The 120,222-nt window shown below is 37.9% G+C and overlaps 2 protein-coding genes and 1 non-coding gene across 6 annotated transcripts; 1 reads left to right on the top strand and 2 right to left on the bottom strand.

Annotated features, from left to right (window-relative positions):
• Positions 1-3,901: 3,901 nt before the first annotated feature.
• LOC124155831 (protein strawberry notch) lies at positions 3,902-68,447 on the bottom strand. 3 transcript variants are annotated; one of them, XR_006864236.1, is made up of 25 exons: positions 68,333-68,447; positions 67,488-67,602; positions 67,244-67,321; positions 56,515-56,865; positions 53,741-53,922; positions 49,816-50,140; positions 48,082-48,257; positions 47,732-47,896; positions 45,218-45,459; positions 44,986-45,139; positions 44,659-44,819; positions 42,665-42,784; positions 40,821-40,972; positions 29,478-29,675; positions 27,944-28,381; positions 26,425-26,589; positions 22,590-22,702; positions 22,336-22,507; positions 16,417-16,525; positions 14,364-14,479; positions 14,031-14,218; positions 12,541-12,669; positions 12,046-12,364; positions 11,817-11,957; positions 3,902-6,092 (listed from the first exon to the last, which is right to left on the bottom strand). XR_006864236.1 is itself a non-coding variant. In XM_046529961.1 (25 exons), exons 1-24 carry the CDS (start codon positions 68,351-68,353, stop codon positions 11,872-11,874), a joined length of 4,275 nt encoding a protein of 1,424 aa, XP_046385917.1. In that variant the 5' UTR covers positions 68,354-68,447; the 3' UTR covers positions 3,902-6,092; position 11,871. The 3 variants fall into 3 exon arrangements, 1 of the variants encoding a protein (XP_046385917.1); XR_006864237.1 differs by having other exon boundaries at positions 53,741-53,913; XM_046529961.1 differs by having other exon boundaries at positions 11,871-11,957.
• Trnaa-agc lies at positions 61,717-61,789 on the bottom strand. Its single transcript has one exon. It is a non-coding gene; the product is annotated as a tRNA-Ala (tRNA).
• Positions 68,448-68,488: 41 nt separating the features above from the next.
• LOC124155832 (N-lysine methyltransferase KMT5A-A) lies at positions 68,489-97,331 on the top strand. 2 transcript variants are annotated; one of them, XM_046529962.1, is made up of 6 exons: positions 68,489-68,850; positions 68,931-69,179; positions 69,254-69,434; positions 69,552-69,798; positions 80,044-80,234; positions 93,870-97,331. In XM_046529962.1, the coding sequence occupies exons 1-6, from the start codon at positions 68,841-68,843 to the stop codon at positions 94,078-94,080; spliced, it is 1,089 nt and encodes a 362-aa protein (XP_046385918.1). In that variant the 5' UTR covers positions 68,489-68,840; the 3' UTR covers positions 94,081-97,331. The 2 variants fall into 2 exon arrangements, with proteins under 2 accessions (XP_046385918.1, XP_046385919.1); XM_046529963.1 differs by having other exon boundaries at positions 68,491-68,850; positions 69,552-69,795.
• Positions 97,332-120,222: the final 22,891 nt, after the last annotated feature.

The raw sequence follows: 120,222 nt of genomic DNA, 5'->3' as shown, positions 1-120,222 counted from the left end.
TTAAAATTAGTTTCAAAACCTTTACTTAGTACTCTGTTTTTAAAACACTTTTCCCCCTGGTTTTGGACCCTCCCCCCCAAAATAAATTCCTGGCTACGCCACTGTCCTGAAATTTTACTCTTCACTTCCTTTAATTCCCAATCATTGCTGTAGCAGTATCAATTTAAAGGACATCCAAGATAAAACCGGGGAGTATCAATGGTGAGAGTTAGAACCTATAGAGCAGTAAATCTCTGCGCCTGGAGACCCAATCCCCTGACGATGACAAAAGAGCAGACTGAGCATTGAGGGTTTGCACATCCAGGTATGACATCCAGATTTATATTTTAGCGGGGGATTTTATTTTCCTGGCATGAAATTTTTCACCAATACTTCATTTTTGGGAAATTTATTCGGTGTTGCTGATGTCAATCTGATACAGCAACGCCACAAAGTCAGGCAGCTATTCTAAGGGGTTCTAGTGTGCCCATAAAGGCATGAGAAAAAAGCTCCACAAAAGAACCTGGTATATGTATGTCCATACAGGGGCAAAACTAGGAATAAAGGCTGGGGGGGTTTAGGTGCAACTAACACCAGGGTGTTTGGGGGAATTAAACTTAAACATTTCTCTGAGCTCTGGGGGGGGTTTATACTACCCAAAGTAGTAGGAGCGCCTTTTATTTTTATGTAGCTTTGGTAACTATTTTTAATATCTGTCATACTTTCACATACCCGTAAGTTTTGGGAGGAAATAAGAAAAAAAGTTTCTGAAAATGCATATAAGGCTTTTTGTAAATTTTTAAGTGCAAACCTACAAATTCACCAAAGAAAAGCTCTGGTATTCTTCAGCATCAGGGGCGCCGACTTATAAAAAATATTGGGGGGGCCCATATCGCGGGTCTTGCCCCGGGAAGAGTTTATATTCAGTGTGCCGCAGCACCGTAACACTATCATAATTCACACCACTTGTTTTCAGTTAACCTGCTTACTGTCTTATAATTATTTGTTTTAGCACATTGTTGAATGTATTTTAAAAGGTAACTATCGTCAAACATAGGAAATAAAAAATACCAATATATTTTTGTGATTTCACCAAGCATAATATAACTTAATTATTATCTTGAATTATTGAGGGGGCTCCGCCCCCCCTAACGAAACTTTGAGGGGGCTCGGGCCCCCTCAGGCCCCATGGAGTCGGCGCCACTGTTCAGCATGCCCGGCAAAATAGGCTGGCACTAAAAGGGTTAAGCGTGGGAAGTTTTTTTGTATTTTTTACACACAGACTGCAGCATTTACCCAAAATTTTAATTGCTACCTGGATATTTTGCACTTTCCCTCACCAAAAGGACCGCTAAGGGGCCATGTTCTACCAGACCAGCCCTCGTGGTAGGGGGTCTTTTCCGCACTGGCTGGCCGCTAAAATTGTGAACTCCGGCAGCCCAAGGGTCCCCTACCTTGCGCTCCACCAATCCATCAGAGTGCTTTCCCTTAGGGCTAGGTACAGAACTTTTTTCAAGTAGCGGTGTCTCACGAAAGTCAAGAATAATACCACTCTACAAAAATAGGGGCAACACTTATGACATCAATAACTATAGGTCGATATCACTACAAAGTACATTTTCCAAAAATTTTGTCATGTACACTCAATTAATATCCCTCAAGGAAATAATTAACCTCTTCTCTAAAGACTAATATGGTTTTATTCTAGGGAAGTCCACCACGTCTGCTATTTATCAAGAAATCAATAACGTACTTCTCTCCATTGATAACAAACATTCAACCTTGGGGCTTTTCTTCTACTTCTCCAAGGCATTTGACTAAGTGAATCATAAGCTCCTCTCGTGCAAACTAGATAGTAGGGGCATCAGAGGCACACCTCTTTCAACTGGATTGCATCTTACCTTCACAATCGATCTGAGACAGTAAATCTTTTGATCGATGGCACTAAACATACCTCTAACATTTATCCTCTATGGGTGTCCCACACGGATCTATTCTTGATATACATCAATGATTTACCTGCAACTTTGTTATACACAGATAATAAGTAATACACCAATCCTCTATGCAAATGACACAAATGTGATCATCTCCTCTTCTTCACAAAGCTACCTGATTGAAAAAGCTAGGCAAGTTACTGACATAATTGGTAAGTGGGCCAATGAAAACCATTTAATCGTAAACGCTGAAAAAAGCAAATTGATTCATTTCACCACCACTAAAAGTCGCTCATCAAGCTTACTTATAAAGAGCAATTGAAAATCAACTGAGCAAGTCTTCTCCACAGTTTTTGGGCGTATGTTTGAGTTCAAATTTTTCTTAGACCCAGCATACTGATCTTTTGTGTAATAAACTAAGTCCCACATGTTACTTACTGAGACAACTTAGTAGTTAGGTGAAAAGGGACACTCCTTATCCTGTATTACAGGAAATTTATCCCCATATACTAAACAGCATAATTTTTTTGGGCTCCTCTCATATTTACTCAGTGTGCATTTTCCGACTTAAAAAAAAGCTGTCAGATTCACAGCCCAAAAACCATACAGACATTCATGCACATAGGCAGATTTCCAGGGGGGGGGGGAATTTCCAGGGGGATTTCCATTTCTATGTGCCCCTCCCAGACCCTTAAAAATATGCAAGATTTTTAATATGGACCCATTATTATGGCCTTCGTTTTGTATTATGAGGTATCCTTGTGACCCCCCAGAACAAAATCCTGGTACGGCCTTGCTTGTGCCCCCCCTGAAAGAAATCCTGGATCCGCCCCTGTTCATGCAGACCCTCATTCAAGGAGCTGAGCCTTCTACCACTTCCTTGCATTTACATAAAAATCAGTGTTGAACATCAAATCGAATATTGATTGCTTTCCCCTTAATAGTTACCATCACACGAGGTGCAAACACGATATACACTACACAAATACAGGAACAAACTTGGCCCTAGGGAAATGAGGATATGACTGCACAACAAACTTCCTCCTGATATAAAAAATAATAAACTATTTAATACCTTCAAAATGCAATTAAAAAAGTTCCTTCTACTAGGATCCTATTTTTCTTTGGAGGAATATTCATGTGAGTAAAGGAAGGGTTAGATGAAATTTTTACCATGTATTTTTTTTGTTTTGGATGTTAATTATATGTGATATTTGCTTAGACTGATTTATCATGTATTGTTAAGTAACTTGTTTTTATGATTGACATGCCTTAAAACATTGGACAAACGTACCTTGGTCTTTGTCAAATAAAACCTATTAGTATTATTATTATTTATCACAGGTGTCACAAAGGGGTAAGATACTACTGAAAGGATTTCATAAATATGCATTTAAAGGTATTTTACGTACCTGTAGAGACTAAAATTCGATACTGCATAAAATGGAAATTAGTGATGGAGTATACACATGCAAAGGGGGACTAAACGTATTGTGGTATAATAATCAAGGTGTGTAAAATTAGTTTCATTGTATTACCATCGAAGGAGGAGGAGACTCCGCCTTCTTCCATAGTATTACTATCTACATTCATAGACTGGGCCAGACACTGCGTCCTGTCTCCTTTGAACAGATTATTATATTATTCCAAGCAGCATAATCTTCCTTGCACATAAGCATACAAATTATTAAAGATGTTCACCATTGATTCCCAGCATAAAAGTATTGAATTTCCATCTTTACTTCCATGGCATTTCAAATTCTATTTACATTAGAAAAATGCAAGAGATAATTCATGGACTGGACAAGACATTAAATATTTAGTCGATACAGAAGTTACTACAGGCCTCATAATTCGTATTTCGACCTAGTTGGTTTATTGCAGAAAAATGACATTCCCATTAAATTTCTCTAATATTGATCCGTTCAATACCTTAACTACCAATAAAATAAATGGATTAAAATTTATAGACAAAAACTCAAGAGAATGGCAAAGTTCATTTATTACATTTCTTAATCCACCATTTATGCAAGAACAATGGTTTTCAACCATGCATTGAAACCTTTATTCTAAGTGTTTCACAAACAATAGATGGTTTATTTATAATAAAATGGAAAACAACTCTAAATGATATGTTCTACATGCAGACATTACAAAATTTGATTGGACAAATCACGCATCAAAATCATGGACTAAAAAATCCGTGTAATACCTGAACTTGAACAAAAATTTTCATGATTCGTCTTACAATCAGCCAAAAGCTCATGAAATTGCCAATTCTTATAATGGTAGGAACCGAACATGGAATATGTTCTCTCATCACACAACTTAAAAAAAGCTGTCAGGCGTATACACCACCAAGATTTGAAACACATTTTTGGTCCATCTGTTGCTCACTCACACAACACACCTACATACAAAAGTTAATAAATCATTTCAAGGAATAAGTTCTTGCTGGACAGACATAAAAAACCTAATACATGTTGTACGTAATTTGTTTTACTTCCTTATATTTTCTTTTCTACTGAGGCTGATACTGGATCCTGTTTATAACTGACAAGGACAATATATTTCTGGTGAGAATGATGACCACACACAAGCTGTATTCTACAATTAGCAATTGAAACTCTTATACAAGTATATAGGTAATGACAGGTACAGAAGCCAAACTATTCTGGACTAAAATAACAGTTTCCATTAAATGAGAATGAACTGCAATACCACAGCTTAGCTTTAAAATAAAAATGACTACAGCAATTACATGTTAATGTAGCTAACTCCTCAAATGAAACATCCTGCTTTTTAAACCTTTTACATAATTCATCATCAAAATTTGTAACATGATTTATTGGTTCCAAAATTGTCATAGATTCACGTGACACTGTCGGGGATTAAAGACTGGTAATCTAACACTTACAATAGGTGTACAAAGCATAAGAGCTTTCCTTCACACTGCTCACACAATAGCAACAAACAAATTCAACACATAAATGCACTCTCAATGCTATTTGTATTAAAAAGAGAGATCTCATTTTTTTAACATTTCACAGTATAATTTCATGTCCGCTAGAAATGGGCAACCTCTCATCATGTGTCAAACAACACAAATCACACTTTTGCGCTAACACCTTGATCGAGAAAGGCTGCAGCCCTTAAAGGACGCCAATAAATAAAAAAATTCAAGGATTTAGTCCAAATATGTAAACATACACACACATTTTCACTGAAACATTCACACACACACTAATTTCCACAGTTCAGAAATTTCCTCTTTTGAAAATGCTCAATATTTGTTTGTACGAGCTCAATGAAAAACAACACAGGGCTGGCATGTCACCACTAATCATATTTTTTTATGGAATTCTACTCAAGCTTTGAAGAAAAGGGAAAGTAAATGAATGGGGGAAAAGAGTAAAATTTTTTCACACCCAGCAAGTTTGTCAATAACCAGCCACTAAAGGTGTGTGCTCATATATGATTAATTTCTGAGAAAAAGAAAGAAATGATAAAAGGCAAAGACAAGAAATGGAAAAAGGCTTACGCAGAAATCTGCATAGCCAAAAATTAAATCAATCTAGAGTTAAAAAGAGATTTTTAAAAACAGTTGGCAAGAAGCTTCACAGAACAAAATGAAAGAAAATTATTATCACAACAAACTACACATTCAACAAAGCTAAATAATAAAAAAAAAGAATCGATGCTACACTTGATAACTCTAAAGGCTCAAGAGTGATATATAATTTAAATGCCACCTGCACAGCAACTAACTCAATACATTTCAACTAAGGTTGTGCAAGTAACTGTGATCCTTGCACCATATTCACAGAGGAAAAATACTGTAAGTAGAGGAACTATCCTCTGGCACAAACTTCATTTAAGCTACCCTTCTAGTCCTTTCTTAAGACCCTATTTAAGCAGCACCTCATGATCAGAGCAAGAAACAACACCTACAATGGTGCAATTCTGCCAATGCAATCTTCAGTGGATGTTCAATTGATGCAGTAACACACAGCAAAAGACCAGATAGTTCACCCAAGACTGACATTGAGGAAGCTGAGAATGAATGGGAGGGCCACACATGGGATGCACCAGAATACGGACCAGCCGATGGCACATCCTATCTTCAAAACACCTCAAGCCCAAACACAGCAGACTTATATGATTGGTCCATTCAACCTGGAATTAAGAAGATAAATACCTTAAGTGAATGTAGTGAGCTGTTTCTGGCTTTCTCTGGAGGAAATGTAACATATTTATTGCACAAAATATATAAATACATGTATTGCACATAAACGGGCAACTACCCATTAAATACAGTGGAACTTGGATACTACGTTCCTCCTTAGCACGGAGATTTCTCTTGGTCTCATCTGAACAAAATACAGGTGAAAATATTTGGTTTGTACGCTTTAAATAGTGGCGCTTTCCTGGGTGGTACGCTCAATTATTTGCTATGAAGCAACCTGCAAGTCGCTTCCTAGTATCTCCGAGTATGTAAACCTCCACATTCACTAGTTCCTTAATTATTATCAGCCATTGACCTTACATTCATCCCAAATCTCTTTCTACGACGTGATGCATCTAAATGCATTTCTCAATGCGAGGAGTGGGCACGTCATCCCTTGACAAGAGTTGTGGGAGCAGACGATGCTTTGGATCTCCACGCGAAACGCAAAAATACTTGATCCTGGTACAAGAAACAGAAAGCAGACTACATTGAACACATTTTTACAAAGAGAATTTCAACAGTAGAATATAAAAATCTACTTATAATAATCTTTAAATGTCTTATTAATCGTCATATCATTATCTATACATCAATTGATATATTCATCTGTACGGGTCCATTCCAAGAACGAATGTGTACGGCTGTTGCAGAGATTTATGGTTAAGAAAATGTTGCACAATTTTATGATTTTTTAAAACAATCAATTTATATACTCAGAGTTATCGTAATTTTCTATGAATTATCTCTGAGAAAGAAGAAATGACCTAGCTTAACTTATTCTCTTAAAACATATACCACAAATCATGGGAGAGTGACGACATTTTTATGTAATTGTCTCTGGGAAATCTAAGAAAACATTGTGATTTTCGTTCTCCTGGTATTTTTTTGGCAGTTTAGCACTAATTTTCTTGATTTTAAATGTGAAAAGAGTAAAGGAATGCGATCCTACGAGAACTTTGGACAGTGATTGTACATATGACAACTTTTCCACGGATTGCAATTACCCCAATTTCTATTATTTACTTCCCTGATTAGCACATTTTCCTGGATAGCACTTTCATTTTTTGTGGTCCCTTCAGAAACGTACTAATGAAGTTCTACTGTATTAAGAAATGATAGACCTAGAAGAGAACCTTCAAGATGGCGGCACCGGGAGTAGGCATCGAGTGTCACGCATGTAAAAAAAGCCTTTCCACCTGCGATAAAGTCCTCCCCTGTGATAACTGCAAGCATTTCTTCCACCATAAATGCACCGGACTGAAGGAAATTAACTTAAAAGCCATTGAGGATGCATTGGGTGTTTTTTGGCGATGTTTAACTTGTCGCGTAGCGGACGTTCGCAAAGTAGCTATAATGGCGGCTGACATAGAATCCCTAAAGGCAGAAGTGCGGGATCTGAAAACAAAAGTTCAACATACGAAACACACAACGGTCAAGAAAGTGACATTTTCCGACAGTGTACCCATGAAATCTGAATCGGCTATCACCCTTGGTCGTGAAAATCAGTTTCGTGATAGTCCTGGATCATCAACCCACGTTATCCATAGTGAGAAGGAGCGAGACATAGAATCTCACTCAACGAAGCTGCTAAGCGACGTGAATACCAACATCAACACAATGGCTGAGGACCAGCAAGAGATAGAATCTGATTCAAGGAAGCTGCAAGGCGACATGGTTCCTAATCCACAAGGTAACGACATCATCTCAACGGACAAAGACTCCTGGAAGACGCAGCGTAATAGGAAGAAGCGCAATTTCTTTACCGTCGGTCGAGGTGAGTCCAAAAAAGATGAATTAGGTGGTCTCCGAGCCGCTAAGAGAACTATTTTCATGTATGTTGGACGCTTGGCCAATGATACTACAACTGACGAAGTGATCAAACATGTGAATGACAAATTCAGTGTACAATGTGTATCATGTGAGAAGATTGCCGGCAAAAGTGCTTACGGCGCCTTCAAAATTGGCATTGACTACGATGATTACACGAAATTGTCGAACCCTAATTTATGGCCAAATGGTGTGATAGTGAATAAATTCCTGAAACCTAAATCTGTCCCGGATACTGCTTGACTAGGCCCCGCTGTGCATATTAGTGGAATAAACGATAGTCTCCGTGATGAATCTTACACAAAAGGTTATCAAACTGTGAATACTAGTGCTCTGAAAGTAATGCACCTTAATATCCAATGTTTACATCATAAATTGAATGTTTTAGAACTATTTTTATTTGACCATCAGCCTGATGTTGTTTGTATTTCCGAACATTGGCTAAACATGGATGAAATTCAATTTATTAGCATCGAGGGCTATAAACTAGCCTCATACTTTTGTAGATCGCAACACAGAAGTGGTGGTGTACTGATTTTTGTTAAAGCTGTTCTCTATTTTCGTAACTTTAATTTAAATAATCGTACTTTGGAGATGGACTTTGAAGGTTGTGTGACGTTGCTGACATATGGAGATATGGTCATATCAATAATGTGCATCTACAGGTCGCCGGGAGGTGATTTTTCTGTCTTCATGGATCGCCTTCTTCAAGTCTTGCCTGCTCTAATTAAAATTGCAACTTATGCCATTGTTTGTGGTGATTTTAATATTGATATGAACTGTGATTCTGCAAACAAGAAATATCTGGTAGATAGCTTACTGACTTTTAACCTAACACCCACAATAAGTGAACCCACTAGAGTTACTAGTTCCTCTTCAACAATCATTGATAACATTTTTTCCACTATACCTCCTTCCAGATGTTCTAATGTGGACGTAGACTTCTCAGATCACAGAGCTCAGTTTTCCATGTACCATGTCCGTGGCGACCCCAATTGTAATCACAATGTGATTCAATATAAAAGGTGCTATTCACATCAAGCTCAAATTGAATTTCAAAATTTACTCAAGGAGCAATCCTGGGACTGTGTTTTTACTGATGTCGCTTTTGATGTAAAATTTAGTAATTTTCTTGACACATTCTTGTACTGTTTTAATGTCTGCTTCCCTAAGAAAGCTATGAAATCCCCTGGGCCTCAAAAAACAAAGTGCAAGTGGGTTACTCATGAAATCAGGACTTCATCTGAAAAATTGAAACGAGTATTCCATGAGCTAAAAGCAAACAACTCGGAGTCCCAAAGGAAATACTATAAATCCATTAAGAAGATGCATATTGACCTAATTAGTGAGACCAAAAAAAAGTATAATATATCCATTATCAATTCGTCTAATCAGAAAAGTAGATCTGCTTGGGCACTAATTAAGAATGCCACCTCTTGCACAGACAGTGATAGGTCTAAAATCAAGGCCATTCATCATGACGACGCCATGGTCTCTGATTATAATGATATTGCAAATCTATTTAATCATAACTTCCTGACTTCCATCTGTGAACTTTTTAAGAATGTTAGCCAACAACAGACCAACAAGTCTTCGTCATTGCATCGGTCACATTATGACCATACAATCTTTCTTCAGCCCACTGATGTAAAAGAAATTGATACCATAATAGAAAAGATAAATAAAAAACACTCCGCAGGTTATGATGATATTCCATGCTCCTTATTAAAAGGCAATGCCAAATTGTCTGTGATCCATCCACTTGTGCATCTAATTAATGAATCTCTGTCACTTGGAATATTTCCCAATAGATTGAAAGTTGCTAAAGTCATCCCAGTATTGAAGGGTGGTGACCCACACAACATGAACAATTATAGACCTATATCTGTTCCCTCCCTGTTTTCTAAAATATTTGAACAAGTGATGTACAATAGATTACTCTCTTTCTTTAATAAATTTAAGATTCTAACGGATTCCCAGTTTGGTTTTATAAAAAATAGATCTACTGAAACAGCAATATATAAACTCCTGTATGATATCATCTTAGAACTTGATAAGCAGAATCATATAACAGGGGTGTTCTTTGACTTAAGGAAAGCATTTGATTCTGTTGATCATGAAATACTGCTGAGGAAACTTAAGATGTATGGAGTCTCTGGAATTGCCAATCAGTGGTTAAAATCCTTTTTAAGTGAAAGATCACAAGTGGTACAGATTTACTCTACTGAGTCATATACTAATATAACTTCTACTCCCTTAGCAATTTTCAGAGGTGTTCCCCAAGGATCTATTTTGGGCCCCCTCCTTTTTCTCATCTACATAAATGACCTTCCAAAGTACTTCGACTGTGGTTCAGTGTACATATATGCTGATGACACAACCCACCTTACCTCTAATAAGCACTTAGACTCTACGGTAGTCCAAAGAAACATAAATTCTATGAGTGACTGGTGCAATGATAATAGGGTATTTATAAATAATGATAAATCAACTTTCATTCAATTTCATACCTATCAAAGAAAGATCACTTCTTCTCCTCTCCTAAGGTTAAATGGATCCTCCCTTATTTCCTCTTCTGTGACTAAATTTTTAGGTTTATATATTCATGAGTCACTATCTTGGGAATTTCATGTTGATAAACTGTCTACAAAGGTGTCCAGTGGCTGTTACCTACTTAGAAGAATTGTCCCTCTGGTTGATACTGCTACTGCACTCTCAGTCTATTATGCATATATCCATAGTCGATTGATGTATGGGATTGCAGTATGGGGCCATTCCCACCATTCTACTCGTCTTTTTAGGCTCCAGAAATGGGCCATTAGAATAATAAAAAACATTCCTAGGCGAAGCAGCTGCAAGCCCTATTTCAAATCCTTAAGGATTCTTACGCTACCTTGCCTATACATTTTTTCTGCAATTACCTTTGTTCAACAAAATAAGCAGTTTTACAGTCTCAAAACCAATGCTGATATCCACAACTATAACACAAGGGGTTGTAGTGATTTAAGAGTTACTGTACATAAATCAACCATGTTCAGCAAAAACCCCATATATGCTGGGTCAAAATATTTCAAATGTTTACCTCTAAAGATTAAACAGCTAGATTCATTCTCCAAATTCAAAGGTCAACTTTATCAGTATTTATGTGACAATCCCTGTTATTCAGTGGATGAATTTATGTCTTTATAACCTGTCTTTTGAAAATGTTACTTTTATGTTTATGTCTGTACCTATCCTTCTCGCCTTAAATATTATTTTTTAATGCCTCATGTATGTACTATTCTTGTGACTTGTTCCATACGTGGCTTAGACACGTCTCTGGGAACCAATAAAAATATTATTATTATTATATGTATACAATATCAAGAGAACCAAGTTAAAATAAAGATTAAAATAAAATGTCCATGCATTAAAACGATAATAATGAACAGGACAAAAAATAAAAGGAAAACATTTCATGTCTGATTATGATTGTTCCTCAAATATAGCTTAAACTTCATACTATTAGTAAATTAAAAGTTACTGGAAAATTTTCACATTTACTTTAATTTTGCCAGTTTCACTACATTTTGTATAATCACCAGAGGATAATAAAAAGTGTATTGAAACCAGTCATGAAGTGAAATGAAAGTAAAACTGCCAGTCACATTTAATTTACTAACCTTCAGTGAAAATTAATCACAAGCAAAAAAGATGCCCACTGACAGATGTTTAAAAATTTAATCTAAATAAGGGTTACTTCAGATAATTAAGGCATCCATGGCACAATTTTGAAATAATGCTGTCATATGCAAAATTTAATCTATTATTGAACACACATTAATAAATAAAAACAAGAAACCTACACTCTAACATTGGTCCTCCAACATTCTTTCTTCTTCACTTGTAATACTACACACCTCAGAAGACTTGTTCATCAGTCTTCTCCGCATCTGTAGACAAAGTTTCTCGGAGACTTTCTACACAGCTATTAGGAATTAGGGTGCCTGTAATAACAATGATTGAAATTAGACAAATGAGACATAATTTCAACGAATGTGGTAAAACACTGTTACAAATGAGCAAGAAACCCACCAACTATCTTCACACCATCTTCAGTTCTCAGCCGCACAACCTGCATCTTTGAGTTGTGACCAGACCTTGCAGCAAGAACACCCTCAACACGGGTCCAAACACTTAACACAGACCCAGAAAGTACATTATACGTTCGGCGACGAAGTCCCACTTCGCAGTCCAGACCCAGCCCAACATTTCTGCAGTTCCCACGCCAGTAAGCATGAGAACATGTATTGGTGGATGCATCATACTGCTCACTCCATGGAGCTTTAGCTTCTTCTTCAGCCGCAACCTTTTTATATTTCTTTTCCAAGTCTCCTAGCGACTCCTGTCTCAGCTGCAAAATATCATAATTAGTCATTTTAAATGGCTTCATTGAAACTTGGAACAGAAATTTTGAAAAATGGATTTGAACAATTTATTAAAAATTTCAACACTCAAGTTAACCCTAGTCATTTAGAAAATAGAGTATTTAAGTAATAGATTATACTACGGATAATGAAAAAAAAATACCTGAAGTCCTGTGTTTGGACGATAAACAGTAAACATTCGATCCTTTTTACTTTCTTTTTTCCCTTTTGTTGGAGTACCACTACTTGCTTCAGCAATTGCCAAAATTGCTGTCTGTTTTCCATTTCGGATCTGGAAAGAAACAAGCACAACTGAGAAATAAATGTCACATGACATTGACTAACTACCAATTTCCATTAGGGCATCATTAGTGAATTCATTATGATGAACTAGAGAGAAGGAATATGGTTGCAATGGTGATTTTTTAGTGTGCGCTGTCACCCTTCTATCAGTTACCTGAATTAGTTCAGAAAGGAAAGTCAATGGCATGCAGTGAAGTTTTCTCGGGTTTTGCACCGGGTCAGGTCCTCCATTTCCTTCCAGCGTTTTGATTCAGGAATCCCTGATGACGAAGGGCGAGTTGTTCATCGAAACGTTGGAAGGAGAAATGGAGGACCTGACCCGGTGCGAAACCTGAAAAATCTTCACGGCAATTTTTCGCCAGGAAAAAACCAGAAATTATATCAAGTCAATGGCATGTTTCACAATCATTATGGGTGACATTTTGGCCAGTATCCCCAAGAACACTCATTTGATTTAAAAATAAAGTACAACATATTAAAGCTTGTTTGATAATACATCTATTGAGGAAATTAAAATATTTTACGGAGAGAGAAGGGTGAGAGGCTAGCAAAGAAATTCACAACGATAACAGTTACCGGATCACATTAAGTTCAAAAAAGAACTGAAAATTTTCATACAAAATTTGAAAAAATACCCCATTCCTGTCAAATTATCCAGGAATATTTCAATTCATTTGCTAATATATACACGCAAGGCTGTAAATTAGGCCCAATCATTTACTTGAATGAATAAAATTTATGTTTGTGGATGAATAAGATGATCAGTGCTTGTTTTTTGAAACGAAACATAATTTTGAAATCCTTGTAAAACTTTCACTTTTTAAGTTTAAGAGACTACAATTTTCTTATTAAGAGGAAACATTACGCCGGCTCAACCAGTTTTTCTTCATAGCCTATCACTTGCTTAAAAATTAACCTATAATCTTGAAATTTTCATGTGTTTATAGAGTAGATCCTTGTCAACATTTGCCTGCAGCTCAAATTTAATCTCAGTATTTTCAGATGTGAAATCTCTCTGCTTGAAATACAGGTAAATGTTGCTACAGGTCTAAGAGATTAAATACCATGACAATATCAAGATGATAGCATAAGTTTTAAACGAGAGATTAGTCTTGACAAATAGAAACAATATGCTTGGTCCAGTGGGAGTGACACACCTGAAGGCTGATAAAAATATAATTCCATTAAGTTTTTACAATAGACACTTATTCCTTCAATCAATTAGTATTGTCTTGCTGACAATTGTGTATATTTGCGACATAGTCTGCCACTTGGTGTAACATTATTTAAATTTACATCAGTCAGTCCACACACTACTACCACATTAATTCAAAATGAGAACTCACTAACCTGGTGTGAAAGATAGAATCCCTCTTCTTCACTTGTAAGCTGAGATGATCTTTCAACTGCTTCCTGCCATGACATTCCTCTCTCCACCTGGACTATGTGTAGTTCTGTCACAGCACTGCCAGTTGAATGCTTTCTCAGGAAAGTATACAACTTGACCCTTCGAACATTCTCCCCAGCAGTTCCCAAGTCTGAAATGTTCGGTAAAATGGGTTTCCACAAAGAAATAATCATAATGTTGCATATTGATGTAAAGAAATATTTTAATTGCAAGAGAATGAGTGACAAGTAAGGTGGCAATGGAAGGCATAATGAGAAAAATGAATAATAATTTACCCAATATTCCCATATCATAGCGTCCAGTCTTCTTTGCTTGGGTGACAATAGCATTTAAGGTATCAGTAAAATACTTAAAAAGCCTATTCTGTAAATCCACTGGCATCCCCAGGATCCTAGGAGAAAAAAGTAAAAACCTTGTCATCAACTGTGCTTTAGAATGGCAGATTTGAAAAGAGTATATTTTCAGGTACAAGGAATGCAAATGAGATATTTTATTCTCTACAAAGACTTTCACCTTAAAGAGCTATTGTAAAATATTTCATAAATAGAGATAAAATAAATGTACAAGATTAAAGTAAATTCACAGTGAATATCCAGATAGTGCTATATAGATGGGGCAGAGAAATGAAGAAAGAAAGAAGGCTTTTTAAGTTCCCCTATGTCTTGTGAACCAAGTGATGAGGAGTTTGCATATCAAACAGGCTTATTATTTTAATCACCTATTAACCGAGCATAAAAGTTGATTTTTGTCAACTAATTTTCCCCAACTTTGATGTGTAACTACTCAAGTGGATTAAGGCACCAATTAGCTAGAATACCCAATTTAAATGCTTTCATTGAATTAAATTCAACTTAATTAAAAATATTCAATTCAAATGCTTAACCTTTGCCATTATTCTAAGGCTAGATATTATTGAATGACAAGATATCTCCCTAATATACAATGCATAAATGAACCAAAATTTTGTGAACCACTATAGCATGACAATGGAGCAAAATTGACTGGGATTGGTGAAATTTATCATTTCGCAAAAATTTGTATTTCGGCACTTTCTCGTACAAAATGCTTACCTGACCCCGAGAAAAATACTAATTAATTTTTACATAAATTTCATAGAAAATACAATCATCCATCATTCAAAGTTTATAGAATTTTGTTGTTACACCCACTCATTTAACATTTTTCAATGATTTATGTCTTCTTAACATCAGAGTGACACAGTGGTGGAGATCATATTAATTCTGTACGAAAAACGGATCAAACTTTGGCAAAAAGACCATGAGGAAAGCACCTAAAGGACAATAACAGCACCTCCTACATAGGTACACATCTCGCAGATTACCATAGTATTTATTGCTTTTATCATACCAAATCTTTACATAACTGTGCTCGGATGTATTTTTTAATTAGGAAAATGCGGTGAAAATGGTTTCATAGGTTAAGGAGTTGGCAGAATTCTGTGAAATGAGGTGTTGATGATACTGTCATCTCAAGAGCAGTGATACAAGTTAACAATTCTACATTTTTCTCGCATGCTGTGAGATTAGACTTCATCATAAGATCTTTGCTTTCTGCCTCCCTGCCATTGTGTACCATTGACAGGTACAGCGGTCCAGAGAAGCACTGTGTCTACACCTGGATCCTTGGGTATCTGCACAATCTTAGCCTTTTGCATAGCCTCAGATTCTCTAGAGGGTCCCAGCCTAATTCAATTAACATCTGTGCAATGCTTTCCATTGCATTTAACTAAGTTCATGGATTAACACTCACTGCACCAGATCCCATATACTTGCTGCATATTCAAGGTGTGGCTGGACGAAAGCAAAATAGCACATTTCTTTTATTTATTCATCTGTAAATTTTTCCACAACATGCTTGACGAATCCTAGCTTCTTCAGGGCTCTGCCACAAATATTTCTAATATATGTTCCCAAAGATAGGTATGAAGCTATTGCAACTCCCAGATATTTCACTTCATCGGTTGCCTTCATGTTAATACTATCCACAACATGTACATGGCAATAATTGAACGTCTTAGGCAAGAAATCTACTGCCGCACATTCACACAGATTAAGGTCTAGTGCCAACTCATCACTCCACGTATGAATGTTGTTGTTTAAATCACAAAACATTTTTATTGGCTATCACAGATATACATAAATACAAGCAGTTTTTTTTGCATGAGGAGAAATAACATTTCATAAGTAGAGTATGGAAACTAATTTAGACTAGAGTAATAAAGAGACTTCTTACTTATGGTTGAATTAAATATTACTTCCAAATATGAGAGACTTAACAGAAAAACATGCACAATTCATAAAATCTTACCTATTTAAGAACTTGCTCATGTTGTTGTAATCCTTGTCAAGCATTAAAACACCTGGCATACTTTCTGTATTGCAAATAATACCGACACCAACCAACGCTCCAGCAACATCTAAGGAATTAATGTTTGTCTCATTAACTTCATTTCTGAGGGCTGATTCACATTATACCAATTAAAAGCTGCCGCAAACTGCATCGAATAAGATTCTAAATAGCCATGCCAAAAGTAAATCTTGTGGTGCTACATATCTAGTTTACGTTTAAATTAAAATAAGCTGAATTTCCAATGCACTTTTCTATTAGAGTAAAACCCACCCCACAGCCAGAAAATATATGACTTTGCAGTACTATATAGATTATCTTTAGCAGTGATGCGACAGGATTACCAAAAATTTTTGCAGCTTTGAGATCTGATAAATTCCTTTGCAAGAAACTTTAAATTCTGATGGACTTAAATTCATTAACAATACCACCCATTATCCAAGATAAAGACAAAGTTAAACAGTTAATGTTGCAATTGCGATGAGAGGGAGTTTTGGTGGACGTTATGTTGGGGTTCTTCGGAAGGTGTTGATTTTCATTATAAAAAGTTTCACTTCAACAATGAATCTGCACAAAATTCATTTGATGCCTTTTTCTGAGATGTATTAAAAAAAATAATGATGACTCCCTAACAACAGCAACCAATGCAGCACAATTACACAACTATGTGGCAAGGTTACTTTTTTGCACTATCATCCTCTAAACTATTTAATTTATGTAAAAGAAATTCCAGACATTGAACACTTTTCAAAATCAACATTTCAAATAAAAAAGAAGACAGCATATATACGATATGTGGTAATAAAAAACAATTAATTTTAAAGATATTTGTGTTCAATTCTGACGAAATTTTTTATCAATCCAATAAAAACAGATTGAGGGAACCATTAGGCGATAAATCCTTTGGTTCACAACAGAAAAATGTATAATTACAGCTGCTTATACCTGCCATGAGAGATAGACAAATTAAGTAAAACAGTGACAGTGAAAAGATTTCATTTTGCACAAGGCAGGGCAGCAATTACATCTCAAAATTGTTCAAAATATGCGTAACTTATAGTGCTTCAGATTAGGGGTGGACGGGTCAAAATTTTAAGGTTTGGGTCGGGTCGGGTCGTATCCAATAATTTGATCATAATTTTTTTCTTGAAGCAGAAATGTCAAAAAATATGTTTATGAAGGCCAATAAAATGAAATAAAAATAAACAATCTATACCTAAATGGTAGATTAGTTTAAGTGTATCCACTCAAAACAGAAATGCAAATGCATATCTGAAACAGACTACTACAAAAATAACACAAATAAATACAATACTAAGTTGGATAATGAGGTCAAGGTAAAACAAACATCTTCCTGTATTTCCTGTAAAGATATCCCAAAGTCAATTCTTCCAGTGCACTCAATTTCAGATAGGCTATTATTAAACTCAATGGCCCATATTACAAATGTTTAAAATCAATGACAAATATACACAAGAAATATTTTGTTTCCATAAATGTGTTACTCTTTAATTACAAAAGGTTAAAGAAACCAAAAACTCAGTCTTAAAAAAATAGAATGATAACTGATGAAAGCTAATAACAATTATCACTATCCATTAATATTTGCCTTATAATAATGACTTATTATAATGACTTAATTATGTCTAGTTATTTACTATTAATTACACAATCTATAAATTATTAGTTTTTTGCCAGAAGAGAAAAATATTAAACCTATTTTTTTACACTAATAATACAAAGGATGAAAGTAACATGAACAAATGAAGTAGTCCTTCGTGTAAATATAATCTGGAAATAAAAATTTGAGTTTTAACACTTCAAAAACAACAGCATTCCTGTCTTCTAAAAGTTTATCATACATCCAAACTTTTTTAAATTTTGGTGTAAGAACACTAATGGTCACTAAGAAACATATCTAAACTTACTTAGAATGGAAGGAGCTTAATATTTGTGTTGTTGCTAGTACTAATATTTCATATTCATTACGTGATTTTTCGCTTGCCGTTGGATTTTTCAGCATGATTCAAATAAAAATGAATGCATGTACTGAGGTCAGTGAAAACTAATTTCATGTAATAGCATAGATATTGCGTCATTGTTGCTAACATATATTTCAACATGAAATATTTTCATACAACCGTTCTGTAAATGCACATTTTAATTATTTTATTTACTGTATATACTTAACCTCAACCCGTTTCGACGCAACACTCACGTCATTCTAAGGACGTCTGGCAATAAAAATTGTAAAGCAAGGTCTTAACTATACAATTCTCTTGAGGGTGCGGGGACATGGGAAGGAGAACGTTCTAGAAGGGTTCAGGGTGCACTTGGGATTCGTTGGGAGAGTAAACTGAAAGAAAGGGCAAAGAAAGTCGGATATTCAGGAATATGGTTCCTATTTGCTAAAAAAAAGTCTGTACCCCAATGTACACCGCATGGTTCCGATTGGTTTTATGGCCATAAATCTCTGTAAAGGCCAATCTTAACTGCCACACACACTACTCCACCCATTTCCGCTCTCTTCCGCGCACCGTAACCTTGCAAATATTCCTTGCTCTCTCCTTTCTCTTCCAGTTTGTTCACCCAGGGCACTCCAAATGCACCAAGAACCCCACAGAGCGTTCTCTCCATTAATTCGAAGAAATCCTTTCATTTACAACTGCAGCACATCAGGTTTCTTTCCAGACCTGTTAAAACGACTGGACTATGACGTTAAAACCGGCCGAGACAATTAAAAACTGGAAGATTGATAAACGTGGGTTTATTTAAGTAATTTTAGCAGTGATCATGATTGGCTGATTGAAGTAATGGGTTAAATAATCCAGTCGACAGTCGACATGTCGACAGTAATTTGGTTTCGTTTTTTATGCTTTCCGTATGGAAAATTAAATACACCGAACCCTTCTGGAGTTTTGTAAACAAGGGGAGTGGAACGCGTTTGGGCAGGGGTAACATCAAGAGTTGTTATATGAACGGGTAGATGGAAGGAAAATACTCGTTCCGTATTCTAGACTTCGCAGATAGCCGCTTAAAATAGGCAAAAATGGAAAGCATGGCTATTTTTATAAACTTATCCTCACATATATAATTTTAATGAACTTAAAAATAAAGCTGTTAATATTGATTCCACTCCAGCCAAAAACAATCCTTTTAAATCAATGTTAAACATTTCTAATAATTTCTATAATCAAACACAAATTATAAGCGTACAAACGAATGAAAATTTATACGCGTTTGCTGTATCCCTAAAGAACAACTGCTTCAAATATGAATGAATTAATGAGGTTAGGCTTTAAAAACTTTTCAGCCTAACCTGGTGCCTAGCCGAGAAGTTTTATTCGTTACCGCAGGTGCTAAAATGGATAAGAAATGGAATATATGCCGTATCCCATTTGTCAAGTTATTATTAGAGATGGGTCGAATAGCAGATTTCTCGAATTCGAATATCGAATTCGAATATTAAATCATTGCTCGAATACTCGAATACCTCGAATTTCGAATACCTTGAACACTAAATGATGAATGCTGGAATGTTTGACTCGGTTGCCTATGCAGCAGGCAACACAAGATTTTGGGGAGTAATTTTGATTTCCTTTAAATGATTCGAACAGGAATTTAGCTGATTAATGAATATTTTAATTTTATGGAAACAATTTGGCATATAATTAATTCAACTAACATCGCTTTACCCCCACTCCTGCTGCCAAGTGCTAGCTGACAATCTGAGGCATTTTGCAAAATACAAGCTCTTTTCCACCGGATTTTCTTCAATTATTTTCAGTCCATCTTTGGGAGTTCTCACGAGATAAGAAGATGAATTGGAATTGCTATCCGGGAGAAACCAAATATTCTGAGAAAATATCCCTTTGTCTGACACTGTAACAATAAAGATTTATAGCACCACTCATAAATTGTAACTTGATATATGTTTTCGGAAAAAAATACCGCATCAACTTCCGAGAAGCTCTGCTGATCATATCGAGTTTCGCCAGAATGCTAAGTCTCCGTCGTATTTGACATTTATTTCTTTGCGTTAAATGCTTAAATAAACTCAGAAATACATCGTGTTTGGTCTTAATCTTTTTGAAATTACGCGCACATTACTAATATTTCAATTCAATAAAGGTGTAACATCAATTGACGAAAGTCATTCTTAGACACCTTTTGTGCTAAGAGATGACTCATGCAGCGGTTGACCTCCACAGAAATGGGGAACTTCGAAGCTGGTAGGGAAAAAAAAGGTCAGTGGGGGAGAAAAGGGAGGGCCCGAAACACGTTTCTATTGTTCTCGTGTAACTTGGTATTTTTTCGAAGCTAAGGTCTTCATAATATGATCCCTGCGCGAGCTGTAACCTTTTTTTTATTTCGAAGAAGAGGAAAGCCTCATGGGGGAGCTAGTGCTGAATGGAGAGGGATACCGGATCTTGGGAAATGCGCTAATGTAAGTATCCCACGGTACTCACACAGCAGTTGACTTCCAGAAATGGGGAACTTTGAAGCAGGTAGCCAGAAAAAGGTCAGTGGGTGAGAAAAGGGGGGAGGGCGTGAAACACTTTTTTTGTTGTTCTCGTAACTCGATATTTTTTTCGAAGCAGGGGTCTTCGTAATGCGATCCCTGCGCGAGCTGGGACCTTTTGTTTGATTTCGGAGAAGAGGAAAGCGTCAGAGTGGGTGAGGCGAGTGCTAAATGGAGGGGGATAGCGGATCGTGGGAAATGCCCTAAGGTTGCTATCTGTTGCTATCCCACGGCACTGATTGTGAGGTTCTCCTGGTGGGGGGAATCGGGGATTTTCGGATTTTTTCACCCGACCATTTTCGGTTCCCCTCGACGAACTCTTTTCACCGCTAAAATCCACGAATTTGATGTAATTCGTCAACTTGAGTAAAACGGCGCTGCGAGCACTAAATGACTACAGTTTTCTACATTTTTCCGAGTCAACTACCAACGACGTGTGTGCGACAGTGTATGACGCGAAATTCAAAGTATTCGAGGTATTCGAGGCGGTACTTTTCGCATAACTATTCGAAACCTCGAATATCGAATACTTTCTAGAATTCGAGGTATTCAAGTATTCGCGGATACTATTCGCACATCTCTAGTTATTATCGATCGGAAAGAAATAATATTTCAACCCAATAACGCATATATAATGTTCAGCTGAAAATATGGAAGTCAATACCAATCACCCGTGAATATTTCTTTATAGTCCCTACTATTTCATAGTTCAGTGACGGAGTCAGACTGAAACGTAATTGGGCCGGCAGTCGTCACGACTGTCTGTCGCCACTCCTCGCTACTGCGTAGATATTAGAAACTACTTTCTGGCTTTAGCGCCCTTAATTGATGCTAGCCTTCTAATGTCAGCTAGTTCTGATTATTGCATTCTAATAAAAAATAATGTCTAACTTTTACGTTACTTAGGTTTTCTAAAGATCGCCATTTACATAGGAAATATTCGCTGGCTTGTATTTTACGACTTTTTATGCCATAAAATGTATGAAATATGTTATATTTTGAGAGCGCTGTCACAAATGATGGCCATAATCAATTTAAAATGTTGCTGGGGACAATAGAAGTTATAAAAAAGAAAAGTGAAATATTTTTCGCGATGGATAAAATTCTCGCGATTTTCGACCCGACCCGATTTTGACCCGAGATTTGAAACGGCCCGACCCGAAGGTCGGGTCAGGACGATGAATTGACCCGACCCGAAAATATCGGGGCCCCGTCGACCCCTACTTCAGATTAACTCCTTCGTACCTTTTATCTTCACAAGATGATAAGCGAACAAATGTTCAAGGGGGCATACAACTTAACCAACACATCAATGAAATTTTTTTTTTCATTTATATAATAGAAGAGATTCAACTCACCTTTGAAAAAATCTCCTTTGTAGTCAGATGGTGGAGGAACTAAAGGAGGTTCATAACCCATTATTGTCTTCATTGTAGCTTCCAGAGCAGCTCTTCCATACTTGTTATCGATATTGAAGCGAGATAAGTCTCTTGTTTCAGTTGCACGTCTATCTCCATGTGTAAGGGCACCCTACTCAGGAGATTGAAGCAATTGTTAGAAGGAAGCATAAATTGATAAATCAATAATGAGACAATTAATGAGAAATACACACCAAGCTTTCCAGTCTCTTGGCAACGATTGAAGCAAACCTCCTCTCACCAGCTAAGTCAGATATTAAAAAGATATATTCCGGAGCATTTACTTGGTTACTCCTGTGAGTTCGTCCTGAGATTTAAAAAATTGACCATTATTAATAGTTATTACAACTAACAATTAACTGCTTATCCAAACATGCATCCAAAAATTTATGCATGATATGAATGCACTCAAAAATACATAAATTCATAAATTGATATTAAGAATGGGAAGTTCTTTCATTTAACGAGAGAAAAAATATTAGCATAATAAAATCATATATTGTATCATCTTCATTCTAATACACTTACAAAACAACCATTTAATGAGTGGTACATTGGAACACCTTTATTCTGACATAGTCAGGGCCCTACTGTTTTTGCCAAACAACAGGGCAAGTATGGTGCTAAATAAATTATTTGTAATGACTACTGTGTTTTTAATTACGAAAATGAATTCCATACTAAACACAAATTTAAAACACTTTGTGAAAAATCTCTACATAATCCGTAATTAATTCAACATTCCAATCATAATCAGTAACCACCAAATAGAGTAATGAAATGCAGTGTCTAAAAAAGTAATGGTTAAGTTCATGCAAATAACTTGCTATACATGTTCCAGTAAAACATTACCGGGAGACGATAGATATTTTATGTTTACGATGAATATGACATTAGAATTTCCCAATCCTTGCATGCTAAAGCAATTAGCGGTTTGAAAACTTGGATCATTCAATACAATGCTGAGCAACAAAACATGATATCCTTTAAGAATACACACTTGCTACACTAGAATTGTTGGAGTGAGATGGTGGAGGGAATCCAAATTTAGTACGTAAATGATTACATTACAGGGAAAAAAATTTCAACCAATTACAGGTAAGACGAGGCATATTGTATTTTATATGGTTATTCAATGCTATCGGAGAGAATTTAGAGAGGTTTTGATGAGCGGGTATAATTGTAATAGTAGACTGGTGGCATAAAAATTCCATTTATTCCCAATTCTTGATGGTAGTATAGTCATAAAAATTCCATGCTGATGGGCAATGAAGTTTCATCAGGGAAAAAGATTGGGTTTTGCACAGGAAATCTTTAGCTCTGGTATATGAAATTCTCAAACAATCTCTAGTGCATAACGTCACACACAAAAATGGAGTGTGAAATTAAAATGTTTTTTATGGACAATCCAAATTTCTTGGGAAAATGGTAAGATTTTTGTCCTAAAATCTTTGATTCAACTTCTAAAATTCTTACACTACCTTCAGCATCAGACTTTACTCTAAAGCACCCAAGAATAAATATAAAATTTTCCCTTCATTGTTACAAAAAATTACTATTATGCTTATTCTGATGAAAAATTGTAAGCTCTAGATACGTACTACACAAGCTCAGCCACAAAAAGGGGGTAAACAATGAAAAACTCGACTCAAGCCACTTATCACAGACAGAGACTAGTTTTGATATCAACAAAAATTTCCAAGCATCTAAATATGTACTGAATAGCATTCAAGAGAATATAGACCCAGGGATATCGCTCTAATATCACCTAAGGAACAACAAAGATGCTATGCCAAATGCAGTGATCCACAATTTTTCCTCTATACAGTGAGTCCTCGTTCTACGTCACCCCGTTTAACGTCATTTCGCGATAACGTCACGAAAATTTTACGACCGTGATTCTTTTATCGTCCCTTCGCTTCGCGATAGCGTCACGTATTTTAAATTTCGCGTGAGAAAAAAGGCGAAGTGGCAGGCGTTACAGGTTGTTTGTTTCGTGGGCGGTAATACGGTCAGTTTATTCAAAGTGTAAAACAGTGTGTATATTGTTAATTGCGATTACGGTTTTGGCAAATTTTAGCATCAGAGACATTTCCACGACAATGTCCAAGAGAACAATGTTCACAATAATTTTGGTTCCTGTTACTGCGACGATGTTTCAGCGATGATGATGCCCAGGTGACGCCCGCCCGCCTCAATTCGCAATCTCTTCGATTTCATAATCCCAGTTTGCCCGCCCTCACTCATTTCCGCCATTTTGATTTCGCTCCTGACCGGCCCGAAAAGAAATTCTCGTAGCGAGGGTGGGGCCTATGGACCGGAGCACCGGATCCCCGGTCTGTAGCGTCTGGTAGCATTCATTGGACCGCACTATAGCGAAGCCGAAAAGCAAATGCGGGAAGATACAAAAATGGAGAAGGATTTACGTCACTGCTGCTATTGTCGTCGATGAAGACAGGAACTCGTATTTATGCCATAGTTTGGCATTCCCATCGTAAAAAATGCCCCAGATATGTTACGCCAAAATTTTTTCGCATTAGAATTGTGAGGTCTAGGAACCGATATTCAATTTTTACATTGTTTTTATGGGATATTATGCTTCGATTAACGTCATTTCATTTTTCAGGAACGGTAGGTGACGTTAAACGAGGACTCACTGTACCTATATTTTAAAATGAGATTCCTTTTTCTTGAGGTTCTATTCTATTTTAGAGCATTTTACAATTTGGTTTCCAAATAGTTACGGATTCATCCCGCCTCCCCTTTATTAACATATAGAAGCATATGCATACATGCACTTGAACGCTGATATTATGTTTCTGATTCAGCTTAATGCCGATGTTCAGTGCTACCATCTGCATGACCATTCATCAAAAGTTTGAGAGCAATTGAAGAGCTCGTATTATGGAATTATAAGCACAAATTGACAGATGTACATGACCAAATTTAAAGATTTTATTAATAATTGCTGATATTTGACATGACTAAGGTCGAACATACAATGATGATTGAAAATGCTAAGTTTAGCATGTCGTAGAGAATGAAGTAAAAATGTACTCGCCAGTACAAGTAACTGAAAGCGGCTTCCGTAAACAAAACATAAAACTAAAGGTGTATTGCTTAAAATTCTTCTAATTCTTGTTCTTGAATGTGTGAATTTATATTTAAAGTGGGATTAAAAATGCAAAGACTAGGAAATAAATGGCAATACAAGGGGCATATGAAAAGTAAGGTCTCCAAAATTTGTTTTTGCAGTTGATGAGAATTTTTGCCAATGCACATTACATGGTTAGAAACCTTGAACATTCGGCTATCTTTCGACGTGGTTGCCCTTGCCCTCAATGACTTTCTGCAGCTGTGAGATGAACTTTTGTACTCCCTCCTCAAACTAGCATCCCGTATGTACAGCTTGAACATTGTCGTCGTTCGCAAATTTTCGCCCTCCCAAATCTTTCTTTGGGTCCAGAAAGAGATGATATTCACAGGGTGCTTATGCATGCATAATCTTTGATCTTTCCAAGCATCTAAATATGTACTGAATAGCATTCACTATATCTGGACTGTAAGGTGAATTTCAATTGGAGCAACCTTCGTTGCGTGCAAAAACTTAATGACAAACCCTAGTTCAAACTTGGCGGGAGCACCAATCCGGACGCCCATCACAAATGAGTGTTACGCCAATAAATATCTCGCTAATGAGAAACTCTTTATGTGGCAGCAAGGGGGAAGAACCAATAAACACAACAGGGAGGATAGATTTAGCATAGTATTACATGCTGCAACGCACAGGCTTTGGACACCTTGCTTTTCATATGCCCCTCATATTTCTTTGCAAACTATTCTCTGAAGTCAATCTTGGTAATAAAGCAGGATAAAGAAAGACACATTTAAGACTGATCAGGCGTAAATACGGAATAATAAATAAATACAGAATGAAATAAGAGATAATATAACTATTAAATAAGATGTAGGCCACCATCAAAATTTTCCGTCCAGATTGAAAAAAGTCTAAATGGTTGGTATATTTACCGAACTGCTGAATTGCTCTATCAGCACTCCAAGGAAGCTCGAGAGTTATGTGCACACGACGACGCTGATTTCTGGCTCTTCTGTCACTTTGCAATGATATACCACTACTGGCAGCTTCAGAGATTATAGCAACATCCTTCTCTCCATCCATAAACCTTTGTTTTTCTGGAATTCACAGACTTCGTATGAGCATTTTATGAGATGCACATAAGAATAATTCACACAATAAAGGCATATTATGAGGTGTACAGAATACACACATTATTGAAATTAACACAGAAACTTGATCACATAACTATTCTGAAGCAAAATAATGTAACAAGAATATGAATACAGCAGGGACTTCTGTATTTCAAATAGTATTTCATGCCAAAATACGTTAATACTTCCATTACCATGTCATTTATAACTACATTGGGGAATCTGAGTTGAAATCATCAGCATTAAGGCTTGAAAATGTGATAAATTAATGTATGAGTTGAGTGTGAATAATTTTGGTGGATTGGAATGGAACATGTGCAAATGCAAGAAGCAAATCAGAACAGGTTCGCATTCACAGAAGTTGAGTGGTTACAGGTTGAATTTTCACATTTATTCAGCATCCCCACATTTACTAATAACTTAACCAGGCCATAACGGTGACCATGGTGCCACACTAAATAAATAAAAAAAATTTGGAAATAAAATTTACTTAAACTAACATATTAAGTGACTTGTCTCCAATAACTTGCTGGTAACCAATTACATATATAATAAAATGAAACTATAAAATAGCAGAGGATATCATTAAAACTGATGTGAACTCAGTTTGATTACATAATGGTTACACATCTGATAAGAGGAGACATATAATTATCCTGAATATTCTAGGAAAGGGGATTTGTCCCAAATTTATCGATCTAGTTATACTTTGCTGTAGTTGGCAAGCATCATGTTGATAACCTAGTTTCAATATAATTACACAGTTACTTCTACAGTTAACAGAGATTTGTAAATCAATGCATTTACGCAGGGGTGACTACTGTCCAGCATAATCACCTCGTAGATATGATAAACAACAGTCATTATTTTAGTATTTGTATGCATAAATTTGCAACTAATGAGTGCCATGCAATGAAACAATTACCTCTCTGGATATGGACCCCACACTTTAAAAGCTGAACATAATTTAAGCATCTCAAGTGGCTAATTGTTGGCAAACGTGACTAAATCTCCTCATTAACTAATTCAGTGACAAAGTGTGACGTTCAAGCTTAGTCATCTGGTGCAGGTACAGTAGCCTGTTTCCTAGGTCTCATATTAAGTTGACCTAATTCACCAAAACTTTGTTCAACACGCAATGGATTGTTGAATTTCAGAATCATCACCAATGTGGATAATTACTCCACTACCTTTGCTGAATACTTGAAACCAAAATTTTCCAGTCTTTCAGCAAGTTGGAAGACATATAGCAAAAATGAATGCCATGATGTTACAGTGAGAGGACAAACATTTTCCATGAAATAACGAGGTAGTTTACCAGTCAGATTGAGGGTCTCCAGGGGAACATCAACTTCAGATCGAGATTCGTATTGGATCTGCCCATCCTCAGTCTGAACCACGCGACCCTTTCTTCCTGTCATTTCGGCCACATTCTCTGGTCCTCCCAGTTCGTCAATGAGCTGATCCAACGTGTTGGGCGGCAAGCGGTCACCTAGGTCCTCCACTTTAGAAAGGAGCTCTTCCTTCATTCGACATGCACGCTCGATTGCATCTCTCGGCGGAGGACCAGAGCTCGCATCATTTCCACCCATCAGTCCAGGTATGCCCGCACCTCCTCCATCACCATTTCGCTTCCCTTTACTCATTTTACCCTTCTTAGCCAATAATGTGCTAATTTTGTCCTGCGTCGACAATCGTTTCGTCGATTTCCTCTCCTTCTTCTTTCCTCCTTTCTTCTTGCGCCCCACCCAAGGATCTGGAAAATATTTCAAACATTCTAAATGTAAGTACAGTAAGACCTCCCACATACAGACAATAATGAATGGTGCCAAGGGGACCACAGCTTAACATCCCATTTGCCCAACTGAGTGTTGCACTGGAAAAGCCCTTCACACAACACATAAGCAGGGATAGGGTCATCTATGATAAGTTTCTGCCACTACCAGGACTAGAAGCCCTACTGCAGGCTGTAAAGCCTTTGTGATGCATTGGTAAAAATTTAATGGGGTTAATTTGGACAATTTTCCTTGGGTATGTAATTCCTCCAATCTTGGTAGGTGTAGAGGCGATAAGCTGAATTGCCTGAAAACGGCTGTTAATGAACCAACTGTTTTTGATAATTGGCTGCTCTGCAAACACTTAGTATTACCATTCCGAACTTTCTCCAGTGTAATAGCCCTGCGGCTTAGTGCCAGAAATGCTAACAATTAGACAAAGACATTCAACCATGGGAAACATTATTCAAGAAGACAAATTTATGTTTCTCTTTAGGTGACACATCATCTGTGGTGTTGCTTGTAAATAAGATTATTAGGCTTCATCTTCTTGCCTCCAAATGAGTAATTCCAACCTGGTAACATATCAGAGGATAACATTACATGGAATCATATCATGACATATCACGCTCCCTTGCCGTAAAACCTCACGTATGAAACTTCCTCACTGATGAAACTTTTTTTGGTTCTCTGCTGAAAGTTTCACAAGTGAGTTTCTACTGTATTTCCAACCTCGATTATGAAAATTTTAATTCATACTAGATTCTAAAATATACTTCACCGGTCTGATTGCATGAAGTACCTCACTGATACGAATTGTCAGAGAACTGTCTATGAAAAGATTGCGGCAGGCAGGATTTTGTTTCAATGAACCAGCAAATTGTATACTCAGTAAAGAGGTGCTCATTAAGAAGAGTAAGTTTTCAATAATTAGCTATACTGGGTTACATGCAATCCTCACGTTGCCGACCAGCTGGTGAATAAATTAAATATGATTTAGCACCTCCTGGCTTAAAAAGATAAAAAAAAATGGATAAAATTTACGATTTATGATAAGAAAAAAAAAGAACCACTCACCTGCATCGGAGTCACTGTCGTCATAAAATGGATTGAAGTCATCACTTGCTTGACTGTCATCAGTATGTTCTTCAGACTCATCAGAATCCGATGCTGTTAATTTAAACTCTGAACCCGAACTATTTCTCTCTCTCTCTGAGTCCGACTCATCAGATGAGGAGTATTTCATTCTTTTGGCTCTTTGGGCAGCTCTTCTAACTGTAATACAAATAAATAATTGAATATGTAATTTTATTGTCAATTTATAAAAAATTCAAAAATAAATTAAGGTCTCACACTAGTATGCCATTCTAAAACAATGGCCAAGAAAAATACAATTTCTTTGCTCACATTCTCCTGACTACGCAAACAATTCAAATTCAGCCATAGTTAACTAAATGGAAAGAAGGGAACTAAGTAATAAGAATACAGGCATCCCCCAAGTTACGTAAGAGATGCCTTCCAGCAGACTCTGCATAAGTCGAACCTTTGCGTTAGTGCTTGAGTAATTGCGATCGGCACGGTGAAATTCTCAGCGGAGAAATGCACTGTAAATTTTCGGTGAAGTTTCATTCAATTCACTGCGATATTCATGAACTCTACCGCGTATTCTTACGTTATTAGATACAAAATCGATAAACATTAATATAGTCTGAGAGTTGCATTTCGAGCATTGCCAATCAAAATGCATAATATTATTCCCAGAGTTGACCGATCGCGTTGATTCGGGAAAATACGGTATCTCAACGCTACATTACTAAACTGAATACTTAAATTGATTCATTATGCTATACTGCGATCTAAGGGCCCAAAGAATGCATCGTCTACCTAACTATAATCATTATATCTTCTGCCTTTTATATATTACGTTGATCGATGAATCTGGTGGTTTCACTGTCACAGTTAATACACGTAGGATGAGTGTCTAGGATTACGAGCAAATAACACACAAAAAAATACCAGTAAATTACTATATTCTTAGATACATTCACACGCACATAAACTCAATTTTTCATGCACGGAAACGTACTTTCATTCTCTCATATCTCAATAAAATAACGTGAAAATATCATCATTTGAATATTTACTTCGCTAGAAACATCAAAGAGTATTTCCAATGCATGACGCTAATTAAAAGTGAGCTTTTATTCTGCCAACTCCGTTGTGGCATTTTTTAGTGTCCCCCCCCCCCCCCCCCCCCCAAAAAAATTTCTGGTACCCCACCCCAGAAATTCCTCGAACTTCCTCCGAACTTATCCGCAGAACTTTTCCCGCTAAGGATTTTTCGCGCTAAGGTTTTTCGCGCAAAATCCTGTCTCGCAAAATCCTGTCTCTGGAAAATCCTGTCTCTGAAAACCCTGCCTCTGGAAACCCTGCCTCTGAAACAGCCTCCGAAACAGCCTCCGAACCAGCCCCGAACCAGCCTACCTGCAATGCAAGACTTATATAGGACTACTGCGGAGAAATACTTCTCCTTGGCAAGCAAGGGGAAATCGGTGCTAAGGCCTTAGTATTGCACTTGGAGTGAGAAGTTTTACCATTGTCCTATCACAACTCTCTCTCCCTCCAACACCTCACCCCAGTATCTCCTTCCCCTCCATGTGTTCCAATGAACTATCCCTCTGATTCCTCTGATGTCTCCAACCCAGAAGTTGAGGGGAAAATTCTGGGTGCAGTGCGGTTGTCTCAAAACCAGGGGAAGGCTGATTTTGTGGAGCGGCCGTCCTATGCAGAGTGGCGCCGTAGTTGAATTCGCCTGCCTACCCCTCCACTCCCTGGAAGAATCCCTCCCCTCAAAATACTGCTTGTCCTGAAATGGGGAGCCCTCTTTCTGATCGTGACCTGCTGGGAGTCACATGTCTTGTGAGGCATGAGATTTTTAGAGCAATTTTCTGCTGGTATTTAGCTGGTAATGTTTCCTTTGGGATCATGAATTTACTATCATTGTTTTCTGTAATACTTCTGATTTTTTGAATACTCTACTTTTGAATAGATATCGTACGGTAATAACTCGTAAATTGTTTTTGGCTACCTTTTTCTTGTGAGCTGTTTTTCTTGTTTGTGGAGTCTTTCGCTGATCCAGCATGTGACCGACGGTTGGAGTATTTCCCTTGTCTGGACTTACGTGAAAAATCAACCAGATTTTACGACGTAACGTTACATATTGGTAGCAGAGTTGAGGTTCGATTTCCTGTCCTTTCGTCGAGGTCTCCGAGTACTGGACAATGGTGACAATTCTCCACTATTTCTCCACTTTTTGCAGTTTCTGGTTGTTTCTCCTCTTAAAAGTGAGTTATTTTATGTTCCATTAAGTGCTTTTTGGTTCGTGTGGGATTACGTGACTAGTGTTGCCGACTTTTCCTCGTGGTCCTATGCCATTTGACATTAATGTTCGTAATGCTCGTAATGTTCTTGATAATTTGGATAGCAGCTAGTTATTCTCGCACCCCTCTTTTCCTATTGGATTCTTCCAATAATGAGAGATAGTTTTATTTCTCGCTCTTTCTCTCTCTTTTTCTCGTTGTCGTCACTTCACTTTTCAAAATGCCTGGAGGTACTGACAACCCGTACGAAAAAACTTATTTAACCATGGGCGAGGATCGTAAGGCCAGGGGTACGGCTAATGTGTCCGTAGGAAGTGAAGTTTCTAATAATGAACGGGAATCTTCTTTAGAAGTGGTTCCACCTCGCCCAACGCACGAGGAAAGCAGTGATGTTCACGTCTCTCACGAAATGTCTGCTTCTCAGACATTGCCAGTTTCTGAAGGGTTAGTAATTGTCAAACAATTACTCAGTGATTTTCCGCCATTTGAAGTGTCAAACAGTGAGAATTGGTTTAATTTCATGTTAAAAGTTAATGAAATCGTTTCTTTGTCTTTGGTTCCTCTGTCAACGTTATTGTACCTTGTAGTATCTAAACTACCTGCCAGCTCTCGTCATTTTTGGTTGTCTATGTTAAACTTGAATCTCGCATGGTCTCAAATCACAGAAAAAGTTTGGGCTAGAATTGTTAGTGACAGAGAGTTTGATCGCTTGATCACTACGAAAGTTAAGAGATTTCAGTTCCCTCGCGAAACGCCCCACGATTTCGTGTGTTCTGTGCGTAATGCCACTCAGGTGCTGGGTTTGCAGTATTCAGAGTCTTCTATTGTGCGACTCATTATTCAAGGGTTAAATCCTTTAACAAAATCTGCAATTATGTTCTCAAATCAGCCTAACACATTTGTAGAATTGGACTCTGTTATCACGCAGGCTTCTAAACATTTAATGGACTGTGCTGAATATTCCAACACTTTCCATCGTATCTCTAGGAATCCGTCTTCTGTTGCCTCTTCCAGTGCGCCTAGGGAAGTTTCTTTTCCTATTAATTGTTCTTACTGTCATAAACCTGGCCACAAAGTGAACGAGTGTCGCAAAAGACGACGATTTACTCAGCCTGCCGTGAGTTTGATGAGTGTCCGTGACAAGTGTTCGACTCGATTGCCAATATTATCTATTAATCTTCATTCTATGCCATGCCAGGCTCTAATTGACACTGGGTGTTCAGTTTCACTGTGTGATGAAGATTTCTTTGCTTCTCTGAAATGTTGCCGGAGAAAGGTTATTCGTAAGAATGTTGACGTCGATTTAATCACTGTGTCGGGGCAGCCTTTTCATATTAATTCCTCTGTCTCACTCAAGGTTCAAATAGGCAAGTTTTCTTGGAACCACGTGTTTTATCTAGCTAAAATCCCGTTTCCCGTGTTACTGGGTGTGGATTTCATTTGTAATTCAAAGATGATTATTCGTCCGGCGAACGTCAGTTTTGAAATTGCCCCGAATTCTCTTTTTTCTTTTACGGACAATTGCGAAGCGTTTAAATCGGCGCCAGTTAGTAACTCGTCCGAATCACATGTTCTGTCGTCCACTGAAATCACGTTGTGTGATAAGTTGAAGGGCTTATTGTCAAAATTTCCTGATGTGATTTCTCAAGAATTGGGGGTCACATCTGTTATGACATACGAAATTGAACTGCTAGATTCAACTCCGATTCGATCCCATCCTTATTCGTTGTCACCTCCAAAGGCTAATTTAATGAAGAAGCACATCCAATCTTTACTTGATAAGAAAGTGATTGAGGTTTCCAATTCAAACTGGTGTTCGCCAGCTTTTCTAGTGCCTAAAAAGGATGGATCTGAAAGATTAGTGGTTGATTACCGTAAGTTGAACAAAGTTGTTAAATCAGACGGTTATCCAACACCTTCTGTTGAACATGCATTCCAATATCTTGCTGATGCTAAATATTTCACTGTTCTTGATCTCAATTCTGCCTTTCATCAAATACCATTATCTGAGAATTCTAAGAAATTAACTGCTTTTGTGACGCCGTTCGGAGTGTATCAGTATAATAGATTGCTATTTGGTTTTGTAAATTCTCCTCAAATATTCACTCGTCTCATTAATGAAGTATTGGGCGATTTGAAATATTCATGTGTCTATCCATATATTGATGACTTGTGTATCTATTCCAAGTCTGCTGAAGACCATGTATCTCATGTTAATGCTGTCCTCAACAAACTACGCAGTGCCGGTTTGACGGTGTGCGAGGACAAGGTTAAGCTTGGTGTGGAATCACTCACTTTTCTGGGCCATCTCATCACAAATGGAACCTTGCAAGTTGATCCTGAGAGAGTGAGACCAATTGAACAATTCCCAGTTCCCAGAAATGTGAAGGAAGTGGCCAGATTCATTGGACTTTGTGGGTTTTACTGCAAGTTTATTCCAAGGTATTCTGAAATTTCTATGCCACTGAATCGCTTGAAACGTAAAAATGTTCCTTTTCAATGGACAGCCGTTGAAAATGAGGCTTTCTGCCAGTTGAAGAAAGCTCTCACCAATCCACCAGTATTATCTTTCCCTCGATTTAAAGAGGAATTTCATTTATTTGTCGATGCCAGTAATTTGGCGGTTGGTGCCGTTCTGAATCACAAAGTAAATGGTGATTTTGTCCCTGTGGCTTTTGCTAGTAAGGCACTCTTGGAACATGAACGTAAATTTTCTTCTTATGAATTGGAGTGTCACGCAATTCATTTTGGAATTCAAAAATTCAGTGTTTACTTACAAGTAAAACCATTTCACTTGTACACTGATAATGGTGCCTTGACATGGCTTTTCTCTCATCCTAAGCAGTTGGGCAAATTAGGCAGGATGGTTCTTAAATTATCCTCTTATAAATTCACTGTGCATCATGTTCGAGGATCATCTAATTCTGTCGCAGATTGTCTTTCTCGCATTGAGCCATCCTCATCTACAAATAGTCAATCAGATGTGGAATCTAACACTCATAAGGAGTCAGCTGTTCCTTATTCTTGTGTGTTACATAAATTGCCTTTGTCATTTGTCGACATTCGAAAACACCAAGAAACTGATCTCGTTCTAAAGGATATTTTCAATCAGATTAATAATAATTCCTTGAACGACAAAAAATATTTTCTGAAGGGACAGCTATTATGTTATGGGAATTCTAAAATTAAGCGAGGAAGAGCTGTTTTGCCTACGGTCTTGAGGCCTATGATTTTTCAATATTTTCACTGCTCTAGTATGTCTGCTCACTTGGGCATGGCTAAAACTTATGATAAGATTAGCAGACACTTTTGGTGGAAGGATATGAAAAAAGAGGTTTATGACATGGTCAGAAAATGCCATCTGTGTCAAACTTGTAAACCCAGAAATGCTCCACCTCCTGGCATGCTATCGTCGCACAATCCTTCTGAAGTTTGGGAAAGACTTTATATTGATTTTGTGGGACCTTTACCTTTGACTAAAGGTGGACACCAATATATACTTTCTCTTATTGATGGTTTTTCTAAATTCTGTTTTCTTGAGCCAGTTCGTAAGGCTACTGCTGGTTCGGTTGTTTCAATACTCACTCAAAGAGTATTCCCGAAATTCGGTTTTCCTAAATATTTGGTGTCTGATAATGCACAAGTTTTTAAATCTCATGCCGTTAAGGAGATGTGTTTGCAACTGGGGGTTAAGCAAATTTTTGTTTCTCCATACTATCCCTGTTCTAATCAGGTAGAGAGATTGCATAGAAATCTAAAATCTGCACTTGCTATTTTGTGCAATAATGCTCACCATATGTGGGACTCTATGCTTGCTGACTTAAATTTTGCCTTGAACACTGCCTCTCATGAGAGCAGTGGTTATTCTCCTGCCAAAATAATTTTCGGCAGAGAACTTAAGCATCCTTTAATTAATCAGTGGGACATTCCAAAATCTTTATTCGAGAATGATCTCAGCGATAATGACAGACAAGCATGTCTGAATCATGTTATTGCTAATTTAAAAAAGGCCAGAAATAGGCATAAAGAATTCTATGATAAATCTCACTCCCAAATCACTTTCTGTGTGGGAGATCTTGTTCTCTGCAAAAACCATCCTGTCAGTTCTAAAGGTGAACAGAGAATGGCAAAACTGGAACCTCTGTGGAACGGACCTTTCGTCCTTAAAAAGTATCTCTCTCCTGTAACAGTTATTCTGGAAGTTTCTCCTGGGAAAGAGAAAATTTGTCATGTTTCTCATTTAAAGGCATATCATGGTGGCATTGCTAATTCCAGTAATTAAAAGGAATGAAATATCATTGATTTTTTTTTATTTTTATTTTTTTCTCAATGAATGCTATGTTTGCTTTCTCAAATACTATTTGATGCTTGATTTCGGTGTTGAATTTCTCTTGATTCCTAATAATATTGTTTTGAATAATGAATAATAAGTCTATTTCTATGCTTGTAATTGAAATTGTTCTGAAATATTGTATTGTACATGCTTATTCTCACTTTTAAATCACTCATGTTATTTAGTGTCGGTCTACCGTGGTTGTGAGATGGGGTAAGGTGGAGGATTATGGGTGCTTGGAGGGAGAGGACGGGAGAATAACTTGGGGATAAATCCCCGAGATGGCTCGTTTCCAGATAAGCTGTGGAGGTGGCCCCAGTTATTAAGATTCAATTGTGTTTTGTGTCACCTTTCCTCCACCAAGACTTTATGGACTTTCTCACAATTGGTGATTTTTTGACAGTGATAAGTGTCGTGATTTTACAGTGTTCGATATTCTATCGATGGCTGAGTGATTGAATTGATCAGCTGATCTTAAGACTGCCTACTGTGTTTTAGTGTGGCTTTGGCGTTGAGTTGCGACCTTCATCGCCCGACAAGTATGAACTTTCATCTTGTCGCAACCAGCATGTAGCTCTTATTTCTATTGTTAATTGAAGAGTGAAATTTAGAGTGATTTCTTTTGTTGATGCAATTTGCAGTTCTCATTTTGTTAGCATCGCCTATGATTCTTTTTGACTTGTTTAATTAATACTGAGAGATATATATACACATCTTGATTAAATTTAGTCAGTACTTGATCAATAGCTGACATGAATACCATATACCTTGTAATTTGTTATTAATTATTGGAAAATCGAGGAAATTAGTGCAATCTATTGTCATTTATGTAAATCTTGTTGAATTTTGGAGGATTCTTTATTTGTTGATTAATTATGGACTGATAATATTTACAAACATGGAGGGTTTAAAGGGAGAATTAATAATGCCAAAGTATATCAATTAAGTGAGACACATATTATGCTGAATATTTTTGCTGCTATTTTGATAACTAATAATTATTTAGTGAATAACCGTATATTTGAATAACCTTGTATTTATTGTTTATATAAATTGGGATATATATTTTGTTGGTCGACCCTAACTTTCTCTTGGGTTGCAATATGAATTTTGGGTAGAAGTTAAAACCCATTTTTGTCAATCGTTGATTTTTGATAAGGTGGTTGAACCCAACTAATGGGACAACCCAGGGTTCTCATGAACCCAACTGCTTTACCAACCCAATCTTGCCCATTTACTAAGTGGTTGGTTATTGTATTGCCTTACTTGGTTTTAAAAACCACAAAATATCTCTGATGAGAGAAGGAACATTTGAGTTTGGTAAAGATATCCTGGTGTTATACCAATAAAAATCTTCCCAGTTCCTTCTAGTCGCTGATGATAATTATTTGTAATTTTGATTCACTGTACACCGAAACAAGCATCACATTATGACATATTGATTATTAATTTTATTTTCTTGCTATGTAATACTAAATAATCTACTCTATATCAATTCAGCAATATTTCTTGTCTCACTCTTGTAATTATGCCATGTTACTCACTTAAGAATTCTGTTGAATTCCAAACATCACTCCTGAGGTTATTATTTACAGAGTGATAAAAATGTATGTTCTTGTCAAAACTATTTTTTGAGTGATATTTCTTGAAAACTATTGTCTCAATCAATAAACTTTTTATATTCAGTTCAATTCTAACCACTGAATAATGGTTTTTGTGAAATTCATGGGGGTTAAACAGTGGGGGTTCATCCAGTGAAAACCAGTGGACCTGTGATGCCTCGATAAGTTTTCTAGGCATTAATCAGTTCTTGGTGGACGTGTCTTGGTCCCCAAGTTCAAGCAATTTTTGTGGTCATTTTCCCACAGAGGATGTGGCATTTTTTAGTGTCCCCCCCCCCCCCCCCCCAAAAAATTTCTGGTACCCCCCCCCCCAGAAATTCCTCGAACTTCCTCCGAACTTATCCGCAGAACTTTTCCCGCTAAGGATTTTTCGCGCTAAGGTTTTTCGCGCAAAATCCTGTCTCGCAAAATCCTGTCTCTGGAAAATCCTGTCTCTGAAAACCCTGCCTCTGGAAACCCTGCCTCTGGAAACCCTGCCTCTGGAAACAGCCTCTGAAACAGCCTCCGAAACAGCCTCCGAACCAGCCCCGAACCAGCCTACCTGCAATGCAAGACTTATATAGGACTACTGCGGAGAAATACTTCTCCTTGGCAAGCAAGGGGAAATCGGTGCTAAGGCCTTAGTATTGCACTTGGAGTGAGAAGTTTTACCATTGTCCTATCACAACTCTCTCTCCCTCCAACACCTCACCCCAGTATCTCCTTCCCCTCCATGTGTTCCAATGAACTATCCCTCTGATTCCTCTGATGTCTCCAACCCAGAAGTTGAGGGGAAAATTCTGGGTGCAGTGCGGTTGTCTCAAAACCAGGGGAAGGCTGATTTTGTGGAGCGGCCGTCCTATGCAGAGTGGCGCCGTAGTTGAATTCGCCTGCCTACCCCTCCACTCCCTGGAAGAATCCCTCCCCTCAAAATACTGCTTGTCCTGAAATGGGGAGCCCTCTTTCTGATCGTGACCTGCTGGGAGTCACATGTCTTGTGAGGCATGAGATTTTTAGAGCAATTTTCTGCTGGTATTTAGCTGGTAATGTTTCCTTTGGGATCATGAATTTACTATCATTGTTTTCTGTAATACTTCTGATTTTTTGAATACTCTACTTTTGAATAGATATCGTACGGTAATAACTCGTAAATTGTTTTTGGCTACCTTTTTCTTGTGAGCTGTTTTTCTTGTTTGTGGAGTCTTTCGCTGATCCAGCATGTGACCGACGGTTGGAGTATTTCCCTTGTCTGGACTTACGTGAAAAATCAACCAGATTTTACGACGTAACGTTACACCGTCATTAACGTGCAACAAAGTTAGTGGGGAAAAGCTTTCAATGACGCAATATTCATTTACAGTTGCACACAATATGAGAGAACGAGAAAATGCAGCTTAATAAAATTTTCCGCCAGAAACATGTAAACAATTACGCAATTAATATTGTGTGTCAACTTTTTCTTAACTTTTTCGCGGCGTTCATTGCTAACACTCAAAATTTCAATGCCGTTACGTGGGTACTAAACAATTCTTTTCTGTAATGAAGATTTCTGCTTGAACTTCATTTTCTTTTAATTTCACAGATGGAAATGTCCAATGGCACAAGTATACTCTGTGCAGGTTGTATCGTACAGGAATGAGCACAACCACATCCATCTAGAACTGCAAATTTTCATGTTGATTGCTGACTTGGGATTTATAAGCGATTTTTCTACAGGAATTAATGAAAATTCCTTTGAGGAATGACAAAAATGGGTCACTTTGTTATTTTTAGCACGTAAAAAACTCGATAACTATTCGATATTTTTTCTACCATAGGTTGTACGAGCGAATATCTACTTCTTCGTGCTCGCATTCGAAAATTAACGTAATCATTTTAAATACGGTTATCGCTTACGTAAGTACGGATTTACGTAAGTTGAGACATACGTAACTCGGGGGATGCCTGTAATTGAAAGAATTACAAAGCAGTTACTTTTTTATTATCAGTTTCCCTTAACCCACCATTGCCAGAGGAAATCAGTGCTCCACCATAAACAGTAGACTCTCGCTATTACGAGGCTCACGGGACCGAAAAACCAGAATTTTGTATGAATGTTTCTTTTAGGAATCTTTAGTTCATAAAGCTATGCAAGGCATCAAGAAGTGCGGTTATCCTGCAGAATGCAACACTGAATTACAATTATGTGTGAACTCACTATTTGGCGAACTGATATAGCTAGGCTTGTGACGCAGCCAGAGTCGAAAAAAATCACTGTCCACGGGAAGGAAGAACGGGCAAAACGCTGAACAGTTCCTGACTTCATCACAGATTAAGTGATACTTTGTTCAGATTATGCCCAAAAATTGCGAATTACTTTAAGCCACACTGCGTCGCATCGTCCTACTCAAAAGAAGCCAAATTTGAAATTTCGAGTACGCTAGAATTTTTTGTATATACATATCTCTGAAAGTTCATTAATCGAATGTGCATAGGAAGAGGACTAACTGTACGTCCTATTTACGAGTGGTAATGAGTGGGTCACCATCATTCCACAGAAATAAAGCTTAATATATGATATTGCATGCATCTGAAGTATCTCCTACTGATGAAAGAAATGCTGTTGTTTTTTCGTGGAACTTCGTAATAAAGTTCTTTTTGTAGCCGATGGGAGCAGGACTGAGGTCCGTAATTTCGTAATAATGTTTATTTTACCATAGACTGTTTAGGCTGTTTTGTCGGGACCAACGATTTGCTTAGTAATAAAGAGAGTCTATTGTACAAGGAAAAACTTAAACATTGGTACTCAAGAAATGAAATATATACCAAACATTTGAATGTGTATTTGACCGAAATAAATAGAGACTGACAACTGATATGCTTAAAACATTAGGAAATTTTCAACTAGCCCAATAGTAATGTTCTTGAAAGCAGAATTGACAGAGCCCACAAACAAGATTTAAACTTTATGATTTAATTAACAGCAATTTTTGCTAAATATCCTTAAATGTTTGGTAGTCAATCAGCTTTGGCTAATAGAGCCAATTCCTCAGATTTTATCGAATTGTAGGACTCCTGCATGAGGGCAAAATATTTGGTTGTTCTGTGAATAGGGAAATTTTGATACCTGGCTTTCTCTTCCCACTTGATCCTCCAGCCTCTTCTGCATCACCGTTGCTCCCACCGGCCTTTGGAGGTGGTTCAAGGCCAAGAAGACGGTGGATACGATTTCGATCAGGAGCAGGAAAATGCTTTTCCACCAATGTCTGGAGCACCCCCCTTTGTGATAAAATTCAGGAATAAAAAATTAACAGGAGTTCCTTACGACAAGATGAAATGTGCAATTCATTTGGTTGATCTAGTTTCAGCAGGTATGTTATTTGAAGGAGGCGGCCGACAGCTGACGTCATTTGTGCCATGAAGGGTGGACAGAAACCTGGCGTCGGTATTACCCTGTTCTCAAAGAGAGACACCAAGGGTGCCACATCTTAATGTCCCATCCGACGGACAGAGTGTTGCACTTGAAATGTCCTCCACACAGCATTCAAGCTGGGATTGGGCAGTCTCTGAAAATTCACTGCAACTGCCGGGATTTGAACCCGAGCCCACGTGGTGGAAAGCCAACACAGTTTCAACAGATAAGAGAGACAGGGAGAATTAAATTTTTTTTGGAGTCGCTGTCACTAGTACACGGATACAAAAGATACACTGAAGAACTTTTACCTCACACACAGGGGTGAAAACAAATTTTGCTATCGAAAAGGAAACCCACATGTAGAAAAATGTACATACGAGGTATTTCAGTAATCTGCAATACTTAAGGAGGGGGTATGGGAGCCAATTTTAAGAATTTTTTGTCCATAAACATGGGGTCGCAACTCATTAGTCACCGAGTTATGGCAATGCAAACATTTTGTAGGATGCACTGCAGTTATCATGAAAGCGCAGAATAACGTAATGTGCAGTGATGGAAGGGATCTGAAACTAGTGCTGATGGTGCTTGAGATATGCTTCATTCATTTTATGCTGTCTACAAAGAGAATGGTAGCTTATTTTACTTAGGACTCCAAATACTTGTAGATATTTCAACTTTCAAAGGCATATTTTTTACGATAAAAGCTTTCTTTTAAGAGATAATATAAAAATTTTCAAAACTATTTTTTAGGAAAATTTATTTTATTTACTCCAGTAACCATAATTTATTTCTCTATCATTATTCGCACGGATGATACGGAAACTTAAGTGATATCATGACAGTTCTGCAGCATTCCTTGTGCAGGGAAGGAGTAATTTTCCCAGTTATTGACGGTGATAAGCTACAAAAATTGATGCTTGAACAGAGGTGAGGAAATGAAGATGATTATATTCACTGCAATGTTTAGATTTCATTCCATAAAGGCATCAATCACAGCATGGAAACGTGAGCTTTGAGTAGGTATCAACATTATATGTTTGCACAATTTCACCCATTTTGAGATTAATTGACTAGAAGTAGCCATAATGAAGGCCACTATACACGGCAAATGATTTCATTCGCATGATCATTCACCGTGTATAACGGAACAATTCGCAAATGAACCTTCATGCTCATGATCATTCAGTGAAAATTAGAGCATGCTCTATTTTGCTTGCATGATCCTGTGAATGATCACGTGATCATTCAGCATCATTCACATGATCATTCACCGTGTATTGCGGCCTTAAGAAGTACTTAACTAAAAGGTGAAGGTACATATTTGGTACTTAAACAACTTAATGTTTTAGATGGCCTAAAATTCAGTGATTGAAAAGAGGACGGCTAAAATAGTGATATAGGTCAAATTAGTTGTGCAACTTGCTTTGAAGAAGGCTTAAAAATCTTCTCCAGGGCTGAACTGACCAAGGGCTTTCAGCTGAACCAGTATTTCACATTGGGAAACCTAAAATAAACAGAATGGGAACTGTGATACAAACTAAATGACATTAACTCACTTTGCAGTGGACACAAAGTCAGACAGCTCTCCATCTTCCCTTTCGAGTGCTTCCAGTGTTCGAGCCTCTCCTGTTGACTGCAGTCCGATAACAACACACTTGCCACATTTCACTGCCTCTCTGAAAAAGCAAAACACATACAGTTCAAACAAAAATTAAAAAATGAATGACAACTTAAGGATGAGGAATTCTGAGGAATAAATAAAATTTTACTCCGCAAGAAATTGATTATGAATCCATGATTTCAACTGCGATCCAAAACTGTAAATTATTTATCATAACATACAAAAAAATTAGTAAGTATATTATGAAGACTTTAGAGCCCACAAACACATTGGTTTTACCACCAAAAGTATATTGCCTATCCAAGGTCTGAAAGGGGCAAAATATTCAAAGGATATAAAGATGGGGACTTCCTTTTCCCGTGTTTATTAGAAAGGATGTGAAGCTACGCAATGGTAATACATTTAGGGTATGGGTTACACTAACATTTTTCTCCCAGAATAACTCTCACAGATTTCAGACTCACTAACTATATCTACTGGACAATAATTTATTCAGGTTGAGGGGTTTAACTGTAAAACCTATTTAAGTAGTCACATCTTGAGGGTGATAGGATAGTCCACCATTTTCTCTCAAAATTCGTCAAGTGTTGCTAAAACCAAGACAGGCGACAAGGGGGAGCTGATGCTTAACCACCCTTGCTGTAGTAACAGTTGACCTTTCCAAATTTTCCTCACTCATTTTTTCATCTTCCATCACACGCAGTTCCTGTTGCACAGTACCTGAACAATATTTTTGCTCCATGAATTTCATCAAGTAGAACACCTGATGCTTACCGAGGTAAAATAAGAGTTTAGCAAATATCCATTTAAGAACTAATGAATTTTTACTAAGCCAATAACTAATAAGCAATTGCCAAGAATCTCTTGCTGGGTATGCTACGAATCATCATGACAGGCAAAATCGAATCCTTCAATACAAAAAAAAAAATAAATACTAATTATCCTCATAATAATAATGTAGGGTGTCCAGCCAATCAAAGCAGAAAAATTCATGCATAATTTAGGGTTTTCAGGGAATTTTTTTAAACATAATTCCAGGTTAATCTTATGTGATTACTGCGATAGATAAGAATTTTAAAATGCTAAAAAGTACTTCAATACTTTTAAATAATGTTATATTTATGGATTACTTTAAGTACATAGTTTATAAAAAATTACACTTAGTAATAGAAATTTTACACTTAATTTATGATTATCTCACTTGGCACCTGAAGAAATTCGTCATAATTTAAAAGAGTTATAAAGATAAATACAGTGCAACCTCGATATAACGACACCCCACGGTGCACTAATAAACACTCGCTATAGCGAATTGTCGCTTTACCGGAGGTGGAGCAAATAATAGCCAATATACCTGTTGCGAACAGATATACAGGAACAGGAGTGGTGCGGTGACAGATAAACATCTATCCGATAAACGTAAGCATAAATCCAGACGAAAGGCGATGTTTTTTTGCATCACTTAATTTCCTTTCTCAACGACTAACTATTCAAACAATTTATAAGCGCCGCACTGAATAAAAATCATGCAAAGCATTGTTTCGTCAATCATTATATTTATCGAACGACGGTTTACCACATAAATTTGAGACTGAGCACTCCATTAACTTAATTTCTAACAGATCGCTAGCAGTTACAGAGGTTAAGGAGTCTTGATGAAAGACTTCCGGCGGTGAAACCCTCGCTATGGCGAGAGCCAACACCGAAAGGGTCTCGTAAAAACGAATTTTTTAACACGCTTATTATAGGGTCAATTGACGGTGCATCGGCTATCTCTCGTAATAATGGGGGTGTCGCTATAGCCCGTACTCGCTTTAACGAGGTTCCACTGTATATGTTTTCATGAAAGGCAATTTGAAATGTAATCAACACATTGCTGATATGGAGGCACATATATTAATTGAAGTGAATTGGACAAGAGAATCTCACCTAGCAATACGAACAGCATGTTTCACCTTAGCTGCTATACATAGGTACTTAAAGAACCTCTGGTGAGCAGACCAGAATTGACCCCACATTGTCTTCTTCATCCTTTGTTCTGCATCTATAAGCTCTGCCGCTTCTTGAAACTTCGTCAATGCCTCAACCCACTATAAATCCGATAAAATTCAAAGATTAAATACAAACCCCAACCAGCACATTATCAATAAGATTTGCAAAGAAGAATGTTATGGACAAGGAAATAATTAGGGCTGCACTAAAATACACACACATAAATTAGCTCAGCCATCAGGACACATTGAATTCTATGCTTACCAATTTTACAGAATCATCATAAATATCAACAAATTCTTGGGGTAAAGGAACTTCATCAACTTTAAACGCGACACCATGAAAACTGAGCTGTCGAGCAATGTACATTCCTCGAAGCTTCATATCCATTGCCACGATTTCCATGGCTCCAACACCCCTATAAAAAAATAAGTTGTTAAAATCATTCCTGTAGTTTATCAAAACAGCTGTTAAAAATCACATAACTTCCAAATACCTCTTTTCTACAGCTGTAATGAAATCAGTGAACTCGCGGAATGGTGTGCCTTCTCCCCACATGCCAAGTCTGGTCATATACGCCATGTTTTTAGGTTCTGATGCTCCAGTTGCTGATGCATACACAACCCTTGCACGAGGAAGCTTATTTTGAAGTTCTAACACAGTAAGACCAGTTTTTGTTGGCTTTGAAGAGCCAGTAGGGCACAAGTTCTTGGCTCGATGGCATTCATCAAAGACAAGCTGATAGTTTGTTAAGGAGAAATAAAACATCACAAAAATGCAATGTGAAAGGATAAAAACGAAAACGCAAATACATTTGTTCAAGCTCACGTAACATTAAAATAATACACGTATTACAGGCAAAAAACTTGCAATAAACCTGAGTTAGAATACTGCAGATGATACACAGAAGTAAATCAGGATAGCCACAGATTTTATGACTAAAATTCAGAGTTTTCCCTGATTTTCAGACCAAAATTTACTGTTTTCCTCAAGGATTTCAAACAGTAATTTGCACCATTTTAAGAGTATGATGCAGTGTAACAAGGCCACTTTTAAGGCATTTCTGTCAAAACATGGAGAAAATTCATAAAAAAACAAATATGGGAGAAATATTGAAATTCATACAGGGATACTGAATTAAAGAATACACCCATGTCTCGTATAGCGCAAGGGATGCGTTCCTTGGGGTCTTTGCTCTATACGAATTTGCGTTATACGAGAGCGTTTTAACATAGGGAAGATAGGGATGCGTTCCATAGGTTCCATAGGTAGCATAGGTCTTGGGTATTGAATTTCCTCTAAAACATCTATATTCCCATAAAAAGCCTTAGAAAACATTATTTCTATAAATATTTATAGTTTAAAACATCTTTAAAGATAGTATTCACGCATTCAAAGACTTTTATTCACGTTAAAAAAAATTCTTACGTGCTTTCGAAATTCCATCCTGTCGTGCGGGTGGGCTAACATCTGCTATCTCAGGGGATCGTAATGCGTTGCCGGCAGTTGATGATTTTTCAAACTAGTCTAAAAACAACTATTGTGTCACCCAGGCCCTTTTGTCGCTCATCGAAATGACAGGAAAATGCTACTTTAAATGCCATTTCATAGCTAGCGGAGTTTATGAATGATAAATCATTTTAATTTGAAGTCCTCCGAGTCATTAGCAGCTACGTGAAACAGTCTTTAAATGCCTTGAAACTTGACCCAGGTTTTCCTTCACTGAAAATGAATGAACGAGAATGCATTCTTTTCCAAAAGAATATCGTCTCATCAACACTAAAAACTAGTTGAGGGGGAAAGGAGCCACTTTCAATAACAGCTTGGAGTTCATCAGAAAATGTTGTGGTGGCTGCGCTATCAACACTTGCAGATTCACCTGATATCGCCGCACTGAAAATACCTGCTTGCCGTTTAAATTCTGGAACCAACCGGAGCTTTCACTTAATGTCTCGGAGCGATTACCACTCTCGTCTTTTTGTACTGATTCACCATGAACTTTCCGTGTGTGTAAACCGCTTGGTTGAAGTTGGTGCGGCTGAGGTCACTGATATTTTAGCTTCGTCTTTATTCAGAATAAGGCATCGTGAGTTTAAACTTCCGCGCAATATCGCTTTGACGCTCTCCATTTTCAAAGCAATTGACCTCTCTCAAGTCCTCTTCTAGGTTTATAGTTTTTATTGATAAATTCTTGATTTTTCTACACGCATTCCTATTTTTTGCCATATTCTCTTGGTTTTTACTCTGTATGGCTCTATCTAAATCACCTTCCACTGCTGAACTGTATTCCTGAGACGCAGAAGGCCTAAGACTGCGGGGAGGGAACGAAGCCATTGTGTTTGAGACTCTATAGCGGACCCTTTTATGTGTTGATGCTATTCATGCTCAACTCGGCCACCGCTCCATTTCCCCCCGTGAATACCGATGACCTTGAAGGCTTTAGCGTAGACTCTCTACCTGGAAGTAAATCGCCCGGTAACCTACGACGGCAAAAATACGTCTCAAACCGTATTGCTGAAAAAAAAACTTATTTCCACTAGCCCCACGCTTAATTAACGATCTAAATTATTTATTATCATTCTGTTAAGGAGACGAGATAAATCTTCGGTAGGCCGGCTATCTAGACCCAATGACGAGTAATACTTTTGGCAATTGCGCAGCAATGAATTTCGATTAATATATAAACAAAAAAGAAGATTTGAGGCAAGAAATAATAATGGTATGCGTAAATAGATAGAAATTTCGTGTGTACTTAGCGCAAGTTCACGTTTTATCACGAGAGCGTTTAAGATTTTTGATTAGGCTACACTGCGTTGCAATGTTTCCCCGAGGAACGAATTTGCGCTATATCGAAATTGCGCTAATCGAAATTGCACTATACGAGACATGGGTGTAGTTAAAATGTGATACAGTTAAAAGACTGGAACTTGATATCAACACAGTTGATTCCATTCACTTGAATATACTATGCTTATCTATGAATAACTTATAATGTAAAATTCAAGGATACACAGCCATCAAAATCTTCTCCACACCACTGTAATAGTTGCTTTAAGCGTGTTTTATATTTTCCACCTGATTGGGTCGACTCACCAATCAGAGCAGAATACGTAGAAAAGATGACCCCCTTCTTCACATTACCATTCACAGCAGATGAAATCTTGGCATATTTAAACTGCAATTTAAAATATGAAAATTTATTAGATATAACAAAACTACTTGATTACTCCAATATAACTTCACATAAATTTACATAAAAATTCAAGAAGGTTGACAAATATTAAAATAAAAATATAAAACAGTTTTGGGTATATGTACAATTAACCATTATAATGTGTCTTACTCATATCATATTCTCACCTTATTTAAAGAGTGGACATCAATCTTTCCAGCACCAATGTCACTAAGATCTCTTATAGAGTCGTACTTAAGATCATTGGAGACAGAAACCCAGATGGCTCTTTTCCTTCCTTTAAGGTAATTTTCATAAATAATCCCCGAAATTGTACGGCCCTTACCGACACCAGCCCCGTCACCTGATTAGAAAAGAGGGTGAATAATTTACAATTGCTTTGCATCCACAGCAAATAAAACATGAGACTATTTCACAGTTGATACAACAGTTCACAATAAGAGGAAAAAAAGTGGGTAAGGGAACACCAAAAAAAGTTTGGTTTCATATTTCATCTATCCCTCTCAGTGGTTTACGAGAGGATGCGTGCTATTTTAAACAGCTTTCTGTCCCAATTAACATAGGAAATTTACAGCCATTCTTCAATTGGGCCATGATAAAAAAACACATATAGCAATTTCCACTTCTTTCATTCAAAACTCAACAACCGACCATGGTTTCAATGATAAATCTTTTAAAACTACAGTGCAACCTCGATAAAACGACACCCCACAGTGCACCAATAAACACTCGTTATATCGAATTGTCGCTTTACCGGAGGTGACCTGTTGCGAACAGTTATACAGGAAAAGAGTGGTGCGGCGACAGATAAATCTCTATCTGATAAACGTAAGCATAAATCCATTAGAAAGGTGATGTTTTTTTGCATCATTAAATTTCCTTATTCAAACAACAACTAATTGTTTGGTGTTTTCTTGGCCATGGTGTCTGCCATCAAATGCTTTCTATTCATGCAGCTCATGGACGTGCAGGTATGCAGACGACTGCTTTCTGCCGCCCGAGGAACAAAAGAAGATCAAGTATTCGCGAATGCTAATGCCGCAATATTTTCACCAAAATTAACTACTTATTTATCAAACGACAGTTTACCACATAAATTTGAGACAGAGCACTCCATTAACTTCATTTCTAACAAATCGCTAGCAATTACAGAGATTAAGGAGTCTTGATGTAAGTTTTTCCGGTGGTGAAAACCTCGCTATGGCGAGAGCCAACACCAAAAGGGCCTCGTATAAACGAATCTTTTAACATACTTATTATAGGGTCGATCGACGGTGCATCGGCTATCTCTCGTAATATCGGGGATCTCGCTATATCCCGTACTCGCTTTAACGAGGTTCCACTGTATAATGACAATTAAAAGTTTAAACATTTATGTTCTAATAAATTTATAGTAGATATCTTGTGAATGAGGTGATGCTGACGATATGATCACCTTTCCTTGTTGTGCTAGTCCATTCCTGCCAATGAAGTTTTTTGATGTCATTGACCAGGCTCCTTACTCTTAATCGACCAACCAACCCCTTCTTTTCACAAATGTTAAACTGCCTACCCTTCCTAACAATATACATCTCAGGTTTACTACTTGTCATTCTGATAGCTCTTGAAAATGACACGTGAAGTATCTTGAAATTGGTTGAGGAAAAAAATATATAAATGCAGAAAATTACTATTGTCCCTTTTTCTGATCAAAACTTCTTGCATTTCAATAGAGAAAAAAATTGTTAACAATTTCCAAAAAATTACTTAAATTCAATAGAGAAAAAAATTGTTAACAATTTCCAAAAAATTACTTAAAAGTTCCATACTGAGAATTTTTTCTTGTTCTGTTGACTTTGTATCATCTAGGTTTAATGGCAGGCATTTCACGCTAGTTAAAAAATATGAGGAAAAAGCCTTACCAATTAAAAACCCTGCCCTGTTGCCATCAGGTAAAAAGTGTTCGTGCTGTTGAGATGCATACACTACAGCTTCTAGCTGAAGGGCTGACAAAGAACCTGAGTTGATAACTTCTTCAGGTAAAGACACCTGGTACCAAACTTCTGTTGGTGATACACTTGACAATGATGCTGTTTCAACAACAGGATCGGGATGTTTCCGACCCAGTTTAAGCTTTGTCGGCATATAATCAGCATATGTCTCGGCCACACCCATATCCTCATCATCCTCAGCGCCTTCTTCTTCCTCCACACCACCAACAGCAGCTGCTGCAGCCAATGGGTTGAGCTTCAAAAGATTAAACATGGAGAGGAGCAATGATCAATATATTGGCAACCAATTGACGATTTTACTGAGGTTCATGGTGATACTTGCTAGTCCCTCATGGTCCATCAAAGATAGCAACACAAGGGAGATTGCCTTGGCAATTAGGGTATCAGGATAGTGGTCAGCATGGTAGTCCAGAAAGGCTGAGGGCATAAGTTTGATTCTCTCCCTAAGGGAATTCTTTCTCACAGTAATCTAAATCAAAAAATGATCACCTCAATTTGAATCTTTAACATCCTGTATTTGAACTTGACAATGCCGCACAGCAACGAAATTGGTTGTTACTTAAATCATATGTGAAACTGACAAAGTTTTTTATTTACCATCCAATGAGTATTTAAGTAAATAACGTAAAAATTATATTTTTACTATAAATATAAAGCTATATATTATATTAGTATCCTGAAATGCACAATTTCAATTTAATGATGATCTCAACTGTAATAAAAATATACTCATTAGAATTGAATGCATATTATTTTATTTTGGTAAGGAAAACAAGTTAAATAATAGTTACGCATCACACATATTTTCCATATTATTATTATTATTAAAATATTTAGTTACAAGTTGACCAAGAAGTCGGGTGGTAACATAGATTTAGGAAGTGCATTAAGACACAATAATATACATAACCCAAAATACAAAATTCAACCCAACAATGGGATGTTTAAAAACTAGAGATGGTTCAAATAGCAGATTTCTCAAACTCCAATATCGAATTCCGAATATTAAATCATTGCTCGAATATTCAAATACCTCGAATGCTAGAATTGCACAAAGCATATTAAATGTACATTTCTTCTACCATTTCACTTGATGAATGTATAAATAAAAAGGTATACAGTAGAACCTCGATCTATCCTTTGCAAGGGGATGGACGGAAAAAAAGAGATGAATGCGGGAATGTTTGACTAGGTTGCCTATGCATCAGGAAACCCAGGATTTTTCAGAATAATTGTGATTTCCTTTAAAGGATTCAAATAGGAATTTAGCTGAATAATGGAATATTTTATTTTATGGTAACAACTTGGGCATATAGTTGATTCAGCTAAAATCTCTTTCAATTATCCTAAGGGGACACACCACCTCGCAAAAAAAAGATTACATGCTGTCTCGGCATTTACACTGCTACGATGGATTTCTGTCTGATGTATACATTCTTATCTACCAAACGCCATATCAGCGGCATGCCGATCTGACACTTCGCTTCATCCAACTTCTTATTTTCAACAGGTAGCTTGCTTTACCCCCACTCCTACTGTCAAGTGCTAGTGGACAATCCGAGGCGTTTTGCAAAATACACGGTTTTGCAAAATACACGTGCTTCTCCACCGGATTTTCTTCCTCTTCAATTATTTTCTGTCCATCTTTGGAAATTCTCACGAGATAAGCAGATGAATTCGAATTGCTAGCAGGGAGTAACCAAATATCCTAAGAAAATATCCCTTCGTCTGCGACTGTGACAATAGAGATTTATATCATAACTCATAAATTGTAACTTGATATATGTTTTCAGAAAAAATACAGCATCAACTTCTGAGAAGCTCAGCTGCGAGGATATCAAGTTTGGCCAGAATGCTAAATCCGTAATTTGACATTCATTTCCTGCGTAAAATGCTTAAATAAAGTCAGAAATATGTCGTGTTTGGCATTATTCTTTTTTAAATTACGTGCACATGACTAATATTTCAATCCAATAAAGGTGTAATGTCAATTCCCGAAAGTCATTGTTAGACTTCTTTTGGGCTAATAGATGACTCATGCAGCAGTTGACCTCCAAAAATGGGGAACTTCGAAGCAAGTAGGCAGAAAGAAGCCAGTGGAGGAGAAAGAGGGAAGGGTGAAACATGATTCTATTATTCTCCTGTAACTTGATATTTTCCTTTGAAGCTTTTGATTTATGGTCTTTGTAATACGAACCCTGCGCAAGCTGGGGCCTTTTGTTTGATTTTGGAGAAGAGGAAAACATCAGAGGAGGGGCCGAGGGCTGATGAATGGAGGGGGTAACGGATTTTGGGAATTGTGCTACATACAGTGAGTCCTCGTTCTACGTCACCCCGTTTAACGTCATTTCGCGATTACGTCACGAAAATTTTGAGACCGTCATTCGTTTATCGCACCTACGCTTCGCGATAACGTCAAGTCTTTTAAATTTCGTGCGAAAAAAAAGGCGAAGCGGCGTTGCAGGTTGCTCGTTTTGTGGGCGATAATACAGTCAGTCTAAGCAAAGTGTAAAACGGTGTGTTTATTCTTAATTGGGATTACGGATTTAGCAAAAATTTCTGCAAAATGAATTAATGCATAGGTGCGCAAGGTTTTACTTGACATAATGGTTTTCAAGAACCTAAAAAGTGTTTTCAAGGCATTTTTCCGTGTCGAACTCGGAGTTTTTGTTGCCACTTTTTTCGCCGAGTTCACAATAATTTTGGTTCCAGTGACTGCGACAATGTTTCAGCGATGATGATGCCCAGGCAACGCTCGCCCGGGCGACCACCATAGCGAAGCCGAAAAGCAAATGCTGGAAGATACAAAAATGTAGAAGGATTTACGTCACTGCTGCTATTGTCATCGATGAAGACAGGAACTCGTATTTATGCGATAGTTTGGCATTCCCTTCGTCAAAATGCCCCAGATATGATACGCTAACATTTTTTTCGCATAGGAATTGTGAGGTCTAGGAGCCGATATTCACTTTTTACACTGTTTCTTTGGGATGTTATGCTTCGATTAACGTCATTTCGTTTATCGTCACATTTTTCAGGAACGGTAAGTGATGTTAAACGAGGACTCACTGTAGTTACTATCCCACAGCACTGAGGTTCTCCAGGTGGGGGTTTTCGGATTTTTTCACCAGATCATTTTCCGTTCCCCACGTGGAACTCTTTTCACAGCTCTAATCAGCAAATTTGATGTAGTTCGTCAACTTGCTTAAAACGGCGCTGCATGCACTAAACGACTAGAGTTCTCTACATTTTTCCGAGTCAACTACCAACGACGTGCGTGCGACAGTGTATGGCGTGAAATTCAAAATATTCGTACCTTTGACATAATTATTCAAGAACTTGAATATTGAATGAGCATTCGAGGTATTCGCGGATACTATTCGCACATCTCTATTTAAAACACTTATTTAAGATGTATTCATTAAAAACAATTTTAGGTGAAGGCATCCATCTTAACAGTAAAGTTAGCAAACATGCCAATTATGAAAAGGAAAAATTTGAATTATAGAAAATGGTATCTTAAAATCTGATACAGGTCCTAGCAAAAATGCAAGCAATGTAGATCCCTGGTTTGGTTCCTGAGGTGAAACTCTCCCCTTCCTGCACACCGACACAGTGAAAAGTTTTCTATCAAGTTGGACAAGCTTTGGGATATTTTTATGCGACCATTTGAGTTTTCCCTTTGCTACATGTTTGAGGTTGTAGAGCTCAATGTTTTGCATCTCAAAGAATGACTAAGTAATCGAAACCAAGCAGTTTAGAAAAATCTTCAACTCATTAAACAACAGACAGTGACGCATATCCAAAAGAGCTACTAACATACTGATGTACTTACCTTGTTTTCATCTTTCATCCAAAGCTGGTTTACAGTTTTGCCTGAGAGACCTCCGGCCCAACCTTGATGGAATGCTGGATTCATTAACTGGTTCATCATGTTTCCACCAGCACCATTAGATAGAAGATATGGGTTCATCTGGAGGGCTTGGCTCAAGGATCCATAGTCCAGACCTGAAAAGCCTGCCCCATGAAAGCTTAAATGTCATATTTACAAATCGTGACTACAAATAAACAAAAGTCCCAACCACTAATTCTCTCAGTGCTTGAGGAAGAAAATAAAAAAAAAAACTTGGTGAAGCAGGAGCAAAATATGTTAAGATAGTTTGTGCAAGAAATTTTCTAACTGGCAGGAACTATCACAGTAATTTCCACTGACGAAAATTATGTACATACAGGTGTTCAAAGCAAGGATTATTGAATGAGTACTAAACTTCAGTATTATGCCTTTGCATTTCAGGGGCAAATAAGTTGCAACTTCCATTGGCAATGCACTTTTGCAAATGTTTTACGCTCTTTGTTTAGGGATACACTTCTCAACATACGAGTTTTAATATCCAAGTATTCATCACGCGATATCAATGAGATGTTGCAGCATTCACACCATCTGTGTATCCAGTTACCTCAATTTTACGTCATACATCACATCCCAAATTGATGATGCCGCAACTTATCGTACAATTAAGAGTACATATACTGAAAAAATCCAAATGCAGTGATGGATGAGAGAATATACACCTGGTTTCGGTAGAGAAGGCTGAATCATTAATCTTTCCCATATAAAGAGCTAATGATGGATGAAAACTAATTTCCTTCCTATAAAATATGGCTTCATTCATATTTAATAATAATAAATATTGCCAAAGTATATGTACTGCCTTTTAGTGTGCACAAAAAGCCACAGATATGGAGGAAGATGAGTATTTATTATTTACAACAGAAGTCAAATTTAAGCCGGAAGCCTTTGAGGAGTTGTACTAAACTACATCCATCTAAATAGATGTGACTAGCTGAAAAACTATTTGTACATAGAAATTGTGCCCTGAAGAAATAAAAAATCAAACAAGAGCATGCGAAGTATACTGCCTTTTCCGAACCAAGGGCAGAGGTGGAAGGGAGTCTGTATGTAAGGACAAGGAATGAGACCCTAGCTTCCCACGATGTTGCAATTTTCATTCTGAATAGATAAATAATAATTCAACCAAGACCAAAATATACTAAAAATTCATTGCAAAAAATGATGTAAAATATATTTCTCTTAACATTATCATAGTTTAATTACCTATTTTCTTCAATAAAGAGAAATTTATATAAGGTACTTCAAGCCAGTAAGGATTTCTATCATTTTTGATACAGTCGTTTTTATAAAAATTCCATACAAATCTACTTCAATGTGACAATGAAAGGGACTGAAAAAAAAACTAAGAAAGGAATGAGATGATGGAATAATTAAGTTTCTTACAGTTCAGTAATTTTTAATATGCTTCAATTGGCTAAGTATAGCCCAAAATACTCAGCAAGAAGGATTAAATATGCAAATAATCCACAGGAAATTGCAAATAATAAGCCTATTTATATGAAATACAAACCCATGCTTAAATTCATTGACTTTCTTTAACAGCACCAATGATTTCAATGCATGGAAACTATAGTGCATTCCACATTTAATTGACAGAACAAGCCTCATTGAGGCCCGTGTCACCAAAGCTCCACCCCATCCATATGGTTTAGGCCACCATGCAGCAAAGTGGGACAAAAAGTCATTTCCAAAAGAAATTACAGTAAGCTCTTGCTTCCCATTGTTATATGTTTGGTGTGATATAGCATTGTAAATGGCATTCCGTTAACATGTTAACAATTTTAATAATTTCACAGTGTAAGTCCACATTAATCACCCCAGAAAGTCATTAAAATACATAAGTCACAGAGAAAAAGGAGTAAGAATGATGTGGGAATAAACTAATCAACCACTGATAAATAACTGAATTTAAATAGTCACAACGATATTGCTCAGTTTTATGTTGTTTCGATTCATAGTAAACATCATCAGTAATTCTCTGATGCCAATCAAGAATCGAGCTCCAATCATGAATGATTGAGAAGTGAAGAATAATGACACATTAGAAGTCAATTATTAATGAATCATTGATAAATGCATATAGTACTTCTATTTACATGCAAGATTTGTATGGTCAGTAGTGGAATAAAAAATGGGCAACTCAGATTCATGCAAAGACTCATTGTTGGCATACCATTGGCATCATAAGTTAAGAACTTCATCATGGAGAAAACAGTTCAAAAGACTTCCCATGAAAGTTTCAAGGTAATGCAAGGAACCGGTTTCTAGAAATTGAGTGAAGAAGATATGAACTAATCAAAAACTGAAGCATTAAGTAAGTCGTAATAGTGGACAATAAAAATATTTTTTATAACTTCTATTACTTATTCTATGGAAAAGATGTTTTCTCCAGTAATGTAGCACATGTTTATGCATTGAAAGAAATCATAGAGTAATTAGCTGTTTCTATGATATGGCAACAATGCATCGGCTTATATAAAATAACATAGGAAACGAATCTCTATGTGAACCCATACAATCAACTCATCAACTACAAGTGGAATGCTCTATATTACATAGCACTATTTAAAAATCTAGGGTTTAAACAGTTTAGTTTTTCCTATTAATGCTTATCTTCACGCCTTGAAACTGCATTATTTATTAATTTCGCCAATAAAAATGGCAGATAGTAAATAAAACAGCTCCAGGTTACTTACTCTGTTGCAGGTACTGCATTGGGTTCATTCCGCCAGGCAGAGTTCCCATCCCAGGATAGTAACCTGGCAAACCACCACCAGGGCCACCAAAGCCCATTACACCACCCGCAGGACCAAGTCCACCCATTCCAGCTAGACTGCCAAGTGGACCCATTCCTCCATATCCTCCCAACCCACCCAAACCTCCCATGGGTCCCATCATCTGCGGATTCACAGGAGGAGCAGGACTGCGGAATGTGGACTGGTTGGCTGGTGCATTGCCCCCAACTCGTATCACTTCATACCCAAGATGCGAGTTTCCTTTGGTGACCAATCCACCAGGAATTTTGTTGGTTGACACATTGGAACTCACTGGAACACAAATCATAAAACATGAATACATATAGGGTCATTAATATTATTCAAACGAATCATTACTATGAACATGTTAGACCCTCCATTGATTGCAATGAGTCAGATCCAATATAATATATATTAATGATACATAGGTCTTTTCATACTTCAAATCCATTGCACTCCTTACACCTTAAGTCCATTACCCTATTCACCCAACTACCATTCAAGACATGGCATTCTTCCATTTACATATTAACGTTTACTTCATATGATGACAAAACATATTCGGCTATCATAGGCTTCAACCTCAGTGGTGCTGAAACATTTCCGGTGATCCCATAGTACAATAATACAGTGCAGGGGTCAACCCTACACAAACACAAAATATTTCTTCCTAATACTTGGAGTAAGAAGGACTTAAAATTGGATTTCTTCGTGCTGAAAAATCTATTCCCATTAAAAATATGAAATTAGAGTCCTAGGGGACAGATTTTTTCGACACATATCAATGCATTTATGAGATATAGTCCCCAGCAATCTGTTCCAACCCTCCGAAGTGCCAACCCACACCAAAGTGCCGCCTAAGTAAAGCCTGCCAGTAGATAATTCCTCTCAACCCCCTCCTCCAGCAGAGTCAATGTTCTTTGTGTAACTTAGCTAGTCTCTGTGTTTACTTTAACATGGTTTATGTTACCATTAAATCAATTCCAATCAATTAATTTTCAAAATGCCCATGCATGTGAACAAATGCGAACCAAAATGGACTACATTTTCAGTGTCTCACTAATCAACCATTGAAAATCAGTATTTATAAGTGCTTCACACATGTTAGGGGTTGTACCACATTAAAAATTGACACAATGGGTAATAAATTTTGAAAGTACTCCTCTCTACACAATAGAGTTAAAAATCTCAAAACAATTTCACACTTCTACTTGTACAATCACATATCACTTGAAGGCTTAAAAACACATGAACCACTCTTAATGTGAGAATTTTCATCCAATTCTATCGTGGGCACATGAAGGTATAGGTTAATAATTCCAGAATATTTACCAAGCTTCTTGAATCAATAGTAGCAAGCCGTTGCAATAAATAACTACTACAGACTGCTTAGTAAGGTCTAGCTATTTAGAAGATGCTTTCTTCAGTGAATCACACCTTTCCTCACATGCTCTTACAAGGTGTGTCATGTTTTATTTTTATTCCCAGGAAGAGATCTGTGAAACAAGTGTCCTACCAACTCCTCGCTCAGGCATGGAAATTCATTTGAAAACCTCAATTGAATCAAATTTGGAATTTCCACATTCATACTTCATAAGTAATGTCTAGGCTACACATAGTTCATGAGTCATTAAGAAGCTGCAGATCATGTTTGGGAGAAGATGAAGAAAAGGGCGTGGAGACCTCTGTACGAATAAATAAATTCAAAACAACTGATGAAACATGCATAAGACCTTTTTCTTGTGCCCGGCTTAAAGAGAACTGCAAGGGGAAAAGTCACCAACCTTGTCCCTCATTTCTGGGAGTATCTGTATTCACTAAGGGCCATCTCATCATTCCCTAGAACTATTTTCACTTACACAAAGTAAGAACAACACCTATTAAAATTCAACTTGGGCCTTTTCTAACCTTGATCTTGCTATGGATTCCCTCCTCAAAACAATCACTCTGTAGCCAATGACTCCCTTATTAAAGAGATCTTAGTGACCACATCAAGCATGAGCACTTGCTGCTGATTGGCAGGAGTTCAAATAGGCAACCAAGCGTGCCGATGAAGAAAGCTTGAAAATTAACCTTCCACTTCTCATTTAACAGGGAGCACCTACAGTCCGGCCGCCGAGAGTTGTCCGATGACAGCTCAGAAGATGGGGTGGGGAACCCTTTGCCAAAACGGTTTGCAGCCAATCGCTGTCCCCCAAACGCACCTCACACCCTCGCCTATTCAAGCAACGTTGTCACATGCAAATGAATCACCGAAACAAGACTGAATCACCAAAACAAGCCTGAATCACCAAAATAAAACTTTCCATAGATTGTCTCTTTGCTCTTTCGTGCGTTCTTAGTTCAGTCTGCTGTGGTGGTGTTGCTGTGGTGGTGTTGCTGTGTGTGGTGGTGTTCTAGTTACTTGTGCTTTCTCCAAGGCTTTTCACGAAAACTTCTCAGCGCTTTCGGCGGAAGTATTTCAATTTCTCAATTATGTTGCGTTTTAAAAGCATAGGATAAAACGAATAGAAAGAAAATTACATGCTTTATTTAATGTCAAATCAGAAACTGCATTTGGTTCACTGGAGTCCTTTCTATGATTGTTTTTTTCCTAGAGTTATCATTTACACTCCGGCATTTAAATTAGCAGCATTTTTCTATATTTTACTTCAACTACCAGTTCGTTTGAGGGCAATACGTGATATTTGCGCGATCGCTATTTTTCTCAGTGAGGGCAGAGTAGTAGGAAAGTAAAGGATAAAAAGGTAATGCTGACCGCGACTCTTCCGTCGTCCCTTACGGCTCCTTTCTTCACGGAACCCTTTTGTTTACATTTGAGGTGGGCGTTTCCCTTTCTGACCTGGCAACATTGCCCCCTACCCCTTCTAGCTGTCAACGGACAACTCTCGGCAGCCGGACTGTAAGCTACTATACTTTTACCACTTCATTTGCCTTTAAATAGTGAGCATGATATCAACAGAAAATAGAAGGGCATGTGAAACTATTTACAATGATTTTCTCAAGGAACAACATATTTTATTGAAATGTGTCCTCTCTTGTAGGCGAAGGGAAGATTTTACGATTCCTGCATAAAAAAATATGATGCAGGCTTAACACTATTTTTCTTACCTCCTCAAGTTTTCTTATGGTTCAATTATTTTAAATTTTCATCAGTGGAGTGTAATTGCAAATAACTGAATTATATGCCAGGGGTGCAGCTAGGAATTAAGGCTAGGGGGTGTTTAACACTGGGGTGTATGAGGGTGTGGAATACCCACCAGGGTAAGCGGGAGGTATGGGGGCCCTCCCTTAGAAAATTTTTCAGATAAATGGTACAAAATGATGAGTTTAACGGCCTTCTGAGGGATATTTTATTAATATTTACACTATTCAATAAGTAATATTAATCCAATTAAGTGAAATAGGTTAGACTTAAAAATTTCTCTGAGCTGTGGGGGGGGGGGGGGTTTATCCCTCAAAATCCCCCCTCGCTGCGCCACTGTTATATGCATTGATTAAATGTTTGAAGAAAGGTATATTAGTTCATAGAGGGAATTGTTGTTGCATACCCAATCCCATTCATTAAGTCAGTTACCAAAGTATTTTTTAATTTTAAGTATATGATTTGGTTTTCAATGGACATTCGAATGGTGACTAATGAAAACCAATTTGGTGACGTGTATAATGAAACATGACATTCCTGGTAATACGTTCCTCTAAGCTCCAGCCATTGCTTCCTCAACCTCTTCATGTAATTATGATCTCAACTCTTTCTTGCCACTAAATAGATACAAATTGCTATCCTCACATTCAGTAACTAACCCTAGCCAGCCTTGAAACGTGGGTGAAGGGTGTTTCCCAATCGATTTATGTGAAAGGTATTGCATTTCTTCTGGTGGAGGCTTTAATAAAGATGCTTGGAGCAGAAATAAAATTTGTTTTAAACGTTTCTTTCATGAATACCACCCACAGATTTGCAATGTCACACCATGATTGAATTAAATGAATATGAAGTGGGAAAATAACTACTGTGCTTTCGTAATGTTACCACAGAATATCCTTTCATCCATCCTTACTCCTTCACGACATGCCTCCTTGCATCCTTGAAAGAGTTATGCCAATGTAATCCATCTATTTCTGACAATATTCTCCTTTTAAGGGAAAATTAAGTAACAAAAATAAAAAATCCAGGGCAGCTCCAAGAAATTCACGAGGGCAACCATTAAAGTGGAACAAACATTCAGTTCATTCTTTGCAGTTTTGAGGTAGTCCAGTGAACAATTGAAGCCCTTGGTGTTCATGGAAGTATTCGCAGATTTTCGAAATCCAAACCTAATGCCTTGGGTAGCATGTGAGCGCATGATGGTAAAATAGAATTGCATAGCAATTCCTAATTTGGCAGTACATTGAAACCCCATAAAATAAGATGAAAATAGAAAAAATACATATCTAACTGAATTAAATGAAAGGGGTTGGCTTGTGACAGTCACAGGCCGCATGCCTCAGCACACTCGGATTACGTCAGCTGCTGGTGATACGTGCTAACTTTAGGAGAGTAATGCTACACCAAATCTTTACTTACAATTATCTCTCAAACCAAGGGCCAATGGGAAAGAAAGGAGATACAATTTTTCTACTTTACCAGTGTATTTTCAAAAAATAACATAGGCATTCAGATCCCAAACATTAGTCTCACAATGTCTCCTCATCAGATGAAACAAATTGTATAGGTATTATTTTGACTCCTAAACTCCCATACACCACTTAGGAGCAACAACAAGCCGTAGCAACAAGGATTGAAAACCTGCCATACTGTGTGGTGTAAAAGGAGAGGAGAAAATGTGCTTTGAAACGTCAATACAGCAGACTCCCTATTATGCGGCTGGGGTTTATCTGTGTTGCGGATTACCCGTGCATGAGTTTTACACTTTTTTGATGCTTTTCGCAGTCTTAAAAAAAAAATAAAAAAATGACGCAAAAGCACCACGATATTTGCATTTTAATGTTAAGCTACACCGGACTTGTTATTTCTATTCGAATTCCCTTCGTAAAATGGAATAAATTCAAAGCACTGCAGGAAAAAGTGACTTTGTACGCAGTCACGCGCACGGGTGCAAAGTTAAATACACCAACGGATGAAGTTTGCCATGAAAAAATGTTTGACCTAGCCAGGATTCGAACCCGGATCTCCCGATAGCTGGTCAGGCGTGTTGACCAGTTCCACCACCAAGCCACATTCTCAGAGCGAACTTCGGGATGGGTTTTACCAAACAAGATGTTGACATCACAAGTCCACACTGTGGCACATGTTGCGAGGGTGTTGGAACTGGTTAACATGCCTGACCGGCAATCGGGAGATTCAGGTACGAATCCCGGCTAAGTCAAATATTTTTTCATGGCAAACTTCATCCGTTGGTGTATTTAACTTCGCACCCGTGCGCGTGACTGCGTACAGAGTCACTTGTTCCTGCAGTACTTTGAAAAATCGTTGTCGCAGACCAGTGACAAAATAAGGGTGTTTCACCCCGACAGTGGCTTAGTAAGCACATCCCTTGCCACATGTGCCACAGTGTGGACTTTTCTACGTCAACTACATCAACATACGACATTACATCAACATCTTGTTTGGTAAAACCCATCCTGAAGTTCGCTCGCTATAACCGCTGCTGCACGATGGCAAGATTGCACACCCGTTGCCTTCACAGGAGTTCCGTGTTCCTGTTTTCCAAGCATCGCAGTGCACAATCGCACTCAGTGATCACGGATCCGCATCCCGCAGCAGTTACAACCCGGACAACTTGTGCTAGACGTCACTACGCAGCGTAGTGCCTGAGTGTAGTTTCTGATGTTGTACAGTGGTTTTGAAGCATTCGTGCAAACCACTTTTCCAAATCTGTGATCTTGCAGCCATGGATGCGTGATTTTCAGAAACCAGGTATGACATGGAGCAGAAGGAATGCGAGTACAATCACGCTATCGCCGATAAAAAGGTTGCAGTTGGGAAAAGAAAGCTCTTAATGATTCCGGAAAGCAATCTTAAGTAAAAGACGATTTGCATAAATAATATTTAATCGTTTGATTACTCTGAATTATGAAAATTAAATGATATTCAAGTGAAAGTTTGGATTATTTGTGCTGCCCCTCCTTTCCCCGTATGCCTATTCCTGTCGGAACAAATTCTCCTGTATTTCCAAGTATGCTATACTTGGATATAAGGGAGAATTTGTTCTGACAGAAGTGCTAAGGGCTTCTTGCAAAGAGAAGTTTGAACTGTACGTGACGTACAATAGCATTGCCACCAAAAAGAAAGTAAGTGTCCTTTTCATGGTCATAGGAGTTTTCAAACGTAAAGTTTATTACAGCACTTGTGCATGCCAAAGAGACCAAGCTTTAATACTTTCATGCAATAAGTTAATCTCACACAACAGAGGTTGTCTGGAGTTTTAGTCTTTCTTGATGATATGTATATAACTGGGAGCTATCAAGAATATGTAGATATATTACAGAAAGTTAGCAAATTATTAAGAGAAAGGGAGTTGAATGTGAGTTGAGATAAATGTACATTTCTGAAATGTTTCCCCATTGACAAAGAAGGGTTCCACATACCTGATAATCAAATTAATACTTTCAGCCCGAAGGAAAAAATTTTAACTTTGCCCAGATCCAAAAATTTTTTAGTTGCGTAGCCGGCTGTCATCTATTGATGGCGCTCGGATCTGGGCAGAGTCTGGCGGGTCATCTATTAATGACGCTTGGTCTCAAAGTGTTAAAGCAGTCACTGAGATACTGATACAGTACACTCCTGATTATCCGGGCTAATTATGGGGAGGGACAGCACGAATAATCGGAAAACACCTATAACCCAAACTTTCACTTATATGTCTTGCAATGTTCATAATTTACGTAAAACATGCGATATATTATTATTTATGCAGTTGTTCTGTTACGTTAGAGTCTTCCCTTCCCTGACTCAATGAGAACTTTCTTCGCCAGTTCGCCATCTTTTTTTGTGGCGATAACATGGCTGTACTAGTATTATTAATGCTACATGTGAGGCCCGGTTTTGAAAACCACACATATATAGCTACGCGATCACAGATACAGAAAAGTGGTATGCACGAATGCTTCGAAAACCACTGATCGACGCTGGAAACTACAATGTCAGGCACCACGCCACGTAGTCATATCTCGCTTAAGTTGCCCTGGTTGCAGCTGCTGCGGGTAGTGTATCCATGATCCCGGAGCACAGTCACACACTGTGAAGCTTGGAAAACAGAAACACAGTACTCCTGTGAATGCAGCCAGCACGTGATCGCTTCCATTTCACGACGGGGATTCTAACGGAAACAATAAGCCTGGTGTATCTTAGCATTAATGCAGCAATTCTGATGATTTTGCATCCGATTGTATTTATTTTAAAATAAAGATTGCAGAAAAAAATTGAATGAGAGTGAAAATCATGCATGGATAATCCGCAACCCAGATAGACCGCTGCTGGATAATCGGAAGTCTGCTGTACTTGACAATGTTACTGAATCAAAAGCCTTTCTTAGATTAAATAATTATTATTAGATATTCATTCCTAACCTAGCCACTATTTTACACCTAACTTGTATAACTTGCTAAAATAAGATGTTAAATAAATTTTTGATAAGAAGGGCCTGAAAAATTTTTATAATGATAAAGAAAAATTCGTATTGGCCCCAGAAATAGCACATTTTGATCCTACATTGCCATTATTGTTATCCTGTGATCCTTGTTTAAATGGCCTAACGAGTATATTGGCTATTGTGAAACGAAATGGTATTGAATGTACAATTGCATATGCATCTCACACTCTTATTCATGCCGAGGATAATTATTCACAAATGGTAAAAGGAGCTCTAAGCCTAATTTTTGGAGTAAAGAAAAAATTAACCAGTATCTGATGGGGAAACATTAATCACTGATCATAAATTACTGATAAAACATTTGACTCAAAATAGGGATTGCCAGTTTTTCACCAGTACACTGCAAAAATATCCTTCTTTCTTTCGGTTCTGCTTTTGATATCATATAGTCAAAAGCTCTTATGTAATCATGAGAATGCAGATAGATGGTCTTATCTATCTTTAAAGGTGATAGACAATAATGACCTAGTTAAATGATGATGTTACAAGTTAACAATACATAAATGAAAGAGATATTCCTTTTACAAGCAAGTGTTGAGTATATAAAAAGAAACTCCAAAAATTTATATTAAAAACATTGTATTCTTATGTAATGCATGATTGGCATGATAATGAACATACAAGTGATGAATTTGCACCTTTTTTTAGGAGGAAAGAGGAACAAACTATTGAGCAAGGAATATGAATGCAGGGATACAGGGTGGTTGTTCTTTTGGAATTGAAACATCAATCACTTAAAGAACTACATACCAGTCATTAGGGTATAATAAAGATAACTGCTCGCTTGTAAGTATGGTGGCCAGCAATGGATAAAATAATAGATAGCTTAGCTAATACATAGTTGCTCCTTCTGACTCCAAGAATAATAGAATCCAAGTAAAACTTTTTTGCATCTATGGAATTATCAAAAAAAATCTTGGGATCGAATACGCATGATGTTATTATATAGATCCATAGCATGGTAATGTATACTTAATTGTAACAATTGTCGTAAGCATATGTTTGGAGGTTTTAATATATCATCTATATCACCAACCCAATGCATTGGCCATCTTGAACAGTTGTTAGGAATCACAGTACACATGGTGAGTAATATCTAATCCACCATTCACATCACGTGACTTCCAACATTTTCCGAAATTGAATGGTAAAACGCATTCATTTTCCACCTTATCATTCTCAAACAATATAAAATAGGCAAATTCTACAATTTGTAAACACAAAAATAAATAAAAACTCCCAATGAAAACAGATACATAAGAAGAATTAATTACGTAGATTATTTATCTATTGTAGAATCAACAGGAGAAAACCAGATATGCCAATATTCAATAGACCTTTATGATGTAGACTTGCTCTCCTTAATCCTCATTAAAAATAGATAAAAAAACCATGAAGAGGAGTTAATTAAAAGTGCTAAAACCTTTGCCACCACTGTTAATTAGGGTTTAATGAACACTTAACAAATGGATTGAAAGAATTGCATCGAAATAATGAAGCGAAGTAACATATTTGGATCAAATACAGTTTGGAGTGATAGGGAAACATTGTTTTGATCAGTTGCAGGCGTTGAATACGCTCAGTAGAGAAGAAGATTGCTCTGTTGTTTGAAATCCAGAAAATAATCAAACACTTATAACAGCAATTCCTAGGAAAAAGCAAACCCCATATAGTAGATAAAATAAAAAAAATTCTTCCGCAGTCGAGACATATCCTAATTGTCCAAGAACTTCTCATAATAGCACATCCTCTGTAAAGGCCGTTTTACTCGGGGCGCAGGCTAGAGCTGCATTAATTTCTAAAATGGCGCGGAATTGAGCGAATGCATGAGCGAAATTAGAACAGGGGCTATTTTGAAATCTCGCATGTGTCCTAGCAATTCACCGCTTTACACGACGAAATTTTGATTGCGCAATTCTGTGTACCGTGTAAAACGGCCTTAATACAGGTTCGAGCATCCAAGTATCCAACATTAGATAGAGAAGAGGGGAAAAGAAGATTACTTCTTCGAGATGATAACAGCATAAAAATTACACTTGTGAGGCATAGATTAATTTTTTGTCACATGAATTAATGTATTTTTAGAAGTATTACACACTGATTTATTTTGTGAAGGTTGTTTTTGGTTGTTATTGTCATTAAGAGAAAGTGCACAGTGATTCTATTTTTACATATATTCCTTTGGTTTGTAGACTTTTTGTATGGGTAGAGAATATAGTAGAATATGTATAATGTGCCAGTTGTTTCAATAAATGAATATAAGAACCAAAATCCCACTAGAGTCAATGAGTTTGTCAGTCACTTATGCAGGGAGTGGGCAGTCTGATCCAGGTATTGAGATGAAACACGCTGAGTATGAATCTTTTTTACTCAATACGTCCTATACACCACAGATACAGGAAAAAATTGATTTGAATACATAAATCAACTTGAATTTGAATACATGCCAACTGTGGAAAAGTACTTAATTAACAAACAGAACAGATTATTTCTTACAATGATTATCACCTTGAACTTTAGGATGAATCTTTGTGAATAAAATGAGAGTCATTGAAACAATTATGAATGTAACACTCAAGATAATGATATACAGAATTTCTTACAAATTAGGGACAAAATATTTGGCTTGTAATCCTACTTGGACAAAATAAAAACCATCCACCCAGAAATTATAAGACACTGAAGCAAAGCCTCAGTCATGTCAGGTAAAGAAGACAAGGATAAGGACTAGACAATTATTGGCACTCTTCCCACATAAGAAAATAATAAATTTCGATGCTATGAAGCTGCCAAACACAGCATAAATCACAAAATAAACATAAAAATTAAAGAAAATATCCTACATAATTTTGAGAAAGGAAAACCAGGAAATATCGGAACAAAAAGTCATAAGAACGAAGACAATATTTCCTTAATAAAAGCCTGAGTTGAATTATTGTCGCAGCACGTATATGTTAAATTGGGTAGTTATGCAACCAATAACTATATCTGTAAAAAATGTAATGCGAAATACTAACCACTCGGTTCTTCTTTCTTAATTTCCCCATCTTTGGTTTTACTCAGTGCAGCTGCAGTCGCTAAATCTTTACCTCCCCCTGAAAATTTTAAATGCATACAATAGGAAGTTAATGATACAAACAATAGCACAACACCAAATATTAATTAAAAATGCAGTATTTGCACATACAACGATCTTAACAAGAAAGCATGTCTTTCTCGAGAGAATGTGGATAAAAAATTCTAATTATATGAAGTACTCACCAGGTACTTCAATTTTATCGGGATCTTCATCATCGTCGAAATCGCTACCAGACCCAGCTGAACTAGCGTCTTTGTCACTGTCGTCCTTTTCCTCGTAACCCACCTTTTTAGTGGTCTAAACCAAGAGGAAAATGCAAATATTAGGTCCACATCCAAACAAAACACATTACAACTATTACTAGGCATGGTCATTACTCTCATCACGGCTTTCATGGACGCCAAATTACTCCGATCGCAGTAGATGACAAATTAACTCTATTCTCACGACTAGGATTCTCAAATACTCATTTTCCGAACATATGCCACACAGTATTTATTTAATTGAGGCGCTTATTTTAACTAACTCCACTTTTTTGCACCAGAGCTGTCACTTGCTGACTTTTTTAATTCGCATAAATTAGAGTTGTTGCACAGTTTACGTAAAAAGACTGGCAAATGTATGATAAAAATTAGTTTGCTTCGTATTAACCCCACTTAATACTTATTATAAAGCCGATGTTATTGTTTTATTTTCTGTATATCGAGCAAAAGCCGAAATGTAAAAACTCGCGTAAGAAGACTTCCTCGCCAGGCATAAAACTTAGAAAGAAAGTACGAGACTGACAACAGGAATGCCTATTAAATAGATTTCAAGCGAATTCTGCGATGAATTCGCATTATTTCATCATAATGATCAGAATATCGGTTTGTACTAGTGGGAGCGTGTTAGTAAAAATTACATTAGGTTAGCTCAGTACACGGTCAATAACATCGAGCACATTGCTCTTCATTGCGTAAACCGGTCACTGAGGAGATATCACAACAATAATTTTCTCGATCAAAATAAAGCTACAGCTCCTGCTTACCGATCTCTTGGGACGAGGCATTTTTCGGTATGGATATGCTTCCTGCTACACCAGCCGAAATACCCACACTCCCGCCATCTTGGTTTGTATCCCACAATAACCCGCGTTCGTCGGACCAATCAAACATGTGTATATCGCTGGCTAACTAGTGGCATCAACCTGTGTGCTTACAAGTGAAATGTGTTTAAATAAGCTGATTTTTAAGTGAATTTCTGTTGAATACTATGATTGCCCCATTTAAATCGAATATGAAATTTTAAACGTGGTCTATTGTTGACTTGTAACTCGTACATCTCGATAGCTTGATGAAAACAACTTTTCAAAAGGGGCTTAAAAAGACGAACGCTTTTCTTTTGTATGGCATCTTTTAACGGAATCTTCGAAAGGGAAAATTTCTCAATCCATTTACTCTTCATTGCCACCGTTTGTATTGTGCACATCGTTGATGGTCGGATTTGAAATCCATCTCATGGTTATTTTTCACCTTTGGAAATCTCAGTAATTTAAAATGGTTCGAGGTAAGATTTTGAGCTCGGTGTTAATGCCAGTTCACATCACAGCCGTTATGAAGTTTTATTTTAATTATTTTTACTTTCAGGTCGGAGAAAAGCCAGTGCCCGGAACAGGCCAGAATTTCAGTGCGGTACTGGATGTCAAGATGACATACTAGTGGACGCTCCGAAAATTAAAGACTCAAAGCTTGAATTTCAAGGGAAGCTTTCTCATGCAAGCCCTCTTGTCAAAGAAGCCAGAATCACTAAGTATTTTCATCAAGTACATGGGGACGAAAACAATGAAAAGGTATCAGAAAGCTCAGAGTCGCAGGTTTTATCAGAGGATTTAGAGGGTAAGTGTGTCTAACAAGATTTATTATCAAATATGAGGTTCGAACTATGTGTTTCGAGTGTGACGTCTTTACAGGGGATCCATGCTTGGGAAAAACTGTTGAGATTTCAGCCTTCAGTAAGGTCAATACTCCTCATAAAATTCAGTTACATGATGTGGGAAGCCCTTTATCACCATCAACAGCTCTTTCTCGACTGCGAATATCAAGTTCTCCCAAGAAAGCGATCCACAACAAAGTTACCAAGTCTCGTAGAAGGTAGGTGCAGTGCAGTTAGACATCTCTAAATGATTCTGAGTTTAATAATCAGTCTTTTGTGACATGGATTGAGAATCTGTAATACCGAAAGGTCAACTTTGCCTGGTTTTATTCTAGGCTTATTGTGTCTCAGTCCCAGAATCAGATTCAAGCTGGGAACCTGAAGCCTGTGTGCTGCAATGTGCCGATTCCAAAATCCGTCGGCAACACTACCCTCCCTCCACCAACAGCGGTCAATCATAAGCTCACCGAATATTTTCCTGTGAGACGCAGTGAACGCAAACCCAAACGCACCATTTTGGAAGAGCAGCAAAGGGATCTGGAAGAAGCAGTGCTGTCTGGAAAGGAAGAAGGAATTGAGGTTGTATGTATTATTCATGTGGCGACTTAGTAGTTGGTGTAGGCTATTGATTTAATCTAAATGAATTAACGGCTTAACTTCAAATGGGTTTTGTATTAATCCTGATTGCCCCATGGATTAGTTTTTTCCTCTCTACTAACTAATTCAACCAAGTTAAGGAGTTAAAAGTCTATCAAATTAAGACGTTAGCATTATATTTGCTGGGTAAATATCTTAGGGTCCAAATCTTGCTGTGGAAGATTCATACAACTCAATATGGATAAGTGTTAAAACTTGGTTTGTTTTATTTCTGTGAGATACTGAGCTATGACAACTGTGCTTGTACAGTCAAGATTTAATATTGTGTACACATTTTACATTTGACAATAATTCCTAAAGCAAAAAGTAATGCATCTCCTCTGAAAATCTTATATACCAAAGTTATCACTTCAACTCTTGGGTCATTCCATTTCAAATCAACCAGGCCATGACACCCACAGACTCAGATTTTTCCCGTGACCATGAATGAGTATTTTTTTTACTGAAAGGAACGCCGGGCTCACGATTTTTTTTCATCAGGATCTTTGCTCATACATTAATGATTACTTTAAACAGAACCATGAGTCTGTGTTCGCATGGCCTTTCCCTGTGGATGCTGACAATGAAAAATGGTTCAAGCGAGATTTTTTTGTAAACTTTATTTTTTTGCAGCTAAATTACTTCATGCAGTGAATATTTAACGATAATCGTGGGATCATTATAGATCACTTATCTTAAGAAAAAAATCATGCCTTTTCATCTCACAGGAATGGAGTTATGGTTAAAAATAAAAATCACCATGTGTTGCACGTCGCGGCACTTTAGGGGCACGCCCAAATTTCAATTGCTCATATTTCATCAGCAATTGAAATTTGGGGGCTAAAATTGTACACCATTTCTAATTATACCAGAATGTATGACCATGGCAAGTTTCATGAAAATCCGAGTCGGTGGGTGTCATTTGGTCAAAATATTGGTTGATTTGACATGGAATGATCCATCTTAGCTGTTTTGAAGATATTACACATGCACGTTGAAAAGGGCCTCTTGAGGACAAAATAGAGCTATTTGCACTTCACTTGTCTTAGGAAATATATATCTGATGCTATGATGATTCTCGCATGCCCTCACATGTGCATTCCAGGCCATGCATAGGTATTTTTTGAATTGTCTGCCCTTGTGGTACTTCTATTCCCATATGAATACTCATTAGCATCACTGAATTAACTTTAACTACAAGTTTGATTTGTGACCTCGAACCAGCTATTCATTTGTATTGTTTGGAACTGACTTTGATCATTTTTTTCTTGAGCCGCTAGAGCAGAAAATGAATTCATTGATGTATGTGGAACATACTAAATCTCCTTCAATTCTAGCTGCAGAGTTTAGTGATTCACTGGAAACATTATCCTTATGGTCTCTTTTCCAGCTGCAACAAGCTTCTAGTTAACAAATTCTTCCAGCCGGAAGCCTTGACTGATCTAGTGTTTTTTAATTCCAGAAATTTTGGTTAATTGAGCTCAGAAATTCAATTCATGCTTTGTCACTCCATTTTAATCCACCAATCTGATAGATGTCTTTCTGTTGCAAATGCTTCACTGATTCCAAACTAGAAGCAAAGTCGACGTTTGCAGTACTTTTCTTTGCTGGTATTCCATCTGCTATTCATTTTCTGCAATCTTTCACCCAATAATGGCCTTCTCTATTGCATTAAATTCTAAAGTTCTCTATTCTTGAAGTTTTAGTTCCACAATACAAGGATTTTTTCCTATCACAGTTGTCCAGTTTGAATAGGAAGACCTCTTGAGTGAATTTCTCACTATCTGCATTCTGCTGGAAGTTCCTCTCTAACATTCAAATCTTAGTTGTCAGTTTGCTTAAAATCCTGTACGTCTTCCTGTCCAGCAACATCCAACATAATTTAAATGTATGTAAGGAGTTGTGTTAAAAATGCAAAATTATACATATAGAAATCAAATCAGGCATTTCATTCTTACTATTGACTCTAGGAATTGTGTTCAATAGGTCTCTGAACACCTTTTTAGGTAAAGACGTTTCTGAAAAGTTGGTGTAATTATTAAGCTAAAAGTTGTAACAACATAGCTGTAAAGTCATCTATTTTTTATTATGAGCATTTAAAATACCTCTTACAAGCCATCAAAGAAAAACGTAATTTGCACCGCCGCCATCTTGAATGACGTCAGCTCATGCAATAGTGTTGTTCTTAACCAACTTGATCATGCACATTATTGAGGTTTACAGTGGAGATATTGTGGTTATTACACTGTATTTTTCGTGTCGTAGTTATTCCTCGATATGTCGAAGTGTAGCTTCGAGCACTGTATTGTGCCTAAGTGCAGAAATACGACTAGAAATGCTACAAATAAATATTTTCATACGGTCCCCCAAGACGTAGAACGAAGATTGGTTTGTATGAGAAAGTGCCGACGAATGTGAATGAATGAAGAAAATGAATTCTAATATTAACGCAATGTTTATCATATTTGACACAATCCTATACCTACTCATCTTCACCAGTGGAAAGATTTTTCACTTGCTGGCTTTATCCATTTCGAGGGAATCTCTGCCCGACACTTTTTGAAAAAATTGTATTCCTCAAGGAGAATAATGCAACCATATAGAGCGACATTTGAGAAGGTTTACTTTAAAAAATAATATATATACACATGTATAACATACCTTTCTCGTGTACTATTTGTAACTATCCTTACGAGCAAAAACAGGTTAAATATTTTTTTAAGATCTCTTAGTTTCCATACAAATGTATTTTTTTTATTTCAAAAAGTATTTTAAATACTGTTTTAGATTTCAAACACTCAAGTCACAGGTATTGCGCATTTCAATTTTACCCAGCCCTGCTTACATAATACTTGAACTACTCTCAGAACTATCTATGCAGGGGCGGATCCAGGATTTCTTTCTGGGAGGGGCACAAGCAAGGCCGTATCCAGGATTTTGTTCAGGGGGGGGCACAAGGATACTTCGTCATACAAAACGAACGAAATGATAATGGGACCATATTAAAAATCTAGCATATTTTTAAGGGTCTGGGGGGGGCACGTGCCCCCGTGCCCCCCCCCTGGATCCGCCTATGTATCTATGCAATCATTGCAAGAGAGGCTGTTAACTTCCACCTCACCGTCCTCCTCAAAAACTTGTGCCTCCACATAGTAGGTCTTATTTGTGCTCGGGGCACCCACGAGCTCGAACGACACATTCGTTTTGATTGTGCATAATTTGCTCGCAACCAATGGCACAGTCTAAACATATATTTAGACTGTGCCAATGGCATCGCCAGCGTAATCTTCTCGTCCGACTCTAATAAATAGAATTTCATTGTTAAATTTCATAAACACATTTAATATGTATTTTACAAGAGCCAGTAATATTATATTTCCATACCTATGCATCTTCACTCCCCGGCTTTCAGCATTTATGTAGCAATAGGGTGGTTTCCTATTATTTTTTTATTGCCTTAATCGAAAGATTATTACTCCTGGAGTACGTATTTCGCGCTTTTAGATTTTTAAATGACAACATCTATTTTTCGCGATTAAATGAAAAGTGAAAATTTTCAAGCGCGCGAAAACGCGACGCTTAAGTATGAATGTCGGGAAATATCTCCGTACGTCGTATTTCTGGTTCCCCCTCCCGCCCGGTGAGATGACCTTGAGGCGAGGCTTAGCTCTGATACGTCGCAGGATGCTAGCGGATAGCTGAGTACCTTGCTGAACGGTAGCGCTTGGCTTAAAAAAGGTTTATTAATACCTTATCAAACGAAGAAAACTTTCCGACATTAGCCAGTTTTAATAGGTGATTATTAAGACATGTTTCCCTGAGCTCTGTGCCTCATGCTTGCATTGGTAACCTCAGACGATGCATAACTCCTATCCTCTCGTGTAGAAACTAGGTCCCTGTGACGTCATGCGGAGTGGAATCGCATGGGCGCCAATCTGGCCTTTTTCAAATGAGGATAAAATTTGACCCTAGCCATTCGTCTAAACCGGTATTTCAAAAACCAAATAATTTGTGTATTATGAATACACTAATGGTGGGTAACGAATCGCAATCAATGCCTTTCGTTTTCTTTGATGAAGGAAACTACCCTATTGCTGTTACTTATGTAAGTAAACATTGCTGCCGATGTAATTTTCGGTAAGTTTCCGGAGTCAGCCTTGGTGAAACGGTTCTGTGGCATTTGTTTTTTATGATAAAACATCCGAAAGATATATATATATATATATAAGGTATAAAACCTTACTTAAAGTCGTTAAATAAACCGATAAATTTGGTGACAATGCGCAACGCCACTGATATTTCCCACACGATTGCATGAGCTGACGTCACGTTCCGGCTGCCCAATGGAATTACGATTTGAAGTGGGTGTGTTTGTGGAACTGTTACGGTCATTTCTTTTGTAAATTCATAAGAAAATACGTGAAATAAGTGCGTTAAAGAGGCATTAATCACAATTTTACTATAGTTTACGATTTTTAGTCAATATTTGAAGGGATATTAAAATTTTGTCCAGAGACCTATTTGCTTCACAAGCTCTTGAATTTGACATCTTGTGTGGAGACTGCTTTCCAATTATGTAAAAGCAAAGAAATCAGTAGAAATGATAAAATAAATCGATCCTTACTTGTTGATTCAAGGGGTTCCCACAATGCTTATCTGGCCTTATCCTTTCCCTTATGGTACACTGAATCTGTCCTAAACCTTGTTTGGCGTAACTATTTGCCTTGTGGTACAGTTTGGTCTTTTTCTTGCATGCCTGTATTTATATGTTGAATCTCCATCATTTAATGTTATTGCTTTAACTAATATCTTATCAATGATGTCAAGAGAACCTTAGAGGTGATCCAATAAATCCTGAATTTTCCTTGCCAATTTGGTATGTTGGTTAGAGGCTTAACCCTTTCCCTGCTGTGAACGTACCTTTACATGCACTCAGCGCTTTCGCCGCATGTGGTGGGTAAGTTTCAGGAGGGTGTGCCGTAGCGAAAGGGTTAATGGTATCAATGGAAACCTACGCTCTAACGGTATCAATGGTAGTTCCATATTTTTGTCGTCCCTGGAGATTCTTGTTTGATTCTTGTTTCTTCCAACTTTACTCTATATCCTTTTCTTTTTCCACTTAATTACCCTCTCTGTATAACTATTGGATGTCTGGCCCCATGACCTATTGAATTTTTGAGCCAGTAACTCAATTCAGACATGTGCCAGTAAAAAGAGATGTAATTTTTATCAGTGAAGAATCCTCTTTTGTTTCTTTCAATTTAGAGCTTTTCTATTGTATAGTCTACAACTACATTACAACTCTTATTTTTATAACTTCTTTTTTATGTAAATTGGTAACTGCATTATTAATTTATTGCTTCAACATCTCCTAACCATAAATGTCCAACTACAAGGATGATAGCTACCCTCAATTTAATGCAGTCTGGGTCGTGCGTTGATATTTTTTGAATTGTCTGTCTTTCTAGCACAATAGACTCCCGATTATCCTGCTGCTGCTTATCCGTGCATGAGTTTTACACTTCTTCGATGTTTTCCGTGATCTTTAAAAAAAAAAAAAATGAATTGGATGCAAAGGCACCAGGATATTTGCATTTTGAAGACTACACTGGGCTAATTATTTCCATTAGAATCCTCTTTGTAAAAGGGAATTATTTTATTTACATTTTGACAAGGAATTTTCTGAGTTTACTTGGATGTCTACTCTAGCATGCAGACAATGATCAGATGAAAAAACTCTTGATGAATTTTAGAAGGCTCTTCAATGGCTAACTAATTGTGAAATTAAGAGAAATGTTGTCTAATTTTACATTTCATTATGCAAATGCGCAATTATTGCGGTGGCCATGAATTCGGTTAAATACGGCCCAAAGGAACCAGGGATTTTGTCTGCACTCAGACATATTTATGCCGACATATTATTTATGCAGACATATTTATTTTATATATATTGACATAGACTAGTTAAGGTCAAACTGGAGAGGAAGGGAATAGTAGAGGTGAAGGCAGTGGGGGAAGTGAAATTAGAAATAACATAAGTCATTGCCAGTCACTCGCCTGCGTTTACAAATTGCCCATAGTCCTGATTTTCAATAACTGCTGGGTGATCGTGCACCTGTTGCCACTGGTTAAAAAAATTATTTTTAACCAGTAAATATATTATAATGTGTATGATAATAAAATGAGCACTCTCCCTTGATTGTAAGTACCCAGAAGAAACTTGAATAATTATGTTGTTTTATAGTAGGAAATTAAAAACACATTTGGATCAGAAAATATTTGTAGATCCAAGTCCTGAAATCAAAGATTCAATGTTCATCTTGATAAAAAAAAAATTCTTGATGATTGAAAAAATTCATTCGTCCCTAATTACAGCGAACTCCTGATTTTCCGGGCTAATGATGGGGAGAGGTAGCACGAATAATTGGAAAACACGAATAATCCAAACGTAAACATTAAACATGCTTGAGTGCTACAAAATCTCCAGTTCCCTTATACAGTAAAACTTCGATTTTACGCACTTTGATTTTACATCAAGTCTCGTTTTTACGCAGCGACACTCAAGTCCGGCCGCAAGCATAGGGAATTCCAATGGTGAAACTTCGATTTTACATCTTTTCTTGATTTTACGCAGTTTTTTCGATTTTGCGCAGCATAACCCCAGCCCCAAAGAGGCCGCTAATCTTGATTTTACGCAGTTGTCTTTCGACTTGTTTTGAAAATCCCGACTGGAGCAATATGAAGTTAGGTTGTTTATTCGTCTAAATGAGTTGCAAAAATGAATACAAGAACGGTTGAAATGACGTCGCGCTGTTGAGCGTGAAACTAAAAACATCGCGAATCTAATTATTGCTTCCCCCTGCGACCTCTCACTAATATTTCAGGCTCCTTTACGAACACGAATATCGCTCTTAGTTAAAATTTGCCGTAGAAGGATATCGAAACCCAAAATATACGGCTATCGCCGTGTATGCGTGATTAAGACAGATGATCGCCTGAGATATTAACATTATCACCTTTCGTTTATTATTCGACTTATTGATCGCCGCTTTTTATAACATATTTATTGTAATTACAGTAGATGGTCGTTAATCCGGAATTATGAACTACGGAATATCTATCCCTAACGGAAGGTTTTCTAGAATTTTGCGAACGCTATGTTTTCCTTCGCCCCAGCGAAATATAACGGCGAAATTAGCCGTTAAAAATCCTCTCGTGCCAACATTTTGGCTTCCAAGGTGATCCAAAAAAGATAGTCGTACTTCTAGTATGGACGTAAGTCGATGGTGATTCAACACGATGGTAAAAGCAGCATACGTTGTCTCATTCCGCGGGCTAACCCCACATCTGCGGGACGAATGGAGGCGAGGGAAAGTTGATTGCGCGGCGCGCTTATTAGAGCTGATTCAACTTGTACCTCATTTTCAGTAGGTTTAAATGAAACATGGTTAGAACTTGAATAGCTATTAGCTTAACTCCGATAGGTGGCAAGCATTTATTTTTAACGGAACGGGAGTTAATGCCCTCGGAGAATAACTCGCGTCGTCAATCATCATGCAATCATTAAAGTCAAATCAAGACGTGAGTGATAAGGCAGTCCCTTTAAACTCAGGAATGGCTTAGTACCATTAAATCGAAATACAAAAAGTGTCCGGTTTTGTTATCAGATGTGGGGAACCAAAATATTACGTTAAGATGAGTCACACGGCCTGTGAGCCGAAGGTCCCGGCACTGAATTCGCGGAAGAATGCCGACAGAGAAGCTATACCCGGTAGATTCTATCTACTAATGCTAAATTTTCTTGGGAAAATGGTTTTTTAATACGTAAAAATTATAAAGAAGGAAGATTTTTCCGGACTATTAATATATTTTTATTCATCACTGGCGGCATGACGGTAGTTGCGCGGTTATTTAAATAGCTCACTTTAAAAAAGTGATCTAAACACCGGAAAAATCTGATTTTCCAAATATCCCGGGTCCTATGTGCTCCGTATTATCTTTGGTATGCTATTTGGAAGGAGGTAACTGACAGCTGGGGTCATTAGCGCCATGAAGTAAGGGCTGGGGGGATTGGAACCCTATTAGCCAGGTTGTAATGATAGGCCTTAAAGGGACGAGGGCTTAACGTCCCATCTGCTGGACAGAGTGGTGCACTGGAAGTGCCCTCCACATTACTCTCAAGTAGGGATAGGGCCATCTCTGATAAGTTTCTGCTACTGCCAGGACTTGAACCCAGGCCCACCGGGTGTAAAGCCTTTGTGATGTATTAGCAAAATTTTGCTCCCTGTTAATGGGGTTAATTTGGATGACTATCCTCATATAACTCATTTCTTCAATCTCTAATCTTTTTTTTTTCTGCAGGTGGTTAAACGGATTTCCTGAAAACTGCTTTTAATGAGAATATTTTCGAAAATTAGCTTCTCTGCGAGCATTTAGTATCACCATTGCGATATATCTCCTGGGTGACAGAAGTAAACTTAGCGTCAGAAATGCTAGCAATTCTACCATGTTATTCAACCATGGGAAACATTGTTCAGGAATGCAATGTTGTTTCTCTCAAGGTAACACATCATCTGTGGTGTTGCTTGTGAGTAAATAAGATTATTAGGCTTCATTTTCTTGCCTCCAAATGAGTAATTGAATCCAGGAAACATATATCTGATTCGATTGAAAAGGATTTCATGCTCTTTTACCGTAAAGCTTCACATATGAGACTTTTTCTGGATCCGGTTCTGGCTCAAATCAGAACTATACAAAAGTGTATGACTAAGGGTTCTAAAAATAATGAGCAAGAGTTATCCTGAAAACTATACTTCACCTCAATACCAACTCTTGATTTTACACACTTTGATTTTACACAGTGCCCATATTTCGGTCCCTCCAACTGCGTAAAATCAAAGTTTTACTGTATTCAATTGCTGGAAATGCCATGGCAATAATTATGCATTTGCGATAATATATACAGCACAAGGGTAGCCTTTTAAGTGTCGGGAATAAAGAAAACTATAAGAGGTACAATAACGAATTTTAAAATTTTTTCTTATTCGAAGTAATCTCCTCAAAGTAGGCTTCATCGAAAGTTATAGAAAATTATGGTGCGGTACAGTTCATAACTTAATTCCATCTGGTACAGTGACTTGGGAACTTTGACACGCCAATGTTTTAAAACTATTAGGCCGATCTTAATGAAACTTTGTATGGGCATTAATCAACTCAAAAAGTTGTTTATAAACACCAATTATAGTTGCTAGGTGATAAGGAACGTTCTATTCCTGACATTTAAAAGGTTACCCTCATAGAACTTGTTTAGTATGTTTCTGAAGGGGCCACAAAAAATGTATGCACTATCCAGGAAAACGTGCTAACCAGGCAAGTAAATAATGGAAATTGGGGTGATTGCACTCTCTAGAAAAGTTGTCATAATTACAATTACTTTCGGAAGTTCTTGTAGGATCGCCTTCCTGTTTTCCTCCTTTGCCTAAGGTGGAAAACGTGCTAAAGAGGAACGTAGGTACTAAGTTCCACTGTATTCAATTAAAGATGGTATAACAGGGTGGATAACACTTCTCTGGAATTACGAATGGTTAACCATCGAAGAATCTCCTGAAATTGGTCATGAGTTTATTCGTGGTGCTGATTGTAGTCTGTATTGCTAGAGGAGACATCCAAGTAAACTTGAAACATTCCTTGTCAGCAAATAAATAAAATTATTCCATTTTGTCAAGGAGATTCTAATGGCAATTACAAGCCCGGTGTAGTTTTGAATTAAGATGCAAATATCCTGGCACTTTTGCGTCTGTTTATTTTATTATAAAGATAACAGAAACATCGAAGGAGTGTGAACTCATGCCCGAATATCTGCAACAATAAACCACAGCCAGATAATTGGAAGTCTGCTGTATTACTTTTTTTGATATGTGAAATATGATGAATCAGAAGTTATTATTCCCCTAACGTTTGCGTTTGATCAATGGTCTAAAGATTCATTTACCAAGATTAAATTTGCTTTGAAAAGATCATTTGGCTTAGCTTAGCCAGGTTAGCTGAATAATTTTTTCGTGGCAAATATTATCCATAATGTATGTAACTTGCATCCGTGTACGTGACTGGGTACAAAGTTACTTGCTTCATGCAGTACTTTGACCAAAAGATAATTGTTTTATGGAATTAAAATGGCTTATTTAATTTCAGGTACAACACTTCATCGGAAAAGGTCGAGGAGTCGTTGCTACTAGGCATTTTGCTAAGGGAGAATTTGTGGTTGAGTATGCTGGGGAATTGATAAGCATGGCTGAAGCACGAGAAAGAGAAAAGAAATATGCTCAGGACCAGAACACTGGATGTTATATGTACTATTTCAAGCACCACAATCAGCAGTACTGGTAAGTAGATTAGTATCCTTTACTAGATTAAATCTTAATGTAATGTATTTGCTGCAAGATATCATTCTACCTCGGTTCATAGGCGAACTTCATTTATTAAATTAGATGGTGATATTGTGTCATTAGAGTACAGGTTTCATGAAAAAATACAATACGTTATCTGAGAAGTGAAAGTCTTATTAGTTCCTTCCCATTCCACTATGCTTCAACCAAAGAGGTTCATGAAGCAGTGCTTCTCAGTGGTCTAATGTAAATGCATAGATGATCTTACTCATTGGCAGAACTATTAGAGAGGTTTTGATTGGAAAGAAAACTTCTTTACTCAAGGCTTAGGCATGATAGCTTAATGGATCAGCAGCTATTTAAACTCGTTGGTTCCCAATTTTATCCATTAACATTAGAGCTGTGTCATTCATGAATGAATTGTTCAAAATGAACGATTTGAAGGAGGATTCAATCTGCCGAATCCAAATCGTTCAAAATGAACAATGGAAGATTCAAATCCTCCAAATCCAAATTTTTCAATGAGAACGATTTGAATTCGGCTTGACTGTGTTGATGCTACCCATGAGAGGCGGTGAATCATCATTAGATCCCGACGAATGGCTGTACAGGTTGGCTTTAAAAATAAATTCTTCATAATTACTATTGAGTTGACTTGTAGGAATATGCGGTATGTATTATTGTGTGACGGAACTAAATATACACTGATTTCGTAGAATGTGATAAGAGCCTTTTCACGGAGTAATCAGTGCTTTTAGTATTCTTCTGACTGTAACAGTGAAATGAAAATTCTTGAGGCATGGGACTTTTTTTTAGACGGAATTAAAATGAATTCTTCACTTTCACAATTAAATGTTTTAACAAGTAAGAAAGTCTTTGAGAATTAGTTGCATGCCATGGAACAGTTAAAAATGTCTGTAATCTGATGGATTGAACTTAGTTTAAGAGTTATTTACGTTAACAGTAATTACACTTCACAATTAATTTATCGTGGACTACTAATTTTGCATAGCATAACATTCAGACAAATCGAAGAGGTTTAAAATTCTGAAAGCAATTTGTTAGAGTTGCCTTTAAAATGAAAATTATTAATCACTGCGAATTGCTATCTGCTATAATATTTGAAATCAGTAGATTGACACATTCTCATGGATTCAAGGATGATTAATACATTACTCAAACATATAATGTATTCATGGATTCAAGATTCACACAGATTCGATATTCACATGGATTCGAGATTCCCACGGCTCATTCGGTTCATTATGAACGGTTTGAAGAACCCATTCATTGCCACGAATCAAATCCCCTGAACCGAATCCACCAAATGAAGTGGGTGCTTAGGTTGCCGTGATACCTATGCATGATCTCCAAGGGGTGCAAAAGTAGCAAAAAAAAAAAAGGCCTAATATATAATGTAAACTTCGATCCTAAAAATCCAAGATAAGAAATATCCTATAGATATACAATGCAACCTCGATAAAACGAGACCCCATGGTGCTCAAATAAACTCTCGCTATAGCGAATTGTCGCTCTACCGGAGGTGGAGCAAATAATAGCCAATATACCTATTGCGAACAGTTATACAGGAGCAGGAGTGGTGCGGCGACTGGGAAATTTCTATCCGATTAACGTAAGCATAAATCCAGTAGAAAGGCGATGTTTTTTTGTATCACTGAATTTCCTTGCTTAACACTAGAAGGACGGCAGGGGTCATTTGACCCATTTTCAGAATTCAAATTTATTTTTCTCTTATTAAAATATTTTTTTTAATTTTGAAACTTTTTGACTTTGTTCATTTTGGGCTATATTTTGATAAATTAGTGAAAATTCAACAATAATGTTTTGTTTTAAATTTTTATAACGTGTTATACCTAGAAGGACGGTTAGGGGTCATTTGACCCACAACTGGTTTTCGCACTATTTTCATGCCCGTGGTCACATTAGTGCCATGTATATCATATAATCAGCAAGAGGCAAGTGTGGTAGATGATTTGCTTCATTTTGAATCTGGAAGTACCCGGTTCAATGCCAGTTTCGTCCAAAGGGCTCCTATCTGTATTCGAAAACCTAGGCATAGCGACTTGTTGTGCACAATCTTTCGATATTTCTTGGGCAGCAAAGGGAAATAAAACCTTTTCAATCCTTGATTTGCGTAAATTCGTGTAATTTTGATATTTTAATTTTGTTTTATTCACTGTTCTATGATTATTGTATTACCCACACCGGAAAATCGTCACATATCCCAAGAAATGTTTTCCGTCGTCCAAGATTCAGAGCTCTTAGAGACATTATTTTCAGTATCGACTCATCAAGTTCACGAATAACTTTCATTTTTCTGTCCTGACGGCACTGTCACTTGACCTAGCCCCTTTGCCGTGTGTCCAGTATTAGTGCCGCCTTACCCCGTCGGGGTTTGGGGCAAGTTGACTGCACGCTGCGTCCTGGGGAAAAATCCTGTCTCTTTTTGAGAGAGCGGAGGAATTGGGTGGACTGTAAAATTCTACTGTAAATCCTACCCTTGGAATCCGCACGTAGGTCGGAGAAGAAGCATTACTGCAAGTTCCTGGAAGATACGAATCAGGATACGGTTTGTGGTTGAGTCCCTGCCTTTCGAACGGCAATTAGCGTTACTTCTGAAAATTTTGTCCTTTTGTATGAATTTCTAATTCTCTCCAGCTCTCTATACCTTCAATGCAACTAGAGAAGATTCTACCATTATGCGCTTTCGTTTGTAGATTTTTTTGCATGCATATCAGTAGCGAGTTGAGGAAGAAAGTAAGAAGTCGAGAAATATATCAAGAGAAGAGAATCATCGCGATTCAAATAGCTGTAGGGAATATTGAAGATCAGTCTGGAAGTGAATCGTAAACATTAGTTCAAGGACATTCTGACCAATCCATCAACATCTGGGTGTGATGGAAGCGACGAAGTCCAAGATAGTGAATCCAATGGCGACTTTGGCGTGATAGCAAATGCACAGCTCTATCCAACAAAATGCAGCTGTCCTTTTATGAGGTAAATTCCAAATATACCAGATAAATTTGGAATCGAGTACCTATTGGGTTTTGACAGATGTGAAATGAAAATACAGCCTAAATGAATTTCCATATTGTGACAAAGATGATGATTGGCTATCAAATCAAGCGTTGGGGAAATAAATAGTTACTAGAGTGACCGTAACATACAAGAATTCAGGAATAAATGTAACTTGTAACAATTATTTTCCATCCATCCAGCTGGCAGGAAGTCATAAAAAAATGGAAAACTTATCTTGCATGGACGATTTGAAAAAAACAGGCGTGAAGCACAAATATCCATGACCCCTAAAATAGCCATGTAATTCATTCAACGCGTGTGCTCAAAAATACCTTAGGCCATACTCTTACGTAGAATCAGGCAAACTAGAACAATAATGTACTTTCACTCAGCAGCATGATCTCAGACGACACTTTTTCCGAAACGAATAAAAGAATACCAGAGACCATCCTATTTCATAATAAAAACAAAGCGGGAGTAGATATGATGGATAGCATGTATCAATTTATTTACACGTCTCCAAATCCAACAGCTATATCTCCACGGGCACAAAAAAGAAAAAAGTGCCAAATACCATCAAATTGAATCATTGCACCAATTTCCTTTCCATTTTCCAAATTCCTTTTCATGTGCAAATGGCTGGTGTCCTAACACCCCCTGCCACGCGCTTTTGAGCGGCTTCCGGGTTAGTGTGTAGATTTAGATATAGATGAATAAATCGTCCAATGAACGCATTCAGCGCAAAAAAATATTTTGTGGAAACAGCGCTGAAAAAATACTGTCTGTCTGAGATTTACAACAAAGTAATAAGTTAAAAAATTTTAATGCAAATTTTGTAAACCCAGAACCCCTATTGTTTAAACATGTAACACAACTTTTGTATCGAGCGTATGTATTTTCATTATTTGATTTGCAATCGACTACTACATACGGTTTAATTCATGATTCTTTAAAATAATTGTTATTAACTTTTGACGATTGAAATAATATTTAATACATAATGCTAAATAGTGTTTTTAATGAACTGATTCAACAATTAATACGATTAAACTGAATATTTGTTGAAAATTAGGCGTTTTATTCCAAAATACATTTTAGGGGTCAAATGACCCCTAGCCGTCCTTCTAGGTAGCGCGAAACTCCCGTCCTCCTAGTGTTAAACAACAACTTAACTATCCAAACAATTTATAAGCGCCGTACTGAATAAAATTCATGCAAAGCATTGGTTTGCCAATCATTAGGCCAATACACAACCGACGAAGCAATTTTTCTACGTACTTAATTACTGCATTTACATGATCATTCTATTATTTTGGTATTTTCCTCTGAAAATTCAAAAAATAACTGATAAAACTGTTTCGCGGTTATTTAATGCCTCAAATGCTTCCATTGGTGTATGTTTATTGTTCCATTGCGTTAAGCAGCAGTTAAGTGAAATAACGTATTGCATTTGTTTCTGCAGATGAAAACTGTGGAATATTGTATAACGATCCTGCCTCAGAAGACTTTTTCCATTATATAATGTAATATCTTCATTATCTATGGAAAAAAGTTTGCTAAGCATGTAAAATAAAGTGATAAAAATTGCCGTTGTTAAAAAAAGTTCCTTTTTGAGTGTTACACTCGCGACATATTTGAAATAATACACTGAGTTTACCACTTCGCTGCAATAAAAACGATTTGAATTAAAATTGGTAGTATAAGAAAAGATATTAATGAAATATTATTGTACGAAAAAATATAACGCAGATATTATGCCGATGTCACTTAAGTAAAAAAAAGCAAGATGCAAAAAACTGCGACGAATATAACTCACATGGGCAATATTTGCGACAAAGAAACAGAAAGGCATAAGCATCTGATGGACCCTAAGGCCAAAAAAACTTAAGAGTATGAATTTATTGATTTAAAATTCTCAATAATGACTGAAAAACATGAAAAAGAGAATGCAGAATTTTTTAAATTAAATAAACTAAAAGTGCAGCATCATCTCTTCACATATGCCCTCTGTGGCAGCGCCGAATGCATACGACATGGCGCTAAACGAGAGTCAGTTGTTCTGTGAGTTCTTCCAGCGGCCACCAAGGGATGCTTGGCCACCTGGGTGATGGAAGAGAGCGTCTCCGACCACTGAAGCGAATAGTTCACCCTTGTGAATAGTACATTGTAATCGTGTCTATTACTTGTAACTGCAACAGATAATAAATATGTCCATCCGGACAATTCACGCTGAGTATCATTGTATCGAACATCCTACACCATTGTCAAGGCGCAATACCTACCTCTAGAAGCTTCATTGCAAGAAATACCTCGTACTGCAAGGATTTTGTCGGGGAGTCGGTTGTAAAAGAGTTCCGTTTCGTCTAAGTTATATCACGCGGGGAATGTTTCTTAAGATGCTTAGGATCGGGGTCCTATCTTCCACGACTTCGGGTTTACACCGCAGGCATCACCAGCAATTATGACGGGAGATAATGCTTTGGTGCTTTGAATTAGTATAACCAACCTTCCGAACTCTTGGAGTTCTGGATTCGCAATTTATCCGTGAAATACTTAGGCATAGCCCCTTTCTCAGAAGTTCACGCAGATTGAAGTCGGCAAAACCACCCGGACAAAACTCCTTCTAACTCTTCATGGTCTGCATTCCTTAGGCGCTTTTGTTTTTTTTTTTACTGTGAAGAGCGAATAGGACGATGAATTAATTCTGCCTCCCTCATATTACTATATTATTTTTATTTTTTGTTTAGACGTGTTGGGTGTTTTTTGGCCATGGAGTCTACCATTAAATGCTTTCTATTCACGCAACTCACGGACGTGCGGGTATGCTACCGACTGCTCTCTGCCACCCGAGGAACAAAAGAAGATCAAGCATTCGCGAATGTAAATGCCACAATATTTTCACCAAAATGAACTACTTATTTATCGAACGGCAGTTTACTACATGAATTTGAGACTGAGCACTCCATGTTAACTTCATTTCTAACAGGTCGCAAGAAATTACAGAGATTAAGGACTGTTGGTGAAGGTTTTCCAGCGATGGAAACTCGCTATGGCGAATGCCAACACCAAAAGGGCCTCGTAAAAACGAATTTTTCACCATACTTATTAAAGGGTCAATTGACGGTGCCTCGGCAATCTCTCGTAATAGCGGGGGTCTCGCAATAGCCCGTACTCGCTTTAATGAGGTTCCATTGTATGTTACTTCTAAAGAATTTTTTAAGAATATTCGTTAGGACACTTGCTTCATAATCATTCTTAGTGCATACAGACTTTGTTCCTGGGAGTGAGGCAGATGTGCATGCGAAATCTTGGAACCCATGTGTGAAAAGATCTTAAACATGCTTATGTTCACGATGTTAGATTTTGTTTTGAACAGATACATGGCTTTCTCGAATTCTCGTTTCATTGAATGTTGAAATCAGGTCGGGTTTTGATATATTTTGACTAGATATGGGTCGAATAGCAGATTTCTTGAACTCGAATATCGAATTCGAATAGTAAATCACTGCTCGAATACTCTAATATCTCAATTTTCGAATACCTCGAATACTAGAATTGCACAAAGCATGTTAAATGTCATTCATCTATTTCACTTGATGAATATATAAATAAATTAGTATATACCAAATACATTTTAAAAATCAACTTTTTATTTCAAATTTAATGAAATCATTTGCAGTAACAACATCATTAAAAACCGTAATTAAAAATAATATTAAAACGAAGAATCATTAAAAATTAGAGATGGGTCGAATACCGGATTTCTCGAACTCTAATATCGAATTCGAATAGTAAATCGTAGCTCGAATGCTAGCGTCGAATAATAGTGATCCCGACGTATAATTTTCCCGCATCCATCGTTTGACGAAAATGATATGAAATACATGCAATGTGTCATTTATGGCTAATAATGACAGGCACATAGTGTGAATCTTCCCTGCGAGATGAAACTACCATAGGGAGAAACTCAATGCCATGGGATAGTAACATAAGATAGTAACATAGGATAGTAACATTTCCCAAGATCCGCTATCCCCCTCCAGTCAGCACTAGCCTCCCGCCTCTAAGCTTTCATTTTCTCCAAAATCAAGCAAAAGATTACAGCTCGCGCATGGTTCGTATTAGGAAAACCTTAGCTTCGAAAGAAAATATCAAGTTACACAAGAACAAAAGAAACCTTTTTTCATGCCTCCCCCTTTGTCGCCCGCTGATCTTTTTCATCTTACCCCCTTCAAAGTTCCCCATTTCTGGAGGTCAACTGCAGCATCAGTCACCTAATAGCCCAAAAGGTGTCTAACAATGACTTTCGGCAATTTGTATTGTTATTTTATTAGACTGAAATATTCGTAATGTGTGCGTCATTTAAAAAAGAATGAGACCAAACACGGCGTGTTTATGAGGTTATTTAAGCATATTAAGCAAGGAAATAATTGGCAAAATGTAGTGGAGACTTAGATTTCTGCCTCCACCCACGGTACACCCATGCCTCGCCTAGCGCAATGTCGATATAGTGCAAATTCGTTCCCCAGGGAAACATCCCAACGCTGTGTAGCCTAATCAAATAGCTGTAATGCTCTCTTGATAAAATGTGAACTTGTGCTAAGTAAACACGAAATTGCTATAATTTTACGCAAATTAATAGTATTGCTTGCATCAAATCTTCTTCTTTGTTTATATATTAATCGAAATCCATTGTTGCGCAATGGTCAAAAGCATTACGTGTCATGCGGTCCAGATAGCTGGCCTACCAAAGTCATTTATCTTACCTTCTTAAAAGAATGACATTAGTGAATTTAGATCATTAATTAAGCGTGGAGTTAGTGGAAATGAGATTTTTTGAAAGCAATACTGTTTGAGACGTGATTTTTGCCATCATAGGTTATTGGGCGAATTGACTTCAACGTGGAGGGATGATAGAGATGGTGGTTAGGAAAAAAAAACTCAAGCCTTCAAGGCCATCAGTATTCACGGGGGAGAAATGGAGTGGTGCCCGAATTCCATATGAATAGCATCTACACATAGAAGGGTCGGCTAGAGAGTCTAAAACACAATGGCTTCATTCCCCCCCAGCAGTCGTAGGCCCTCTGCATCTCAGGAATACAGTGCAGCAGTTGCCCAGCAGTAGGTGATTTCGATATAGCCATCCAGACTACAAACCAAGAGAACAATGACAAAAAATAGGAATGCGGTTAGAAAAATCAAGAAGCTATCACGAAAAATCATAAACCTTGAAGAGAAATTTGAAGTGATCAATTGCTGTGAAAATTGAAAGCATCAAAGCGATATTGTGCGTTTACATGTTTAAACTAGAGATGGGTCGAATAGTAGATTTCTCTAACTCGAATATTAAATCATACCTCTAATATTCGAATATCTCAAATTTGGAATGCATCGAATACTAGAATTGCGCAAAGCATACTAAATGTTCATTTTCGGATTTCCCCCCTCCCCGATCATTTTCGTTTCCCCACGTCGAGCGATGTCTGTTCACCTCTCTTTTCCGCGAATTTGATGTAGTTCGTCAACTTGCCTAAAAGGGCACTGAATGCACTAAACTACTCGAGTCCTTTACGTTGTTTCTGAGTCAACTAATAATGACATGCGTGCGACAGTGTATAGCTCGATATTCATAGTATTCGAGGTCATACTTTTACCATAATTATTCAAGATCTCGAATAGCGAATACTTTCTAGTATTCGAGGTGTTCGAGTATTCGCGGATACTATTCGCACATCTCTAATTTTGACCTAACTATAAAACTAAGAAAAGACCTATAGTTTTCTGGCGTATTGTTAGGGCAATGGCTCAAGGCAAATAAAAAATTGTTGTAGTCTGCCAGGTTGTGTCTGTAAATTAATTATCGCTACAAATACTAGCATATCAAACCAAAACTAGAACCAATTTGTATTGAAATTACTTCAAAGGTAGTCTGTACAAGATAGTGATAAGTACGTGGCAAATATGGTCATTTACGTTGGAACTTTCATTGCATCGTCAAGGTTTGTCATTTGCTTTTACCTTCTGTTGTTAAGTTTATTATCTGGCAAATAGCAAAATGAAAATACATTTTATATGGTTATACATAAACAAACTATTAGTTTCTCAAAAGCATACCAAGTGCCAAACGTGAAAAATATTATTATATATTTGCAGAAACAAGGTGTATATCACTATATTATACTTCAGCCAATTTTATTATTTATATCATTGGATGGGTATAAGGGGGTAGTTTTATTACCTTTCCAGTGTGTTTCTTTCTTTTTTTAAATGGTTTGCGTGAACTCATCTCCCGTAATAGGCACTAATACGTAGATTCTTTAATCAAAGTGGTCAGCTGACGAAATTTCACTGCCATGTTTTTGTAAGGTGTAGGGCTGGCTCAGGTACCCTACATCAAGTAGGGCCTGTTAAGTTCCCAAAACTATCATATGTAGGGCTTGTTATGTTGCATGCAGGGCAAGATTGGTTTATGTAGGGGCTGATGACATATCAAGGGTAGGTTGGCCCTACAGGGTCGACTGAGAATAAGGCCCTGAATCATATTATTCGAGGCAAGTCCCAGGAGTTCCTATATCTGTTATTATTTGTAATTTTCAGTTGTGTTCTATGTTTACTTCTTTATAGCTGATGTTTTGTCCTCGTTGGTTGGTGACGAAACATTTATTTATGTATCCTCTCAGTAACAATACCTTCTTATGTGGTGTTCTTTAAATGTAGTGTCAATTGATATGAGTTGAAGTCTTATTATTCATTTACACTTAACCAGTGTCTTCCAGCAGGAATATAAGTTCACATTAAGACACTAACATTATCATTTCCAGCTTTTGAAAGGTTTCCTGAGCCAGAAAAACATTTCCGTGTCCTGGCCATCATACAGCACATATGACTAAGCAGCTCACACGCATATATATCATGGATGCTACTGTAAATATACTCACTTGGGAAACTTTATTTCAACCCAAATATTGTTAATCTTAATTTAATCATACAATTACATTTAATATCACGGGGGCAATTATTTATAGTAATAGCTTACCATAGCTTTAGATATACATATGAGTAATTCCTATAGAGGGTGGAGAAAAAATGTTCCACGAAAGTTTAACCCTGGATAGCTGATGCCAGTCATCATCATTAGTCAACAATCCTAAGATCGGTTTGATGCTGCTCTCCATTTCTCTCTCCTATCCACTAACCTTTTCATAGCAACGTATTTCTTCTCTTTTACTTCCTTTACAACCTGTCCAATGTAACTCATTTGGGGTCGTCCCTGGCCCCTCTTCCCTTCCACCTATCCTTCTACGATTGTTTTCATCAGGCCATCATGTCTCATAATGTGGCCAACTAAGTTGTCCCGTCTTCTCCTTAAGGTTTTTGGAATATGTCTCTTTCCTCTCACTCTTAATAGCACTTCTTCATTATTTCCGCGGTGGATCCATTTCATCTTCACACTCTTCCATATCCTTGAAACTAGTGATGGGTCGGTTCGATTCCTCGATTCTTCGATTCCTCGATTCTCGGCCAAGAACCGGAATCGAAAACGAGTACTTGCCAAGGCGAAAAATCGATTCCGATTCCAGCAGTACTTCAAACAACAAAATATACGACCGCATTTCCAACAGTCATTTGAATTTTCGCGCCACGTAATCGTAATAACAAAACACATATCTTCTTGGGATGTGCGAGTACTCGAAAATTCAAGTCGATCGAGTAGTTGGTACTCGACTCGAGCGTTTCGAGTAGCATTACGGATGTCGAGTCGAGTAGTTAAGGCTACAGAGCTTTCGAGGCTAGTAGGTCCAGCAATCTGCCGACAGGAAGCGCTATCATGAAACTCGTGTATTAATGCAGTTTTTAAAGCCGATAAGTCATTCTAATGCCTTGGTCTGGTAGTTTCAGTCTGCCGAATACACTATTGTTGTTGTCGATGTAGGCGCCGAATACCTTTACGCCAGCCGCGGCGGCCGATCGTCTTCCTAGTTCCTACCCCGCGCTAACTGGTCCGAAATCGGAAAAAGCTTGAATAAAGTCCAAAATGACCTTTTTGGGGATAAAGACTGGAAACTCAGCGTAAATACTCATAAATCATCAGCAAATATTGATTTATATGCCATTTTACATAATTGCGAACCTTTAGTGAGATACAGAGGCCCAAACATGACCAATTTTTCAATGCCACACGAGATATCGTTTTTCCTCAAAATCCTTTGAATTTGTCCAAGTGGTTTTCCGTTGATATGAGTTTTGTGGAATAAAAAACGCAATATCCCTTTGATCTGGTGCTTTGCCTATACTTTCAATGACTTTTGAAGATTTTGGCTCTCATCTGTCTGGTTTTACAACGCAAAATGGCCGACCCGTTTTTCACGTGGAATTTGACATTAAGTAGACATTATCTTTCGTTTACGAAAAATATAACTCGGAAAATTTGAACCACAATATAAAGTAGAGATTTTTAAAGAGTACTAAGTAGAAATCTTGAAAAAAAGTTTGCGACGAAGGAAATAAGAACGATTTTTCAATCGCGCGTCAAGGCTGACCTACACGCCGCGGACCTCTGAGGCTCGGTAACTGGGGCCGATTTTTAAGTTTTTTAAAACATTAGTCCTGCAAATCGTCATTTAAAGCATGGATAATCGTCTTCATTGACTTAAAACAATAAACTGAGGATGTTAAAAAGGATTATGTATAGATCGACTAGACCATTTAGCGCATTACTCGAGTGAAAATACTAAGGATTGGATATTTTTCGGAACCATCCCGCGCGTAAGAAATATGCCTCGGGTATTGAAGTAAAGTGAAGAGATTAAGTCAGCATGCTTAAGAGAGAGAAAAATGAACTGTTTCCGTGAAAGGCAACAAGCGATACCCTTTTTTCCTTTCCACCCTCGCCGAGGAGAGTCGCACGGTAGGGGGAGTTTTCACCCCACAAGGCTCTTTTAGCCTTTTTTATTACTGCGTCCGTCCGATGTAATATTCATTTGCAGCGTTTAGTTTCTTTCTTGAACTTAAAAAAGCAAGAGATTTTAAGGTTGATTGAATGACGTGAGAAGTATAGCATTTTTTTTGGCTCTACAAAACTAAAGTTTAGTTCTATAGTTGTTCGCTTCGTCCACTTGAATTCCATTAAGATTCAAGATCCAACAAATCGTTGATATAATTTTTAATAAAAATTCCAAAGTCTCCAAAATCTTGCAATTTTGGTGGGAAAGTACTTGCCCAATAACACACCTGTGTAGGAAAAGGCAATTTTCTGCAGGAATTAATACTGTAACATGGAGAAGTCAAAACTTGCAAAAGATTTGGCTGAGCATGTAGAATAATTGGATTTTCTGCTTGAGAATTTGAAAGGGCCAAATATTACATGATTCATATACGTAGTATGTAATCTTTATTACAGCTATGAAAATTCCTGTACTCAGGGCTCTCCCTTGTAGTTTGGATATATATATATATATATATGTTGTCGACATATATGAGTGCCAATATTCTAAAGTAATACCTATCATGTAACACCACTTTTCAGGTATGTTCTGTTTTGAAATTTAGCTATTATATTTTAATTACATAGCAATGATATGAAAGATTCTTTTGTCAACTGACTCTTTCACAGAGTAATATTTAAAAAAGTAGTTTTCTTGTTGCCTGGAATTAATTGATATTTTTATTGGAGCCTATGGCATCAGAATCGATGGAATCGGTATCGGTAGAATCGGAATCGAAATGTCAGAATCGGAATCGGGATCGGAATCGATAAAATTTTGGAATCGACCCATCACTACTTGAAACATTACAGGTCATTGATATTTATTTCAATTCAACAAAAAGTGAAGCGAAGCCATGCTAGTAAATCCTAGTTGGCTCGTAATCTTACAATTAGTTGGCCTCAGAATGTGGCCAGCTAAGTTTAAGCATTAAACTCCCCTAAGCATTAAAGCCTCCTAAAAACCTTAAGCATTGCCGCTTAAGGTTTTTAGGAGGCTTCTCTTTTCTCCCACTCTTCTTAGCACTTCCTGGTTACTCACACGGTCAATCCATTATATCTTCATCATTCTTTGGTGGGACCACATTTCGAATGCTTCCACTCTTGACTTCTCTGCTGCTGTCAGTGTCCAAGCCTCACTTCCATAGAGAAACAAAATAAGTCAAGTAGCCAGTAGGAACCAAAACTAGTCATAATGCTTGGGTGGAAAACATACCATTTTTAAATTATAGAAACTATAGAAGCCAAGTACTCTGATTTGCCACAAGTTTGCCTTGCTGCCAAATGTCTTGGATACATTGCCATCTTCAGCAGGCAAATCATTAGAAGTCATGAGTTGTCCAGAGCATCGGAAAACAGGACAAACTTGCGGCCAATCAAAGTGCTTGGCTAAAAGTATCTGTAGTTTAAAAATGGTTTTTTTGACCAAAACAACATTAATAATTTTGTTGCCTACCAGGTTTTAAGTTTCATGACACAATTTTTCTCCACCCTGTATAATTAAATGTAAGATTTCCTTTGCGTGATTGCATATTTGGTTTTTAAAGTTTTTTCAATTCAGAGTTAGGTACATCTAAATAAAAAAAAACATTTTTTTCTGTCTTTTAAAGTGTTGATGCCACTGCAGAGTCTGGCCGAATGGGGAGACTGGTGAACCACAGTCGCAATGGAAACCTTACCACTAAGACTGTTGTCATAAATAGTCTTCCTCACTTAGTTTTGATCGCAAAGGAGGACATACATCCATCAGAAGAGGTTTTGTATGATTATGGTGACAGGAGTAAAGATTCATTGAAGCATCATCCCTGGCTTGCCTTATAAGCCTGGTCTGTGATTGACGTATACTGCTGGAGAAAATCATTTTTCTATCAAGACTTGGCAGTTCAAAAGTGTTATTTATTCGACGATTATTTGGTACCTAGGCATCCTCAAGTCATTGATACTGAAAGCATGCAGTGAAGTGAATGGTAATGGATAATGACCAGTCAAGCCTTATCAAGGACAACTTCTGCGTGGCTCGCATGTTGAATGATTTAAATGAGTGCCTCCCTGCTTTGTGCATTAGAATTATATTTCAGCATTGATGTAGCCAACAGCAAGTGGAAAAAAATGTTGTTTTCTTGGTGTTTTACCTTGTTAAAGTCATGCACTTCAGAGCTTGTGCACGGGCTGTGGCTGCAGAATCTTCAAATCAATAATTTCATCGTTTTTATGCATTGAACATTTTTAGACTAAAATGTCATCTCCCCTCAGTTTTTCATTGCATTATTATTTTGTGATTCAAATTCATAATATTTGACCAGCATAATTGGATTGCACCAATTTCCTCGCATTGCTTATTATATTTTTGTATGTAATCGTTAAGAGTATTTTGCCGCCGAAACGTAAGTAATGGATCTGAGCATTTTTTGTACCAATCAACTCGTTGCCTCGGGGTTGCAGGTTAGGTTTGATGGGATTGAGTATTTGAGTACTATCCTTATTGTGTTCATTTGAGGTGATTGTTGACGTTCATTGAAAATATTTTGAATTTACATGTTAATGTTTGATTTGTTATGTGAGTGAATGAAAGGAAGTTAGTCTCTTGTAAATTATGTAATTAAGTTTTCAAAAAAGTACAAGGTACACATGTAGGATTTTTAGTCTCAAAGAATCATAACTATACTGCAAACTAGTTCATGATTTAGGAGGTGTGAATGTTCCTTTGGTGATAAAATACCCATTTGATTGATGTATTTATTTTCAAATACTTGCCATTGTGGATGCTTCTTGTACAAATATTTTTATCTTAAATTTTAACGTAGGGTGGCATAAAACTGTCATGTTTAGAAAATTTTTTGATGTTTTATACCACTAGAGTTTGTGTCTGATGAAATTTCAGAAAAATGGATAGTATTGCTCAGTTCTTGGGCTATGACTGAATTAAGTGATCTCGTATTATTTGAAACATTTTTGTCATTGTATGATGTGCAGCCATTGTGATTGAGATCTTTTTATTTACTCCACATTAGGAATATTGTAGCGATGTCAAATATTAAGGCCATTACTGAATTGTCAGTTCAATTCATTTGAATTTTTCATTAATGGGCCCTTTTTATTGAAAATTTGTGGTACCTAGAGTAACCGTTTTGGTAACTGTTCAGCCTAATTACTTGAATCTTATTTGTTTGTCTGCTAGTATTTTTCAGACATTTACGCATTTGCTACTGCAGAGTAAGTAATTTCTTTCATTATTTTCTGTGAAGATTATTATTTTAAAATTATATCACCATCATCCTGATTTCCTACTTGGAGTAGTGTCCATGAGAATTTTAATTTTAACCTTTCTTTGTGCCTACTGTGGGTTATGAAATTCTCTATTTATGAATCTGATATTGTGTAATACTATTGATGTTCTTCATTAACTGCTGCTGCTTCTAAATGGTCTGTGTTTCAAATAGGAGTCTGGCTATGGTTAATGAGGTGTATGGACTGATGAGTGGAATTCCTTTGTTTTTGATCGGAGAGAGAAACAACATCAAACTTCATTCTCAAGATCAGCATAGTTTTTAACCTTAGATTATGACTTCATCAGAAAGGTGATTTGGTAAATGAGGACTTAGGTATGCAGCTTATTGTAAATAGCAATTTTAAATTTTCTAATGAAGTTGTTTTTCTCCCTGCAAATATGATAACCTAGGACTTTTGAAGCTTGGAAAAGTGAGTGTAAGTGATTTTTCCTATGGACTGATTTTGTAATATGTATCTAATTAGAGCAAAAAGTGTCATTAATTTTAATAATGGCGGAAGGGCTTGTTAGCCATAGTAAATCCAACTTAAAAATGTATGAAATCGCTATTGATGAAAGAATGATGTAACTTAGGTTTTTCTAATTAGAAATTTTGTAACGGCGAAATGAAATTGGGCCTTAATGTGCTATCTAATTGAAACCACCAAAATACAGTACATGTAACATGGTGGGATGATATCCATCAAGAAATATTTACACCTTTCACTGAATGATGTTGGCTTAGAGTCTCTGATGTATTTCTTTCTTATGTATTGTTTGTTCTCTTTCATTATTTTATTGGCCTGCACATTTGTCTATTAAGTTTGTTAATAAGGAATGATTGAAAAGTGTTTGTGTACTAATAGTGCTTCTGTTATACATCTATCGGTCATTATGTTAAATTGAATGATATGAGGCTACTTCAAGTTTTTGAGCATGACACTATGGCATTATATTCTTGTTGACAGCTAATGGTTATAAATTTTGTTGTATCATTCCATAATGTAATTACTGCCTGTTCTCTTAGATCCACAAAATACCCTATATTAATTGTCCTTGGTGTAAGCCATCCACAAATTCGTATTATTTTCAATTCAGAATGAATGACCTTTGTTCTGTTATTGTTACCAACAGTAGCCTAATTAAAAAGAAATTTCATTAGCAGCTAAGTTGGATGTTACATTCTGTATGAAGTTTTCTTAGTGCTGTAAAAAATTAAATTTATTTGTGAAATACTGCAATTTAAGTACTTTCACTTCTGCTTTTTTATTTTTACAATATAAGCATTGTCATCCAACTTACTTCTTGAGCTTTTTTGTTTTATTGTGTACATTTATTTATTTTTCATGATTTAATTTGATGCATTGTGCGTTTTATTGAACTAATCAGTTTCGTGCGTGAAGTATAGAATCATATTAAATTTAGAGTAAAACGTAGTTCAGTACAATATTATCAGTATCTTTCATTGGGTTATGTTCTTGCGTAACCCCAAGAAAATATCAGGTATAGCAGTTTTCAACTTCAAGAAATGATATTTTAATAGTGAAAATTACATTCATACCGTATTACAGTGCCTTTTTCACAATGTAATTGTGTAAAATACTGTTGTCAAGATTAGGCATTTACCAAATGCTAATTTAATTGGAGCATATTGACTATTTGTTAAAAGTACATTCATTGTCCAGTAATTGATTGCATTGTTTTCAGCTTCAATCAAAGAACTTTTTCATTTTTGTACACCACGTCTAATGGTGAATATGTCCTCATATTTTTATATTTACTGCAATAAATCAAGTCTGCCTGATGTTAAAATTTTTATTATAGCAGTAATTCTATGTATGTATTGATATTTTCAAAGCTATTGTTCGAGTGGAGAGGGGCTGTAAGGATTTTAATGAATGTCTATGAGTCGGGTGGAGTTGTATTTTATATAATTATTATGCACCACATACGTTGTGCCATAACATTCCTTGTTCATGACTCTTTAAGCATATCAAGTGAGGGCAAGATTTATTTTTTATGTCACTTGAAATGAACACTACTTCGTCTTATCCTCTGGGAAAAGAGTGGTAGAGTGGTTGTGCTATGGGATGAGTTGCTGGCTGAAGGATCCAGAGTTTAAATCCCGAATAAAGCCTTCAGCCTTGTCGCACAAACAAATCCTTTAAGTGAGAGATCCTTAGAAAGGAATGGGCTCCTCACCCGTAATGTGTTAATTTACATGCAATCTCATACTCCCAAAACCCATAGTGCTACTTTTGGCTGTGTCCGACGCATACTGTGCATTGTTTTCTCATCACCAAACCCTTGAAGTGCACTCAGCACCACAAAGCACCCATTCCCGCTCTTTGCTTACTCTGTCACTTTCCAATGACATCCCCATTCACTCAGCTGTGCTTGTAAATCTCTGTGCTTGCTGTGAGTGAGGTGAAGGACACTTTGGCAACTTCCAGTTCCAATACTGCCTTTTCTTGCAACTTCACCGTTCACAGGTAACTGGCCACCAATAACCTTCCTGTCCTGCATAACCGTGCATTCTGACAAATCATATTTCCTCTTACGTTCTTTCATATTTTTACATTGGGAGGTCAATATGACCATGAATTCTAAGTTCTATGTTTTCCCTTCTCTGGATACTATCCTTATCGAGCAATGCCGGGTGGCCGGCTAGTGTAGAATAATCTGAGTGAATTCTAACCTACCATTAAGACAAAACTGAAGGGTGAATCACTAAGTGGGAGTGCAGGAAAGGGCCAGCCAAGGCTTTTTAAAGTGTGTAAAAATGATAGTTTGAGCATTTTATGGAAGTATAGGTCATTTTCACCATACCTTTTTACATCTCTTAACTTTAAAACTTTTATTAGTGCTTCATTTCCTCTTTATGTTTGCGGTATTTCATTCCATTAAAAAACTATCATGGTGTCAAGTGGTTATGGAATGGAGGCGGAGGTGGTGTATTGGGTTGATAGGATGGAGGAAGGGGAAGGGAGTAAATCTGAGAATATCTATCACTAATCATGGAAAGTAAAAACAGTAAAAAAAATCAAGGAGCAAAGTTATTTTGTGAAAATTCGTTTCCCATTTCAGAATCAACAGTAGGGTTGATTTCAAGTTCCATGTAGCTTCATGGTAGAATGCTAGAAATTCATGACCAGTTTTAGCTTAACATCAAGCTAAGTCACTGTTTTCTGAAATTATTTTCGAATTGTTTTAAGTAGAATTGTCACATTTTTATTACACTCAAATAGTGTGGTATGGCCCTTAAACATTTTACTACTACTATCATTCTTAAAATGGGGTGCCAGGGGGTAAACGCCTGCATCCCTACTCCTGACCCAGAGGAATTTCAGGGGAGCTTTGGCTCCCTCCCTCACCATATTCTCTCCTCAGGGGGGACAATTTGAAATTCGAAACATTGATTTAACTGCAATCATAGGGGGATTTAAGGATGAGGCACAGGGACACGTGCCCCCCTTAGACGCTCAAAAAATAGACAAGAATTTTAATACGTTTATTGATAAACATATTAAAAATCTTGTCTATTATCATGATAATGATCATTATGCTTGTTTTATTTTGAGTGTTATGAAGCCTCAATCATATAATTTAATATTAATAAATTTCATATCAAAATGAGAATATTTTCTACAGTAATTGTTGTACATATTTTGTTTAGTAATTGTACATATTTTGTTTTTATTCTCAAATATGAGAAGACCTGTGAGACGATTGTGCCCCTCCAGAAAAAAATCCTGGTTCTGCCCCTGACTCTAATGCGTAGTGAAACATCATTGTGATGTAAGGTGATCATGTTTGTGAGAACCCCTTGGGAATATTTATCAAATTCAGTTAGGCAAAGTTGGCACCTTCTACTAGGTTCTGTCCCTGTCTCTCGCAAATTCATGTGCTAGTATTGTTCAGTTATAGCTTTAGATGGTGTTTCAACAATAGTGGGCCCAATATCAATGTGAGGTAGGGACATTTAATTTTAATATGGGACAGTGGTGCCGACTCCATGGGGCCTGAGGAGGCCCGAGCCCCCTCAAAAAATCATCATGGGCGTGAGGAAAAAATGTGCCAGGCTTGTCAATTTTCCCCGGAGTGTCCAGATATCGAGATTCGAGTTATCAGGGTTCTAATGTTGATCATATGATTATTCTAAAATGCTTAAAAAACTTTAAACTCACTACATACTTATGAAATTTCCCGGGGCAAGATTCCGGGTTCGGGCCCCCCCCCAATATTTTTTGTAAGTCGGCATCCCTGACATGGGAACTAAATGACATTATATATAAAAAAAATATGTGAATTATAATAACAATAATATATGTGATAGAGGGGCACAGCTAAGAATTAAGGCTGGGAGGGGTTTAGGTGCAACTAATACCGGGGTGTGTGGGGGTAGGGAATACCCACCAGGATAAGCGGTAGATGCAGGATTAATAAATTGCAGAATTTTAAGGTAAATGGTTCAAAATGGTGAGTTTTACGGCTTTCTGAGGGATATTTTATTAATCCTTACACTATTCTATTAGTCATATCAATCCAATTAAGTAAAATGGGTTGGACTTAAAAATGTCTCTTAGCTCGGAGGGGGGGGTTTCTCCCCCAAATGCGCCACTGATGTGATGGATAGTCACTGTACTCCGCGGTCATTCCTTCAGGTGTGATTCGTCGCACTAATGCAGACTACAGTATCTACTAAATTTTAGTATTAATTATCCTCATTAGGGGGAGGAGGGACGGCTCCTCTGGCTCCCACATTATAATGGTTCCTATCCTGATCTTTAAGCAGGAGGGAGGACGGGGAAACGGGAGAGCCGGCGGGTGGAGGGGCGGCGGTTTGAACCCCATGACACACCCCACACATTGCAACCTTGTTTCATCTCGTTGTTCATATTTTCGGTCATTGCGAACATCGCTTTTGTAATTTTTTTGGGGTCAAATGGGCTTCTCGCAAGAGGGTATATACTTTATAACGCACGCGTTGTGTCATTTGGTGGAGACGGCAGTCCTGCTAGCGTTCCATTTCGCTTCTCTAGGTCCGGATGAAGTGGTCAAAGACGTCTCTTGGTCACTATTCGTAGGCTATGCTGCGTCAGGTGCGATTTTCTCCTCCCACCTTTCGGAATACCCGTTTCCGATTGATTGATAGCGTGTATCCTTCTTTTTAATTTACTTTGCATGTTTAAAATATCCTTATTGCCCCTGATCAAACTAGGAAGTACCTGCACCCCTGAGCAATAATATATGCCTCCTACCAGTGGGGCAGCGAGGGGGGTTTTTGGGGGTTAAAAACCCCTCCAGTGCTCCAAGAAATTTTTTAAGTGTAATCCATTTTACCTAATTGGATTGATATTACTAATAGAATAGTGTAAGGATTAATAAAATATCCCTCAGAAAGCCGTAAAACTCACCATTTTGAACCATTTATGTTAAAATTCCGCAATTTATTAATCTCGCACCTACCGTTTATCCTGGTGGGTATTCAATACCTCCACACACCCCGGTATTAGTTGCAACTAAACCCCCCCAGCCTTAATTCCTAGCTGCGCCCCTGCCTCCTACTGACACAAGTCGTGGGTCGAAACATTTACAACCTCCTAGGATTCAACCAGGGATGCCGACTCACAAAAAATATTGGGGGGCCCAAACCGGGGATCATGCCCCAGGATATTTTACAAGAATTGAGTTTTAAGTTTTTTAAGCATATTAGAAGAGTCATATTATCAACATTAGAACCGTGACACATTTTTTCCTCACACCCATGACGAATTTTCGAGGGGGCTCGGGCCCCCTCAGGCCTCATGGAGTCGGCGCCACTGGGTTCAATTGTACAGCATGTGACTGGCTCAAGGTTCGGGCGAAGAGTGAGCGAGGGAACATGCGTCACTTGGACGTCGGGACTTGAGCTGTCAACTGTCCTCCCTAGGAGGTGTTTCTACGGGAAGAAAATGAATGGGACAAACTCTTTAAATATCCGGCCCAAAGAAAGAGATTGGTTTTTGGCTTGGTGGTTCCCGATTGGGATGTTGTGCCGCATCAGTGCTCGACGCCGCTTCTGCTCAACTTCATCGCCTCCAATCAGCCAGTAAGCATTTCCTATTGCCCCTTGGTTCTCCATCCATTCCCAACAGTGGCGCAGCGAGGGGGGAAGGGTTTGGGGGATAAACCCCCCCCTCCAGAGCTCAGAGAAATTTTTAAGTTAATTCCATTTTAAGTAATTGCATTAATATTACTTATGGAATATTCTAAGGATTTATAAAATATCCCTCAGAAAGCTCTATTTATCAAAAGTCACTATGTATCCTAATTTTTTTCTGGGGAGGGTCCCCGCACCATCGATTACCCTGGCGGGTATGCCATACCCCCAGACACCCCAGTAGTAGTTGCGCTTAAAACCCCTCCCGGCCTTAATTCCTAGCTGCGCTCCTGATTCCCAACACCCCTTGTTCCCCCTTAATGTTCCCTCATGCTTAATCTTTGAGGCGCAGCGCGAGTTAATAAGTTTTTTTGTTAATTCAAAAGGCGTGTTTAGTTACGCTGTATTTTTTTATTTTGCCTTCTTACTGCCACTACCTTCCACTTTAGTCGCGAACGTTTGCGATAGTACAACACAACCAGTGGAATAGCGCGGAATTTCGTTCGGGGGGAGGGGGGTCCAAAACCAGGGGGGAAAATTAAAAAAACCAAGTAGAGGGTTTTAAACTAATTTTAACACTTTTCATTTTCGAAAAATTTCATTTTTCAAAGAAATATTTTGTAAATTCATGATTTTTCAAACATTTTGTTTTCTTTTTTGAAGCGAAGTATATATGTTTTTATATTTCAGGGGGTCCGGACCCTCTCCTGCTACGCCACTGTACACAACCTACTGTGCTGTTACTGTGTACTACTGTACTGCAGTGTACAACACCTCATATGTATATGATATCCTGCAATTATGATCGCTTTATCTTCGTGATGTCATATCATTCATTCTAAACCAACTTTAAAATACCTCCTCTTATTATACCGGCCTCAGTTCCCTGCGGCAAGTATTCGGGTGAAGGTACGTAATAGTTACTTTGCGTCTCCTGAAGCAGGTAGCGAATTTTGACTTTGTGAACGACAATCGTGGGTGCTGGTGCTAAAATTGCCGTAGCTTAAAAAATCTATGTTTTGGTTTTAATGCTGGAGTAAGTGGATAATGAGATGCCATGAAAGGTTAAAATGCTAGCTAGGTTAAATCGTTAAATCATGTATCTCTTGTTGGTGCAACGCGTCCGTGCTTAGGGATAACTACCATTTCGGATCGGTTTTTTTCTTTCCAAAGGGCGATGAAATGGAGAAGAAATGGATTACGGTCGTTCAAAGGAAGGAATTGTCCCTATCCCCATGTCCCTATCTCGTGTGTGTAGGCACAGAGAACAAATATACTACCTTGATGTTCGTGCGATTGATATTGAATGTGTATCAAGCAGTGGCGTAACTAGGAATATGCTTTGGGGGTGAATGGGATGGCCTGGGGTGGCAACCCTCCCAGGCATCGGTTGCTCCGGGAAATTTTTTGAAAATGACATGCCTGGAAATACATTTTACAAAATTTTGGCACTAAAGATTTAATTTTTAGCAGATGCAGTCATTAAATGTCAAAACTAGACAATAGTTTTACCTATTTTTTAAATTTCTCTGAGGCCTTATCTATCCTCTCGTCCCCCCATAGCTACGCCACTAGTATCGAGGGAATGATAATGTCAAAATATTTTTTCTTAACCATTCATGATGAAATGCCTGTATCGTCATCGGAAAACTTTAAATAACAAGCAAGTTGAAACGTTGGTAGGATGTTGTCATTTCGATTCTTTCGGTATTGCTACCGCGTTGTCACATTTGATGGAGACGACGGTTTTGCTAGCGTTCCATTTCGCTTCTTTAGGTTCGGCTGAAGTGGTCAAAGACGCCCCTTGGTCACTATTCGTAGGCCATGCTGCGTCAGGAGCGATTTTCTCTTCCCACCTTTCGGAAAATCCGTTTCCAATTGATTGATAACCTTTATTCTTCTTTTTTATTTATTTTGTGTGTTTAAACTATCTTTATTGACTCCCTGATAAAACTAGATAGCAGTGGCGCGGCGAGGGGGGGATTTTGGGGGTTAAAACCCCCCCAGAGCTCAGAGAAATGTTTAAGTTTAATCCATTTTACTTAATTGGATTGATATTACTAATAGAATAGTGTAAGGATTAATAAAATATCCCACAGAAAGCCGTAAAACTCACCCTTTTGAACCGCTTATCTTAAAATTCCGCAATTTACCGCTTATCCAGGTGTGTATTCCATACCTCCACACACACCGGCATAGGCGGATCAGGGGGGGGGGGGACGTCCCTCCCCCCAGACCCTTAAAAAATATGCAAGATTTTTAATATGGTCCCATTATAATTGCGTTCGTTTTGTATTATGAGGCTTCCTGTGCCCACCATAACAAAATCCTGGGTACGGCCTTGCTTGTACCCCCCCAGAAAGAAATACTGGTCCCGGCCCTGCACACCGGTATTAGTTGCACCTAAACCCCCAGCCTCAATTCCTAGCTGCGCCCCTGCTAGATAGTACCTGCACCCCCGGGCGTACCCGCAGGATCTAAACTAGAGAGGAGCAAGCCATGGTTGTTCAAGTTGTAAAACTGTTAAAAAGGTTAAGGAAACCAAAATTTCAAGGCAATCATAACTACGCTTTATTAGTTTTTAAAATTATTTGCTCGAAAGGAATGTTTTTATTATAGTTTAATGTTTTGCACTACTATCAATTTTCTTGGATATAAAGAAATTTTATCAAAATATTTGTTTTGAACTAAATCTGCCCCTACTGGTTACTGGTTCTCCCCCCGCTGGTTACCCCCATGCAACACCCCTGAGCAATAATATATGCCTCCTACTGATACAAGTCGTGGGCCTGGCTGTTCCGCATCGTTCTAAGATTGCTAAAGCTGCCTATCTCTAATGGCCTCCTGTGTTTCGTGATGCATGTTTTTAGTTCTCGAGAAGTTTTTCTATGTAGAGCTTCGGAAGTGCCGCCTTGCGCAAGTGCTGGTCCCATGGTCCTTAAGGCCGTTTTACACGGGGCACGGAATTGCGCAGGATAGAGCTGCATTAATTTATAAAATGGCGTGGAATTGCGCAAATGCATGTACGAAATTAGAACGGGCTATTTTGCCGTATCGCATCCACGCATTCTCGCATGTGTTCTAGCAATTCACCGCTTTACACGACGCAATTTTGATTGCGCCTTCGCACGTACGCCAGATTGCGCAATTCCGTGTACCGTGTAAAACGGCCTTTATATCCTGTGTGTATAAGGACCTATGTATATAAGGACCATGGCTGGTCCAATGGAATATTTTCCCTATGCCTAAGAAGACTGCAAAGAGGATTTCCCATGGCTCCAATCCGTCCCAGAAGCTTGATTTATGCTTACGCTTCGCTTGTAATTAATTTAGTTTTTAGGGCATTTCCATGAAAATGTCAACTTTTTCTCTCAAATTAAAATTTATGCTGGAAATATTTACCTTCATAAATCAACAGTTAATGATTGAATTTTATGAAATCAGTATTTGAAACGTTATTCAGAGCCTTATTAAAAGTTTTCAAATTATACTTCGATCCACAGAGTTTTGAAGATGTTTGAAATCATTACACTTAGGAGGATGACCTGACAGTAATTACGTCACATGTTAATTTTGAGGATAGTTAGAAAGTATTTCGATAATCAATTTTGTTTGTTCCCAAAAATTTTGGGATTTTTGATATTGAAAACGTGATTTTTAGGACTCGGAAACAGGAATTTTGAACGAGAATTCATTAAAGTAAAGTATATAATATATAAAAAATAAAATAATAAAGACTCAAGGGGGGTTGTAACCCGGAAAACCCCTCGTTGGCTACACCACTGTATTGGACGCCTGGCTACTGACCCGAGGGTCCTAAGAACAGTGGCGGATACAGATGGGGGGCGCAGGGGGCGCGCGCCCCCCCCCTTGCGGGTCCGCATGTATTGCCGAACATTGCAAAACCACAATTGTAACTTTTTTATATCATAAGATGGCATTGTCTTTTACATGTTTATAATCACTTTAAATAAAATTTTCATATACTCTGCCTGTGACTTGATCATCTTTTATTACGATAAAATTAAAGACAATTCAAGAAATGTTGGGGCCCCCCCCCTTGAGTTTTTTCTGTATCCGCCACTGCCTAAGAAGGGGTGGCAAGTGAAACGAAGCGAAAATGTTATGTTTCGACCCGGAGGGAAACGAAAAGACGAGGCCTAGGTTTAGTTTTGTTCCTGCACGAAATAAAAATCACCATGGATTTTAGCTTCGACCCGGGACTAAACTTTACACCAGGGAACGAAACGAAATAGGGGATCGGGTTGGTGTGGTGGCTAGAGTGTTGGCTTCACACCCGGTGGGCGCGGGTTCAAATCCCGGCAGTGGCAGAGAATTTTCAGAGACTGCCCAATCCCTGCTTGAGGGTTGGTGGAGAACATTTCAAGCGCAACACTCCGTCCGTCGGATGGGACGTTAAGCCGTGGTCCCCTTGGCGCCTTTCGTTAAGAGTAGGCTAATGCCGACGCCGGGTTTCTCTCCACCCTTCCTTCCATACCTTTCCCTCATGGCGCAAATGACCTCAGCTGTCGGTCGCCTCATCCAAATACCAGACCATACACGAAACGAAATGAATCGAAACTCCGTTGCTCATAGTTAAATTTCGATCCCAAAATTTGAGTGGAGGGGGATAAGAGGGAATAGTTTCGACCCATTAATTTTGGCATACGTGAAGAGAGGTTTGAAAATCGAATGGCCTGTTTGCGTTCACCGCTCTCCTGTTAGTGGTAAAAATATGAGTACCCCATGCATCTAATGGCGGTAGACCGAGCCTCTACTTCATTCAACCATACTTCGTACTCGGCGCGTGGGTCAAAACTAAACTGTTCGGAGTTGAAGCACGTGGTCCCTCCGGTGCAAAATATTATCTGCGTTTCGTTTCGTCCCAGAGTTTTAGTTTAGCTTCGACCAGAAGTAGTTTTGATTCCGATTTCGTTTCGAGCCTGAGTTTAGCTCCCCGAGTTTAAATCCATGTCGTTTCGTTTCTACATTTCGCTCCCGTCAGTGGCGTAGGCAGGGGGAGGGGGGGTCCGAGGGGTCCGGACCCCCTCCGAAATATCAAAACGCAATTATCTTCTTTCATAAAATAAAACAAAATGTTAAAATATCATGAATTAAAAAAATTTCATAAACAAATGAAGTTTTTCGATTATGAAAAGTGTTAAAATTAGTTTAAAACCCACCACTTAGTACTCTGTTTTCAAAAAATTTCCCCCCCTGGTTTCGGACCCACCCCCGAACGAAATTCCTGGCTACGCCACCGGCTCCCGGGAACGAAACTATTGAAATTTTACTGGTTTTGGCTTTCGTTCAGTTTCCCTTGCCATCCCTGGTCCTAAGTCTATATCGATGGCTAAGTTCTAACTGCAAGTGTCTCAACTTCGGCCGGTTTGAGATAGTTATCTTAAACAAAGTGTAATAACATTAAAAAATAAATTACTAGCAAAAGACAGCTATTTGTGTGCAAATGAATGCTTCCTTTTCAGATTTATGAAGTTTTGGTTTTTAATTTCAGTGTACAAGTAAAAAAAATTATCTTATTTTTGAGGGGGCCCGATCCCCCTCAAAAATTCGTCATGGGTGCGAGGAAAAAATGTGTCAGGCTTGTCGATTTTCCCCGGAGTGTCCAGATATCGAGATTCGAGTTATCAGGGTTCTAATGTTGATCATATGACTCTTCTAAAATGCTTAAAAAACTTAAAACTCACTACTCATAAAATTTCCCGGGGCAAGATCCCCGGTTTGGCCCCCCCCAATATTTTTTGTAAGTCGGCACCCCTGCACCCATAACGAATTTTTGAGGGGGCTCGGGTCACTGTACAACAAGATTCTCTATTGAGGCATTAAAAATTGAGTGGCTGGTCGGTGAGTCCACGATTGTAATAACCGTGCCCTCCTATCAATCAACGTGAATTTCACCGCCGTTCACGCGGCGGGCTTGAAATATATCGCACACATTTCGCCTTCACCACCCGGGTGTGCTCCGCCCACCTCTTAGCTGGGCGTTCCGTCGACTCATTAGTGACGGACCCAAGGCCGGCCTCCAGAGAGAGAGAAAGAGAGAGGGAGGGAGTCAGCCGTTGGCCGCCCACTTTGTAGACCCATTACCCTAACTCCCCTCGGCGCTATCGTCCGGTCCGAAATCCCATCACTCCGCTCCGACACCCCTTCACTCATGCCCTCGCCCGCCTCGTGTCTATCCATCAAACTAGGCTGGTACCCTGTTGAGGATCCATCCCTTCACGCCCACATCCTATTGGGACGGTGGACGCGAGGGTGTCCTGGTGTATTCCCACCTATCCGAATGAATGATTGGAGCGACTCTTAATAGATGGTCTTCGACGTTAGCTTGTTGCCCTCCGCTCGGGACCCTGAAGGCGTTGCCGTCTGGTGTGTTTTATAGTTTTCAGCTGATCCTCCGTTTTCCAAGCCTCCTTAGCCCTCTCTCAACTCCTGCGAATAATGTGGTGGCTCTAAACCGGAGAGGTCCCCTTAGCGAAAGGTTGCATAGCAAATCCGCGATAGGAGCGTGATTTGAACTGTGTTTTATGAATGACACTGGGGAACAGTTATTTTGTTGTCTTAGATCTGCCAATTGTGTTTGACTAACTTTTGGCCTCTGAATATCAAAATCACTTCAGCTTGTCTATCATGTCAACTAATTAAGCTACAGAATACCTTCTCTTTGCCTAATACGTTATAAAAAATGTGCACATGAAGTAATGTAAAGGGAAATCTTATCTTATTCGATTTTCATACTGGAAAATTTTCGGTAATCTATTAAAAGGTATGGTTAACCGATGCGCTTGAATTGACAAAACAAATATACCCGTGTATGCAACCTGCACAACTCCTGAGCTCCCCCCCCCCCAAGAAGCAAGTCTCACTATAGTATAGTCTCGTGCATAACTAGACTGATATGCACCTGTCGCTGGTGTCCTACGGCGTCAGCCACCAGGCGCCAATCTCATAAGGCTTATGTCAGCCAATTGGAGAGCAAGTTCTTCTAAAAAAAACACGCGTTTCGTTATTGCAAAAACATCACGAATATCACAAAAGAGGGTGATCAAGTGCCTCTAAATGTGTTGTCACCGACCGCGCATTTTTTTGGGTTTACAAAACTCGCCACTCGAAAGTGATCCGAGTTTCACGAGGAAATAAAGAATAATTAAGGGTTTTAACGGAAATATTTGTACATGATGGGGTGATCTATCAAATTCATAACTTCTCAATGTTATTCTTCGTAATTAAAATAATAATACAGCAAAATATTGTAAAAAAGTGGATCGCATTGCACTAATCACCGCGCTGCGGACATTTTTGAAAGCCTATTAAAATGCGACCGAAGAGGCAACAGAAATCAACCTTCCCTGGGATGGAATAGGGTGGTTTCCTTTTATTTTTTTGTTTCCTAAATCGAAAGATTATTACTCCTGGAGTACGCATTTCAAGCTATTAGATTTTTGAATGACGATATGTATTTTTCGCGACTAAACGAAAAGTGAAAAATTTCAAGCGCGCGAAAACAAGGCGGCTAAGTAGGAATGCTGGGAAAAGTCCGTGTGACGTATTTCTGGTTCCAGCTGTAGCCGTGTGAGGTGACCTTGGGGCGAGGCTTATAGCGCTGATACGACGCAGGATGCTAGCAGGTAGCAGAGCACCCTGCTAGCAGGTAGCGCTTGGCTTAAATAAGGATTATTATTACCCTATCAAACGAAGGAAACTTTCCGAAATTAGGTAACTTTAATGGGTGATTATTAAGAGATGTCTCCCTGAGCTCTGTGTCTCATGCATGCGTTGGTAATCTCAGACGATGTAAAACTCCTAACTACTCGTATAGAAACTAGATCCCTGTGTCGTCACGTGGAGTGGCATCGCATGGGCGCCAATCTGGCCTTTTTCAAATGAGGTTAAAATTGAGCATTAACATTCGTCTAAACTGGGATTTCTAAAACCAAATAATTTGTATATTATGAATACACTAATCGTGGGTAACGAATCGCAATCAATGCCTTTTGTTTTCTTTGATGAAGGAAACTACCCTATTGGACCACCTCTATGCATCTATGCATTCCCCTTGAACAACATCATCAAGTTTGTATGTGTGCAGCGAAGTTCTCCCTTAAATATGTCCTAGTGCTAAAAGAGAGGGGTTAAGAGGAAGGAAGGGGTTTAGTTGTCGGGTAGTAAACCCCATCCTTCCTCTTACCCCCCCCCTCCTTTAGCAGTAGGACACATTTAAGGAAGAACTTCGCTGCGCACATGCACATTTGATAATGCTGTTGCATCAATGAAACGCATCGTGCTCGAATTATCCAGTGGAAAGGTTGCAATGTGTCATGTAACTAATCGATACCTCCTCTGCAAAAACGCTCAAAAATCGCCCACCGAATCAAATTCGCTCATCTAATAGCCCAACGATGTGAATCCGCTCAGCTGGCAGTGTCCAGAGCATAAACGCTCGCCTCCAAACTAGGAGAATAGGAGATGAGCGATTATGCTCCGGGAACTGGCAGCTGAGGGGATTCACATCGTTGGGCTGCTAGATGAGCGGATTTGATTCGGTGGGCGATTGCTGAGCGTTTTTGCAGTGGAGGTATTGTAATATTAAGACCTTCCGCCACATCTTGCCGCATATCATACAAGATATTCCATGTAAAATGGCCAATATAAAATGGCGGCGTCTGCGTTTTTTAAGCGCTTTAAACTGAGAACGCTAGTTAAGCACTCCGTTTTTTTCTGCTCGGAATAATCTCCAACGGTGCAAGCGCAACCTCCGAAGGAAATCAACTTTCCCTTATTCTCTGCATTGGTACTATTGACATCTTAATCCTTAATATTATCCTATTTATTTGAAAATTTGGAGGTACATTTATGAGGTAGGCCCTTGTCAGAATTTACCTGTTTCTCAGATTTTAAAATGCTTCCTGATTATTTTCGAAGATTTAAATTTTTTTAGAAATGCCAACAAAGTTATTTACACCACGAACATTTCAAGATGCTAATCTTAGTTTAAAACGAATTATTCCTTGAGGGTGTAAGAAAAATACGGCCGGTCGATCGGAAGTGATACAACCCCCTTAATCCTACTCTTATGGTCGAGCTACTTGCTAAAGTATGCTCTGAGTGCATTAGAAAATATTTATGGATTGAGATACAGTCGAATATCGACAATGGTCTTTACACCAAGAAAATTTCAAAATACTAATCTTAAACATATACATAAGTACACATACATGTATATTAAGTGTTGAGGCTTCACTTGGTGGAACCACATGTCTATAGTGTGAAATATATCACTTTATAATGTTCCTTAAAAATTTTATTAATTCCGACCCAGGGTTTCGACAAGTATATACTAATTATCAAGGTGACCAAATGGTTCACTGCGAGCCCCTTATATACACAGAGAGGGTGTAATAAGGCCGAGGTGGCACCTTGATATTGACTATATACTAGTCGAAACCCATGGTCGGAACAGTCAAAGTTTTTGCGGAACATTGAAATAAGGGATTTACTTCGCTCTATAATAATCTTAATTTTTAACGGATTATTCTACGAGGGTAAAAGCAAAATACGGCCGATCGATTGGGAAGGATACAAACCCTTAACCCAGCTCTTATGGTGGAGTTACGAGCTAGAGTGTGCTCGGAGTGCATTTGAAAACCTTCAGGGATTGAGCGGTGAGGGCCACGGGATAGACGTTGAAGTGGTGGTTTTCGGCGCAAGCCTCTGCCGCAAACCGTCCAGTGCTCTTCGCCTTTCAAACCGGGACGAGTGCGCTACTCTCTGCGTTGGGGTTTCGGGTCCCGTTGATGCATTGCCTCGGTCGCGATTTCACCTCCTCTCCGCTACCTACCCATCCTCCTCTCCCCAGTAACATCCAGATACGACTCCGTACAAGTAGTCACTCAGGGCTCCGCTCTCCGTGAGAGTTATGACCTACGGTTGTCGGATAAGTTAAAACTTCTCTTCCGCTCCACGTCACACCAGCGGTGTCCGTCTTGCCATCATATATGTATCGTTAACTCATCAGAAATGCATCATGTCCAAGTCAGGGATGGCAAGTGAATCGAAACGAAAATGTTTCGTTTCGATCCGGCGGGAAACGAAAATACGAGGCCTTATAGGTTTAATTTCGTTCCTGTACTAAGTAAATTAAAATCACGAAGGAGTACAGTTTCGACCCGGGACGAAACTTAACTCCTGGGAACGAAACTAAATTCGAAACTCCGCTGCTCATAGTTAAGTTTCGATCCCAAAATTTGAGTGGAGGGGTAAAGAGGGAATAGTTTCGACCCATTACGTTTGACATACGTGAGGAGAGGTTAAAACATTGAGTTTAAAAATCGAATGGCCTGTTTGCGTTCAACGCATTTCTGTTAATGGTAAACATATGAGTGCCTCATGCATCTAATGGCGATAGGCCGCACCTCTATTTTATTCAACAATACTTCGCACTCGGCGCGTGGGTCGAAACTAAACTGTTCGAAGGTGAAGCACGTGGTCCCTCCAGTGCGAAAAATTACCTGCGTTTCGTTTCGTCCCAAGTTTTAGTTTAGTGTCGACCCGAAGTAGTTTTGACTCCGATTTCGTTTTAAGCCTGAGTTTACTTACCTGGGTTTAAATCCACATCGTTTCTTTTCTACATTTCGCTCCCGGGAGCGAAACTATTGATATTTTACTAGTTTTGATTTTCGTTCAGTTTCTATTGTCATCCCTGGTCCAAGTTGGACGGTTTTCCTTTTTTCTTTAAGCTGTTTCCAGGTGCAAGACTCAAGTTTCCTGATAACAGGAAACATTTCATGCTATTATCACCAAGCGGACATGTTTCCTTTTAGTAGGAAACGTTGAGTCTTTCACTTAGAAACAATTTAAAGAAAAATCGTCCAACTTGGACATGATGCATTTCTACAGTTAGCGATTCATATTTTATTGCAGAAAGGTCTTTTTCTGTCATTCCGTATATGCTCCGTTAATAGTGCACCGACAGTGGACAAAATGAGGTATCATTTTAAATGTTGAATCACCGGCTTCGGAAGAAAAATACAATTTCAATCTTAAATTTCAATATTTAGGAATGGAGGAATGGGACAGTTCAAACTTCTCTCTATTGGTTCAAATTTTTTAGCACTTGCTTTTCTCACATGTATGAGAAGCAGTAGCTGCATTTCCTCCTTAAATGGCTCCTTGCTCACTTCTCTGAATTTGAATAAAGAAGAGGATATCGGTTTTCACACCAATTTTGGAAACTTTCGTGAGATGCGTCAACTTTAAATTGCTATTATTGTAATTATGACTTTCACTCGCTGGAAGGACTGATGAAAATGCATGTCCCTTTGGTTTATAAATGATAATTTTCATAACATTTAGCTGTTTTTTTAAACCTAGAAATACCTACATGTAAAATACAAAATGGCCCTTAAGGGAGGTCTGGGACATCAGATATGTGGGAGGAATGGGTCAGTGTCCCACTCCTTCCAAGCACTATTATTTTTTCAAAATTTTATTTTATAAGGCATTTTAATTTTTATTATTGGGTAATTATGCCTCATAAGTTATCCAGAATGGTAATAGTGAAAAAATCCAGATATGGTACCAGTACCAAATTGTACCATCCTGGAAGCTGTGAAGATGGTTTGTGATGAAGGCAAGAGTGTGAGAGAGGTAGCAAGAGTAAAGAAATCATCAAAACCTGCATTATCAAGGCATACAATGAAAGCATTTGCTTCCAAGGACAAGGACAGTGTAGTTTTTCAAAGTAATCTTATATGTGGAATGGTTTTCTTCTTTTGTACTACACAGGGAAAGGTTTTGGTAATGGATATGATGCTGGGTATAATTTAAATTCATGCGGAAAAGGGGAGCCAATTTAAAAATTTTCCTCCCTCAACAAAAAGACATTAGTTTCATCGAGATAAAAGATATGGTTCTCAAACTGAATTCTCCAATGTTGTTTAAAGACACTGAAAGAGTGAAATCCTTGTTTACATTTACCACTGATACCGTAAATCTTATAAACATGATCAGGAATTACGAAAATATCTATAATTTATGTATTTTGAATCAATAACTTATTTTTATAGCTATTTTTGCACATTTACATTAGTGTCCCATTCCTACCGCAATGAGGGAGGACTGTCAAATGTTCAGAAAATGATAAATTCCTGCACATTACTCACCGATTATAATTTCTCGAAATTTTTTATATGGAATTGGGAAGGGTCAAGGCAACTAAGGATTGCAAAAAAAATTGGTTTGAGCCGCTAATATTTTCACAAAAAATTGTATTCCAAAATGTGTCCCTAGTCTCCCCTACCCATTATTTTGACATAAAAGCCTCAATTTTTCCATGTTGATTACTTATTCGAGGTATATCGACTCAACACTTTTTTTTTTAATTCTAAACTTAAAAAAAGATATGTTTCGTATATTTTTTTTGCAAGAAAACAATTATATAAAGACCGTACTTTATGATACACCTTATCTATTTAAAATCCATGTACACCGTTTCCTTATCATACTTATTCCCTGAAAGCGTGAGAGTACGAAATGTTCGCACGGGTTACTTAGTCATTCTATCATGTCCGACCAGTAGCGGATTCAGAAGGGGGGGGGGGGGCGAACTGAAAAATTGCAATATTCCCACAGTATTTACAAGTATTAACTGATACATATGATATTTACTGCACCGATATATTTTACATCACCGATCTATTTTCTCGACGTTTTACTCGCTAGAAACTTATCCTATTGATTTTTAAAGAGTTTTGAGTCACAGGGGTCAAGACCCCCCCAAATTTTATGATAAAGTTTTAATATTTATTATTTTAATAGTTTTTGTACCCTTAAAATGTCTAAAAGTGTTCAATTTAATCTATTTTTAATATTGAGAACGAAATTTTGGGCTCTAAATGCGTAAGAAATGGGTATTTTAAACATTTACACGGGAGGAGGCATCTTTTTCCTGGGGGGTATTACATACTCCTCGGGCCCAAGTCATGACCCCCCGCCCCAAGTTGATGCTGAATCCGCCCCTGTGGCCAACATAGGCGGATTTAGGGGGGGATTTAGGGGGAATGATTAGGCACATGTCCACCCCATGACTATCAAAAAATAGACACGACTTTTATTACCGCCCTGTTATCATCACGTTTGCTTTTTTTGTGTAATCAGTGAAAGAGTTAAATGTGGAGGCTGCTTGCAAAGATTTGAAAAGAAAGAAAAGGGACCTCCGGAAGGGCAAAGGAGCATAGAAGGCGGAGAGGCTTTATCACCATTAAATACACCTCCCTTAACTCCTTTACCACCTTTCTGTCCATTTAATCCTCTTCAACCTTCCAACTTGAGAATAATTTGCCTCGCACTAATAGGGAGGCACATGCCTCTCTTGAGAGCATAACACCATATCCAAAAGCATTGCAAGCGCAAAAGCGGCTTAAAAACTCAAAGTGGTCTGAAATTCTAACGAGTTCTTCCTACACGCGGAAACTAAACGTGAAGAAGTCTAAAGGCCGTTTTACACGGTACACGGAATAGCGCAATCTGACGTACGTGCGAAGGCGCAATCAAAATTGCGTCGTGTAAAGCGGTGAATTGCTAGAACACATGCGAGAATGCGTGGATGAGAGACGGCAGAATAGCCCCTGTTCTAATTTCGTTCATGCATTCGCGCAATTCCACGCCATTTTAAAAATTAATGCAGCTCTAACCTGCGCAATTCCGTGCACCGTGTAAAACGGCCTTAAGAACAAGGTTAAGCGCTGTGGTGGTAAGCGGTGGTTTGTAGACGTCGTCTCACTTCACCGAAACAACCAACTATCGCTGTGGAGATTATGGAAAATTGCACTCAGATCCATTAATTTTAGAATGGATTATGAGTTGTGAATGTAAAACATGGAGGAAAGAACCTTGCACCACATATTCCGGAAAGGGTAAGTTCGCATGCGAAAACTGTGATTAGGGCTCTTGCCCCATAAGTAGAGGACTCTTTCCTATTTATTTTTCTCTTACATTTTGTTGAATTACGGCTGTTCTTCTATTTTTTCTGCAGAAATGGAAGATAAGTATTGTAGTACAAATAACAGTGAAAAAATTGTGTAAAAATAAAATTATTGTTAAAACCTGAATGCATAATTTTTATAATCGTTTGTTAGATGCGTACTATTGCCCCTCTTTCCCCTAAGTCTTTTAAGGCCGTTTTACACGGTACACGGAATTGCGCAGGTTAGAGCTGCATTAATTTATAAAATGGCGTGGAATTGCGCGAATGCATGAACGAAATTAGAACAGGGGCTATTTTGCCGTCTCGCATCCACGCATTCTCGCATGTGTTCTAGCAATTCGTCGCTTTACACGACGCAATTTTGATTGCGCCTTCGCACGTACGTCAGATTGCGCAATTCCGTGTACCGTGTAAAACGGCCTTAAGATTCTCTATTCACCGTTATTGGGTGAAATGTGAATTTTTGTCATATTTTATTTGCAAAGCGCTCCCTATTACCTCTCCCATTCTCCCTTAGTGCGTTATTTTCTAATTGGTTCGTGAATGACTTCCGCAGTGAGTCTTCATTGAAAAATCTCATGCATTCGTTACTCCTTGGCACTATTATCTTTCCCATAATACGATCTGTAAGCGATTTAACCCATTTTCCTTAATTCTTAGAACCAAGTTATTAGAGTTTCACTGTGAAAAAGCTATTAATGACCAATCATAAGTACAGTGAATATGATTTTTCAGAATTTTTATCTGAGTTAAAATTTATTCCTGAAATTTGCGTTCAATGGGCAAATATTGGTAAAGGTTTTTACAAGAAATGGATTAAGAAATAAACTCATTACCCCTAAAAATGGTTATCTGGAGACTAGGTTTGTGGATTTATCATCCTAGTCGGGCCAATTGCCTGCCCTATCAGTCATGGATATGTTTGGTTTATATTCAGTGTGCGCGCTCATAGTATGAATGGGATCTATCCCAACTACCTGCCACTCAGAATGTACCTACCTATGCATGCATAATGCATCTTCAAAATGGGCGATTTAATTTAATATCTACACAGGAAACATATAACCTTAATGCTAACCGTAATCCTTTTCTGTAATATTTATGTTGACATTACCACTACCCGTATTCTCGGATTGAAAATGGTTTTTACTCGACTTAAAAATTAAATTCAGATGCTGAAGGTCGCCGAACACAGTGAAATTCTTTCCTCTGCCAGCAAAACCATTAAAAAGCTTAATTAAGAGGAAATTGTGATGCTCTCACGGATCCCTCTCGTGTATTTATCTCTGCCGAGGTTTCGAAATAAAAAGATAGCCATGATCATCATTCTAGCTCGATGAATTTGTTATCGTGGAAATATAAATGCTCCGAATCAATAAATCTTGACTTTCCTACTCTCTGGTTGTTTTTTTTCTCCTGATGTCTTATTTACATTCTTATTTACTGCCTCATTTTCCGTTGGGATTGGCGATTGATTCCTTTTAACATTCTCTCGTAGCGTTTTACGAGGGCAAAAGATTTTTTTCCTCCAAAACACGCCAACGCTGTCTGCCCCTCTTCCCACAAAACGTCTCAGCTTAATCTCAGCTTCCTCGCCCAACTTCTAAACTTAATTAACAAATGAAGTCTCAATCCACACACGTAAATGTCTTTATGGAGATCGCTGAAACCGCAGTTTCTTGTGCCCCTTTGAATCTGTAATAATTTCCTCGCAGCATCAAGTCTTTTCATTGAAGCAAATCAGCATTCGTTTTTGATTAAATACCTATCTCTTTATCGCAAAGGTCGTTCCCCTGTTTTATTACCAGACAAAATTTTATTTTTTTTCTCCTTTATTCGGAATTTGATTACAATGCATGAGCGCATGTAGGTACTTAATCTCCATCTGAAATTCCACACATCAGTGTTCGTTCTGATTTTGGTTCCGATACGCCTTGTCGGTTTTTATATTGTCCTGATTTGATGAGATAGAAAATAAAAAATGAAGACATATATGTCTTTTGAGAGATGAATCAAGGGTAGATAATAATTGATTACGTTTTTAAGAGAAATGGCAAAAATTAAATCCTGAAAAATATCTCTCCTAATATTATTGAAGGTGTGTAATAAAACGTGGTAAAAGCCTCTGATTTGTACTTATGTTTGTGTGGGGTATCTATGGTGTTCTAATAAGCACCATGATTTATGAACATTTCGTAGTTTTTGTGGATAAGTGATTATTTCATCATTATAAGGAATTCGGAAAATATTTATTAGCTTCATCGAGTATCACTCAATAGAAGGCATGTGAAAATATCCCATAATATTAATTTTAATAAAATAAAATTATTGAAAGCCTTGGAAATGATCATAAACAATATAAAGTAGAGATGCGAATGCGACCGTTAAGCATATCTACTGAAATGGATTCTACCATTACTCTTTGAGAGCTATCCTGAAACAATGAACCGTAACTGGGAGAAATTTTACTGGGTGTCGAAGTTTTAAAAATCTTTTAATTTTATTTTTATTCGACTGTGGCACAAAGGGAGGTCGTAGCTTAGCCTCAAAAGAGTTCAGGGGTTAGAATGTGATTCCTTTGCGGCAAAAATTGTTTTCTGGGGCCAGCAGAAAAGTATTTGTTTCTCATTCCATGTTTTCCAAAAATGAGCACCTTCGATAAAATTTAAACTTAACGGGAAATTTCTAAACATTTAATATCACATTATCTTGTGTAATTTAATGCGACATTCACTGAAAAAAGTTTAGCCAGAAATCAAACTCTGAAGCGTATCGAATTTATGCAGTTATTTTTACCAAACTCATTCGTACAATTGACCAAATTACTAAATGTCGAAATTTTCGATAAAAATTATCAAGAAAGTTTGATAAAATAAATCAAGTGCCTAATCATTTGCATCAAAGTTTGAGTATACTAAAAAAAACTACTCCCTATCATTACCAATTTGATATTTTGTAACTATTCTTTTTTTCCCTTGTTGGGTGAGCTAATTAAGTGGGAGTAAGATCTTGCGAAATTCAAACCGTGTGTGGTAAAAAGTTAATTCAAATAAGATCTCATCGTTTTTTTTCAATTATAGTATGTTTTTGTGCCGTACGTTTTATCCTAGAAATCGTTAAGAAAGTGCACACTTACTTTCGACGGCATCTTTTTCGCCTAGAATAATACCTCTGCGCGATAAACCGTGGTTTTAGCCTCTGATTTATACTCATGTTTGTGTACTAGGAAATGGACTGCGGAAGACACTGGGGATGTCATCCTACTAAAGTGCGTGCTTCCTTGACCAATCCAGTGAGCTTATTTCATCCACGCAAGAAGGCTACCGGAGACAACTTAAGCGAGGAAGGAAAAAAAACTTCGTCCTTATCGAGATTGAGATCCGTGCTTGGTGGCAGAATGATTCAGGAGATAATAAAGGGAGTAAGAAGCCAGAGCAGTAGCCGTGGCGACGACGCCCCAATGCTCACATTAATTCAGACCAGGGAGAAAGAATTGGGGTTGGGTCGAAAGCAACGTCTTTGTGGGAGGTTATCTCTGGAAATGCCGGAGTCGAAGAACCTTTAAAGTCTTTTTAGTGAGCATCGGAGTTCTCGTTTCTTCCAAGGGGGTCTCTCGTTCAAGACCCCCTTCCCTCCAATTTCCCAACGCCTCCGCCCTCTTTCGTTTCTTGCCGGCTTGAATATTCAAAGCGTCGTCGTGCGTTTCCAGGCACGGCAATGGGAAGGCCAGAGATCAAGGGAAGAGTGTTGAGAGAGAGGGAAGGCGGTGATGTGGAAGATAGCAAGATTGGTTTCGGTCCGGGACACTGTTTGTGTGGGCTCTTAAGAAGCATTTCGAACGATCGAGGTAGGATGGGTGTTTGAGAGGAAAGACAACCTGTGAAAGCCGGGACCTTGCAGGAGACCGTATGGAGGGAGGGAAACAAAAGTCTTTAGACATATCGATGGCTTAGAAACATATTGAAGTGATTCAAAAATCAAACTTTTACATTTATGAAATAATAATTTGCAAAGAAGTTGGAACTGCACGGAGGGCTTCCAGCAGGGGCGGATCCAGGATTTCTTTCTGGGGGGGGGCACAAGCAAGGCCGTATCCAGGATTTTGTTCTGGGGGGGCACAAGGATATCTCGTAATACAAAGCGAACGCAATGATAATGGGACCGTATTAAAAATCTTGCATATTTTTGAGGGCCTCGGGGGGGGGGGGGGGGGGGGGGGGGGCGTGCCTGCCCCCGTGCCCCCCCCCACTAGATCCACCTATGGCTCCCAGTATGTGCTGCTACCTGTAAAATGTACAGGTTAAAAACTATTTTATTTTGGAGGAAGAGTTTTCGGGTTTCCAGCCGGGTCCAAGGGTTTTTCAACACCGACGTTTCGAAAGCTAAGTCTGCTATCGTCTTCAGGGTGAATTGATTAAGCCAATAAGTGTCCGTCCTATAAACCGTCGCATTGGGTTCAGATGGGCTCTGATTGGTCGACGGTCGGGCCAATGCGTGTCCTCTCCCCCTTCAGTTTTTTTCAGGACTGGTCTCCACGCATTGCTCAGA

Source organism: Ischnura elegans, chromosome 3 (genome assembly GCF_921293095.1).
Source record: "Ischnura elegans chromosome 3, ioIscEleg1.1, whole genome shotgun sequence".
NCBI lineage: Eukaryota > Metazoa > Arthropoda > Insecta > Odonata > Coenagrionidae > Ischnura > Ischnura elegans.
The sequence above is the reverse complement of the archived record's forward strand: the minus strand, read 5'-3'. Positions and strand labels throughout refer to the sequence as shown.

Bases quoted from the DNA above. Each gene is read 5' to 3' on its own strand.
- LOC124155831 (XM_046529961.1), bottom strand. From the start codon at position 68,353: ATGCCTCGTCCCAAGAGATCG. The intron at 28,382-29,477 runs GTGAGTGGTTCT...AATATTTTCCAG, and splicing joins CGACAGTGACTCCGATGCAG to ATCCTTGGGTGGGGCGCAAG. The intron at 12,670-14,030 runs GTTAGTGAGTTC...GTTTCTTTCCAG, and splicing joins GATTCTATCTTTCACACCAG to ATCCGAAATGGAAAACAGAC.
- LOC124155832 (XM_046529962.1), top strand. The intron at 69,799-80,043 runs GTATGTATTATT...ATTTAATTTCAG, and splicing joins AGGAAGAAGGAATTGAGGTT to GTACAACACTTCATCGGAAA. The intron at 80,235-93,869 runs GTAAGTAGATTA...TGTCTTTTAAAG, and splicing joins CACCACAATCAGCAGTACTG to TGTTGATGCCACTGCAGAGT.